Below are 144179 nucleotides of genomic sequence, written 5' to 3'. Positions count from 1 at the left end.
TTGGCAAACATCTTGCTGAATCACGTTTCTGTGAACAGGATGCTACAGGCTTTCACAAGGACTCTGCTAACCGGCCATGCAAAACATAGCTTCTGGCTCCACAATCATTAAAGCAGTGCGTCCTTCCCTCACATGTCACTATTTCTCATAGTCTAATATTTCAGGACAAACTGGGGGCAAAGACTCCGCAAGTGTGCCCACATCTCTGACGTTCCTTTAACAGTGTTTGTATAAAAGATATCTTAGTGTAATTGTAAGCTACACATCTGCTACAAGCCACATCTTCCTTTTACAGTCTGAGCTGAAAAGCTTATCTTTCACAGCTATATACTGACTTTGATTTGTAATCTGATTTGCAATCTGCTCTTCCTCTGTTTTGCAACTCATCTCCCCTGGACCAGCTGCAGTATTACCTGAAATGAAAAGGAGAAAGTTTCAAGGATAAACCAGGGGAGAATAAAATGGTACAGAACATCACTAATACTCTGAGAATCTCTTCCCTCCCCAAATACAACAGGGAACAAAAAGGACACTTAAAACTACTTATTCAAGTTTTGCTTCCCAGCAGACGCTTCCCTCTCTTTCACTTCCACAGAGTTCAGAAATAAAGCCTCTCCCAGATCACTAATGTTCCTCTATTTACAGGAAAAGGCAAGATGCTGGCTTTGCAAGAAGAGAAAGTTCAGTAGTGCATGCACTGAAGTTGGGACAGAAGAAGTTCAGCAGCAGAAGGGAAAAATTTCTCTTTGCACAAAGATACCTTGAAGACTTTGTTGCTCTGCTATCTGTGCTGCAAAACCTGCAACAGAATATTTCTGTAAGAACGAAAGAACTGTTTCCTCTTGCAGTCTACAAATCTAATGTCAGCTGGTTTTAAGAATCCACTGCTCATAGAAGTGGCTACTTTAGGCCCTCCCTTGCTAAACCTCAGGAATATCCCATTCGTTCCTGCCCCCTCCACCCCCCAAGCCTGCCAATCAACACTGAATCAGGACCATGCAGTGGTATTACCCAACCATTAAGGCTGTGCTTGGAAACTGTTTTTGTTCTTTAAAAAGAAGTTTTCCTCCTGGAGCATAGGATAGATGGGAAGAGTTAGCTCTGAGGCCAACCTGCCTGCAGCAAGAGGTTGCACGCAGGAGGCATCTACACCACTTTCTGCACTGCTAGTCAGTAGAGGGAAGAAGCAAGGAAAATAGTCTTCTGCTGAAGCCTGGATTCTCTCCCATCAGCTCAGCTGAGGCTCTGACCTTTCAATCTGCAGCAACTGCAGACAAGAGACTATGAAAAAAGGCTGGAGGCAAGGTTCTTGCAAGTAGGGATGAGCAGGAAAGTTTTCCTAACATATGCCCTCCCAAGTCAGCATTTGTTCTTCCAGAGTAAAATGTTTTCTCTCCTTAGATTTCTCTAAGATGAACATCCCCTGCCCCCAAACAGCAATACCCAGTTCTGCAACTTGTGTTGTCCCTAGCACAGCCAACAGTTGGAGTTTGGAACAGGTTTTGGAAAAAAAGATTGTGAGTTTTAACTCCCTGCTACAGGACCTTGTTCAGAAACATAAGCTTCAATCTGACTGACCAGCTGAACAGCATGGAAGTGGGAGGAAGGGAAGTCCCCATGGTTTTAAACAAAAATTATCCTCCAATTTTAGAATTCTTTCTTGTAAGAGGTTTTAATGAAACTACTCTTTTGCCCCAGCTGAAACACTATTCCTTGGGAAATTTCATCAAGTTATTTCCTTGTCTCTACTGAACAGGTGATATCTTCCCAGTATGTGGAAGGAAAAACTTACTTGAAGTACTTACCTTCCTCCTCCTCCTCCTGATACTGATTCAAGACAGATCGTGAGCATCTGGCATCCTGGTTAATTAATCTATGCTTGAATGCTTCCACCAAGAATTCATCCATGTACTACCGAAGCCTCACCATGTTTACCAAAGGCTACACATCCTGTGCTTTTGGGGATAGGATGCTCTATGATTCTCTCCCATTCAGTAATGGGAACTGATGAACACCCTAACCTAGAGGAAAATTGCAATAAGGTACTTTAAAACTAAAAACCAAACCAAAACAAACAGATTAGCAGTGATTTTCACCTGTGCTTTCAACCTAGCGCAAAGCCTGGAGCCCCAGCTGAGAACTCCACCTACCTCAATTCAAACCACATCAGAAACCCCATGCTGATAATGAAACTAGGGCCAAAATTCAGGTTAATCTAGTTAAGAACACAACTGTGAAGTTTGGGCACACCTGGTGCAGTAAATAATCTGTGGCCAAGTTAGTTTTCCCACCTGTTGATTGCTATTTTAAACAATTAAAGTCTGAGCCCTTTAGAGTCACTGAATATTATTTTAATTATAACAGATTGAGAAATTCAGCAAAGAAATTCAGGTTCGTTTTCTAATGAAACAAACATTTCCTCTTCATGGACCTAGAGAATTGCCCAGCTACATTCATTCAAAAATCATGTTTAAATAAAATCATGACTATTTTGATTTTCAAGCCAATCAAGTTCCACACCAGACTTTTTCTGAAGCTACAATGACTAGAAAAAATATTTTTTCAAAATGAAAAACAGAGTTCTCACATAATCCTACCATTGCAGGATGCTGGAGGCTTGCCACAGACCTAAGCTGGAGATACTAACACTGCAAAATGGTATCAATAGTTTAATATAGTGCAACAGTAAATTTAACAACAAATATTATGAAGAGTAAGTTCACCATTAGAATGGAACAGTATAATGTTATTACTAACTTTCTATATTTAACATTATATATGTGTTTTATATATACACAGTGATTTAGCTGTAGACAAGTAAAACATCTGCCCTGTTAAACCACATTGCCAAGATTTTGTTTTAAGGCATTACAGGTTACGCCACTGGTATCAGGCCAAGTCTCTGCATGAGATGAACTGACAACAGTTCCTCGTGGCACACAGCTGATCTTTTTGACAAAGGCTTGGTTTAACCACTGCTGCGTTTAACAAAGACTTGCACTTTGTAATGACTAACATTCACCAAATTTGCTCAACTAAGGAAGTCAGATTAAAAAAAAAAAAAAAAAGCAGCAGCAGCAGCTTTGTTATAATCCATGCTACACACCAAACCACAGCTCCAAAGTACTTCAGGTAGCATTTACACTAATGTTTGACTCTCAAAGTATGATTTTAAAAGAGAGCAATTATTTTACATAGCTTTCTTGTATTGTTTTTTCTTCACAGTGCTACATTACATGCAGTCACTGTACCTCACAGAAAAAGTATTACAGATAAAAATATCTCAATTGGCTTTAAAAAAATAAAAACACTTCTCACTAACTCAAAACTCTGCAAAAAGTTTTACCACTTTAAAACCAGATCAGAAGGACAACAGCTGATATAAACAAAAATCATTTCTAGTTTTAGAAATAATTATAGAACAGAATCTAGCTATAATTGCATTCACACTAAGTTTTAATGTCTCAATATTTGAAAAGAATCTGACATAGTGAGCACTGCAAGGGTAGCAGACAAGCTGAAATGAAGACAGACAAAGTTATTTATTTATAAAAATGGGTTTTATTTCTTCAGTACAAGGTAAACTACTATTGCAGTTTAAGACCAACAAAAAAGTTGGACAGCAAATTGCTTAACAGTCTCCTAAAGGCTGAAAAAAAGAAAATCATGAAAACTAAAAGTTAATGCAGTATTTCAAGTATAACATCAAGGAAAAAAAAATGGAACTAAGTACCTCCACTGAAAATCCATTAAAATGCACATTTGCTAGGATACCACCTTACCTTGTTGAGAAATATGGGTCTCCAGAGACTCAAGCATTCAACAGACTCTTTGGCCTGCTGGTATCAAAACTGCTTACTATATATAAAATCCTTTGGAGTCAGGCATTCTGACAAACATCCATTTCTTTATATTTTGCATCACAACTCTGTATTCCAGCTTAGACCAGCCTCAACACCAATTTCAAAACCATTTCTTGAACCGTTTACTCATATATCTTTGCACAAAATGGGAAGCAGGAAAGGGAATGGTACAGGAAGGTAACACAGCCTGTATGTTTAGAAAGTCAGCAGTGTTAGCAGTCTTCACAAAAATGTTGAAGTTTAACAAATAAGAACGTATTTCACTTTTAAAACACTTTTTTGTTTAGTTATTATTTCTTTGGATTTTTTTTTTTTAAAAAGGACATCTGTACTAGTAAGGACAGGGAAATTTGCAATCACTTGTATTTAAAGAATATAAAAGCACATTCCTCAGTTTCCTATTTTTGAAGATCTCACGAATGTTTGTTTCGTAATGCAGTAATAATATGCACAGTTTAAAATATTTTCTATTACAAAATACAGTATACAAGAGGGTCAGGCCACTAAGGCATATTAATTGAATATATTAAAAAAATGTTAGTGCTGAATCATGTAAAATCACATTTATTACATGGTATGACTGGATGGGAATTCTTACAACTGAAATGCTCCATTTCATTGGGATCAAATGTACACAGCTTACTAATTTTTAAGACACATCAATAGAACTAGTGTACTTCAAAAGAAGCTTTAAAACATTTAAGCAGAGATATGGGTTACACCAGAACCTAATATCCACTGGAATAACTAGGGCATTAGAAAGGATTAAAGTACTAACAAGTGCATAATACCCAAATAGGAGATGCTTTATCACATTTCGGCCAACATAGAAAAAAAATCCCACAAGAATATCAAATTAATGAACTTCTATGCTGCAAGTTACTCTTTAATAATTTATTCCCTAAAACTAAAATTAATCTGAAAGTACATAGCATGTCAGATTATCTTAGTTAAAAAAAAAAAAAATAAGGCAAACCAAAGAAAACTATACACTCCCAAACCCAAGCCTATCTGCAATATTAATCGCAAGGCAATACAGTGTAAAGTTGTGAGAGACAAAATTTCTGCAGAAATATCATGACTAATTAGCATGCTGCAACCATTTTGCTTAAGCTCTCCATAATCAATTACCAAAGTAATTTAAATCCTTTTAAAAAATTCATGTTGCTTCTTCTCAAAGTCAAAACACTTGTTTTGGAAAGAATTCAATATGCACACTGATCTGCACTTTCCTTCTATGAGATACAGTGGGGTTAATACTTCAATGCAGAAGAATTTAGTGTCTTGGATTTCTGAAGTGTATCAGTCTTAAACATGCATGTCTTACATTTGACTCTACATGACAAAGTATCTTAAGCATTAAACTAGGAAATTTAAGGCTGTATCTCAGTCTACACAGGAATCAATGGTAAATTTAAGAAGCTATATTAAAAAAATCTATAAACAAAATTAGGAAAAAGTCTGTTAAATCTGTAGAGAAAGTAAATGGATAAGAAAAGAAAATCAGGAATTCCTATAACGAATGTCATGTATTTTTTCTAGAAATACATATGATAAGTATATACAATATTTAAATTTGCAGTTATCCACATACAACTAGGGAAAACATTTACAAGGAACTGGGTATGCAACTAAACAATCAGATAAAAAACCAATAGAAAAACTAAGCCTTGCTAGTCTAAAAGAAATAAAAATAGAGAACATCCACTCCAAAAAAAAAAAAAAAAAGTTAACGCCTTACTTTAATAAGGTATCTTGTTAACACAGAAAATGCAACAGCTATCCAAACTCATAAGCCACACTGTAAATACATTTGAAGAAGTTCTGACAAACATTTTTCATAATGCAGGCAGAACCTAAATTATTGGCACAGAAAGCAGAAAGGAATGGGGAGGAGGGGAATGCGCATCTTCCAAAATATTTTTTTGTTCTTTTTAAGTTTTTGACTTGTCAAAATATTTATTCCAGAAGAAACTTTACTTTTTTGAAAACAATACTTTTATTTTTTTAAAGTAACCCTACTTTCTCTTTAAAAAGAAAAAAAAAGAAAGAAAAGAAAGAAAAAGAAAATAAAAAACCCCCACCTACCGTAAAACAACTTTTGTTGCTCAAGCATCTCCCCTGTCCCCAAAAATCACTACTTCTTGGTTTTGTCTTTCAAGAAAAGATAACGGACATAGCTTTATAATACTGCTCCCAACATTAATTTTAAAGATAAAAAAAAATAAAATCAATATTTAAAAGAAAAATCAAGCTTTTCTTCATAGACTGTTTTGCACTTTCACCATCACCAGCAGATGAAATACAATTGGATATAAAAGAACAAAGCAGGAGCCATCAAGGCATTATCACCAGTCAGTAAATTATCAAACTGCTGTTTCCTGACAGAGTACAGGAAATTGTCAGTAACATTTAATAAACCAAAACCTGGTAAAAAATGCTATTACAGATCCAGTTACACATCACGTGTATTAGACATATTCCTTTTTGGTGTCTATTAGGGTCTTTGGATTTTTTCTGTACATTTCTTTTGTTTCTTTTTTTTTTTTTTTTTTTTTAAAAAATTCTAACAAATGACACTTACAATAGAGAGACAATTATTTAAATCACCAGACAATACATCTATCAATCCAAACTAAATCTTCAGAGAACAGGCAGAAATAAGGGGCTTCATACTGGGATCTCACCTCTCAAGCCACAATGATCTCTCAGTTTAACTTATGTTGTGTTCTCCCTGCTATTTCCATTGCCAGCAATGGAAATCTGTACAGGAATGAGAAATTATACCCTATGTAGAAGAGCAACAGTCTCCTTAAATCTATTTCAATGTTTAGTAAATATCAGTTCCTGCATAAAATGCTTTTAAAATTATTTTTTTATTTTAAGTTTTGTCTATGCAGTGGAGTAATACTTACCTGCTGCCCCTTCAGTACTAGCTATTCCCCACGTAACAGCTATAGGCAGGTTTTTTTCTTCCCTTAAACTTATTATACGCAGCAGTGAACAATGTTTTTAAGTAAAAAAAAAATTACAATAGTACTGTTTGTAACCAACACCTATTCACAAAAAGCAGGAAATTAGTCATGACTTCTTTGATACAACTTTCAGTTTACAAAATTTTAAAAGGCAGTTTTCATTTTTTTAAACAGGATTAAACAAACATTTCAAATATTTTCTCAGTAGCAAATAGTTCAATAAACACCAGTGATCCCATGCATGAGAACTTGAGGTACACAATTTAAGAAAAAAAAAAGTGTAAGTGTGCGTGAGTGTGAGTATGTGGGGGGAAGGGGAGGGTGGTCTGAAGTGTGTAGCCAAGTCTAACAGTATCAGCCTGTCTGCAGCAAATCTGGCTGAAGGACATGTGATATATTAACACTAGAGCATTTTGGACTTGGGCAAAACTTTTGCAGTTGCACAGGCTACTGGTCCCAACTCAGTAAAGCATAAAATCATTTACTTATGCAAGTAAAATATTTAAACCATATGTTTACTTTCCTTAAACTCTACAGCATTTAAGCGTATGCTCTAAATGTTCTGGAAAACCAAATGGATTTAAGTGCTTTTCTGAATGGGGTAGCACATTTAAGTCAACTGTAAAATCTTTGAAGTCAGTAAGAAAAGAAATCAAGAGCTGCCCTAGAGTTGCCTCTTAAAGCCATCTGAGGTCTTGAAACTTAACTCAAAACATTACGCACAGCTATGCGAATCAGTGAAAACTCTTGAGACTAGATCTATGACAATAATTTACAATACAAGGCGTGCAAGGCTGCCAGAAACAAAGTTTTCACAAATTCTGCAAATATTGTATTCATCTGTATTTCACTTAATGGAATTTAAAATAAATTCTTGTAATTTGAACTTAACTTCCACTCTCAGCTCCAACAACTCGTTTTTAGGTAAATTTACAAAACCTCATTTGACAGATTTAATTAGTGCCACTTTTTGCTAAAACATTTAAATATTGCCCATCACTGAACGAGGACATAAAACTGTACCTTCTCTCTTAAATGTATGTGTGAATAAACCCCAAAGTGTTAAGAAAAATACCAAACCCATTTCCATCTGAAAAAAATGGAAACAACCGGTTTCTTCTGTCACATTTCTAATATACAACTATGTACAGACTGTCTAGGGCCTTGGGGGAGCAGGGGGAGAGGTAGGGAAAGAAAAAAACCACACAAGCACTATTACTATAAAACTGTAAATAACTGCAGGCTTTTTTTTTAAGCTAACCTTCCCACCCCTCAATATAAACAGTTTATATTCAACTGTAGTGTTAGTCAAGATCAAAGCTGTACAATAGATACAACTTTGTTAAAATCATCAACCTTGGACTACCTCTCCTCTAAACAGACAATTTACACCAAAGAACTGCAGTTTTTTACAGTTTTATAGGTCAATTTAGCAAATTCACAAGCCACCTACGTAAAAACTGCTAGAAAGCAAAATAGCATTAAAGACTTGACGTAACCACCTATTTTCGTATCAAAATTGAATGTCTGAGAGCAACATTAGTATGTTTAACTCACTGAATGCAAGATTATATTGAGGCATATGCAAGAACTATTGCGATGTTTTTAAAGACAGCATCAATGTTTTCATTGTAACATTATCGTTAAATATTGCTGAACACAAGACTTTCCCTGAGGTGTAAACATCAAATAACTTGAACAGCTTTACACATCAGCCCCATTAAACAGTTTATTACAACACTACATCTACTGTAATCAAAGTGGTGCTGTGTACAGACATTATCATATGAACATTTTAACAAGAACAAACTACTATAAAAACAAGCATTTACTTGACTTTTTCCAATTGCTTGCACATTATAATTGCCAAATGTATATAACCAGTAATAAAGTTGCAAAAGCTATAAGGTTTAAATCACACAGGTTTCCCTCAAATAAAACAAGTTAAGCAACATAAAAAAGTAAAAGAGCTACTGGTTACCATGTATGCAGATTTGCTTTATTCAGATCTATTCCTGTTCATTTTATCCATGAATCCTTACAGGCTCAGTTCAATCACATGAAGCAAACTGCTGGACAAGCATCTTTCCTTGAAGAATGTTTCTTGTCTTGCAGGTCGTTCCTCTTCCTTCAGCTGTAATGTGTCAAAATTTGTGATGTAGATTTTGCTAGTCCCCATAATACACAGAAAAATGTTGGCTTATCTATACATACACAAGTCGTGCATCTACTTCACCATAATGTAATCTAATACAAAATACCTGGAAGCAGTAGCTACTCATTTGCGCAAGATACTTTTATAATACAATAGTCAAAAATAAAATTAATGTTGTTGTACAACAAGGTTGAAAGAATATAAAATTAACAATTGAAATAGTAAACTATAAAGGGAGAAATAGCTACTGTTTCTGTGATTGATGGAAACATTACATAGGACGTTTCCTAAAGTAAGTATTCTGCAAGAGTAAATGAGAAAGCATGTAAGATAATCTTGCCACAACTAGATTTCTCCTTTACATGTTTGCCTGCCCACTTACAGCAGCTTTAAACTTATTTACTTGACATTTAATTAATGCACTGAATATAAAATGAAGTGGATGACTTACAGCTCAGTAACATTTGAAAGCACACAGAATCTGATACCAATACTCAAAAGATTTTCAGACTAGTGGCAAGCAGTATGGGCTTTACATCTAAAAGTACACTCAAATTTTAATCACAAGAACCCAGTTTTCAAGTAATACAATATAGACTTGCAGGTTTTCTCACCTACTTTCCCTAGAAAAATCCTCAAACTCTACTTCCTACTCTCATCTATTTTTGCAAATTATGAACCACATCATCCAAAGATAATTATTGTAAGAGTTCACAAAATACCTGGGATGGTATAATTCCATACACTGGATTTCAGTTGAATTCGATTACAAAACATAATTAGTTAGCTTCATTTCATTAATAATTCACAATTTCAACATTCAATAATTTCAAAATAATTTAAATCAAATTGTATAAAAAGCCAACACATTAAACTGTTCATTTGAAAAACAGACATTTAGAGGAGCAATTTCATGAACACACACCAGTACACAGCTGTCAAAGATCCTTTTACTATTATGGTAATTCAAAACACTTCAAAAACAAAGTAATTGATTTCTGTATGAACAATTGACACATTCTTCTTCCTTTCCTCAAAATGACCATTAACATAACATTCAAATAGGTATAGCCAAGAAGTTTAGTGTACAAATTAATCCAAATCTGAAGCAGAATGGAATTTCTTTTTTCATTCACAAACTTTCCTCTCAAGCGATGAATGTATTGACCAGCAACTGCTCTTGGGGAAATTCTTTCCCCAGGGACCAAAACCTCCAAAGGTGCTTTTAAAACTTTTCAGTAGCAAAGTGATGAAGTCTTGCCATCATAAAAGGGCATATTTAGAGTTGGAAGCTAAGTTGGCACTAACAGGGGAGATTCTCAAGTTTTTCAGTGGACCAATAAGTATATGACAGCTGTGAGACTGTATGTCAGAATTTGCTGCTCTCAAAATACAATTGCTGTGGCAAGAATTATGGATCTTTATCATTTTTATGGTGACAGTTAACAGATCCAGAGCACCATATATATGATTTATAATACTAGCATAAGAAAGCTTCAGTTCCTGGGAATAATTTGCTTGATTTGTAACGGTAATTATGGAACTACAGGAACTTAAAAGAATGCATGCTAAACTGTACTGAGGATCAATGCTTGTCAATATAGGGATTTTAAGATGGTCAGCATCACACTGAACCTTCACTTTATAAAAATGTTACCCATTAAAATCCCCCGAAGTGGTATAAATTTTGGTTCCAAGTATTCTGCCACTGTAGTTTGGCAAAATTAGAGAACTAATGTAGTTCCAAAAGGAAGAAATAAAACTGTATGGATTATACCTTCATATTCAGCACTTTTCAGTATTCTACAAGGAAGTAGAATATTGAATTAAGAAACAACTTAAAAAAAAACAGAAAGAAAAATAATATTAAAGCTTTAGTTAATGCTTCTGGGCAATGCTCTTTTCTGTCTGCCTAAAGTTAATCTGAGCTATCTGTCCCAAGCATAGGTTAGATTTGTACAATTTAACAACATACAGCAAGCAGTTTCCCAGCATTTCTAATAAAATTTAAACTTCAAACTTATTTGTAAAATAGTTCTTTTGTGGCTTAAAATTTAGTATTTTATGTCAGAATATTTCATAAATGAAATCCCAGAACTTTAGGTGAGCAAACATTTTTGTATTTAAGCAAGATGCAACTTGAGCACTGGTTTTCACAACTGAAAGAAAATCTTACAACAAAAATTTCAGAGATAGATAGCTATATATGTATATCTGTATTTAAAGCATCTTGCAGTAGCAAATCTTAACTTCTTTCCTTTAATTCTGATCATCCAAATATGCATATGAAAGCTTTAAACAGCTTTTAAAGTCTGAAAATTCTACAATAATTTAAAGCTGTATGTGCATATGCCCTTCAAGTTTAGGTAAAGATAATGTAATAATTTATCTGATACTTTCAGAAACTGGATTTCAGTCTCCCAACATATTCACATTTGAGCAAGATAAATGACACGCATTTGTCATTATATCCTAATTGCTCCTACAAATGACTTTGTAAATCTTTTTATTCTCTAAATAAAAAAGTTTACACAAAGCAAAAATGCTCCCCCCACACTCCTCCCCCCCGAATAAAAAAGAAACCCACAACCCTCTACACCCCACGCCTTCATGGCCAGAGATTGGTTTAACCCAACCAGTTGAATGTCACAGACCTCTAAATAACATGATAGTTTACCTACAACATAGTGAGAAGGAAGCAATTTCAAGCTTGACTCTGTATGTGTCTTTCTACATGCAAGTTAGGGCATATTATCAGTTTCTGTCCATTTACAAACCACTATTCTTTCACTCCTAGCACTTTCCATTTGTTCCCCTTCTTCAATTACTACTGTACTTACCTGATATCTTTGCTCAATCTCATAATGTATAATTTAGAACAGAACAATTTCCCACACCACAAAAATTTATACGGGGAGGGGGAAAAATGTATATATGTATATATTCCCAAACTACAGTTTCATTCAGAGTATGTCTTCTCCTATTATCCTAGCTCATACATTCACAAAAAGTAACTGATGAACACATAAGTGTGTTCAGAAAAAAAAAAATAGATTTTAGTTCACAATTTAAAAAGCTGTGAGGTAGGTAAGTATCTTTAACATTAATATATGAGGAAGACACAAAAAGGTAGATCAGGCTGCCACAGCAAAACATAAAATGAAGAGTTCTCATTTCTTTTTTTTTTTTTTAATAAGAAATCTTAGTTCTCAAACCACAATGAGCAAAAGGAAAAAAAACAACTGAATCTGTTCATTCTTTGAAGAACACTATCAATCCAACATTTACACATGCTAGTAACTTCTCTTTGTTTCAAATGTTATATAGCCTTGAAGACAAATTTCTTGAGGAACTTTTATAGAGCTCAAATTTGTCAGAACTACAACTTCACAAACAAAAGGAAAAAAGGCATAGGATGTGGGGAATATAAAAATACAAATGTGTGTTAAAAGACCTCAGAAGACAACAAAATTGCAATACCTTGTTCATAGAAAAAAAAGTAGTAATTTACATAGTTATACATTTGAAAATAAACAATATTATAAGATCTTTTGGTTCATTTATTTTTGAAATCATCCTGTCACTCCTCGAGAAAACGAGAGATGTCACTAAACTGTTATAAGAAGAAAATAACATGCTTTTATGAAGCACCAAAATAGTCATAAAATAGACCTTAAGACATACAGGAAACAGTGACACTGCTTGTCTTTCCACTCCTATGCAGTGGGTTTTAAATAGTGAATCATATGCACTAAGCATCTCTCATCTCATGAGTGCCAGATACAGCAAAAAAAGTGCCAAACATTCTGGTAAGAGTTTGGGGAAAAATAAATATAATATGTTGCTTTGGTAGAAGTGGTCAGGTTTGGGGGTTTTGTTTGTTTGTTTGTTTGTTTTAAAAAATAGCCCCACAGAAATGCTTCCTCAAAAACACACATTTCAAAAAAAGAGAGATTAGGTAAATAATGTTCATAATAGCTTAATGAGATCTGAAATAGTTCCAGGCAGCTATATACTCCTCATTCTTGAATAAGGCTACCATGATTCACCTAAAAATCAGCTATTAACTAGAAGCTTATTCTTAAGACAATTACAAAATAGGCATTTTCCTACTAGTTTACAAGGTTTCTTAAAAGGTTAATTTATTCTCATACTTTGCTTACCACTTAATACACTGCTAATACACTGTTACAGGTCAGTTCCTATTTATACAGACAAAAATATAATGAATGTTACTAATACTATCAAGTACTATTTCCTCTCCTGATACCAAAAAATGCCACTGTGTTAGTTCTTAAACCACTCCAAAGCTCAAAACTCTTTCAGGAAGAGATGAAAGCACATTTTGAAGAGTATGAGCTTCAAAAGTACATTTGACTTCATATGATTTTGCTTACAGTGGTTTGAGAGCAGAAAAAAATCAGAAAAGCCATGAAATACGGAATACAAAGTCTACATACATATCAGCTGTTACAATGTTAGTGTAGTTCTCCTTTGCAATTCAGTCCAAATCCATTTTAAATATAAAATAATCAATTGACCCAATTACAAAAACATAAAAATTAAGAGCTTAACATTCAGCAGTTATAGAAATTCAGACAAATTAAGATTGGGACAGTGTATCAGCTAAAACACATCATAGAAGTATCAGTGAAACTAAAAAAAAAAAAAATGTCTAAAAAAAGTCAGGGCTCATTCTGATAAAGTTATATTACTATTCTGTTTGTACACATTCACTTTACTACTAATGCTTCTAAATATGATTCTATCAGATTTTTGGGGGACTTCTACAGGCTGGACATTTGTCTTTTTTTAAAAAAAACATTGATAAGTCTTTCTACTTGCGAAGGTAAGATGTTTCAAGGAAACATTCAGTTTATAGTAATTCTGAAGAGTGTATTATCAATGCACATGAATGCTTTACTCAAGTAAAGGCACACAACAATCTTGTGACAATGTAATTTTAAACAATAAAGTGTACAAACAGAAGTGTAAATATCTGCTATGGTACATCTGATTTTTTTTTGAGAGAGTTTTTATAGAACACATTTAATATTTTATTCCAATTTAATCCATCTCTATAAATGTAAGTAAATACAATACAAACTGAATTTCACTGCATACAAATGTTCACAAAGAACTTTTAAAAGCCTTCTAAACTAGATGTGTAACATTTTTTTTTAATGCCAATACAGTTTCACAGTTACGACTACAGGTACACACAGAAATCAGAAGTATAGGTGCCATTCAAGGGATGCAGGCACACATCCATGTTATCTGATAAAACACAGTGATACGGGGAGCAGCTCCTTTCAGTACTGCTGTTATTTACTGAGATTGTTAAATCAGTTTATGAATATTAAGCAATGTAAAGAACAAAACAAAAAAAATGTATGGTGACATACATCTTGGTGGAAATGAAACATACAAACCAGAAGGTCACAGGTCACTGTATTTTTATATATATATATATATATACACATATATATGTATGTATGCATATATATATATATATAAACAAAACTACAAAAAGTCTTCCTTCATTAAGACAGTAACACAACAAAATGTTTACAACTTCTCTTTTCAAAAATACCAAATGCCTTAATTTACACATAGAATACTAAATTTGCCCTTAATCAAGTTCTTACGAAATTTCTTCTATTGTGCAAGGGAATCTTATCTATACAACTCCCCTGAAAAAAGTGAAGTCCCAGCACATAACAAAGTTGAAGCAAGTTGCATATGTAAATTCCACCTGAGACTGAAATCACAGTCTCACGATAGGATTAAAATTCATTTTAAAATTGTGTTTTGGTAATTACAAAATGCAACCTAATGACACTGGACATGTTCTCCTGGGCAGGGTGGAGGTGGAGGGGGGTGGCAGGGAGGAATCTGTACTTGGCACAGAAACTCCACATCTACATACATAACAATCTACATACACAAAAATTAAAGCTTTAATAACAAAGCATATCAAGGGTAAAAAAAACCTTAAATTCCAAACTATGAACAACTTTTAGTATAGCTTACTCCTTTCCAACAGAAGTAAAAAGCTCTGGAAATGCATCCATAGTTCAGCTCAATGATCACCTCCTATTAATACCAACTACTGGCAGATATCACAAAATCCAATTCAAAAGAAGAAACTACATTTACTTTTGTTAAATCTGTATTTTTATGTTCTGACATCTTACAATTAAGAACCACAGTTGCTTTTTTTTAAAAAAAAAAAAAAAAAAAAAGAAATTCCAGAAATATTTTTACCAAGCCATTTTTTATAACAAAAAGTGGCATTAAGAGATATATATTATTGCCAGCTTTATTTGAGTTACCATGTTTCACCTTCCTATTTAAGCCTTTGACTCTCCTTTTCTTGGTCCATTACTGCTTTACATGTCTCCTGTTTGCGTATGAACCCAAACCAGCATCCCACGTAACACTGAACAGGCTAGAGTGTTTGGTATCACATTTTGTTCTCTCCAGGACTCAGTGTCACAAAAGTCTACTATAAAAAACTGACATTCAGTTGATACAAAATTGTAAGTCTATTTTTGCTTAGGAATATAATTTATAGATTTCTAGAAAGTTTTGTTTTATTTAACTTCTGCAAATGAGTTTCCATGAATAAGTGCCACATGCAATCTGGAAACCAAATGTGAAGGTAAACATAAGAAATGAAGTCAGGCAGACAAGCAAGTCTGCTAAATTTCAATTTTAATGTAGATTTAACAGAGAATTCTCCTAAAAAGGGAAAAGACTAGCTCAATGAAAGCACGAGGCAGGTTTTATTCCAACAGTCAAATACAAGGAATCATGAACAGTTCAAATTACTGATTCTCAAAATGGGACATTACGTAATGAGATGAATGTTCCTATGTATTTTAAAGCCCTCAGTAGCACACTGAAAAAAGCATTATTCAGAGTGCTACTCCATAGCTATCTAGATATTTGATACAGGCAAGACTGCAGATATATGAAACAGAACACTTTAGCATGTAAACAACCAGAAAAGAACCAATGCTTGTGTCATACATTTATTTATTAGTCTTCAGACAATGGCTTTACTATCAAATGGGTGGAGGGAATGAAAAAGCAGGGCAGTGCAAGGGACAACAACCAACCGTCAATCTAATTGAATATAATACCTGAAATTTGGTTAAAAGATAAGAAAAAGGATGAAAATACTGAGAGGCCACATTTCATAAATTAAAGAGCAAAGTCTGGCTACATTCCTTGAATATGAATAAAACTCACTGAAATAAAATTTGAAAAGATCTATTTGTGCAAGGACTGCAACAATACACGTGTTCCCCACACTGAAATAATGCAAACATTACTATAAAGTGCTACATGCTACAGTCATTGCACAAGTTGATTTTTTAATTTTAAAATACAAATGAAAATACAACCACAAATTTTCAAAGACTAGAGAAAGAGCAGACTTATGAGTCTGGCTTACTGCTTTTTCAAGAATTGGTTTAATCCTCCTAAGAATTGCCAACAGTTAATACCACATCACAAAAAATTAGAAAGAAGGCATGCAAACTGCAGAAGAAAGGAATCACACAAAAATTCCCTCCCTCCCACAACCAGAGTTACCTGTCATTACTTACCCAAGTTTATTTCAGATGCTACAAGAAGAAAGTGATTCACTACATACTGCTGGACCATTTAAACGCAGACATTAACTGTGTAAATAACTCAAATCTAGAGTAGTTACTTTTACTAAAACAGTGACAGTTAATTTCAAGAACATGAAACAAATGCTCACCTTCTCTAGCGATGACGATATTCCCTCTCTCTGTCACGTTCTCTGTCGCGGTCTCTGTCACGGTCACGATGCCTCTCTCTTTCACGGCTTCTTTCCCGGTAATAGTCATCGTGACGATCTCTGCTACGTGATTTGTGGCGTCTACTTTTTTCTCTTGACCTGCTGTGGTCCCTCTCCCTGGATCGCTCACGTCTTCTAAAAGAAATTACTTCATTAATTTTTTCTTCAAACTACAAGCCATCCACATGTTGATTTTGTGATCAGAAAGGATATGAGAGAAATACCTGTTCACTGTGGTGTGGAAATGTTTTGGTATATAACATGAAAGATAGCTGGTATAGAAGGTGGTGGCTAAGAGCTCACTTAAAGATAGTAAGGAGAAGTCATCCGCTTCCTAATCTTCAAGGAAAAGTCAGAAAGCAGGTGGACAGAATGGAGGACAAGAGGACTGAAATCAGCTGAAGGAATACACCATACCTCAAATGGTTACTACAATGCAGCTGCTAATTTGACTACTGAAAATGTGTCAGAAACAGCTGTCTTTGTGCTTTTAATATTCAAGGTCATCTATACTACTGCTACAGTATGCAAATACACTATAAGCACAACGTTTGGACTAACTCTGAAATTATTTCAAGGACATTATTTAAGTTTTTAAAGAAATACTAATCTCTGATTTGTACTAGGAAGATGTCCATGGATTTCAGATCTACTTTCAATTTTTATATTATATGGTAAAGGAGAACAAGCAAAAACATTTTATCCAACTTATCCATCTCAAGTGTGTTACTACTATGGTAAACAAGGGAAAATTATTTTTAAGTAAAATGAAATTTAGTGACATATACGTCAATTTTCATTTTCAACAGCAAATTGTAATCAAAATTATGTACTGAACTGCTTAATTGATAAAGGAAAATAACTGCTTAATTGATAAAGGAAAATTCTATTTTGATATTTATGTACTTCAATAGTACCATGTAGAGAGCAGATACTAATTAAAAGTTAATGTTAGGCTAGTCAGATTAGTTTTGGAAGTATGCTAATTAAAAGACAGATCACTGAGATTTGGGAAACCAGCATTTGTTTCTTTCACAGATTTCTTGTGCGACTAAGCAGTCACTAAGCTTCTTATAGGATGCAGTTCCTCCTCTGTGAATCAGTCCTGCCCTACACCTTCACTTTTAATGAACAGTTGCAGATGGAAGAGGAAAGTTTTACCTGGATCCAGAACCATAAGACTTAGACTCAATTCCATGAAGGCAATCCTGAAGAGAGCTAATAAGTACTTTACAACGATCATCAGCAGATACTTTGGACTGTTTAATTAAGGAAATCGCAGTTACCAAGGTCTCTATAGCACTTCCATAATCCCCTGAAAATGATAAAGTTGTTATTAGAAAATTATGCAAATTAAAACAAAGATTTATCATCCATAATAATATTACCATTTGGAGTGTCTTCTCTTCAACAGCCATCCAGATCATTTAGTGTAGTACCAAATATTAAATGCTATCCAGTTCAGTAATCAGAAAGTAATTTCAAAAACTAATTTGAATACAATACAAAATCAATCATAGGTTGTGCCTAAATTCAGCGTCACATCATAATAATTATAAAAATGGGGCTTCAGGCTGCAAGTTTCTTAATAGGAAAACTATAAAGTCTCTCCAGTGATGTAGAATGGGAAACATTAATTGAGTTTTACTGACCAGCACTGGCATCTGATACAGCTCTTGAAATGGCACTGCTTGAGATCGCCCTATTTCTATTCATGATTTCTTCAAATTCTGCTTCACTTAGAGGTGTCCTGGCAGCATCCATTTCTCTGCAAGTAATAAAACTACTATTTAAAATAGTCAGAAAAACTTAGGAAGATAGCATTGCAGTTTTAACATTCTGAGTTTGCAACTTCAAGCAAAGTGACAAACAGAAAAGAAAGCAGGATCTGTATTTGGGTTTTGCTTTGTTAAGGACCATGTTACAGTATACAATCCTGAAGGCTAGAAGAAAAAGGTAAAAACAAACAAAAAAACAGTTATCTGCTACATAAATACGCTTATTCTTGTTTATCCCATTTACTCTGAAGATTCAGCAGCGCTTAATACTGCGAATTTTATGAAATTATTTTCATAAAATCCTTGAAGATATATAAGTAAATATTATCCCAACTGAATGGATGTGGGAATGCACATACATGGGTAATGCATTTTGAGCAAAATTAGAAATCATTTTTATAACAATACTGGAATTAGAGAACTATATGCTCCTGGTTCCCAGATTCCTGAGATCAGAATGCTATAACTTAGGAAAAGCAAATTTACTCTATCATCTTTAAAACACTCTATTTTCTGGAAGACACTTCAACATTTTACAGTTAATTTTATTTTTTAATGTTCCTGGTCAAGTTCAAGGTGCTCTGAATTTACCCCCAAACCAGTCATAGTAAGGAGGAAGCAATAAAGGAGAATCCTTGTACTCTCATTACACTTTTTTCTTTAATTATTCACGCCTATATATGTTTTCCAAAGTAACATAAGTTAACTTATACAAAAATTTCCCAAAAGTTTTGCAGAGTCCTATTAACCAGCCACTGTACCATAGAGAAAATCTGGAGGAATGTGTTAGAGACAAAAGTTGAGACTGTTAAACTGGCCCACTGCCTGATGATATTCCTAAAACAGTGTTAGTTCTTCTGGTAGAAAGAAAATGCAGAATCATAAGTAATGCTATCCTCTTAAGTGCAAGAAGTGGAACAACATCCTATAGCCAGTTTAGCATAAGAGGAAATGTCTAAAAATTCATACCTCCCTGAGTTTTGAGTATTATTTTTCGTGTGCCTCCCATAGAATGGAATATGTATTTTTTCTCTTATGGACATGTTATTTCCAGTGAAACGCCTATGATATATAATTAATGACAATTTAAATAGTTACGGATGATAGTTTTAACATTATTAATGAAAATACTGGACAGCAAGTAAACTGATACTGTCCTACTCCCACTCCTTCCCTCCCCAGCCATTCTATAAACTGCGGACAACCTAGATTTTGTCTATCAGAGAGACTTATTTATTCTATTTTAGGCCAATAAGCCAAATGTTTGAGTTTCTACAGTTTCTGTATGAAACTAATACGTACAAATGGTTGGGTTTTCTTTTTCTTTCCTTTTTTTTTTCCTCTCTCTCTCTCTTTTTTTTTTTTTTTTTTTTTTTTTTAAGAAAAAAGCCTTTGTGATTATATGTAAAAGGAAGCATCAAAGCAAAGTGTCTTTGCAGAAAAACAGCTTTATGCAAGAAGTATCTCATACTAGGAGTAAAATCACAACTCAAAAATACACGTGCAACCATAAGTATATTTCTTACAATTTATCCCAAAATGTTTTAAAGAATACAAAGACAGTGAAATATAAGAAACAGCAGCAAGACAGAGGCATTTGAAACCACAGATAAAGAAATTTTAAACAAAATCTGAAAAGTTTGATGAGTCAAGTCAGCGAGACTCGAAAACTGTCCGAGATAGGATTAAGCATAGAAAAGGCTGCTGCTACAAACACCAGAAGACAACCAAATGAGCAGAAGCAATTTGACAGAACAGGAAGATAAAAGTCTTGGAGTATATCCACATCTGTTTTTTGAGGCAAAAAGATTAACTTTTGAGTTGAAGCCATGAAGAGAAGGGTTTCAGCACAGCTGCTAAAAGATGAAAATGATACAGCCACAGATCTTGGTACTGCACTGTACTCAACACAAGTACACATTCAAAAAGGAAAACTCTAGAGCATTCCAACAAGACAGCTTGCAAAGCAAGACGACAAAGGTACAAATGAGCATTTCAAGATGAGGCAGAAGCATAGCCACAAGCCACTGCATTAGAAGGGATAAGTTTGCAGATAGAACACATGGAATGACACCAAACATTAACAGTGAAGACAAGCAGTTCAGAGACAAAAAGGGAAAACGAGAACAATAGTGTTACATTTCAAGACTTTCTTAATTCTATAAACATATTTCTGAGGTATGTTTCATTGAAAGTGAAAAGTGGAAAGTTAGAAGCCTCATGGGATCCCTTCCAGCCTTATTTTCCCTTATTTCTAAAAAGTTTGCTTTAAAAAGAAAAACAAATGCTTCCTCCAAGGAATAAAACCCGCTGCTATCAAACAAATTACACCAAAAGCACTCACCTTCCAGGTGGCCCATAGTCACCTCTGTCATATGGTGGAGGTCGGCCATACGGATCTGTTGGAGGTGGGCCACGGCTGTCTGAAGTAGGTATGCCACTATTGGCGGGTGGGGGGAAGAAGGCTGGATTCACATGTGGTGCTGGCGGTGGAGCACCTGGAGGTGGTCCAGGGAGATGTGGTGGAGGAGCAAGAGTCAGGGGCGGCCCAAGAGGGCCAGGTGGACGAGGGGGAAATGGACCTGGAGGTGGAGGTGGACCCTGCTGAGGTGGTGGTGGACCTGGTGGTGGTCCATAGCCTGGAACTGGTGGTGGAGGGCCTGGAGGAAGTGGCCCAAGTGGAGGCTGACCAAAAGGTTGTCCTGGAAACAGAACTGGTGGTGGTGGACGGTCACCACGATTAGGAGGTCCAGCTAATGGAGGAGGAAGGACCTGACCAGGAGGTGGAGGGCCTGGTGGGCCTGGTGGACCTGGAGGACCTAAGGGTGGACGTGGGGGAGTTTGTCCAGCTGAAGAAAAAAAAGAAAAGAAAAGAAAAAGAGGGAAATAAAAGTCTTATTGAAACGATTAATTCTTTCTGCTTTTTAGTCTCACTGAACAATGTGCAACTTGCACAAGGCATACATGGTCCCACTTTAGGGACAGATAATTTGGTAAATTTTTAACAGTTACTTCACTATCAATATTCCAGAGAGAACACCATTAACTCGAAAACAAGTAAAAAAACAAAAAGATTTTTCAGTTACTTTCTATTGTTACCAAAAACCCCCAAAGCTTACAAAACTAGAAAAGATTGCAGCCTACTAATACTTGCAGCTCATCATTCAGATGGAGTATAAAATAAAATATATATTAAAAATATGGAAAAAATGTATGGTAGAAGGTCAGGCAAATGAAATATCCAAACCTACCTTCATATTACCTCAATGAGTGGTTTTCCAATTTGACCATTTGCCTTTGAGTGTTAGCAGAGAGTCTACTACAGAATGACCAGGTACTCATTAGTAGTTTTTCAATCTGACCATTTCCCTTTCAGTGTTAATAGATAATCTACTGCAGACTGACATTTATTTAGAAAACTTAATCTGAAATGAGAGCTTAACTGGAGCACAAACCCACTGCATGATGGAGATTTGTCCCATAACAGGTCCCTGACTACACAAACACCTCCTCCTCAAGTTAGTGGTATTCGAAGTGCAAGCTAACTGACCTGCCAGTGGGCATGAATCAAAGCTGAATTTCTGATGATGTGCAAACTAGCAATGCAGTAAGGAATGCAATTACTTTATGCTGCTGGACAACTGGTCTGCAACACAGACATTCTCACCCCACACAGCAAGTTAGAAAATCTGAACTACACCTTAGTGAAGACAAATCTGTTTCTAACATGATTTTCCTTAATTTCTTCATGCTTAAAAAAAAAAAAGAAATACACTGGTATACAGAATGTCTCTAAAATGCATTTATATTGCTATCAAATCTATTTATTCTTCTATTCCAACTCTTTTAGTACTTCAAACAACCTTTGATGTTGGAACACCCTATTTTGAACAGCAACAAAGAGATAGTGAAGAATCCTACACCCCAGCTGTGAGCATTCATTACAACATACTAACCTTTATTGCTAACATACTACCTTGAATTTTTAATTCTCCAAGTAGGCCTGTTATATTAATACAAGAAAACTAAAGTCTTATGTATTAAATAGTTTACCTGGGAAAGGTGGTGGTGGCCCTCCTGGCCCTGCTGGTCCAGGGAATCTGTCTCCACCTGGAATAGCACCTGGAAAACGGCCTCGCCCTCTGTTACTAGGTGGAAAAGCTGCACGTGAGCTTCCGCCTGGTGGACCAGCTTTACCTTCTCCAGACATCTGACCAGACTGTGTTGCTGCAATGGAAAGCAAAAGCTTAATTATGTAATTCAAAATAGCATAAAGTTTTTCAATTCTTGATCTAAAGTCTTATGACTGCATAAGACTAAGAATAATCTAAAACACCACTTCAATAGTGGTACATAATGATTCTCTAAGCTTACATAAGATTCATCTTTGTAAAATTTTAAGTACTCTGCATAAAACATTTTTGTCCTTATTTAACAGATAGGCAAAAAAAAAAAAAAAATCACAGATTGTTATGGGACTAATTCAAGTGCAATAGCAGAACTTCGCAATTCCAGAACAGTAAACTGACATAACCTGGTGCTGCCATTGACCCTTCCTTCCTCCCACCCTTCCACCAAAATTAATGTCTATCTGAGCCAGAAAGATGACAGAAAGCTAAAGAAGAAGAAGGAAAAAAATGTCAGTAATTTCCTCTTAGCTTAGCATGCTAAACCTGCTCACTGATGCTATTCTGAGGTCAGAATAGCATCAACATTGCAGCAAGGAAAGAAGCAGAGTCACAAGAACACCAGATTTGATTGGCTTAAAACATCACGCAATTTCACTCTTCTAAATCAAGCTCAGTTCACTAAAGATTCCTAGAAGTTTCTCTGAAGAAAGGTTTAATAAATAGGTAACCAATGTTTCACATATCTCTGATTGCCTCTGTAGAAAGCATTTAGGTCTTTCACACCTAAGGAGGTTTTTTTTGGTAAGCACAAGAGCAGAACTGATTTTGAACAGAAATATGTCTAACAGTTTTCTGACTTTGCTATCCAAGATGGTTTGAGTGGCAAATCAAGCTGTCTCATCATTTAAGACATATTTAAGGCCTGCCTTTGATGAAGAATCTCTTGTGGCACAAAGGATGTTGAGACAGTTTCACAAACACAAAGATTAATTAGTGGGGTCCACAGCTGATGCTACACATTGACTGTAAAGGTGAAAGTTATTTCTGGGGAAAAATAAAAACAGAGGGAGGGAGGGAGAAAGATAAAAGACGAAGAAGCAAACAGGAAAACTTTTTCCCAGGGGCCAACTGGAAGAAGTAATAACAGGATCCACAGACAAGTATCCTCCCTGAGCGTCCTCTCCAGGGCAGCAGGTGGTCCCCTCCATTCCCAAAAATACTTTCTCTGTAACAACTACATATTTTTTGTCAAAACCTGCTCAAACTCCCTACTTGTTCTTCCTGCTTATGATGCTCTTAATGCTGACTGGAACACTCAGTTGATCAGGGCAGGTACCGCATGGCTGACTGGTCGTGAAATTTTGCGCAAGCACAAAATTGTGTCCCCTAACATAAATCCAAAGCTTCAACCAAGCAGTAGGGGTGACGGGATAATTCCTGCCCTGGCAGCAATCACTCCCCATGAGAACCTGCCGTAACAGTAGTATGGGAGTTTGCCGCACGTGGGGGGCCAGGCTGTGAGAACAGAAGGGAACACATTGCCATCGCGGCAGAGAAGACACTGCCGGGGTACAGGGCTGCCCAGTGAAAGGCAGGATCCAGCACTGCAAACAGACAGCCACTAGCAATAGAAAAGTTAATGGTGCTTAAGGCACTGCACAACACTGGTGTCTAACAATCTGTCAGCCCATGTTACAACTTCTAGAGCCCTGTGAGACTTCTTCAGTGGTCTCACATGCTCATGAAGCTTACAGAAGCTCATCTGTCATGAGAGCTCTGCCATTTGGTCAAATTTGATTGGAATTAGCCAATGCTTTCAAGAGCTCATTATAGCAACAGCCAGCAGAGAGAAATTCGGTGAAATTCTCACCTCATGAGCATAGCAAGCTAAGCAAGTCCAAAACTATGTAGAAGAGGCGGTAACATAGAAGAGTCAGCCTAACCTATTATCTGGTAGTCTCTTAAGAAATAAAAATAAGTTTCAGGGTATTTTAGGCAAATTTACTGGGCCAAACTCCAACCTCTGCTGTGTATGCACTACATTAATGAGAAAGTAGAAGCAACAGCTTGCTATCTGAGGATTCTTAACACAGCTAGGCCAATAACCCCAATAAACATTATTCTCCTTTTTCCACAGGACCCAAATCCTCTGCACTGAGGGAAAAGCGTTTGTTAACACGTTAACATTTCAGCATCCTCATACTACCAAAAATTGCATCAGGTGAGACTTGTCAGTCCTTGCTTTCACACAACCCAAGCTATTAGGATGGGGAACACAATACAAAGTGCTGTAGGAGAGCACAATATGGAATCTCCTCCCTGTCCTGTCCTAAGGACAATTTAGGCATCAGAATTTAATACAATTTGTCTACAAATGTTTAATTTCTAAAAGCTTCTATGGTATTTTTAAAATCACATCCATAAAAAGAAATTGAGAAAGCTTATCCATCTTTAAGGTAAGAGCTTATGAAACTGCAATCTTCTTCCAGTGCATGCTATCTCCTGTTGAAACATGACCCTCAGTACTTCTTTTTAAGGAGGATCATCTTTAAAAAAAAACTACAACTTCATTCACCTTTTATAGCTATTTTAAGTCACGTACAAATTATCAAATACTGAGAACAAAACTACAGTAATACTTTTGGAATAAACTTGTATTTTCCCAAAACAGAACATGAGAAAGGCTTACTTTTCCTTGACTGCATTTCAAATTGACTCAGAAACTGTTTATTACATGGAGTTACAACAGGATTCTGCCCATGCAATTCTCTTTTAGGCAACAAATCCATCAATTTTTTGGAGGATGCTTCAGATCCCACACCCACAAGGGCAAATCTGAAAAGAAAAAAAAAGAAAAAAGTTGCATCACAGTTTCTCCATTCTCTGAATATGCTGATGCCTCAAGAAAAACATTATATACAGTAAGTAAAAGAATATTTGAAAGCTAAATATAGGAACCGCCTCATATATCTTAGCCCAGTTTCAAAGACAGATAAGGTAATGCATTCTAAGACATTAAAATAAAAAAAGTGTAGCTACAAGATACACCAAAATACATAAACATTTCACACAAAGGCAGCTTTGTGATACAGTACAAATATACTATATATAAATACATATGACTGAGTTACTATTAGACATTCACTGTGTTAAATCTCATTACTACTAAGGAGAGACACAGGCACAGTCATGCAAGGAAGATTAGGTTGCCAGTGGAAAAAAAAGTTCATGGAAAAAATCAAACGTTTAAGAAAGATTTATTTAATGGGGGGTGAGACGGGAGAGAGAACAGTATTTACAATAGAAGGCACTACACATGTCACCACCACGCTAACTAAAATTTACGAATGCAGCCTTAAGAAGGATTGCCAGTAAAATTTTACTCATAAAATAAAACATGCCATACTATCATAAAAATTGATACCTGAAATCTAAATCATTACTATGAAATATTATGCCTAATCATTGTTAGGGATATTAGCAAAGGTAATCAGTTCACATACTGTCAGTTGCAAAAAATGACAACTTTCCCACCATTTCCACCCTCTCAATTTTCACTCCATTCTTCAGAGGAAACAAATTACAAGTTCTTACCCTTTTGACTGGCCATTAGCACGATTTTCAAAAAATTTAATCTCTAAAATATCATTTACTCCCAATGAATGAACCGCTTCTGTTAAGTCTTCATCTGTTGTCCACTGAAAAATATATTTTAACATACAACTATGAAAAGTTATCTAAAACACCAAAAGTCCATGAAAATGACACCCAAATCTTCCATGCTAAAATCACTAATTTTTATTTTGTTGTGAAAGTGATCAACAGGAACACTTTTCTGAGATCACCAATATTTTTTGACTTTTGGAGATTAGTCATTTATATTTTCACTTATCAGAAAATTCAGTTTTAAAAAATACATGCTTACCACACACTATATTGCATGAGCTCTTCTGTATAGCATACTAGCTATAGTATGCCAAATATCATTTGTATTTGAACAACTTGTATGTTCTGAAGGTACACGTTTTCAAGAGTGCTAGACTTAAACTAGCACTTAAGGGAAACTGCAGTTCAGTGAGTTATCCCAAACCTGTTACTCCCAGGACTGCAGAAGTAAGCCTCAAGGCAAATACCTGAAAATAGTTTTGTTGCAAGAGTCACTGCCCTGGAAAAAGGGAATTTGAAAAGGCCCTAGAGAAAGGATGAAAAGTAATTCCAATAAAATCTTAGAGAAATTTATAGTTCCTTTTTAAAATAAAAGCTTCAGCAAGAGATTACTCAAAAAAAAAAAAGATTAACTTGGTAGCCATGAAGTATCTGATAGTTTTGTTTTCCTCTTTCACTCAATTCTCTGAAAATCTTAAGATGACGATAGTATAAATATCCCTTCACAATAAAACAGGAGAAAAAAATTTAAGGTTCATATTTGCTGAAGGTTTCCTCATTTTTTAGACATCAAGACAGCTCTAAACAGGTTAACTAACTCACAGGGAAAAAATCTGCTTTGCTGTACTGTTAGTATTTCAGATAATACTTATTTTTTAAAACAAAGATATTTACAAAGAATTATTCTCATGATTTTAGAATCCTCAACTACAACTAAATAGTAGTAAGATACTTACCCAAGTAAGATTTCCAATGTACAAGGCAATTCTCTTTCCAGTGTACGTATAGACAACATTTGGCGCAGCTCCTTTACCTACATCATCTCCAACTGTTGGTGGGAGAGAATCCATGTAGTCACGATCTTCTGGGGCATCTCCATTATTTGCAGATGGAGAAATTACATCATCATACAAATCAATCTGATCATGCCCACCATATTCAGCTTCCTAAAATACAAAAGACAGACCTAGATTATATTTAACATTAAGCACTCCTAAAATTTATTCTAAATAAAATACTCTGATAATTGCCACATTCCACAGATCTGGTAAGTCTGATGCGACACCTACACAATATTCCTACTGAAAGGCTAAGCCCCAAATTCTTATGACTTTTATTATATTATAAGCAGGCAGAAAAATGAGCAAAAAATACTTCCCACCCATTTTGCAATGTGATACTTTTGCCCTTGTAATACAAACAGAAATCCAAAAGAAAACAAGCCTTACTCCCCAAATTCTAGACGTTAGCAAGCATGAACAATGTGCAAAACAACAACCTAACATCAGCTCTTAAAGAGTAAACATTTTTTCCATCAAAACATTTGGCAGAGAGAACAGATTGAGCTTCCAGGAGAGCCCTAATGATAAACACAACATGCTACACTTCACATTTCTATTGCATTCCTAACCTGAGCTTTTTTACCTCTTCATTCACAGAAGGGCCAAAAATGGATAGAATTCTATACACTTCCTTTACACTTAATAACCTAAAGGTTTGTGTGTATTAAACATACTTACTTATTGACAGGCTACAGTATCACAGGCTATATCAAGGCTGCCTCTGAACATTTTGGTTCAGAAGTATTGTGGAGGTTTGGAATCAATCATTCCCTTTTCCCTTGGGTTGTTTCAGTTTACAGCACAGTTCTGGCCAAGTGAACTAGATTTCTTTCAGAGGAAATGGAAATGACAGCTTCTTTTCAGAAGCTCTGCTCCGTGAGCTCAACAACCGCATTTGCGAAATGGGAACAGAAGGGTCAAGACCAATCATCAGTCCTTCACGCAGGTTAGAACCTTAAGTGTGGTGGGAATATTTGGTCCAAAAGACCACACTAAATTTAGTCTGACGCAGAATATCCAAACATTGTGTTAGACAGACGTAGGGGCCCGAGCACCAACTGCCTCAATCTGCTTATCTGCTGCTACCTAACTACCCTGTAATTTTTATTAGTGATGGCTGCACTGTCATCAAAAACAGAAATAAAATTAAGAGTAAAACACATTGACTGTAAATGACAATGTTTTTTAAAAAATGTTCTCCATGGTTTTGTTAAACAGCATAACCTTAATGAGTGGGATTACTTAATTCCAAATACGAATGTGTTGTATCTTCATATCAAGGAACTATTTTGAAAACAAGGACTTCTCTTGATGCTTGCCATTTTTCATCTTATATTGTTATTCACTCTAGTCAATAGTGAGCACTTCCGCATTGGAATGTCATCGCTATTTTTCGCCATCTAATTTGTGAGAAGGAGAGGCACCATATGAATTTCTACCAACAGGAAACTAATAACTTCTTCTCTATGAGCAACAGTGGTCTGACAAAGCTCGAGAAAGGATTTCAGGGTATCCTTCAAGGCTGTTATATTCACTTTCATGTACTGTTTTACCACATGCAAAAGCTGGACTTCAGAAGCCTGCAGAGGGATCCTGGTGTCTTTTACCCTGACTCAGGACAGAAACAGCCTTAGCAAGTATTTGAGAAACCTCAGTGTCTGCTATGTTGTGAATTTGTATCTAGAAACCCACAGAGGCATCCTGGATGGAATAACTCAAGATACTGCATATGGTGACTAGAGAGAATCACCTTGGATTCCACAGCAAACAGGCTGCAAAGCTAGCATGCTTGGCTGAACAGCCAATTCATGCACAATCATCACCAGAGGATCAGCTTGTTTAAAACATGAAAACATTCCTCATTAGCAACTGCTACTCATAGCAAGAGGGTATCAATACAGTAAGCAAAACCAGAGAAGCAAAGTTTTGGCATTGGCGATCAAGCAGATTCGAGCCTCAGTACCCAATCCCAATCAACTCTGAACTTCAACAGAAAAATATATCTCTTTCTTAAGAAAGTTTATCATCACTACATTAAGTAAGGATTGCATATTTTCATGTAGCCTGTCCAGTTTTCTGTTCCCGGTTTGATTCCTTTTATCATCGTGGTTAATGAAAGTAGGTTCAAAGAACTGCCTGGGACAGGCAGAAACATGAAACGTTACAGCAAGATTATGGGTGATATCACAAGGCAATTAATTGTGTTATTACGTGAGTTGTGCAGTAATTCCACAGTTATTTGCATGTGCGGAGGATGACTTCAGGGAATTAGAATTTAGTCTTGGGAGACAGATCCAGACAGGCAGCCATCAGTCTTACCTCTCTCTCTGTTTGGCAAGGCTGAAGTTAACATTAGCAAACTACCGACCAGAGTAGATAGCTGTACACAGCTCTCCTCCTGGACTCCCTCACTCACAAGAAGCACCTCTAAAATAGATCAGTTTCCTAGTATAGACTATCAGATCACCACTGAAGGAGAGAGCTACCAGGGCGGTCCAGTTTTCATATGACTTTTCAGAGACCAAAGTGCCTGACACCATCAATGCCTTCATTTAAATCAATAAAGACACCACAGAAAACCTAACATCGCTCACTATAATCTTTTCTTACATCGCGCTGCTTTTGCAGCCAGCACTGAATTCATTCAGTCACCACTTTGTCAACAAGGTGTGTGGTTATCCGAGCCAGCAGCTGCAAGCATGGATGGAAGAGAGATGTCTCAATGGTTGTTGCACAAGATGCCACAACGCTTCCTCCTTCAAAGGCATATAATGGAAACCTTCCTAACTATACTCTTCTCTCCCAGATTTAGATAAATAAGATCAAGAATTTAGGAAGCATAATTTCTCGAGTCTTAACTATTTCAACAGATGCTTTATTCACATCAGAAATGGTTTTTTTTCAAACCTCTGTTGACTTCCTTAGTTAAGAGGAGACCATCAAGCATGAAGAGAAATTATTTCTGTTCAATTGCACTTGCTTATAAATATACAAGCCAGAAAACAAAGTTAACGACATTATTCTGTCTTCATCTACTTGCAAATCAGAGTAGCAATATACCTCCATAGACCATGCTTCCACGAGACTACTGCTCAAAATACTTAGATCATTTGCTCAGAAAAATCAGAACTGAAATGCCATGCTCAATGCTACTTGGTGGGACTGAGTGAATAACCGAAGTACTGAAATGCTCTGTTCTCAAAGACTTATGCCAGGCTAGACATTATGCTTCTGGTTAGCCCTTTCTCCATATTTTGCATTTTGATTACTACTTGCAGTGTGTTACAACATTCCAGCTTGAACACCACAAACACATGGCAGTGTTTACAAAATGTCTACTCACTGCATGCTGGACAAATCAAGTTCCACCCTTCTGTTCACTACGGAGATTATACCTCATGAGAGATCATCAGCTTGCCCACAGAAGACCCAGCATGCACTAGCTTCATGATTACGTATAGCAGGGCCACAGTGCCTCTGGCTCCTAAATCAGGGTCATAGCTCCTTTAATCCCTTGCGTGCTCCCCTTTAACAGGCATCTGTTATGTGAGTAAATGTCTTCTCACCTGTGATCTGGGCATTCATGTCACCTCAGTGCAGAGATCCTTTTTTTTTTTGGGGGGGGGGGGAGCGGGGAGGAGGCAGGGAAACGGACATGACAAGGGGACAGGACACTTCAGGCTACTGTTCAGTTGAACATTGGGGCACCCATGATTTAAATCTACATGGCCTATTATGGCTGTGTCCAGGAGGAACAAACTACAAGTGTATATTTCTGTTTGAAACTCAGCACCCTTGCTCATTGAAGCTGCAATGAAGAATTGGTCCGTTTGTTTACAAGAGCTGTTTTGGAAACTGCCTTGTAAAACTTCTGTAAACTTTACATATCTGAGACTTGCTCTTTTTCCTCTCAAGTCTGTTCTATTTGAGAGTCAAACACTAAATAACATTCCCAAAAGGCATTACAAAAAAACAGTTGTATAAATTAAACTTCACAAGGAACAAAACTTAAAACTACTGGTTTTAAAAAAACATTAATAAAACCCAATTTTTCTGTTTTCTCCATTACTTTCTCCCCTTCAAGTTATATTAGATGTGGTCAAAAACTCTAAATACATACTAGTATCTTCACTTTAAATAAATTTTGTAGGCCCTGAAAAATCACAAGAGGTATTTAAAAAAAACAAAGACAACAACTACCTTTCTGGTTTTGATTAGCTGTCTGAACACAAACTTTAACAAAATAGAAGGCTCTTGATGTTTCTAAAATACTACATTTCCTTTAGCAGTAACATCTAAGACGGTGGACAAGTTTGCCAGCCCAGAAGATTCACATTTACTCCACTGGTTCAAATGTTCTCAGCTCTACAACTGGCACACTGCTAAGCAATCTGACTGCTTGTCAAGTGCAGCAGCTAAAATTTCCAGGTAGTAAAAAGCTTGTGTTAAATAAGGGTAGTATCGCTGTCTGCATTAGAACAAAAACTAAGAGGCTCCAGCTGAGATAGCATACTACAAAGACAACTTGAGTCTATTTGCAAACACACAAAGGTAATCTCCACCCCAAGCCCCTTTAAGGGGACCAACACAACTGACCCAAACTAGCTATACATATGCAGTAAGGTATCGGGTATACTTTTTAAAATAAATGCAAATCTGCCAGCACAAGCTTTTTACAACTGAGACAGTACTGATCTTGAGTAGAAATTAATCAAGATGTATATGTCTCCTCCAATAACGAGGCAACTGACTTCTCGATTTAAAGGCTGTTTTTAATAATCTATTTTACATCACCATTAAATGCTGGGTTTTATTATTACACAAAGAAAAAAATAGATTTTCTCTTTGTTCTAGACATGAAGTCAAGAGAGTAACAGATGTTCCTAAGAATCTGTAGCCACAGAGGTTGCCAGACAATTAGCCTTTTAGCTGCTTATTCCCTCTAAATCACTTTTATTATTCAGCTACAAAATACAAAGTCAAAACTCTTTAATTTCTAATTTGTTAGTATTTAAATATCAAACTAGAACTCTACAGGCATGTTTAGACATATCCGCAATGCAATTATGCAAGTATATTCACCAGAGTATTAACAATACAAGTGTTTTTTCCACACCATTAAAATAACAAGAGAACCACCTGATCAACGAGATGACACAAAACAGTAACTATATATGTTCGTTATATATGTGCGTGTGTGTATTTGTATAAATACGTATATAAATAAAAAACATGGGAAGAGACAATGTGTGGTCCCATCTTCATAACTGCAGGGAAGTAATCTAGTCTGCCAGCCAAAGGTGCAGGTAAGTTTGAGCCAGCCTCATGCTGCCTTCAAGCACGTCCTCCTCATTATCGTTTACTGCGTACTAAAATACAGTGTGATATTTGCTAAAGCACCACTAATCTTATTGCAATTTTCTGCTATCTATGGCTGGCTAGTCCCAGCCGTTTACATGAAGAAAGAATAGAAATGGCTAAAGTAAAATAGGCCATGCAATATATACTTCTTACAGGTCACATGCACTGTATGCAAGAAGACTTGCATGTATGAAACTCCTTTTTCAAAATGAAACTTGAAGTAATACGAAATGCCAGTGGATGGGAAGACAGCTTAGAGGAAGAAAATGAAAAATGACAGGACTCAATAGAGTTCTCCATAAAAGAACACAAGAAAAAACAGAAAGCACAATAAATAAGTAAATAAAATTAGTGGGAGTTAAAATGATTAAAGCTGTAAACACAAGGACAAAGAATATGCATATGATGAGTGGTAAATTAATGAAAAGGTGAGAGGCAACATATAGACATATAGTTTTGATGAGCACCAGATGGAATGAAAAGGATGTGCCTTCACTAAAGAAAAAGGATTTGATTTCAAGTCATGTTAGCCAGCTCATGGTAACCAGCATCAACATAACCCAAAACATTTCTCACTTTAATCCATCTTAGCCAGCTGGTAAACCTGTGGCTCTGTGGTCTTTGTTTCACCCTTGTAACCCGTGGCTCGTTTAGCAATAATCAAATGGAATACCCCTTCTCCTCAAAAATGTATATGAAAATCCCAGAAGAGACCCAAGAAGGAGTACCTTCATATCCACAACAAGACAAAGCAATGGAGACACTAATCCAATCACAACTCCTTATAAACTTATTTGAAACACCACAGATGTAAGGAAAAGTTTTTCCTACCTTAGGTATAAATACAGTTATTCTGTACTTAGAAGAATTACAATGCCACAATATATATTTTCAGTCCCTGCTACTGACAAGACTAGCGGAAATAGTTCCTGTAGACCAGCTCAAATGAATATTCATAAGTCAAATTAACCTAGGACTACCTAATCCAAGAACAACCACTCACTGCTTTACACATATAGCAATCTTTCCTTACAAACACAGCTCTGAGTAAAATGTCTGCTATGTGCACAAATTAGTAACACTAATCACTTTCTCTCTTTGCCATTTGTCAACCCTCTGTCTTATCAGTTTAAGCTGTAAGGTTCAAATCAGAGACCACCAGCAGAAGTTTCTAAAAGATCCACTACAATGATGTCAGAATTAGGGGCAGTAAGCAATACAGCAGACAGAAACAACCAGTCTTCCTTCATACTTGACAGAACAAAATGGCAAAGTGCAGAGGTGTCAATGTCTCCCACTATCACTTTCTATTTTAAAGCAATACTGTTCAACTGAGCAGGTCCTGAGACAACATGACACTCATGAAAACCAAACTTCAGAAAGAGTTACCAGCAAAAATTTGCAAATAATAGAGACAAGCTAAAGGAAAAGGGATACCAGTTTCTTCCCATTTTTCTCCTCTGTGTTCTGCCAGAGTCACAAACTGGGGAAGTAACAAAGAGTGCAGAAGGCAGCCACAGCAGGACAGCAACTGGAGTGAGTGCAGTGAAAAGATCAAAAGGTGTTTCTGACTGCTGGAATCAGCAAACTAAACAATCACTAGATTCTCTTCATCTTTGCAATCCTCCCTAATTACATAGCTATGGAGAATGTCAAAATCAGCCAGTACTTGAACATTTTGTTATATTGTGTGAAATAGAATATCCTCACTAGTTTTGCTCTGGCAGTATCTATATGCACTCTACTTGCAGCCATAAATTATTCAGCTTTAAAGGCTTCTGCACCCGTGAATTTATACCAGCACTACTGGATTCAGTTAGTTGCTCCGGAAGACTTAATTTGTTATCAGTGTTTTACTTCAGATTGATTTTTTTTTTTGAAAAAAGTTAATAAAGAAATTGAACAGATATACTCTTACAATAAATGGTATTTGTGCTGGGGTTACTTTAAATTAATTTCATATAACGAACTTTCAAATGTAAGAATAAAACTTTCACCTCTAAAACTACAAGCAAACTAAGAGGGTAATTCAGTTCTCTCCCCTGATGCTCAGCTGATCCGATAGTCTTAAATAGTATACCTTTGTGAGACTGCTAATCTTCAATTACTTTATCAACAAATACCTACAAAATCAGTTTCCTGATACAATTACGAGTAACTATCCAAATTAACAGTGGATTCCACAACCTATTGTCTCCCAGTTCTCAGCAGGACAGGCAGGCAGAGCACGGGGCCTCACTGGTAAATCTCTGGAAGCATAGCTGTTCTTGGTTATTTATGTTCTAGGGCAAGAACAATGCAGTCTGGGGCAACACAACCCAGAGAAGTGGAATAGCTGCAAACATGACAGATGGCACACAAATGTGATGCAAACTTCAGCTTTCAGTGGGAAAGTAGGCACATTACTTTTTGGGAGAAATGAAGGGGGAGGGAGGGGGAAATTGGAACCAGAAGAATCGACTGCTTGTAATCCAAGGAAGTTCTGTTTATTTCAACACCACTTCCTCGCCAGAAGGGAGCTCCTCCTCTAGAGGAAAGAGGTACGTCTTTTCTAAAGACTAGAAGAGGGGAAAAAAAAAAGAAAAAAAAAAAGAGGAGAGAGAAAAAAATGAAGGCAGTTGCTCCTCTCCTGCATAACAAAAGCCGCACTCGTTCAACCTCCCCCGCAAAGAGCGGCCGAGAAGCGGCTCCCGCACGGCGGCTTTTCCGCTCCTCCGCGAACAATGGCAGCATTTCCCCGCCGCCGCCGCCGGGAAGGGGCCGCGCTGCCCGCCGCATCCGGCAGGGCCTCGCCGCCGGCGGCCTCCTCGGGGCGGGGAGGGGGGAAGGGGGGGAACGAGCGGGGTTTCCCGCCCTTTCCCCCCTCCCGCCGCCGCGGCCCGGCGCTCCGCTCCCCTCCGCTCCCTCCCCTCGGCGCCGAGCGCGGCCGCCCCCGCGGCCTGGCCCCGGCCCCGCGGCGCGGCGCGGGGGGCAGCGTGGGGCCCGGCCGCGGCGCGGGAGCCGCCGCGCGGCGCCGGCCGAACAATGGCGCCGCCGCCGCCAGGCCCGGCCCGGCCCGGCCGCGCCGCGGGCCCTGCAGGCGGCGCGGAGCGCGGCGCCGCGGAGGGGGGGTGGGGAGAGGAGGGGCCCGGCGCGGCCGCGCGTACCTGGTTGAACTCCTCGCCCACATCGGCGTAGATGTCGATGTGGTCCACGCCGTCCGCCATGATCCCGCCCGCCGCGCCGCGCCTCGGGCCGCCGCCAGCCGCGCCCGGCTCCCGAGCCGCCGCCGCCGCCGCCACCGCCGCCAGGGGGGAGCGCACGGCCGCAGGCGTCACTTCCGCCAGGGGACCGCGCGGCGGAGGAGGCGCTTCCGGCCGCCGCGGAAGCGGCGGCAGCCGTTAGGGCCGGCGGCGGCGGCGGCGGCTTCTCGTCGTGGCCCCCCGCCGGCCCCGAGGGGAGAGGTGCCCCGCGGCGCGGCGCGGAGCCCCCCCGGCCGCCCCCGCGGGAAGCCGCGGCCCTCAGTGAGCGGGTATAAAGGGAAAGGGAAGCGCGGGGAGGCAGGCGCTGGTTTCGAGAGCGCGGGGTGGGAGCAGCGGGCCTGCGGTCGGCTGCCCCCGCCGCACTGCCCCGCCATCCGCCGCCACGGAGCTCGCCTGTAATGCCCCGCAGTGAAGAACGTTAATCTTTCAAATCTCCCTCCCTCCCCCCCCTTTTTTTCGTGTATCCAGAACTGTTAGTTTTGCAAGTATGCCTTCAGTTTTTGAGTTAACGTGTCTTATCCACGTTTAAGCTCCAGGTGATTTCAGGAGCAGCTCCTGGAATATAGCGCACTACGTATGTTATGTTCTACATCATACGTTATGTTGCACATCCAAAAATAAAGTATTCTTTATCGAGATCTTGCAGTAAAAAGCTGGTGTTCCCCAAGCTGAATTAAAAGAACATTAGACCATGAATGCAAGGAATAAAAACACTAAATACTGATTTCAGGTTGATTAAAAATGTCTTTCTCTGTGAGTGGGAGTGCTTCCCAGCTCCTTGGTCAGGGTCTGTGTTGCCACCCATCCTGCCTTCACCTTGGGTCCAGGACTTGGGTACCTACTGCCTCAGTCTGCCTTGCTGCCCCCATGCTGTGGTCTCCATTGGAGGGAAATAGGGATGGACCAGAAAAGAGCTGAAGTATCTGAGAACCACACCAAGGGGATATGCTGAGGAGCATGCCTGCCAACAGTGCAGGCATCCTTCCATGCCAGCACTTCCTTAGGCGTGGAAGTGCTTAGGCGTTAGTCCTAGTTTCTTACCCAGCTTGTGACACATTGAAATATATCAGATGTAGGCCCCTTGTATGATTCACAGTGTTCATAATTTTGGAAGCCAGAAGCCCTAAGCGGAGGAGACAGTTCACAAATACACTGGGGTTTCCGTGCTAGAGGAGCTAGCAGATACATTACCTTTGGAAGAGTTGAGATATCAGCTGAAGAAGGATGTTAGAGATGATAGTTAAAACAAGCACAACTCTTTAACTGAGCATTTATTATTGTTTACAATTATGACTGATAGCATTATATTTCATTGTAGATTAAAAAATACAAGTTCACATCTATGAACGCACAGGTTGTGTGGATGAAATGATTCATTGGTTTTGCAAGGCAGATTGACTTTTCTTCTCGATTTGCCACTACGCATACAGGTACTATCTAAATGGGTTCGCATATTTGTTTCATGATGAACTGATTTACTGGCTAGTATTTTATAGAATAAAATTAAGCATTATGACACTTAATAGTTTTGCCCATCTGGCTGTGCTGCACAAGGTACTGAGGTCAAGAAAACATACCCCTTGCTATCCTAGCGATCTGATAAGAATTCACAGGAGACACTAAGCTGTGTGCAGTTGAATGTTTTATATGTATTTGGGTATCTTAGGAAAGTTATGCATAGATTGTAATGATGTTTAGTAAAAGGGCAAAGAAATTAAATATGAATGGGAAAGTCATTACATTCACCTCAGAAAACACCTGAGAGACCAGTAGCATTGGAAGGACCCTATCAGGGGTCTTTGAAGAGGCAGGAAAAGACATTGCCTCTTCTTTGCTCTGCAAGGTAAGGACAGGTGGTCAGTGAGGCCCATAGGGGCTATGTTCCTGCTTTGAAGAGGCTTTACCACTTTGGAGCTTTTCTAAATGGTTCCACCAGCTAGCCGAATTGTATGCAGACTTTCACAGAATGTGATCATTAAGTATGTCTTCAACTTTCTTGTGGTCAGCAATAGCTTCTTTGTGAATTATTATGTCTCTGTGAAGCAACTTAACAGTTGATCAGCTCTGGTGAAAATGCTGATGCTTTGTATTTTGTATACATCAGAAATATTTAAACTATATGCTGCCTCCTCCCAGCAAAATCCAAAAGACTGAGGTAGAGAATGAGCTGAAAAAGAAATGTGATCATGAGAAAAAGAATGTTTGTGGTGCAACTTGGTCTGGGAGAAGAATCCTTGTAAGCTTTATTTGAGACAGCAAAAGCTATGGAATATGAAGTAATTATACACCTTCCAAATTCAGAGCACAACATGAGAACAAATGGTGGCAGATGAGCTAACATCTTCCTTAAATTCCTCTTTCACATCATGGAATTTCATTTCAATTTTATCTCGCAGCAAAAGCTGGAGCTTCCTTGCTATGAAAACCAGGAGGAAGCCAGGATGCTGGCAACTATACCAAGGAAAGTGGCCTATACTTCAAGTTCGTATTTCACATGGATCCACAAGAGCTAGTTCATTTGTATGTTGTTTCTCCAGTCTCTTGCTGTAGTGATGGAAATTCATGTATAATCCTGATTCTGAATATAAAAGCAACTCCTGGAGCATGTATTGCTAGCCCACAAGTCTCTCTCTGTTTGCCTCTGCAAGGCCTTTCGGTGCCTTTTCTACTAGTGTATTAACAGCCACATGACAGAGGGGAGAAGAATGCTTTTCCCACTCATCTTTATTTCTATGTCACTACTTCAGTATACCTTTAAATGTTGAGCTTCAGGTAAAAGTGGCAGAATCAGCTTCAATATAGTAACAATTCTAAAAACAATCTATTTTTGCTACTATGAACACAGCAAAAATGTATTTTTATATTAAAAAATAACTATATGTTAGAAATTTCCTTGAGGAGTAAGACTGAGAATAATATAGGAACTTTCCAACACACTTTTCATCTTACTATCAGACAAAGCTGTTCATGCAGTAATGCTACGGACAACAAAGGGAAAAGATAAGCAGTAATTCAAGAAAATGCTGTGTTAATCAGGACAGTGCTCAAAATCAGCCTACCTGAGGTATATCTGTATGTTTTGTTCTATAAACTTGCATCCTAGCTATGTTAGTCCAATTGCATTGAATATATGTTTTGCTTGTTTAGTTGTAGCCCTGAAGCTTTTGATCTTTCCAAAACTACCTGGAGTCACTGGATATGCTCTTTTTTTTATTTTTCTCCCAGTAAATGTATCCCAATGCTAAAAGTCTGTGCATTCCAAACTCTGAAGAAATTGCCTTTTCCACTGAAGTGCCTTAGCATGTAAAACTGCACAGACAACAGACTGAAGTAAAAGTATGTCCCAAATGAGGTGGCAAATGGGCACAAATCCTTGCTTGTATCCTTGTTTTCAAATGCTGAAATTTCACGTGATCTTAATGCTAATGTAATTGCAGGCTGACAAGGAAAGGGAGCAGCATATTCTCCTTCCAAAACATCTAGTGACGCAGCCTGTGCAGGCAAAGGGGCAGCAGTACCTCCTCTTCTGGTTGCAGCCCGCAGCTAGATTGAGTTAAGTGTAGCATGAAACTGCATCCTAAGAGCATCTGCAAGACCTCCTACTGATTTCATTGTTACAGGAAAATATTTATATAATTAATTCCTTGCTTAGATTTCTCTTTTTGTAGGTATTCAACTGTTCTGGGCTCATGCACAAAAGTATAGAGTTCCATCTCTCTCTTTTCTTTTTTTTTTCTCCCCCTACAGTTGTCCATCAGTCTACTCGTTCTGTTGGTTCAACTCTTTACTCAGTGATTCAGAGGCAGGTTGAAAATTGCTGGGAATCAGCAGCTGATTCACTGATAGTGTGAATTTCCCAACCCTCAAGGCAGGAAGGTAAGTATTTGAATCTACTGCCTTATAAGCCATTAATCAGAAGGCTCTGTTGGCTCCATAAAACCATGAAATCAAATTTTCAGCTTTAGATCACTCACTGATTTTTGGATAGCATCACTTTCTGTTTGTTTAAAAACTTCTTTCCTTTATTTTTACCCTTATGTTCAACACTGATCTGTTCTTTGCAGTACCTTTCTGCAATTATCTTCTCCTCTAAATTGGCTGGATCCTGTTAAATGTGTTAAAGGCATTAAAAATCTTTCTTTGAATGGGCTATATGCATATACAAAGGAAAAGCACTATCTAAACCACTTTTCAAATGTTTTTGATTTTTCGAAGTATTTGAGCTCTGGGGTAACTTAACTGCAAAGGATTTTGTGCATTTTCTTTTTTTAATTTCTGTTTACTTCTGATATCAGGAATTATTCTGAATTTGGAAAAAAAAGCCTTTATGATCCACTCGTAATTGCATTGCAATTGCCTTAACATTTTGGAGCACAGGCTGATACAATTCTGTTCCTCAGGCTTCCTCTCTTTAAAGCTCAACTACTTAGAAGTACAGATCCACACAAGACAAGCCTCTTCTGTAACAGTCAGACTTCTTTTTGAAACTTACACACTTCCACATTTCAGGAATGGCAGTTTCAATAGTTACTGTGTCATAAATGAGCAGAATTAAGCCTGGAACTAGAAAGCAACATGTTATTCAAACAACATGCCAACCTATCTTACATTGGTCCTCAGCTCTGCTAGATTGCTCGTGAGAATGATCCCAGAAAGGATCTTGAATGGGATGCACTTTTTCTGCATGCACATGATAAGACCTTAAGCCATTTCTTCGTGTCCTTTTTGCCCCAACAGCCGTCACAAAATCTGTTGCCACATCTTTGGAAAGACTTCCAGTATTCTCACACCCTTGGTTTGTCAGCACATGTACAGTGCAGGATCAAACACACAGCCCTGTACGCTGGCCCTGGGTGTCTTGGGCCATTACCCACCACTGAGCTATAGAAAAAAGGGATTGAGGGGAGAAGGGAGGAGAGCGCAGGCTGGAGAGGTAAAAAAACAAGATTTGGGTGAGGGTGTCCATAGCTGGGAAGAAGGAGGTTTGGGAAGGTGAGTAGAGCTTGGCTGAAAGTGTGAAGGAGAGGAAGGGGGCTCTCAGGATGCAGTTTTACCCAGTCCTAAAGAAGTATCATGCCCCACTGAAAGCACGGACTGTTCTGCACTATTTCTGCTGTGAGTACATGGATCAGGCTGCCCTAGACGTCCACCTGGCTCAGAGCGGGGTGTGCAGAGCAATACCCCAGCTTCTCCCAGCTGCACGCCGGCACCATCAGAGTTGGGAGAGAAGGAGGGAAGGACAGAGAAGGGCTAAAGCAGACTGCACGTGAGAGGGAAGGAGATGCCAGTTTTGTGTGCGACTCATGACTGGTGGAGGGGACTTGCCCCAGAGGAGGAGCTGGCAAGCCCTGCTCGTGCCAAAAATCCCAGTTATGTGTGCACTGATTGCATTTGTTCCCTTACACAGGTTCATCTTTAGAAACAGCAAGAGGAAGCATCCCAGCAGAATCCAGAGTACAAATGCATGGCAGCTGTATGCGCTGTGGACCAATTTTCATGTGTAGTGTTTAACTTCTGATCTGGAAGGTATCATTCTGAATTGGTTTCATTTTGTGTCTCAGAAAATGCACAAAGTATTCATAATTATTTTGCATTTCCTAATACTTTAAACCTGAGTTTATTATATACTTTACAAATGTTAAAGTATGTTCACTAACTTTCTTTCTGTAAATTAGGTAAGTATACCGTGATACTTACTTTAATCAAAAGAAGATACTTGAGCTCAAATTTGCAGAAGCCCATTGTAAGAACCTAATACCTGGAGTGCTAATCATTATAGTATTAGCTGAAGCCGATCAGAGCTGATGGAATTTAGCACTTTTACATATTTTGGCTACTCAAAATGAGTGGACACTTTTAAAAACAGCGATTTTCTCTGCCTACAAGTCTGAGGTAATAAGGTATCGTGATTAAAGCAGAAAAGAAGTAGAAAATTTCAGAAATATTGGGAGGACTCTTCAGTGAGTGAAAACAATCACAACAATCCTGTAATTTCACTATTCAGTCAAACTCTGTAATTTAACTAATTTAAACTGCAAGTATGTAAATACAGACTCCCATTTTGCATTTATAATCCAGCTGGGACAATTTAAGATGAGCAAACTAGGGTAGATAGATGGGAATCTGTATTAGATTCATTAAAAGGGTGATATAATTGCAATATTAATTTGATACTCAACTTTTAGCAATGTAAAGCAAAGGAAAAACATCCATAACCAAAGTTTTATTTTGTGTGGGCATTTTTATTCTTTTCATTTGTTTTTTAACTAGAGATAGGTAATTTTATTATGCACCAAGGACATACGTATTAAGAATAATGGATAGTTTCAGGGATGAAAACGATATATTTGTATTTGTGGTTTAAGTAGAAGAGATTTTGAGTCTGACAGTCACTCTGCATTGGAGAAAACAATCAGACATGAACGGAAAAGGACAGAAATGTGAGAGAAATCAGAAAAGCAGGGTCAGAACATCTGAGGTTTGTCAGCCAGCTACAAAATGGCTCTAATGGATGTTTCTATGGCAACTAAAAATGAACAAGTATGATGAGAAACTCTTCTAGGGCTTTTTCATCAGGGACATCAACCTCGCTGTCTGTTGGGCATACACTCCCAATGATATCCTCCGCCCCAAATTTGGACGTATAAGGATTAAGTATTACCGTTTTATAATTTCATAGGCTTGACCTGCAACACGTCTTCAGGGTGAGGACTGGCCCCTGAGTTTTAGCCACTCTGACCTGAGCAGTAAACCAGCGTCTCAACCCGTTTCTTTTCTGAACCAAAACCCAAACGTGTGGCTCCATCTCTTAAACATGCCAGGGCCAATTGGGCAGTTTTTAACTCCTTGGAACTGCATTCACTTTTGCTAAGGTCGGAGTGGTGGTCCGGCTTGAAACTACTGTGATAAAAAGAAGAGAGTAAAGATGAGGCCATGTGAGCCTTTGCGTGAGCAGGGGGCTGTGCAGACAGCGGCACGGGCTGCTGGTCGGGGACGGGCAGGGTGACCGCTTTCGGTGGCAATTCTTGTTTATGCCAGCTCAAAACAACCGCAAAACTATGACCTTGGGTAGCACCTTAGTCTGCCTTTTCATTCTTTTCTTTTTTCTTTTCTTTTTTTTTCTTTTTTGAGAAGTTCTGGTGTTATACCTTATGGAAAATAACCAGCTTTATTCATCTGTGTGTGCTATAAATTATTGTATTATTATATTTATTATTGAACGAAGGACTGTAAGAGAAGTGTGGCTCCAAACGGTGAAGTGTTTTCATGTAGTCTTATTAAAATGCCCAGTGTCAAACTGAACTGACTTATGTGGTATGAAATTCTTATGAAGTCCCAATCTGGGACACAATTAACTTGCACCAGACTTTATATGAGATGACCTTTCAGTGAGCTGTCATACGTGTTTCTTTAAGATTTGTTTTCCATTGCTCAGTAGAAATTCCAGCAGGAATCATTCCCAATGCAAGTAAAAAGGAGAAGGGCATACAACACAGTACACTGAAAAGAGATGATTAACGAGCCATAAATGTCCTCTGTCTTTGCAGTGCAAGTGTCAGCTGCAAAATGATCCCAGAAATCAGCAGACAGAACAGAGCGTTTTAAAGAAGTAGGTGGTGAAATGAAGAAAGCAGTCGAGCACTGTCAGCCTGCGACACAAAGCAGGATCGTCTCACGTATTGAGTTCAGTGATGCAGCCAGGTGCATCTTAGTTGTGAATCCTCCTGACTTTACTTGTAAGCATGGGCAAAGGTTTTCAGGAAGATATGAAATGCCATCTGACTGTAGGTTAAGTGAATTAGTGGGTGTTGTGTGGAGTATGAGTAGGAGTTGGAGCATACGAAGGTTTGCTCACTCTTCAGGATGAAGCTTCTTTCTTCCTACTTAGGGAACTAAAACCTGACACAGATGTGATGTTAGCACTTTTTTCTTCATGGTGGTATATGATGTAATTAGGCATCTGCATCAATGCAGAAGCTCACTGGAACGTACCAGCTTTTGGGCTAATGTAGGAAAATGAGATGATTGCATCTCACTAACTGCTCTGCAGGACTGTTCCGACTACAGCAACACGATGAGCACATGGGCTACAAACTACGTAGGGTGTTGATTGTCCCTGTCCTAGGAGCTGTTGATGTCCCAAACCAGACACCAACGTGCCAGGTCTGTGAAAGACTCTCTGGAGGCAGCATTGCAACTGTTTCCACATTGCTTGAATCAGAGGAATCCTCTCCAGCCAGCATCAGTCCCTCCGTCCTGTCGCCAATGTCTGCAGTGTGGCAAGGTTTCCACCCTCGAGTCTGTCTTTGAGATCTCAGGCAGTGTGTACTGCCAAGGTCCCCAGTGCGTCTGTAATACTTTACTTACGCTTGTTGCATTTGGGGAGAATGTATATAGAAAGGTACTAGTCTGCATCCCTGCTCTAGCAGATGTGCAAAAAATTCTACTTTGTAGCATCTTTTCGGGAGAGTGTAAGTTAGCAGACAGCACTTTTCATAGAGCGCAGAACACACAAATTCCTGTAGCAGTGGCTCAGAGGCGCAGTTCATCTAGTGGGGTATCATCCAAGCTGTGAAAACGCCAAATCTGACATACATGAGAAAAACAGAGAGCAGGAAAAATTCCCTCTTATTTCAGTATTTAAAGACTGGCTTTTTTTGGCCACCTTGATCTCCAAAGCAAGAGTCACATGCTTCATGGCCATTTGTAGGTTTACCTCATTTCCTAATAGTGCAAACTAACTGCGTTGTTATAACTGGATGTTCCTTTTATTTATATTCATGTTTGACATTATTTTGAATCCTCCTAAACTCATAGCTTGACTTGATTACAACTACTGTGGAAAATACTGGGCAAATAAGATCAGAAAAGAGAAATTGTATAATACATCTGCACTAATAATAGCATATTTATGGCTATTACTACAGTAGATGGCACTGTAACTTAAGTCAAATGGCCAAATGAACTGCTTTGGGATCTTACAAATCTCCAGATCTATAGGAGTCTTTGTGTGATTTTGAAGAACATTCCAACAAAGTAAGGATCAGGCCTTTGGCATGCATTTATGTTGTGGCCAAGTTCCAAATTTAGATTTTTCAGGTCAAATTATTTGTTTAGGAAAACTATGAATCACACATTTGCATAATACTTTTTTCATCTGCTTGCATTTCTCCACTTCAGAGACTTTTTGTCCCTCTTAATATTTCTTCTGAGAACACACACATCTTATTTTCTTTGTTAATTTTCTTACCTGACTCTTTTCCTCGTAATACCAGAGCACCCCAAAATAATTTGCTGTTTCTGCTCTCATAATATTCCAGGGGTTAACAGAGTAACATTGTTCCCATTTCAAAATGGAAGGTGAGGAACAGATGGACCAAATGACTTCCCTTCGTTTACACAGGAACTATGTCAGAGTGGAGACTTGCATTATGTATAAAATACATGTATATTTCAGATATATATAGAATATAGTCTTCTTATATACATCCTATTTAAATAAAATATGCCACACTCCTCTAAACAGATATTTACGTTGTTCTGGTGTTTTGAAAAATAAGGGCTTGTTCTGAAATGAGTCGTGCAGTTAAGTCCAATAAACTTTGGAAAGGGCCCTAAATACTGGAGGTCTGAAATAAAGAGATTTGTTTTAAACAAACCTAAGATCTGTCACAAAACCTCTTTCTGGTGTATTGAAAAAGATCACAGAGCTGTAAATAAATTAATCCTCTGACCTGATGTTGTATTTCAAAGACAAATTGAATCTCTCCAGGAAGTTTTGAATCTTGACTCTCTCTCAGGAAGTAATTCCACATGTGAGCATAAAAGATGCAAACCTTCCCTTGTGTGCTATTTTATTGTCCAGTGTATATTGAAATACAGCTGTGGCGGCTACTGCATTCCATGGGGGTCATAACGTTCTTTGAGATAATTTTGGACATGTATGGACTTCTGTTTCAGCAGTGATATGCTGCCAAATTAAAAGCAGAACTCAAGGTGTCAAGTGTTGAACTGTATTCAAGAAGAATACTAGTGTAATTCACAACGTCTGACATAGAAAATGTCACACGCAAAAGAAAATGAAGGAAAACACCCTAAGTCATTTCATCTTGCAAGACAAAAAATTGTTTTTCTTTCTGGATCTGCCTAGACTAGAAATATTTGCACCACTGGCTCTTCATAGGGAAGCAGTGCAGAAAGGACTCTGGTGTTTTTATTGTATTTCCCTGGCATGTATATGACTGTGTTCATCAGGCCATTTATACTGCTGGTAGCACTTGCTAGAATGCAAGGATGTATTTTGCTAGTATAAAAACAGGATTTAAAGAGAACAAGAGTTGAATCTGAAAGTCAGGGAGAACAAGGGTATTGCTGCCTTAGGAATATAATAGGTTTGGTAAAGAGCTCACAAAGGCTTTCCACAAAAGGGCTAAATCTTCTGAGTCGACTGTATGCCAGAGTACCAGGGTAACTAGACTGAAAATGAAAATAGAGAAAGCAGCTTTATGCAAACAGCAAAGACTATCAGAAGTGTTATTCATAATTTACATTTTTCATAGGACTGAATTTTTTATTACCTTGACACATAAGCAATCATACAGGAAACCTCAAATGAACAACTGTTCAAGACATAACTTGAAACAGTGAATAGCTAGACCTGGGTAAGAGAAATAATCGAAGCAATAAATCTCAAGACAAATGCAAACTGCAGGCAGGTTTTTCTATTACAAAAAGAGCAATTAATAATGACTATTTTAAAACAGAAATTTGCAGTGCCAAGTTTGCAGGAAATTATGTCCATTATAAAATGCAGTTCATTTGCAGCTTCACAGGTGCTTTCTTTCTATGGGACCTGCCCTAAAAACAAAGGTAATGAGGGTACGCAAGTACGTCATGTTTAGGGCTTTTATATGATCGCTGGAGAAAGGCTTCTGCATTAGGTCCCCAAGTTAGTCTGCAGGGGAGCCTCACTCTGCCTAGCTCTGATTGAAGGTTACAGCTGCATCGTTAGACTACATCGTTAGACTACAAGCGTGAAGTGAGGGTTGGAATCCTTCATTCCAGGGTACAGCTTTAAGGAAAGCGTCTCTGAAAAGTTTAGGATTTGATATAAGCCAGTTATACAAATCTAAGTGAAAGAATAGTCTTGAAAATATGTTTTCATAACAGCAATTACATTAATAATTTTATGAGAAGAAAGTTTACTTTCATCTGCCCGCAGGTTTGCCACAGAGCTATTAAGGCTATTGCTTGAATTCTACCTTGCTGGATTTATCCATTAAATCATCCATTTCTTTCACCGGTACTGTGAAGTTACGAAAATGCTCGAAAAAAAAATATTCAGTAACAATTCTGTATCAGTAGGCAGTGTAACCACTCTGACTCTGACCCACTGAACAATCTGGGATTACTCCCACTAATAACTCTTACTTTGTGGGAAGGTTCATTTTATTGTGCTTTTACAGATGTTCGAATACATTATTTGTGTGTATTTTTTTCTACCTCCCTGAAAATTTGCCCTGCAATTTTCTTCCTGAGAAAGAAACTGTTTTGTCCGACAGACAGAGTCTATCTGTGATCTTCACTAGCTTCTTTCCAAGTTCTTCAGCTTTTTCAGCATCCGTGACTAGAAATTTATTGCTTTATTCTTCTTCTGCAGGAATGTAATACCTACACAAAACTGGTATTAAATTGTGACCTCATGATTTGAAACGTTGACTGAAAAACTGAGGTTGCATTTTGAGGAAGTCTGTAGGTGGTCTGACTCAGTTTTAATCTGACAATAGGTGATTTTTTTCACCTATATGATCAGGGAAATGCAGACAATGAAAATGGTTCTGTTTTGTGTTATGGAAAGCAAATAAATTTTCTCATCCAGTCAAAGCTGTTTCTTTATCTAGAGTTATTCTTTTAAAGTAAAAGTAATTATAAATGTTTTATATTGTGGTTAGCACACTTACCAGGAACAGTGAGTTTATAGTAAGTCTTTGGTTTCACATATTCCCTGATATGTGACCATATTGACCACGACTGACATGCGACTTACTGCTGAGTTTTGTTTGTTTTTCTTTAATTTTTAAGGGGAATTCAACACCGACGTCCCCAGAAGATGACCGTTCTCTTGCAGGCATCTCCATACTGCAAATTAGGAAGCGTTTAAAGAAGCCACACGAAACACCTCATTGCACGCTGCACACGAGCAGCCTAAGAGCTCGAGGGGAGCGGAGGGAAGGCGTCGGGCTGACGCTTCCGACCGAAGACCGCAGCAGCAGGCAATCGCGTGGCTCCCGGCGTTCGTAGGTCCTGGTGCCACGCCAAAATGATCAGAGCCGTCTACTGATTATTTTTTTCCAGCTTCAGAGGGATCTCCCGAATCCTCGGCAACCTCTCAAGCCCTAACTGAAAACACCTTATGTCTGTTTCGTAAAAGGAAGCAAAATGTCAAAATATTTATCTTAGAAACAAATTATAGGACAAACGGCGCCTTGTGTATAATCTGTTGGGACAACATGATTGGAAAAAGAGGTGATTATGTAAAACATATCTTTGACTTGCACAGTTCTCTGCACTGAGGTAAAATCTTGTAGTAAATGAACTCTTTTTAAATTCTATTTCATGCCTCATCATTTTAATACCTATGGTGATGGAAATGGGAAGAAAATCTGGGAGAAATGTTCTGAAGAGGCAGCAGATGCCCCTTTCTGACATTTTAGTTAATTCTCTTCTATCTTACAAGAATAAGGGTGAGCTTTAAGTTACTGCTAGTAGCTCAAAATATGCTAAGCCCAGGATAAGCAGATAGGAAGGTAAAAGCCCTCTCGCTGGGAGTTATCTAGGGAAGAAAATTATTTTGGCAATTTAGCAGCAGCATTTCTAACTCATACAAGCACCAGGAAGCAATCGGGCTTCTTGCTGAGATGACAGACACAAACGGCTGGTTAAATCTAGCAGGGGGATAAAAGGTCTGCTTGTGCAGGAGGTAGCTGCTGCCTCTCCTGGTTACAGCAGAGTGCTGGAGTTTCTTAAATGAGCTCTTCTTATGTTCATTCTCCCAAGGGAAATGCTTAATATGGATAATCTCTCTGATCACTGCGCAATCTCTAAGGTTTTTTTCTTTTTTCTTTTTTTTTTTTTCCTGCAAAGGTCACTGCCAGGGCTCTTGAGAGAGAGCACGAGAAAGGGTGCGCACTCTGAGAAGCTGTAAACTGAGCGAGGGACAAAAATCCCAGCCTCGTAGGGCTGTGGAAAAGAACAAAAGACGGAAGAAAGCTGAACTGGATAATGGAGGGGAAGAGGATAGCAAAAATGTCTCAGGCAGTGTGAAACAACTTCTGCAAGGGAGTCAGCGGGCGCTGCATGCTCGCAGCATGCAAAGCTGGCAGCAGGCACTCTCAGGACAGCAATGAACCCTGTGCAGCTGAGGAAAGACATGCCCAGATGTTCTCTCTCACATTCGTAGTTCTTCTGTCTTCTCATTTATATTTGGTTGATATCCTCCACGTGTACCTTCCGTGGGTGAGCAGGTACACCTCCACACTAAAAGCATCCTTACGCATATGTAGTGTGGACTTTCAGTTATGGGAACTGGGAAGACTGAAATATTTCCCCATACATTTCCGGGCAAAAAAGATATATTTTTTTTAATATATTTTAAAAATATTTACATGCAGTGTATTGTTAGGTTAAAAACATCACAAACTGTAATTTCAAAGACAAATAGCCTATTGATTTCATTAGCTTACACAAAGAGGACTTAAAATACAGCAGTATGAAGATTAACTAATATCTGACGGCAAATGTCCCAAGAGCCCACTATTCAGTTATGCTTCATGGTCATGGTAAAGGCTGCCCCATCTCTGTAAATATATGTTGTCATGTCAGCTACTGCGTACAGAATCATTGAATCACAGGATGATATGATAATTCAGGCTGGAAGGGACCTCAGGGGGCTTTCAGCCCAACCTCCTGCTCAAAACAGCATCAGCTGCAAGGTCAGGCCAGGTTGCTCAGGGCTTTATGCAGACAGGTTTGGAAAGCCTCCAAGGATGGAGACTACACAACCTCTCTGGGCAACAACTCCATTGTGAAAAATGTGTGTATATATGTTGGTTTATGCCAGTGAGCCATATCGTTCTTCAGGAAGATACACAGGACGAAATACATGCATAGGGGGATTTTACAGATGCTTCAAAATACTCCAACTAGTAGTCCTGAATTACCTTTTTAACCAAGATATATGTGTATAAGAGTATATATTTGTGGAAGGCTGGAGAGAATGCAGAGGACTGCTGATGAAGCAGGCAGCCTTTGCTAACACCCAGGCAGGATTAGTACCATAGTCTGGAATTTATATATTCAGGTGACTATTTTGTGCTTCGTAATACAAGAAATAAACCTGTGTCTCCACCTAGCTTCTAACGGAAGGAAGTCCTGCCTACAAAGCTATCACAGCAATATATGCTGATCTATGTATGTAATGGACATTTCAAGAAGAGGAGAACACCAAACAGTTCTTACCCCCTACAGCTGGGAAGTGATGTGAATCTCAGCCCTTCAAAACACCAGAGACAGAAACAAATGAATCATTACACTGGTTTAAAAATAGATATTTTTAAAATAGCAAATGTTCTTTTTTGTTGGTGTACTGGGTGTACTGGTTTTAAATCTAAATATCTACATTTTCTGACTACGAGGGCCTGAAATCTATTGAAAAATACAATTATTTAAAAGGCGAACAAATGACAGCTGAGTCCATTATATAAACCCATAACTCTGCGAGTTATAAACCCGTAACTCTATCCCTCTCTCCTCAATAACGCAGAGAGCCTCGCACGAGAAGACAGATGGGTCTGATGCAGACCGTCTTCCCTGCGCTACCCGGCTCGCCTTGGCCAGGTTCCCTGACCTCAGTGCTGCGTGCAACAACTGTATTTTTAACATGCCGTCCTCTGCTCTGTCCTTGAAATGCCCTTTGCTCTCTGCCTTGCTGGGGTTACTGGAAGTGGGTTGTACAGCTGTTCTCCTCGGTGCTTGCCTGCACTCCAGAAGCCACCCCAGCTAGACAGTGGTTAGGACTCCTCTAAAAGGTTTCTCAGTTTTTCGGGGATTAAAGGTTTTAGGGTACAACGGAAGTCTTGTCGTGAGGGTGGTAAACCAAGTCCTAACGTCCTTACTCAGATATGATTTAAACTTGACTTAATCAAAACTCCCACTGACTTTTCACTAAGTCTTTTGAGGTTTGGCCCTATTGTATTTGCACGTGGCAATCAGCTATAAAAGCAGTAACAGAACTAAATCCCAAAGAGCAACAACAAAGTAGCATACATTATTTCCATCCAAGTAAAAAGATCTTCTGGAATATTATTTTCTGGCCAAATCTTAAAGCTAAACGCATTACTCATCTGTGCACAGGTCCATTCACTTTCCAAGCCAAAACTCATCAGAAAAACAGGAAATAATAGATGGTGATATATAAAACTAGGTTGCTCTGCTCTGTTAATTTGTAAAAGCCACAGAATGTGTTTTCCATTAGCTTTCAAGTAAGGGGTGAAATGTTTAGCACATCTATTTATCCACCCATCCACCCACCGATCCATCCATGTTGTTTTTTCTGAGCAGAGCAAAAGTTCAAAACAACATTTTAAGCCTTATTCTTCCACTCTTCTGGTATTTCTTAGGTCCTTTTGTTTAGAATAAGCGGCTGACGTCCAATTTAGATTGTATTTTGCTCTCACTGGCTTGTGAAAGGGAAGTAAAACAGCGCCAAGACCACGGTGCGTAAAAGCGTGATTCTGCGGGTGCCGGCCGGCGCGACCGGGACACTGCGGCCGTACCGTAGCGGCCCCGGAGCAAGCAAAGTCACTGGAAAAACCCCATCGGTTCACGGGCACCCCGCGCCCGGGAATTACAGCTAATGTATAAATAAGGTAACTGTTGCTGGCAGTCCTTATAAAGCCAGATGAAGGACCCCAGGGATGATGAATGCATCTTCAAACAGATTTTGTGAACATTCAGGAGAGAATACAAAGATGAGGACATTGAAATAATATATTAGTAACTTTTTCTCTACAAAAAGCAGGTTTTTTTTAAAAAAAAAAAAAAAAAAAAAAAAGCTCTAAAGAATTCAGAACTTCTGCTGAGGATGATAGTAACCACACAGCCACGACTGCAACTGGATGAAGTCAGGAAACGTCTTGCCAGGGGAGAGCGAATGGGCTATCTGCCAGGATTAACCCCATCCTTGTGCAGAAGAGCTACAAAGGTGAAACTTAATTTAGGCTTGGCCCTATGATATGGGGAACACAAGGAACACTTCAATATATTAAGAAGATATTTAAATCATAGTGCAAATTTTTCACTGGCTGTGGATGTCAATAAACATAGGCTACATACACCCTAGGTACATAATTGCTACTATTAATATTGCTAATTTTTAAATAATGGTTTAAAAAGCAAAACAAAAGATGCTTGCAGCCCATAGATGTTGCTGAACACCATATACTTCAAAGACTTGGGAAGTTGCACAGCTCACCACAGAAGCAAAGCTGGAAGATAGGACAGTGTTAAATAGACAAAGTACATTAGCATGGAGACAACACCAGAAGAAAGAAGATGACATATAAATAGGAGAGAAAAGATTACAAGATTGGGCACAACCATAGCAGGGGGTGCTGGTTAGCCATGGCTGCATCCTCTGACCTTTGGATAAGGTCTCCATAACAGGAGGAGGTCCTTAGGGGATGAGGGCTGGCCCTATGGCTCTTTATCCCTCCCACCCCCATCCCCGAAAGGCTGATCATGGGACACATGCAAGGTATCCCTGTGTCTCTCAGGTAACCTGACTCTCAGGTAATTTTTAAACAAGCACACTCAGCAGCAAAGTCAAAATATATTCAAAACTGTGACAGCTAGTTTCTACAGCAGGAACATAGTCTGTGAATGGCAACTAAGATGGGTTCAAATGCACTATTGTACATTGGGCTGGATTTTTCAAATCTGTAGCCTCACATACTGGTGATTATATCTGCTGAAAGACCAGCTGCTGTAATGACTTCAGGATCCAAAGTGAATCATAAACACTTGCATCCAAAATTGCTACCCTTCAAAGCAAAGCTCAGGTACGACCTAACCTGGGAGGCATCTAAAATCCTTGGCTTCTCAAAGGTCCTCAAACTTCAGTTTCTGCATCAACAGGAACAGTCCACAGGCTACTGATTTTGCTTAAATCATGATGTGGCTGGTGTGGTACTGTCACTACTTTCTCACAGGGCTGCCCCAGCATTGCAGTTCTGCCTCTCCTTTGCCTAGGAGCATTCGTAACTCCTATTGCACATTTCTTGTCTCTTTGGAGACCAGCTTAACCACTACTTTGTGAGTTACTTCACCTTCCAGTTGAAGCTGTGACACCATGAAGAAAAGAATTAACAATTTTGAGGCCAGAGGGAATACCCAGACAGAGCCTGGCTTTGTGGCTGCAGCTTGCACTCTGGTGGGTGGGATACTTCTGGTGTCTTGACAGTAAATGAGCAAGACAAAAGCCATCATAAGGCCAGTATGGGAAGGGAACCTGCCTTGGAGGTCATCCTTGTGATACTGGAGAGGGACCAGCTCTCAGCAGTTGCTGTTTCTCCAGCTGGTGTCTGAGACTTGCCACCAGCAGCAGCAGGACAGGTGAAGGAAGCTGGGAGAAGCAGGGCAAGGAGGACACCAGGGTGAGCACAACCACGTACAGCAGCAACTGAAAGTAACCTAGTGAGGAAAAGCATAGCTGAGGGGCAAGCGAGACCACCTTTGTGCCCATACCCTACCCCTCGCAGCCTCCCCACATGCAGTGCAGGCTGACGATCTGGCCAGGGGGAAGGACATCAGAGAGCTTGCCGTTCATGGGAGGAGGCATAGAATCATAGAATCAGTACTGTTGGAAGGGACCTCTGGAGATCATCTAGTCCAACCTCCCCACTCAGCAGGGTCACCTACGGCATGTTAGACAGGGTTGCATCCAGGCGGGCCTTGAATATCTCCAGAGAAGGAGACTCAGTGAGAGATACTTATTATGGCACTGAATAAAAGAGAAAGGTCTATTCTGGAAAGAGATGCTGGCACTAAGGTGGTTGCCCTGCCACTTGGACAGTGCTGACCCCATCCCCGACATTTTTGCTTCCCCCCTGTGCATCGCCGGCAGTAATACTGCGAACCAAGTGCTCGAAAGGTGAGCACACTCTGCAAGCAGATTCACGCTCTGCAGGCATGTGCTTTCACTGGGGACGTGTTATGCTGGCTGTGTGATTTATCATTTACCAGACTGAATACCCTCATCAGCAGCCTTGTGTTGCCAGTAAGATGTTATGTGCAGGGGTAGTTGGAGCGAAATCCTCCTTCCCCATTTTCCACGAGCAGGAAGCCCATTTCCTTTGCCCACACAAAGTAAACATTCAACTAGCAGGGGAAAAATCTAACAGCTGGGCCAAATTGTAAACTTCTGCAGCAAAAGGCACAAACAATTAAGTCCAGTGAGTGATTCTTTATTATAGGGTTTTCTCTCCAGGTTCACTCATGGAAGGTCTGGATTCATGCAGTGAGTACAGCTGAGCAAAGAGGCATCGAAAAAGAGGGATTAAATCAAAGGGATGGTGGAGTGAAAGAAGACGTGGGAGTGGAAAAACAAGTAGGCAGAAAGAAGGAGGGGAGATGGGAAGGGTACAGGCAGTTGAAGTGTTAATGGGAGATTATACAGACGACACAAATCATCTTGCGCTGATCTTCTCTTCCACTCTGTTGACTGCTGGAGCTATCACTTGGCATTTTTCCATGATGTCTTACTGAGAATAGAAGTAACTCTCATGTTTCTAGTGTGCAGAAGTTGAGCTATTAAAAGTTAGAACTAGAAACCAGTAGCTTTTTGGAGGGGGTGCCGCTCCTGGCTGCTATGGAAATAGAGCTGGACTGGAAACTTCCTAAAAGCATTTAAGTCCTTGCTACCTGGCAGGATTCCTACTTTTTTAAGGAGTGATTGTAGTCCAATAATATGCTTAGCTAAACTGTGGGAAGTGATTCCTTTTCTATGTGGTATCCCCCAAAGAATTCTTTTCCCTGAGTTGCATTTTCCTCTCTCATAATCAACTTGAGATGTGTAAATATATGATATTTGCAGCCAGAGTTGTGGAGTTCTTTTTAGACTAAGCACACTATCCTACCAGACATGTAAGCATTTATGTGAGGAACAGGAAGACAAATTTAAGGATTTGTCGTGCCTTGTGGGCTGCAGGATTTGGTTAGTCCAGTTGTACAGAAGATGTATCTTTCTTTAAACCTTTTGGGATATGGGCAGGGATCTTTTGTACTACATCTTCCACACAAATATCCCCCTTGAGGTTCATTCATCTGTCTCCATAGTGTTGCCAAGAGGAAGCAATTCAACTATCTTGTTTGAGGGGATGACTCTCTGCTCTTCTTGTCTTTCAGCACAGTCTGCTGTCATCAGATGCCTTCTCGAGGGTATTGCAAAAAGTTTTGAGGCATCCGCTGTTTTATTTTGAAAGGTTTGGACGGAAGTCCTGGAGAGACTGAAATATCCAGAGACTTCTGCCCCTGACAGAGTTTGTGCCCCTGGGCTATGTGTCCACCCCGGAGCTCCACCGGCTGCACTCCTCAGAGCAGTTGGCAAGTCGGACAGAAGGTGGCTTTATTTTGTTTTTTCTGCCAAATGTAGCAGTAGCCTAACTTTTACTATTAAAGTTTATAATTCCCATAAATTATCGGTTGGGGGGCTCTATTTGTCACAGTTTTGCTAATTAATTGCCAGTGTCAGGTATCTCCGAAGCAAAACTATTTGCTGGCAAATAGCAGCCCATCAACGCCATCATCCTGACTATATCCTCAGCGCTATCATACATTAGAAAAAGCCATGTGCGTACATTACAGGGAGATGATGGGTCTACAATAGAAATACAAAATCTTTAAATAAAAACAAAGAACATTAGCTGGCTTTTTTCTGAGCACACCCAGAACGTGCACGGCAAAGCTCCCGTGCAAACGAAAACAAGATAAGCCCACCCAGGCACTGCTGGTGAGATGCATCAGAAACAGCCTTGATAGTCTTTGGGTGTTGGATCTACCTCAGTGACTTCAGAATGAACTGCTTTGGAGCCAAAAAGATGTGTAATCATAAAAGCACAATTCATGATTAGTGATTCATGGCATATTTCCAAATGAGAGAAGAAAAATTATCATGTTAAAAGGGTTAAGATCATTTATGTTTTCTTTATCAAGCTGGCTTGTCTGACATTGCATTTTATCTGTATCTCATTAGGAAGAGTAAATAACCTATGGTCATTACTGGATAATGTTGCATGGGTAGATCTTCCCATAACTCCAACATCAACACCTGGAACTGCTAAAATCCAGACCACGTCACGTGCCCTGGAACTGCTCTCTAAACAAAAAAAAAAGCTCTTTTTTTTTTTTTAACATGATTACATATCTCGTATCCTTTCTTTGCTGAAATGCTGCTCAGCATTGCAGTAAGACTAGAAACCCTGCTAATTTATCAATCCTCCCTTACTGCCAAAGCAACGCAGGGAACGGTGCAGCCCATGCCTGCTGCCAGAACTTCCCAGACTCAGAACGCGCCAGCATAAATGATATCATATGTTCTTCAAAGCTGTGAATTGTGTGCTTTATGACAACAAGACAGAAAAGGAAGATTTATCAGAAGAAGATTGCTAGATGCTGTCCAGAGAACAGACATGGTCTCTAGCTCTGCACTAGGCTGAGTACTGGTTCCTCACCAAGCCAATAAAGTCCTGGCGCTGTAGCAAATACTGCGTGTGTGTTTAAAGGTTTGAGGGGGAGACAATGAATAACAAAATGCCCTAACTGAATTGGGATAGAGGTAGCTTTGAAAGCCACAACAGTTTCTTTGCAGATGTCCAAATTAAAGCACATCTCATTAAACAAAAAACAAATAAACAAACAAAGAAAAAAAACCACTCCACCTTGGGCTTTCAAATTATCTATTAAAAATGTTTTTTACAATATGTGGAGATAGTGAGTTTCACACGGCCATTTCCCCTGTTTTTCCTCTATGACAATGATGAAGAAATGAACTACAAACTCTTGACTTTCAAGGTAACAGCTAAGTTACAGCCAGTGAAGAAATCTCTCTGGTCTGCTTGCTAAGAGAGTTCACATGAAAGGAGGTGAGGTCTGTTCTGCGCTGACCAGGCTGATGTCTTCTAGCAAACGTTAAATCCCTTTTGAGAGGAGGAAGCAAATCTACTGCTCCTTCTTTGCAGAGTAAAAGGCGGAAGAGAGGAACCAAGGGAGAGTCTAGCACTAAAAATGAGAAAAGGCTGGAAAAAAGAAAAGACTGAGAAAAAGAAAACCTCCAGAGAAAGGAATGATTTAAAGTCTATACAAAAAGCCTTTGATAATGTGACTCTGCAGTACCCTTCTTTAGGAAAAATGGCACTAAAGGGAAGTGGCAAGGGAAAAGGGAATGGCAGAAAGCACAACCCTCCAGGCAGCTCTTGGGGGTACTGCAGCAAAAGCCCGGGGGGACCCTGCAGGAAGCAACATGCGGCTGCTGCTTCAGACTGCTGGGGGGGCATATGGGGCGCTGGGGCAACGCTCCAGCAGCGCTTCTCTGCGTCAGCTACAGGAGACCCCGGGGAAGTGCAAAGGCGGGGGAGTGGAGCCCAGGGCCTCCACCTGCCCAGCGCAGCAGGACTTAAGGGGTGAAAAGGAAACAAAGAGCCCCTGGAGACTGCTGGATGTTGCTGTATCCATCAGTATAATAAAGAAGCCTGGATACAAGATAGCCACTCAGATGGGAAAAATGGAGGAAGAAGAGAAAAAGAGAACTGTTCGCTTTTCTTTTCTTTTTTCGGTATTTCATTTTCGTTTATATTTTCATCTGTGCAATCTCTAGCATGGCTTCCAAAAAGCTTTGGAAGAAAAAAAGAGAGCCGTACACAAAAAATATCTGATTTTCAGCAAACTTAAAGCAACTGAAATGAAGGGTTCAAGCTGAGAAAATGTGAGAGATATCAACACAAAAATTAATAGTTGGAGCTTAATGACAGCTGCAGTATTAAAATAAGTAATATATTTTCAAGTAAATATGTGAATATGTGCACGAATGAGGTCTAGGAGAATTGTATACATCGGCTATGCAGTCAGTGGCAGGAAGAAAAGGGTAAGTTCAAAATGAGAAACTAATTGTTGTCAGTATTACAGTAGTTAAAGTTTGAGAGAATTATAGGCTAAGCATGTGTATTTCAGAGGGGGAGAAGGAATTACAAAATATTTTAGCTGGTTTTGAAAGCCAGAAGTCAAATCTATAATGTATGTTTTTAACTGATGTTTTAAAGCCAATTTTTTTGATCATGTAAAGGCTGTTATTTAAGCTAACCTATAAAGTTTGTCTTTTGCTACAGATAAGAGATGGAACCAATGAATAAAATATACAGACTGAAGACTGATAAACAGATCACCACAAACCCCTGTGTGGGAGAGGTGGTTTAGCTTTTACTTTAACTGGTTTTGTTCTGCTTTTACTTTTGTAACATGCAAATGAAAAGGAAATATATATTATTGTTATCAGATTTTTTATAGCTAAATTTAAAAACAAGAGAATAACATGAACAAATAGAATTAATAAGGAGAAATGGATCCAGTTTATCCATGTCTCTGTCTCCAAACATGTTAAACTGTTTCTCTCCATAAGGCTAGAGGTACCTCCTTTATTAATAGCAATTACGACTAACAGACCACTAACACATGAATGCAATGCCTGTGCATATAACAAAGTACATGTAGGTAGATGTGACTATGTCTGTAAAATATTGAGCACTGTAAGACGAAAAGTTGAATCAGTTAAGTACAGAAATGATTATTATAATAAAATGGACTTTAAAAGATTGCATAGCATCAAGTGTAGTTATGTAGTATTGAGATTAGAAAAAAATCACTTTGTGCAGGGTTCTGTCAGGAATGTTTGTAAAAACTTATGTATAAATCAGTGGGAGGATAATATATGATTGAAAACAGGTTTTTCAATTGTGGATATATACTGATAGTTAAAACACTCTAGACATGCAAACACGGCATTTTTTGTTATAGAAAAAGACCAGAAATGTAGAACAGTCTTTAAACAAAACAAAGATGTTGCCACTGGAATCAATAATCTCAAGTCCACTGTCTCATGATTCAGGATATGGTAACCCAGAATATTTTCTGTTTAAACCTCACCTAAATTAGGGCTATCTATCAGTGAAGATGTATCAGAGCAGAGAAAACTTTCTGGATAGTTTTACTAGCCAGATATTTTTAGCCAGAAGTGCAAAACAGCCTATGCAGAATATCTGTAAAGACCTTCATCTACAGCCATTAGATAACTGCTTATATTTAGGCTTAATCGCATGTGACTTGATTAGAAACAGGGCTCAGTTGTGCATATGGTAACTTTGCCTGTGTAATTTTCACACGTGCATATTTCACTGGAAAATATAGTTTGGTTTATAAGGTGACCCTCAGTATGTGTATTTGTAATGTAATTGCCATGAAGGGACGTGATAACAAGTTCTTGGCACTCATAGCAATGACTGTCACATTTCATCATGTAAAATAAATTGCTTGATAATGTTAAACTTGTGTCTCTAGGTACATGCTAAGTTACTGAAGTACATGCTCAAACTTGCTGCTTTTACTGGATTGGCTGGGGTAGCTTTCCAGAGATTACAGAAATTACAGTGCCTTGGAATAAGAAGATTGCTCATATTGCACTCACAGTAGGAATCACTTCTATGGTGGCCTCCCACAGCTACAGCCAACTGGGCTTTGCCTTTTACAGATGACATTTCAACTGTTCTAGTGATTTTGTTAACTGTACAAGTAGTTTTGGCTATAAAATATAAATATATATATAAAAATGCTTAGCAAAATGAATAATGGCAATATACCAAAACAATGAATTACAAACCATCCATAGATCTCCAAAGGTCAGTAGGAGGACCAGGTAGGGAAGAGCAGGTGACTCCTAGAAGAGCTTTTGCTCTGTCCTGATTAGGAGCCTTCAGCCACATGAATGTTTGCAACTTTGCTGGACTTGTGAGTCCTCTGCAGTTTGTAGGATATCAAAAGGGGGATATTTGGTTGCTCATAATAAAACTGCGTATGTAACATTAGAAATAACATCTGCTGTAGGGCTGCTGACAGTGAACCATATTTCACAAGCGGGCCCTGCAGCAGTTGCTTGTGAAATCACACTTCTCCAAGTATCCGTGCTTTTCTGGGTGGGAAGTCTGTGATGCAGCAGGACAGATTTTGTAGTAATTTGCCATCAACTGAAGAGAGAGATTCTGAGGCCAAATTCCTATGTACCAGAATGGAAAGGGCACGCTGGTAGGAGAGGACATTACAAAGCATATAGTCAGAGAAAGGGAAACAAAACTGCAGTGTCCTAGACCTCACGAGAGCCCAGTTACCGTCAGTGAAAGGACAAGATTGGCTCGGAGTGATGTGCATCCCAGAAAGGCAGCACAACAGCCCTACTGTAGCTTCCGTCTATGAATAGCGAGAACCAACACAGTAACAGTCAGTACCAGAAGGCAATAGTGCTGTGTTAGCAGCTTAAGGACAATATTGAATCCTTCAGAGCATACAAAAACACCACTGCAAAGCAGGCTGACTTAGAAAAGACTGGCAGAGAAGAGTAATGGAGCCTGACTTGTGGGTTTTCTCAGGGAACTGGTTCAGAAAACCACCTAGAGAGTCCTCAGCATCACAAAGCTATGCAATACCTAATGTCACACTTTGTGGCAGCCCCAGGAGCTCTCACAGATGGAGATGATCATATATTGATGCAGGAGCACTGTTGTGTGCCTCTTGGCTCACCAAATTCATTAGAGAGATCTCTTCACAGCACAGCTTGCAAGCGCCTGCTCTCCCCAAATTATCCACAGCAATCTTAGCATCACATAATGGGGGAACTAACAGTCCATTTCCCAGTAAGGGCCTGATCCTATACTCCTGTGCAAATAGTCTTCCCAGGAAACTGTAACAATTTAAATGGGTAAAATGCTTCTGAATAAACTATTGTTGATGCATTTTAAATTGCCTGCTTTTTTTTCCTTTCTTTCTTATCACTTTTATTCTTTCTTACAATAGTATCAGTGGAGCTGTAATATATACCATGAGATAAACTGCAAAGTGTCTTTAAGACAAGACCGAATTGACTATATGATGACTTAGGCAAAATAGTAGCATTTTCAGCACTATATAATATGCTTACCTTCTTCTGTGTTCACTTCCAGTCTGTAACTACAGATTCACATTATACTTTCTGCATTTTTTAATTTGTTGTCTAATTTTCCTATAACATTGGGCAGAACATTTTGGGATGCCCATAAAACACACATTTTTTAAACAAATGGTACGCAAATTAGATTTCAGTCTGTATGTACATGTACAAGTGAAAAGATCCAAAGGTGCAACAGGTTGCCACAAACTCCATCCTGCGCCCTGGAGCAATCTTCCCTTAGAAGGATGAGCCATCTCCTTCATGTTTCAAGGTAAAGTCTTTCCTGATTGGAATGAAATGCTAACATGCCTCTGTGCAGAAGCAGAGGTTTGCTATAGGCAATTTTAGTGAAAGGCTCTTTTGTTCCGGCTTTACTCTGCCTTCACTATTTTTAAAATCACTCTGCACTGAGTGCATTTGAGAGCCCTTCTCAATTTACTTTGTCCGCAGCCTGGGAGCTCTAACTAGGGATGAAACTAAGGTTTTGATTTCTGAGACTTACCCAAGTATGAAATGTTGAGTTTGTCCTTTTTACAGAGAACAGGATGAGTCAGGACAGTCAGGTCTGAGATTGGAGCCCTAAGGTCTGGATTCTGTGACTTTCCAAAAAATTCAGTGTTCTCACCTTGGATTTTAATTCTTTAATGTTTCAATTTCAAATATATTTTAATATTTTTATTCAATGCCCAGATAATAGCATTTCTTTGTGTATGTCTCCATTTATCATTCCTTATGTTGTAATTTTTAATATGAAGTCTTTCTTTCCAATCCTGATATCTTGCTCTTTATGAAACTCGTGTTTAATTTTTAACTATATTATTTTTAGACTTAATTCAACCATTATGTAAGCAGATACATCTCCCAGGAAGTTGAATACACTTGTGTCTATTTACACAAAACTGAATTTGGCACACTGTTTTCTTTATGAATAAAGAACAAAGACAAGCAAAGAGCTTAGGTAACTAAACCATGTCATTAGTCAAGCAGAAGTCAGCAGAATCTTTTCTTTACCTACATTACATTAATACATTGAAGCGTTCATGTCCAAGAATTGCTTAGCAATTCTTGTTTTTTTTTTGATAAGACTCCTGAGTACTCAGATTCTTTGCTGAAAAAAATGCTATTGAATCAGAACCAGAGATCCTTAGATTACCAAACTGATTATGATCTCCAGTTTTATATATCTCTCCCTAGTCAGAACTGTGTATTCAAACTCCAAGTATGGGAGGAAGCATAAAAAAGTGGAAATAACTGGATTTTGAAGGGCTAGGAAACATATGCACCCACCATGCTGAGAAAATACTCTATATATTATCAGTGAACACCTCCAGGTCAAATTTTCTTCCATCATTTTTGCAAATAATTATGCTTTTAATTGAACCTATCTGCTCGCTCCTTGATTTGTTTGGATATTTTTTGTAATTTTGTAAAACCTGTTATCACCCTCCTTTTACTAGCTCCTCCGGACTCTTTTCCTCCACTTTTCTCCCTGTCAAGGGAAGCTCTTGGCTTCCCTTGGCAAATCCCAACACGTTAAGGAATAATGGATTAAAATACAAATGTCTTCTTATGTTATCCTTCCCTAAAAATCTAGCCTATACAACTTCGGCATTTGAGTGATACTTTTTATATTAGTTAGAGTAACATGAAAGAACTTAAAAAAATACTGAAAGAAAGATTTCTACCCCATTTTTAAGATGCAAGGATTTTTCCTAATGAAATCTGCAAAAAAGATCCTTGAGTATTTTTGGCTAAGACAGAGCATGCTGATTTTAAATCCCCAAAGCATCACAACTAATAAACACTGGAAAAGCACATATTCTCTTTAAGGACCAGCCTCATGTAACAAAGATCATTTTTCTTTTAGCCATCCTGGTTGTGACTGGACGTTAACACACACAAGGAAATGCGGCGACTGTCACTGAACAAATGCTTTAAATAGGCTTTGTAAGCACTTTTGCAATTTTTTTAAAGAAATAAGCTTGTAATGCTCATTTATCCACTTAAAATTTAATTATCTGTATAGTTGTGTTATTGTTTTTACATTTTATGAACAAATATATTAACATATATGTTTACAGATGTTAACAAGAAAAATGTCCAACGAAAAGGAAAATTATGTAAACCATGAGAATGAAGACATCAGATTTGTAAGAACTCAGGTGCTGCAGTATACAACAGCAGGCAACTCCTCTCAAACTAGATGTTAAAGTTGAAATTAGCGGCTGGTATGACATCAAAAAATCAGTGTGATCTGTTAGGTCAGCAAGCTGTGGTTCTGAAAAATCCCATTATCATTTTCGATCCTCCTTGAAAACCTTACATTGGGTGGAAATTGTATTCTTGTATTTTTCTAATTTCCTAAGCATTTTCTGAAGCAATAAAAAACATAAAGCATATATTATGCCTTACTCTACTGTCAGGGTTCTACTAGTGGGGTAACAGCAAGTAAAATAGACGTGACTGAGCCTAAAGTCACTGACAGATTGAGAGACTGTGGCCTGGGATGACATGAAGACACACTGATATTAAAGTTGTAACCTAGACTACCTGCTAAATATTTCTGAGCAAGCTATCATTTTTTTCTCCAGTGTTAACACTGCAAAAGAAAAAATATATATATGTTTGCAGTGTTTGAGATCTTAAGAGTGCCTTTACGACCTGTTGGGTACCTTGTGGTACCTGGCAATCAGACTGACAGGTGAAGAAACGTCTGTTGAATACAGCAAATTACTTAGTTAATTTATTTTTGTCTTCACAGTGCTGTCTTTACAGGTTGTTTATTAGGCTTGAAGCAAATATCATAGATGTCAGCCAATGTTACTGAAGAGATTAGCAATAAGACTTGTGCAATAATTCACTTGAGTTAATATAAACAAGAGAGAAGGAAGTAGGAGGCAACAAGCAAATGAGCTAATTTTATGTACCCTGACCCTGGAAAAAAACAGCATTTATGCACAGAAGTGTTGTCCAGATTTAGCTAACATGGCAGGCAAGAGACTTATGTTCATTTCAGGAGTACAGAAGTTCAACTTACTTGAATTGCTCAAGCATGCAATTGAATAAAATACTGTGACTAGAAATGTAAGCACAGAACTTGGATAAGTCTGATGACCTGGAAAGCGAGAGGGTATTTCTAATGATCGTGTCCACACAGATCAGAAGTCATGGGGATACCTTTGAGGCAGATGAGCACTTTCAGCACTTATTTCAGACATTCAGGAAGTTTTCCTTTGTCAGCTTTGCTCAGAGGTAGGCAGTTTCTCCTCTATATCCAGAAAATAGCTAAAAATCAGTCAGTAATACAAAAATGTATAATAATATATTAGCTTATTTGTAACGTATTAGCTTTTTTAGGTAAGTGGAAGCAAATTGGAGCTGCACATGATCTTGGTAGGTTCTGTGAGTCTTGTTAAGTAAAGAAAATTAAACTGGAAGAAGCAACCAGGCCCTGGGATGAATCAGACTGGAAAAGCAGCAGCTTGGCGCGCAGACAGCCTGAGAAGTCAAGTTTGGTGGGGACACATTGTGTGACTGTCCATGAGCACCCTCCTAGAGACCCACAACAGGGCCCTGAGGTTCCCAGGTCTCTGCTGGCACCAAGTATCTTTGAAAGCCATTGGCAATATGTGTCCTGCCCCAGACTTACCTGTTGACACAGAGGATAATAGCCCATTACTGATCGCATTAACTCATTCGGCAGACAGCAAACATAGCCTTGTTCAGGCACCATATAGCTGATGACATATCACAGGACTGAATACCTGTTGTTTTGGTCTATTTTTGATTTTCCATGCAGGAGATTAGGTAAGAAGCCTCCTCACTGTAAGAATGTAATTAAACCTACCAAATTACGCATCGACACATGCTTCTCCTGGCCCCTTGGCATGCACTGCCCTCTGACAGGCTTACTTAAATGATGCTTGAATTGCTGTTTTAAATAAGGGTCACAGCTGAGTCTAGTATCTTAGTCTCATTTGCTGCTGAAGCTGGAAGGCATTGAGACCATGGTGTGCAGGAAGAAAATGAAGAATTGGATGTTTAAGACTGCAACTGCTATCGAGTTAACTGGATTATATCTCTGCCCCTACTGGGTGTTGCTACTCTGTAGGACCAGGCTTCTCAGATGTGGTGTGATCTCTATTTTTAGGGTATGTTGGTTTGATATGGAGGGGTCAAATCTGCAGAAGTGTCTAGTATCTATAACTGTGCTGAAGTCAGTGATAACTACGTTTTAAGCATTAAAACAGAAGTATGGTGCTAAATATCCTCAAATATTAGGTTGCTGGTATTTCAAATCGGCTCTAAGACTGACGAAAGTTTTTGGTCCTACTTTTTCTGTACTCCTGTGCCTCATCTGTAAAATGAGAGAGGCTTATGAATATGTATTATAAATAGGGTTTGAAATGCCATTTTGTGGCAAAATAAAATAGTGGTTTATTGAAATGTACCAATACAATGAAAATGAAATTTGTTTTAAACTTCTCCCTGAATACAGAACGGGAGAATTAGAGTCCTTTTTAGAGCAAGTCAGTTGCAAATACGGGTTATATGCAAAGTTGGTCAGAAGCTGAACTCTCTGTCTAGATGAACTTTAGTTGGACATAAATACAAATGCAAGGACTACATACTGTTTAATGGAGATGCCAGCAGAAGCAGGACAGAAGCTAACAGCTGAAGAATTTATGCTAGTGTTGATAGAAATGTAAGCAAAGAAACTGTTTCTTGTTTGACTCCTACTGAGTTCAGGAAAATACAACTTTACAACTGTCCGTTCTTTGTAAATGAAAGGGACTGGACTAACAAAATGCTTCATCCCAACACTAGTCTCCCCTTTCAAAAGGAGCACCCACAAGACCTCAAATGCTGACTGATCTCTCAGATGAAAAATGGTCACCCTCTGAATAATGAATATAAACCAAAATATTAAGTGTTCATCAAGTCTAACTATTCTTTTTGTACTCTGACTGAAACAGGGGTCCTAGGTACAGGGAAAAAAAAGAGTTCATATAGTAAATTTCATAATATAGACACACAAAGTGTCATAGTAAATGTTGCACCAAAAATCTTTACTCTGTCATTCCTTAACTTCTGAATGCTGGATTTTGTAACTCTACTAATATTTTTTCAATCCTATATTCAGTGTATATGCCAAAACATTAGGAAGAGGATGATGGCATAAATGGATCAACATCCTGTTTATTCCCCTGAGACACCTCAATCCCATATGTAGTAAGAGATTTTACATAAAACTCTGTGAACACAAATTGATGAAACTTTAAAAGGGAAAAAAAATAAAATACAGTATTCAAAACTATTCCTTTGTACTTCTAATCATATTAAAATTAGAATCATGGCTGAGATCTTCAAAACAGGGAGAAGGTAATCAAAACTCTTATGTTAAAATTAGTTAAATTTGGAGCTGATCAAAATAGTTTTCCCATGAAATCTATTCTGTTAAAGGAAAAAAAATGTTTAATGGAAATATATCTCTTTTCATGACACTTTTCTGTGGGCATTTTTTGAGGACATTCCTGGGCAGAGAGAGAGAGAGAGAGAGAGAGAGAGAGAGAGAAATAGAGACACTGCCAGTCTGAAAGATCTTCAAACAGGACTATGCAGCAATATCATATTTAAAATAGGTTTAGCACATCTATGGGGCAGGGGAAAGTTCACGAAATCATTATTGCCCTAGCAACTCACTAAAATTTTGCTTTAAGATAAGGTAGAAAGAATTCATGATGTTGAAAATAGAGTAAAAAATGCCAGCTCACATTCTTCTTCAAGTTTGGTCTATTATTTAAAATGATTAGAGGCAAAACAAAGACAAGTACTTTCTTCAGTTCACACGAGAACCCACTAACATTTAAGTTTTATTAAATGTGTATCTGCCACCAAGAGGCTAAGAACTGTTCTCTGAGTCTGTAAGCCAGCAATCACATTAGACTTGTATTGTAAAACACTTACAGATGTGATTGCCATTTTGAAACAATAAAAAATGCTGGAGCACAACCAGTCGGTGACTATTAGGACATGATGGAATAATCTATGTTCAAAGAAGGCAGTTACAGGAAGTGGCAACTTCTGAATGATCAAATATGCATATCCATGGTAATCTACTGACAATTTTTGTAACATACAGTGCAAATTTGAATATTAGCCCACAGCAAGAAAGCTTTAAGGGCCAAAAAATTCCATGAACAGTCCAATCTTTGATCAAAAACAGAGTCCTTCATGCAGCTGGGCTTGCACAGGAGCAGTTTGGGAAAGCCATAGAAGTTTCTTAGTGTGTAATGGTAAGGGCAGGTTGAGGATCAATAATCATTCATTAAAACTCTGTAAAAATACAGACAAATTGAAAAATGCAACAGCCTTACACCAGTGGAAAGCCAGACACTGGGAAGAATGGTTCCCTCACGGGGAGAGATTTGAGAGCCTCATGAGTGCAAGCAGGATTCAGCCATCACTGACTAATTTGAATTGTTAGTAAATCTTTAAGAGCAGGTCTTTGACTCTTCAGCCCTTACACATCCTCCCAAGCTAACTTTCCCAAGTCAGGCTTGCCTATAAATTACTCTTCTCACTATGTGCTAATGGCAGTGGAAGACTTTTCTTCCCTGTTCTCCTGAAAGTCTGCTGAGCTGCGCTGCACACAGCTAGATGACTCAGACTGTGTCCTGAGAAGTGAACTTGTGCACTAAAGGTTAAGCCAGTTTAATGGAGAAGTTCATATAAGAAACTGGTACATAGTAAAATGTTTTGGGCTTCCACATAGGCTCATAACCAAGGTGGTGAGGGAAATTTGAGTGTTAGCAAAGCATATCATGGACTGTCATCCAACAGAAATGTAACTTTTCATATTCAGTACTATAAGAAAGACTGTTGGTATTTCTTTGCTCTAAAATATCTTTTTATGAGCTATGAAAAATAATTAAAACTAAGTGCAAAACAATGGAGTACAGACATGCACTCTTTGAGAAGCTCTCTCAAAATGAAGGCATCCTTTACGTTATCTTAATTTTGTGATCTTCTTACCATAGATTTTCTTGGGAAGTAAAACTTTTTTTCTAGTGTATTTTCAGGCTTCCTGCGTGGGAGACTGCCAAAAAGCATTAGTAATGCAAAAAAGATGAAGATATTGGACCTTAAACATTTGAAAACCTCATTCCCACTGGAAAATTTTATATTATATTTACACAGTTATATACTAACAAGATAAAAATGAAGAAATTTGACCCACAAGATTTGTCTTGTTCAGAAGCTGAGACTAATATTGTCCCAGTCTTCTGCTTGCTCAGATATCAGTTTTATTCCTGATGAGCATGCCTAATGCTGCTGTAATGCACGCTGGTTTGAAATATCCATCCCAAGGACGCACCAGGAACACAGGAGACCCAGCCAGGCCCCAGGCCCTCTGCTCGAACCGTCTCCTCTAAGTATGGGTTTGACTGTGCAGGGAAGACGTTACCCTTAGAGAAGCACTACAGTAGCAAAATGATTCTTCTTACACAATGTATGTTAAGCACAAAGCACCCTAAGACAAGGAACTACTCAAAAGTCTTCTAAAATAAGTAACATTAGAAAACACTTAATCAAAGACAGGTTCAACAAACAAGACAAAATTAAAGTTAGTTTGATCTTTCTTGCTTCATATCAAAGATTGACTATTTCTGTAATTTTCTAATCTTCCTATAAAACACGAACTAGAAAAAAAAAAAAAACTCAGATGTTAACAACAATATTTTTCATCCTGATTTTTGACTTTCTAGTAGGATTATTCATGACCTCTATTAAACTGCCTTCAAAGATCGAAGACAAGAAGATTCTTTTTTTTTTGCAGGTTATATCTTGTTAAAGGCTGTTTTTTAGCCAGTCTCTATATCCACCATGGGAGTACCTTTTCTCTCTGGACTTGTACACATTTGTGAGTGTAAGTTATTATTTCCAGGGCTCATTTGTGCAGCCTACTGAGTTTGTAAGTGCTAATTGCATCAAGATAACCTTAATAATTTTGCTGTCATGACAGGTTGCTTTGGAAGGTTCATTTGGCTTGAGGAACTATTGAAATGTTATCACTTTCCATTATTATAAGCGATAGTAATGGCGAAGGACTAAGTCTGGCAGAAGTTTCTATTTTTGAAATAGCATTATCTTTCTCTAATTTGTATTTAATTGACATTTACAAAACTGCTTGACAAACACTAAACTGCAATTAAAGTCAGCATTACCATCACCATACCACTAGTGAGAAAGAAAAGTTACAGGATGTCACATCTGGCCTGTCTCTAAGGAATGAATCATCACCAAAACTGAGGCATAGCACAGAAATCTCTCTCTTCCGGGCACAGCTGATTCTTCTGCAGAAACTCTCTGGTGACCTGCAATATCACATATCTACCTACCTCTTGCCAGCATTCACTTTAAATGTTCTCTCTAAGTTTGCAGCTGAATGATGTGTGCTGGCTTATCTAAGGCACGCTCTTGCCAGAAAGCACTCTCTCACCCGAGGAGGCACTCCTCGGGCCATCTAGGCCTTCTGCTCCCTCGGACGGAGCCAGAGCTCGTATGGACTGTGTGGTCAGATCAATCAGGGAGCTGAGCCAGGTGAAAATGAAGAACTTTGTTTTGGGGGGGATTTGTGTGTGTATGTGTGCGCCTGTGTTTGCTCAGTTAGCTTCCAGATGTGCCAGTTCCCTGATCCAACTGACCAGATGTGTTGGGTGCTCATACTGGCAGAGAGGAGGCAGCAGGGTTGGGTGTAGGGCAGCCTCTCCAAGGCACAGCTCGGTTTTAGACTGGTTTAAGCTAGCCATGAAATTGTACCCTTACGTCTATAAAAATGGAGCCTCACAGAGCCATACGATTTCATAAATGACAGTCTAATCATTATATAGCAAGTACGGCTTCACCCAAGAAAATACTTGCCAACTGCTTTCAGTGAGGTCAAGGAAGCTACATATTTGCTTACTGCATCGCTAAACATTCATTTTTAAACAGCTGGTTGGAAAATTCAGAGATACTTTATATCTGAAAAGCCCTTTCTTTATTTCTCTTCCAAAAGAAAAAGGTTAGTTCATAACATCACTCTAGAGCAATATGCACTTTTCACCAATAGATTTCAGTACATACTGTTTACTTGGTTGTCTGTGTAGAGGCCCATTGTTCATGAATCAGTGCAGAGAAATTAGGATTTTTTTTATTACACAACTAAGTTTTCCAAAAATGCCTTAATTTCCTGTTCAGGAAACAACACCATTGTTTACTTGAAACAGATACGTTGATTAATTGGCCTGGAGGAACTCTGTTTAAAGAGAGAGACTAACCATCTTTGTCAGTAAGTGTCGCATTGTTCTTGACAATGGCAATTATTTTTAAGAAGATATTTTCATCAGAAGACAATTAGTAAAAAGAACAAAAAAAAAAAACCTGCTCCAAAAATTGATAACTTTTCCAAATGCTGGGAGCTCAAATTTGTCTAGTTTTGGGGACAAATTTCAGATTACTCAGAAGTATTGCTTAATATTAACAAGAAATCAGCTATGAAGAAGCTCTGTAATTTCCACAGTATTAACTGAAATGCATTTCACAAATATATTAGGAGAGCTGACGGGATGCTATGTCAACATCGCAAATTTCTCAAATTCAGTTACCCTGAGATGAGACTGGCAGGGTGTTAGTGAGAAGAACGACCACTCTCAGTCCCTTTCACCATGACATCCCTCATTGATCCTCTCAGTTGCTATTCTCCAACAGCCTCCACAACCCTTCCATCTTCTAGCCCCTTCTCTCCAGCCTCCAGTCCTCCCTCTGCAGTCTTTGGCACTCCCATAGTCATCTCCTACTCTTCCTTTTTTCCCCATATACTTCCCTGAAATCCATCAGTCCCTGAGCGCACTGAAATTCCCACCAAACCTGCCTGGATTTCCCCATCTTTAGTGCTCTGCCCTACAAACCAGGAGTGCATTGTGCCACTGATGCAAAATTAAGTTCTGCCATTCCAGGAGAAAAGGCAAAGTAATTTATCTCCAATTAAATTTAAATTTGTGTGTATTACTGAAAGGGTACTTATATGCAAAAATAAGAGAGAAAAATAAAGATAAAACTAAAACATTTTCCAGTTATATTACAATATCCAGCACACAGCACTCAAGACTCTTGAACTAGTTCATGTTCCTATGCTTTCTGTATCTAAATACAAACAAATGCTTCAATTCACTGCAGAGTAGAACTGACCTGTCTCACTATAACACGTGGCAATGTGTTGTCATGCAGTAGCTCAAAATCTCTATTGTATGCTGGTTTTGCTGTTTGCAAGACTGGATAAGCAAGAGGTTTGTCAGGCAGCTAGTTGCAGTTCCAAATTCTCCAGCTAATTCAGTGCTTGTCCGGACAACTCTAAACTATACCAGCTGCTAACCGTCCCCCTTAGGATCATCTTCTAATCATAGACTACCAGACTCAGCAGCACATCCCTTTTTTTTCTCCTGGGGTAATCCCTGTTTTGGGATGGAGTGGAGGAGAGTTAAAGATCAAATATGTAAGCCTCAGCTGAAAATTTCCTGCATGGTACAGACAACTAACAAGCTGGTAAATGCTGAACCATTTCTGCCACTTCTGTGCCCTTTCAAGCAGAGACTCTTTCACTGTACTAAGAAATAGCCTGTTAGCTTATCACTGTGAATAGTACACAGCAGAATGTCTTTACTGCAATTTATTCAGGTGATTGGTATCTGGGTTTATGTAGATGTGAAGTCTTATCAGATTCACGTGTCTGTGTTATCACTAGTGCCACACTCGCTTATCTGGTCCTTCTTACTTGAGAAAGCCTTTATCTCAAATCTTTCCCACACTAGAAATCTGATAGCCCAGTTCTTAGTGTTCATATAGATGCAGAGTTTGAAGCTGTGATCTGTCAGCCTAGAATATTATTTCACATGAGAAAGCTTTAATAGTAGAGATGATCCTTCAAAAATTAAACTCCTATTAGTGATATCTTTGTATTCCTGACCAGAAGTAATATGGAGCTTCAACTATCATGCAGAAAGTTCATTTTTGTTACAACCTTTAGAGAGTGCAGAAGTCCAATAGGAAAGACGACAAAAATACAGAGTAAGAATTCAAATCCCAAGATAGACTTGGTGAATGGCTCGCTGAAATCACAAAACCTTCCAGAAAAATCTTTTTATTGCTAAGACCTAGTTTAAGTGTATATCCATAAAGTGTCAGTGTCATGGTACTACCTAGCTGCTGGGTGAAGATTTTTCCTACCTGTTGGTTGTAATCAGAGTTTCTTAATCTGTCACTAGAGGGCAGTACACCTACTTACTTCATTACATTACTTTGATACACTCCCACGCAACTCTCCACTGAAGTCCACAGGTGAAGATTTCACATCACATTTGTATTTTCTTCCTATGAAACCCATGCTCAAGTATCAGCTTTTATAGCTGAGGACATGTTAGACAGTTTTAAATGGAGCATCCTGAATGTTACTGGAAGGAGAACAAGTAGCATTTCCAGCAATGGGATTTCAGTTTATCCTGCTTCATTATATTGGTCATTGTCCATTGTAGCATGGAGAATGATACAGAGAACAGTTTCAGTCTTAATATCTTAAATTTAGTCCCTGATTTTGAATGACTGATGTCAATGGGAGATTTACCATTGACTTAATTTTATGCAAGATTTGGTCTTAAGTACTGGCTTTAACCCTCAGCTGCATATATCAGAATGTTATTTACTGACCTTCTGAAAAGTGATTCAGGAATAACAGGTATCTCTGAGTTTTGTATTGTCATGTTACAATGCAAACTGAAAGAAGTTTGTTAGATTCTGTTTCTTGTAACTCAGATAATGCCAAACAGGTTGACTTGTCTCAACTTGCAAGTACCTGGCATGGAAACAATCTATCATTTTGAAATATTTTTGTCATTCCTAAATACAGTCATGGTTTCATTTGACCTTGACTATGACAGATGCATGAAAGCGTGGTGCAATTTCAGAAGGACATAAGGCTGTATGACTGCCTCTTTTCAAGGGTGATCTGAGGTATTTCACTGAGAGTAAGTTTGTAGAGCCTCCCATCATTTTACCATGCTGCCAACATTACCCTCCTCTGGCTTAGAGTCATAGCTCTCTAATTTTTATGATTATCATGCAACATTTTCCAAGTATGTGTATGTTGCATTACCAGCTGAATGTATTTTCCTCTCTTCTTACTCAAATGGTGTCTCCAGGTCATCTTTCAAGGAACCTACAGAAAAAATACATACAAAATACAGTTTCACGTATCCAGACGTGTAGCTCACATACTTGACTCCTGCCTCCTGTTTCTCTGCCTGGCTTATCTTCATGTGCAAATGCCAGTAATTGTAGTCAACTAATAACTCTTTTTTATAAAGAAGGTATTAAACATCCATATTTAGATATTACAAGAATTTTCTTTGGTGATAGGTGGGAATCAATTCCTCAATTCATGAGAGAGAGATTATGGTAGAGTCAGAGTAGGAGAGAGAGAGGCTGTGGGGCTGTCCTGTCCCCAAGAGTGCCATGATAGAAGGAACATTATTCAGCAGCATGCTAGTATTATCGATGTCTGTTCAACTGAGTAGCCTTATACCTTGGATATATATCCATATATGTATTATTTTCATAACTAATATGTCACATATGATATGGAAGTCCCTCCCATGAAGTAGGAATACTTGGGAGGTCTGAATGTAGATACCTTATCTACAATTTTAGATGCATGTGTTTTGATACATGGGATACTATAGCTATTTGCATTAAAACAAATCTGGATTTTTTTTCTTAAAGCTTTGACAGAAAAAATGTGAAAACTTTTTGCTTTGTGATAACTTTTTATTTAATACTGAGCCTTCTCTTAAGAATGTATAACTTGTTATTTTAGGTTGGTTCATACATTCATTTGCTTCAATATCCTTTCTCTGATGTGGAGAAACTTCACAAGATGATACAGGAAATCCTGCTGCAGCTAATTCTGAAAAGTGCTCACTTTATTTTCTCAGAAGATTTCTGCAGAACATACAAGCTGTTCTACTCAAACACTCAATTATATCTTCACCATAACTTAAAAGAAATGTTGGTGGTATTCTATTTTTTGTTATTCAAGCCCAGCTTCACTGACTTTCTTCTCTCAGCCTTCTTCAATCTTAAACTTGCAAAAGCCAGTAAAGGGTGATGGAAAAAGGTCTTAGCAATGATTTCCAAGAACAGGATCTCCCCAAGGCAATGTGGTTGGTGAAAAAAAAAATCAGGAATAGCATTTAATTCTGTAAATATAATCCAGCCCTTTCAAGAAATGAACTCAAGCCCTTTGAAAAACACGTTTAAAAATGCTCGGCGGAGATTTTGTTAGACTTAGGCAGCTAAATCCTTGCCAGGGTCTCTCCACGTGGAGCAGGTTTTGTCCCCGAGCGCCTGGCACTGGCCCCCGATGGCACCTGGGCACACGCTGAGGCTGGGTGAGAGCAGCGTTGCGAAGGGTGACAGGCAGCAGGAGCCAGCAAGCTGCCAAGCATACTATTAAAAATAATATATTAAAAAAAAAAAAAAAAAAAAAAAAAACTTCTAAAAAGACTGGGTTGTTTTTCGAACAACCTTCCCTGTGAACCGAAACGATCACTGAAAGCCCAGACGGCAACTTTTGTTTTTTTATTTCCAGATACCCCTTCCTTCTCCTCCGCTCACGCCGTCACCTTACACGGGGGAAGAGTGAAGCGAAACCACGACGCCGGCGAACGCGGCCAGGCTGCCGCGTCCCCCCGGCCCCGGGAGCAGGGCCGCGCCGGCGCGGACCGCCAGAGCCCCTCAGCCGCCGCACGCTGCGGCTCTCCCTCAGCGCCCCGCGCGCAGGGCCGCGCAGCGCGGGGCGGGGCGGCCGGGCGGGTGTGTGTGTGTGGGGCGGGGTCACGCCGAGGGCTGCCCGCGGGGCTCGCGCAGGTGGGAGCCGTTGGCGGCGGCGGGAGGGGGGCGGGGAGGCCCCTGTCCCTCCGCCTGCCCCAGCGGAGCAGCCGGCGTCACTCACCGAGCGGCGGGGCGAGGCCGGCCAGGAGGGCGGCGGCGGCGGCGGCCCCTGCCCTGCCCTGCCCTGCCCGGCGCCGCGCCTCCAGTAGCGGAGAGCGGCGGCACCATGCGGGCGGCTCTCGGGGTAGGAGCGGCCGTTGGCGGCGGCGGCGAGGGATGGGGGGCGGCACCTGCTCCCGCTCCCGGCGCCGCCGCCGCGCGCGCTGGGAGGCCCCGGGGGAAGGAAGGAGGGAGGTGGTCGCTGACCTGCTGCTCCTCGTTGGCAGGACGTGGTGGGCGCCTTCTGCCTCGTGTCCCTGGCGGCCGCGCTGGACTTCAGGTACCACCACACCGAGGAACTGGAGGCGTTTCTGAAGGAGGTCCGCGCCGCCTACCCGTCCCTCACCCACCTGCACAGCATCGGGCGCTCTGTGGAAGGTAGGGGCCGGCTTGAAACGGGGGTAAACTGGGATAAGCGCTGCTCCGGGAGCCGGAGGAGAGTACCGCGGTTCCCCCGGCCCGGGCTTGGGTGCTGCATCTTCAGCTAGGACCTAACTGCTCCCAGCGCCTGCTTTGGGAATTGGGAAAACGCCGGAGTGGCGGCTGCAGAAACAGGGCTGTCTTTAAATAACTTTAAAATGTTGGATGGTACTCGGTTTGCTGAGCGCCTGTGCTAGGTGGGGCTCTAACACTAATGCGTGTTTTCTAACTTGTGGGTATGTTAAAAATATACTTTATTTATTGGCCCTTGTTATTCCAGCAAATCTGGACTGAGCAGAAAAAGGTTTCCAAGTTCCATAACAAAATCAGGTCTTGTGTTTTTTGAGTGAAGAATGGGACTTCTGTCTCAAATGCCACAGGAAAATGTAACTCAGTCAGTAATCATCTTTCTGGCACTATGCAGTTATTTTAATTAATCTCTCTCTCTTTGGTACATCCTTAAAATTTTTCAAAATGAGCTGTTTCATTTTCTTTAAAGAGATTAGCAAGTTTAATATTTATTAGCACTTAAAACTTTAATAGACACTTGTCTAGTTTTTAACAGGGGGAAAAAAGTAGATTTCAATTCAGAAAAGAATTAGATTGCTTCTATATGAGGTGTAAAACTAGACTGAGAAGTTCACTTCATTTACTAGAAACATCATCTGTTCCTCAAATTCCATTTCATCTAAGCTCACAAAAGTGAGGACAGCTGCACCATCTGTAATAAAATCTATCTCCTTCTAGGTGGAGAGTATCATGAAGAACAGTAGTGGTCTCTTCATTACTTCCTTCTTGTATTATTAAGTGTGCGCTTTTTGATTATTATTTATTTAATACAGTTGTACATGTCTGGGACATAATCTTTAGATGAAAACAGTCCTGTTCTGTTTAAGTTAGGTATCAGACAGCTTTCATCTTGCTATATGTATGTCCTCTTGTCTCTGTACATGTCTGCACTCACTTTAAGGAAAGTCTCAGTATGGAAAGATTCAAACTAGACAAGGACTCTTAAAATTTCTTTAAGTTGCATTCCTCTTGGTTTTATCAAAGGCAGAATCATATTGGATTACGTTATTCATCCACACAAGAGGCTACTCCCTTTAAGTATGATTCCCTTAAGCACAGACTATCAGTTTTCCCCATTTTCATATTTTTGCCTCGAGGAGACTTAGCTACTTTTTTAATGATAGGGCTAAATTCTCTGACGTAAACTTTGCAGGCTTTTCTTGACTTGTGCCTGTCTGAGCATCTGAAAGTGGTTAATATAATGTTGAACCTGTCAGAGTTCCATTAACTTAAAAACAAAAACAGAAAATGCATCATCTCTTGCTTCTGAGAGTGATCAGTGCCTTGAAACTTTATTCAGATTTTGATGTACTGCCTCCTACTGTGCTTAACTGTATGAGGAAATGTACTTACTTACGATGAGAAACAGAAATCAGTTTAAATACTTAAAAACTGAGATCAGTATAAGGTAGTACGTTGTCTTTTGAGCTATCGACATTTCTGATGTGGTAATCATTGATAATAAAACTTCATGAATTTGAGTAATGCTTTCCACAGATTAATTACTGAGGACTTACTTCTATAAAGCCAGTACACGTATTTTTACTATCAACATTTTTTTTTATTATTCTTAAATCTGTGTTTTATTTTTATCTAAAAATCTGGAATGATATGCTGCCATCTAGATTTGTATTATGAATAATATGAAATGTAGACTTCATTTCCCTGCCCACCCTTCCCTGATTGTCTTGTGTATACGTGGAATTCTGCAAGGGTATAGGGCCCACTCTTTATCAGCCTAACTGTGGAGGGCAGTAGGGATCAGGAAGTGATTGCATGTGTGTTGTTGTGGGTGTTTTTCTTTTCTCTTTTTTTTTGTCTGGTGATGGTGGTTTGGGGGTCTTTTTTGTTTTGTTTTAGATGGCCACACTTTAAAAAAAAAAAAAAAAAAAAAAAAAAAAGCTGCCGCTCTCCAGATCAGAAGCTTCACATGCTCCAGGCAGATCATACAACAGTTTAGATCTGGAGGCCATCAAGTTGAAGCTCCTGTTCAAAGAAGTGCTTCAAAGTTAGATTTTGCTGCCTAGGGCCTTTTCCACTCAAGTCTCGAATATTTGCAAGGATGGAGATTCCACAGCATCTCTGTTTACCTGATCCAGTTCTCAGCTGTACCTTCACTGGGGAATTTTTTTTCCTTGCTGAAAACTGTGACTTGTCTCTTTGCTGTGCACATCTAAGAAGAGTCTAGATCCATCCTCTCTATAATCTCCCTTTTGATAATAGAAGGTTGCAGTTGAATCATCCTCTGGGATAAAGAAACCCACCTCCCTCAGCCTTTCCTTGAATATCATATGCTTCAGCCTCCTCCTCATCTCAGTGGCCCTCTGCTGGACTTTCTCCAGTGTATTGATGTTTCTCTTGTACTGAGAAGCCCAAAACTGGACACAGTTCTACAGATAGAGCTTCACTAGTGAGGAGCAGAGGGGAATAATCACTTCTTTTAACCTGCTGGCTTATGGTCTTGCTGATGCAGCTCAGCATAGAGGTTGTCTTCTCTGCTGCAAGAGTATGCTGCTGACTCACATTCAGCTTGTTGTCTATCTGAACCCTCAGCAGAGCTGCAAACTAGCCAGTTCTCAGCATGTAGGAAATTGGGGTTGTTTTCTTGGGCAGATGATCTCAATATGAGGTTATTCTGTCCCAGGTACTGGACTTTCCACTTGTCTCTGTCAAACTTCATGAGGTTTCTGTTAGGCAATTCCTCCAGCTTGTCATGGTTCCTCTGAGTGGCAGCTCTGTCCCTGATGCTGATGTTGAACAGAATCAGCCCCACTCTTGACCTTTGAGGAATGTTGCTAATAATCTGCTGTCACATTTTGGGTCCCTAACTGCCAATTGCTCAGTCCAGCAGTCTAGCCGGTTTCTTACTTTGCTGTAGTCTGCCAGTCTGATTCATATGTTACCAGTTTGTTAACAAAGATACTGAAAGATACAGTGGGAGATAGTGCTGAAAGCCTTGCTAAGGTCAAGGTTGAAGTCATCTAGTACTCTCCTTTCTCCCACTGAGGCAGTCATTTCTGCATAAAAGATAATCTGTCTAGTGTGATTGGCCATTCATAAGTCTGAAGTGAGCTTTACAAAATCTGTTTGTTTGACATATGCATCCTATAGCAGTAGTGTACACCATGGAACCAATACCAAGAGTCTCCTTGGAAAACAAACTAAAAGATCCACAATTCCTCTGTTAGATTACTGGGAAGAGTGAGTTTTAGACTGGCAACTGTCTATTTGGGCTCCAGTTCTGTATATCTATAAGCTGTGTTATTTGTGCACCTCAGTTGCCGAGCTATTGTCATGAAACAAAGGGAAAGAGGATTCTATAAGAGATGCAGCCTGCTGAATGACAAAGCTGAGTATTATCTGTTTGGTCTAATCTAGCAAGTAAGTACAAACCCCTCAACAGTGAGTGATGCATATATATTTGTGACAGACCACACTACCTGATGTGGTCTATAAACAAGTGGGTAGGCCAGCAATTTTCCTAATGCTAGGAGAATAGTGGTGTTTCAACTGCTTCTGACAAGGAATGCAAATAGGATGACAGAACTTCTTGAGCAGTGGCATCAAAGGTAGTAAATAAATCCTCAGCAGGCACAGATGACACAGGCAGCTAATCAGAGACCATATTGTGGGCTGTCTCCATGCATGACTAATACTGGATTTCTCTCCATGAGTTGGAAGAATATCCCCTGAAACTTGGTGTTGGCAGAACTGACTCTGTCCACAGTTTAGTTGATAACCTTGGGGGGGGGGGGGAAAGCAAGGCTACTGGCAGGTGATTCTCATCAATGTTTTCTGTGTGAAAAATCCATATATTATGTGATTATTTTTTTTAATAAAAAAAGAAAAAACAGATTCCTCCCTTCCAGAGAGACCCAGCCATACAGCTGTGAAAGGCATAGCCAAAAGAAACCTTCCTTAGCTCATAAGGTTCTTTAAGGCCCAAATGCTGAGACATATGTGATAGCCCAGAAAATACCTCGGTACTTTTATATTGTGTTGTATGTGTTGTTGCACAAGCTAATAAAAGAGCTTTGGCTGGAGCTATTCTCTAATCTGCACGGTACCCAAAATCTGCACAGTACCCAATGCTATAGCTGTGTTGCAACATACAAAGTGAAGAAGAAAACACAAGTAGTGTTTTGCTGTGTTCACCCTATCACCCGTTCTGTTATGGCATGAACTCTTACAACGAGAATTCATTTGTATCCTGTTGCTGTGCAAAAGCATAGCCTGGTAAAGTAAGGACCTAATCTTTGACTAGGGCTTTCGAGTGTTACTCTGTTATAAATGCACATCAAAGTGTTTTATAGTAATGTCTATTATAACAGTATATGTAATAATAGCCATGATCACTTTCATAAATACATTATAAAACACAATTTCTGCATTCAAACCAAATCTGTAGCTGAATCTGACTTTCTTCTTGGCCCAGAAGAACATCCTCTGTCTATATACTGGTAATGCTAGTTGCCTTACTAAATAGAGAGCCTGTGGAGAGATTAAACACTAGCTGTAAGTCTCCTATATCTTGCTGTGCATTGTAAGTGTATAACTATGCTGAGAAAAGGCAGGCTAAACCACTCTTGCAACTGAATACCATTTTCACTTCAGAATAGTTGCCTTGAAATACTATTGGTGTTGAAGTATTAGCACTCACTAGTTAAAATAACAGTTGGAAATCAGTATGATGTAGCTGAGGCTTGATGGTTCTCCCATGCAGAAATAATCAGAAGATGGCTGGACAAGAGCAGGGTACACTGTGTAATAAAACAGATATAAAGAGTTAGATTAAATCAGAGAGTGGTTTTAGAGAACCTTGCCTGCCTAATGCCACCCCAGTGGAAAAACACAAATTGGCTCCTTAGTGTACACGGCAACAATCACCATCAGAAAGAAAATACCTCAGTAGGTGTGTGATGTGAGGTTTTCACTGTCAAAGATGCCATGCTGTTAAACTTTAAAATAAAAAAAAAATAGATAGACCTCATGACTTTATTGTGAGGGCAAAGCAAGCAACACTGGAACAGCTGGGTGACATCTATAATTGATCCACACTGTTGAAAAACTCCATGAAAAATTAAATACAAGCCACATAAAGATACACTATAGATACAGGATAAAGTGACAATATGCTAATTATAAATCGTTTTTAGATCTGTCTTTTCCAGAGGCTAGTCTGCATTTTTAGAATTCTTGTCCAATTGAAACAATTGTAAACATCTTAACCCTGTTCCCACTCACTGAGCAAAGAAAGTTACATATGGTTAAAGTTCCTCTGTTTTTTTACCTGATGGAGAGCATAGGTTAACGTTTCTTTGGTAGATTTGATCACTGGGGAAATAAAAGACAAAACAGAAAAAAACCAAACTGATTAAATTCTGTTGTGAATTCATCAGAAATTTTCAGAAACAGTTTCCTGCAGCAGAGCTGTCCTGAAAACTTTTTCAGGTGAGATCTGTGTGGCTTTATCATCCTATTCTGCTATTCCCTATTCAGTTGCTTTTTTGGTTGCCCACTAACTGGCACATTAATCCATTAGTCTTAAGCACTTTACTAACTTTGACTCATCCTCCAAATATCTTAGTTAGCAGTATTTTGCTTCCCCCTGTTCTATAAAGAGAAGAGTTGAAACATGCAGTTATTTTATTATTTTTATTTTTAAGTTCATGTGGGATCTCCATGTGTCTGTGTGCGTAGATGATACTATGTACTTCAGGGAAGGTGTATGCTGTAGGGCTCCCAGAAGACTGGGTTTCTCGGTGGCCCAGACTGGAGGTGCCTGTTGGAGCACATTGTATCTCCTTCCCTGCCCATGTTCATGGATTTCCTCCTCAGAAAGCTGAAGGGAATGGTACGCAGCCAGGTCTTCATCTGATAAGCAGCTGTGACTCTGCCAAAGGGTGCACCTGGGATCAGGACTCTGCAATGTACTCAGAAGTACACCTGCCTCACAGTGTAGTTAATAGAGAACCCAGGTGTTTCACCTGGCCCTGACATCATTCTGCACATATGTCAGTGGGAGCTGTGCCCAAGATACATCAGGAATTATAAATCTCCTGACTATTCTGATACAGCCTGATTGCTACATGGGCTACTTTTAGGCATTTAGGGGAGACTATTGAACAGAGGAGTGCTGATTTCAGGTTCTTTTCACTCCAGTGAAAGTCTTTTATCTAACAGTAAAAGACCAGGGTACAGTGTTTGTCTAGTCTATATATTAATAGTCTGACTGACCACATGTACCTAGGAAAAATAGAAACTTGTTTTTAGCCATTTCTAGTGATGAGTAAATGAGAAGGCTGAGTTACTACCATGGACAGTAAAATGCATTTTGAATTTCATTGAATTTATACCAGAAACATTTTAGATTCTGGACGACTTTACTACATCTTTATTGCTGAAGAAAACCAAATTGAAAGGTGTATCCTTAAATGTTTGTACAATACTGAAATAATTCTTGTCAAGTTAGTTTCTGGTTCCTCGTACTGTACAAAAATAGAATGAGAAGGTTGTATCTAGTCCAATATACTCTACGAAGTAAAGTTTCTCACTGTTACCCATTACTAAATGTTTCTGCAAACTAAATGTAAGTACAAATGTGTCTAAAGAGAAGAAAAAGGTAAAGGTGATAAAGATGACTTTATTTTCAAGACAGAGAAGTCATAGAGGGAAATCTGTGGGGAGTGTGATGTCTGTAAAGAAAGCGTCGTAATTCCTTCTTTTTTTCTTTAGAGTTGTAACGTAAAGGTATGCTTGTGCACAAGAGAGAATTACGTTCAGTTTGTTTCATCTGAATGCTGCAGATTGCTTTCCTCCTCTGTCTCCAATCTTTGATACTGTCCTTGCTTCGTGTATCTCTTCTTTGATTCCCAGCCCATGTTTCTTTAGTACTGTGAAACACAAGCTCATCAGGCAAGCGTGGCATGCGTAGATAATAGGAGAATTGAGATTTGCAATGTTCATTTTTAGAAATCAGCATGAATGAGACGTTTCCCACTCTAAGGGGCCCATTAAGCACGCTAAGTCAATTGGTTCAGGCACGGAGTTTCATTAAAACCGAGGGATCTTCTAAAATCTATCATGCTACTTAAATTTTTATCTGTGCTTGCCTGCTGCTTTCCCATTTTTTTTTCACTTTCCCTGTCACTTTTTCCTTTCTGTATCTTCCTTCATAACCATGCTTGTTCTGGTCTTTGTCAGCACTTGTGGCATATAAATTTGGGTTAACAAGATTCTACTTAGACTTATCTTTCACTTTATTATTGAAAGAGTGCTTAGATTCATAGCTGGGCTTGACATTAACAGCCTTGTAAACTCTATTTGCAGTATATTTTGTGAGTCACTGTGGTGGGAAGGGAAAAGAGAACAGAGGAGGCGGGCAGGCTCCTTCAGGGCTTAACTTTAGGCCAAACCATGATTTTAAAAACAAGAAAGTATTAGCCCATAGTTTTAAAACTCTTCAACTGAGCTTTTCTCTAAACCATGTGCTTAAGTAGAACTTACTGCATCAGTTTTAACTTTTAAATACATTTTTCTTCACTGAAGCTAGACAAGTCCTTAATTGTTGAAATATATTTGCAGATTTCTTCTGACTGTATCATGTAGCAATTTAGTTACCAGAATTAGTTTAACTATGAATATTGTGTATATCTATTGGAAAAAAGCAGAGTACTTCTGCCTTTTGTATTAGTAGTTTGATATTGTAATGTGCAAAGGTAATTTGTACGCAGTTGGTCTTTGATAGTCAAGTACTAAGATTTTGTCTGCTGATAACATGATTTCACATTGCTTTCTCGTTAGTAGTGGTCTGTCAGAATGCCTACCCTTTCTCACTGTGCAAATAGTTTAAAAAGAGTATGTAGCAGATGTTTGTCTGACAGAAGGATGAGCCATTTATGAAGTTACTTTCAGAGATGCAATCTCTTGCAGTGCAAGTAAAATAATTTGCTTAAATCTTCTCTTCTTCCTATTTGTTGTGAATTGGTCAGTCATCTTTGTCTCTCCTTCTGGGCTACCTCTTACACCTAAAAATTAAGTATGTGGGTGTGTGCATGTGCTTGTGGTTTTCCTTTATATATGTGCATGTGCACACACAAAACTTAAGGACAATTCTTGCAGAAAATCTTGTAGAAAGGTTTTTCTCTGAAATCTGCCACGTCTGAGATTTACTTTCAAGCCAACAAAACAAAACACAATCTTTTTAATGAACTTCATGGTTACACTGACATGTTAACTTTAAAATTGCAAATTCTGTGCTGTCAGCTGAAAAATGGAATGCAGCTTTCTTTCCTTAAATTGGTTATGCCTTGTGTCATGCAAGCCCTTTACATTTGAATAAGCTATACATTCTGACTAAGATGGCTATTGGAAAAGAAGCAGTGCTTCTGCAGCTAGGATTTGGTGTTATTGGACTGTTATTGGAGATGTAAACAAATAATGCATGGAGTACAATGCAGTTCTCTTCCCCTCCCGCTTGAGAGGCTCCCCTCACCCCCCATAAACTATTCCACTTCTGGAACTGTAAATCTTACAATCTATGCAGTGGCTCAGATGTGACAGAAAGGTTAGAAGATGTTTCCAAGCAAATGATGCTGTGGTTTGGTGTCTAGGGCCTACTTTCTTGGTAGTTTTATTGTTAAGGAAAAGGTCAGTGGCAGTAGGAGTTATTTAATGAAGTGATTGTAGCTGCTGTGTATCATGCCAAGCTCACAGTGAGTTTAAGACAGTTGAGTTGTACTTTCTCTTTGCTCCTAGCCAGTGTCTTTTGGGAGCCTGAAGCCTGCTGAATCCCAGGGAACTCACAAAATGCCATATGGTCTTCGCAGTTACCTGGCAAGTGTTAAGCAGGGAGAGCTTGAGCAGATCTCAAAGTGCCATGTATCCTAAAACTAAAATAAAAGCAAACTCTGCTCTCAAAAACTAGTCCTACTGTATCAGTTCAAAAGTCCAGTCTAGTCTCTTTCCAAGAACAGCCAGAGAAAAGTCTAGGAACAAGGTGAGTGCGGAGTGATACTTCTGCAGTATGTACTTCTAGCAATCAGCAACACGGATGTTTCTGACAAAGGGTATTTCCTAATAGTGGTGGATCTAAAATAGATTAAAGTACAAAGTTTGCTTTGATGCATACTTGCATTAGGCTGATCTCAAAACCCAAGAGGAGACAAAGGGCACCTTTGTTTCTTGATGAGACAAAAGTCTAAATTATTCCATTTGTTGCAGTTGGTCACACTGCCTGGATTTTGGTTCCTGTGGTACTTGTTAGACAAGTTGCCTTTCCTAAAAATCTATCACTAGTATTTCTAAGGAGACATTTTGTTACCCACTTAGAGAGAGAATCTAGAAGCAGCTGGTCAAACTAAGACAGCTTATTAACTAAACAAGAAACAGATGATGATATGTATTGGATTTTTTAAAAAAAGTTAATTCCTCTTCCCTTTTTCCCTCCAGTCAGCTAAATAAGGCTGTTCACTCTCTAAATTTGTAGGACTCCACTTGCCAGTTTTGAGATGTGTTTTATTATGGGCTTCCCATTCTTACTGCAGACATAATGTTTTGGGTCTGCCATGAAGTGTGAAATCCTACTGTAGAGATTATGCTCTGCATTGGCAGCTTTTCATGCTTTTGTGTATGAGTATGCTTAGTTTGATGATGAGAACTGGAAATGGTATTAGTGATGAGTCACATGTGCATAGGAACAGATTGCCATTCTCATAAAATACAAATCCTGTGGAAGTATTTGAAGCAATTATGGACTTCCCAAGCAACCAAAGACTTGTAAACCTCTAGAAAGGACAAGCAAGGATATGAAGTGTGAACTCTTTTGTCTCTCTTTCCTCCTCAAATGCTTTGGTTACATATAAACAGTGCCTAGTTTTTAAGAGTCATTGGTCATTCCCACGGTTCTGCTCTTTGGGTACTGACTCTAGATTGGATTTGCTGATGTAATTTCTGAAAGTAGATAGGTGCTTATTAAATAATGGGAAATTGTTTTCCTTTTTTTTCCTCTTTTTTTTTTTGGGGGGGGGGGAGGGGAGGGAAGAGAGACTTAAACCATTCCCTGTAAGCAGGAATACATACAAAGAGACCAGAAATGTTAAGATAAGCAGTGGGCCCAGTGTAGTGACTGTCTCAGTAATAGTGAATCTGTTGCTGAAACATCTGGGTCTTTTTTATCTCAAGAAATAGCACAAATTGACAGAGAGAGGGCTGTATTAGCATTCAGGACAAGCAAATACAGACCATAGGATAGTCCTAACACTTTAAAATAAAATTTAAAAATGCTGCCTAGGTACTATACCATTTAGTCTCTTTTATTATTATCCTTAACCAAACTTTTGTTTTTGTATCAGTGACTTTAACTTCTTCCAGTAACTTACAAGAACAGCATGGTTAGAGTAGTTTTTGCTAAGGTTTTGTGCAGTATGATCTTTTGCAATTTCTCCATTAAGGAAGATACTTGGGGAAAATAAATAGTAACATCTTTACCACTGCCCCAAATAAGAAACCTATTTTTTAGTTTTTGTTATTGTAGACCTGTAATCTAGTGTTACATCGTGCTCCTCTGGTTTTGTTCTGCTTACCTATGTGCCATGCTGAATATTGTTAGATATGTCTGGGTAACGTATGTGACTGATCTCTCTTTTTTAATCCTTCAGAATAGCTTGGTGACTTTCTTACATTAAAAAAATAGCAACTGCGTTGCTTATTACTTATGCTAATCCAGTCTTTAGATAATCCTTTCTTTCTCAGTAGACCATGAGAATATGGTGTACTGACAGCAAGGCATAAACTTGCACAAAAGAATCTGATGTACTACAGTTGTTCATACAGATATTTATCTGATCCCACTTTCAGATACTTATGTTACTCGAGTAAACTATACTTTTAGAGTGTCTGTTTCCTGAGCAGAGACAGCTGCCTTTTTTGCTGATAATTTATAAGGTTAGAAAGGATACATTTATATTGCTTACTGTAACTGGAAAGTGCTTTATTCAACAGTCTGGTTAGATTAAACTCACGTATTTAGTCATGTCTGGAAGGCTACTTCTTCAAAGCTACTTTGATCAGTTGTTCTGATTAAACCTTTCTGGGTACATAAATAACAGGTTAGTAACTCTAAAATTCTGTTAGAATTGGAGTCAAGCTGAGTGATGCTGTTGGGCAATCCTCTTGCAGAAGCCAAGTTCCAAAACAGCTTTAGATTTGTCAGCTTGGATTGGTGATGGTAAAGCATAGTTCTAGGGCTCACTTTAGAAAAAGGGAAGTGCTCTTTAAGTCTTTCATTAGCTAGAGCAGTGTTTTGTTGGAAGACGATGTGTTGGCCTGCTGTTGGGGAGAAACTAACGCCTTGTTATCTGATTGAAATTTGCACCTATAGTGCTAAACTAGATAGGTATTTAATGTCTTGGTATTTCCATCACCGTTTTCAGAAATATCTCAAGAGTGTATGCATGCAGGAGGCAATTGTAATTCTTTGTTTTGGCTAGAATTATGCACATTGGTGGTACTGAGCTCTGCAGTAATTTCAGCTACAGATTACAAAGCTTAGAAGCAAAAGAACAGTTTATATTAGCACAGAAGCTTATTTACCATGAATGTGATATAAAAGTTAGAAGTGGTAAAACAGGATTGATTTCTTGATCTTCCTTACTGCAAGATATAGAACTTTGTATAATAACAAGCATACTTTGACTTACAGCTTCAGAAAGTAAGTGTGAGAGGTGCTTTTGGGAGAGTGTCCTGAAATAGTTCTTCAATAAAAATAAAACTCTCCAATAAAAATAAAACTGTAAAGATCCCTTAGTGCCTTGCATGGTAACAACTAACCTGGATTTAAACTAGTTTTACAGGAAGCTGATAAGGATGTAGTATCCCAAGATATAGCAGAGCAGATTGCTAAATAGAGTTATGGAAAGATTTCCAATGTTGTTAATGCCTAGTTTAAGTAGCTGAAAGACTTCCTGAGAGATTGCGTGGGAACTGTGGCATATCTACAGAGGAATTTATCAGAATGACTCTCATGTTGTCCTGTCTCTCCACAATATTTTGTATGAGTAATGCAGATGCTAGTTAATTGCATTGTTTCTCCTTCTTCTATCAAGTCATAATTATGTAGTGGTTGGTTTTGCTGTGGAAACTGCTACAAAAATTAGCTGGCGTATTTTTTGTTACTGTTACTTGGTGTTCTCACCATGCAATCTAGGCTGATGCTCTTCTGCTTGTACTGGAACTGAGCTTGATGGATGCAAACTGTGCCTAAGGACGTATCAGCTATGTTCTCATTAACCAAAACCTTGTTTGTCTTGTTCACCTGCTTATTTTGCGCTGCTTTGGTTGTAAGCCTTGGGGGACATTTGAAAAGCTCATGAAGTGCATGATGGGATGAAGCCCTGATAGGGGGAGGTTGTCAGGGCTGCTGAAATATCAGTAATCGTTAACAATCTGATGAATGGTTATAAAGCTTTTAAGTTTAATACGTGTACTTCGTGTTTAATTTTCTGTCATCTTTCATTACTACTAAGATGACCTTCCCTGAAGGTTGGGGCCATGTCTTTCTGAGTAATTTCAAACCACCCTGATAATTTGCTACTGTAGAGCCTGTAGAGTTTGTTACCAAACATGGGATAAAACTTACTAATTCTCACTCTCATTTGAGAAAGGGATTATATAATCAAAGAGGAGTAAGTTGTTGTGGCTTACATCAAAACTCAAAAATGTTATTTGAGGTCCTTATCTTACTGGTATAATGACTTGTATCATGTTTTTTCCTAATCTAGTTTTGTACTTTTTGTAGGTAACACAAATGGATCCAAGTAGATTCATACCTGAGGCCTGGATTTAGGGATCTGAAAATTCAGCTTTCTAACCACAATCAGAACAGGTTCTGTATGAGCTATGACCAATGGTAGACTACTGAAATGGCTATTCAGTCAGAGCTGGAGCAACAGTAAATGATGCTTGAATCTTGCATTCTAATAGAAAAGCCAGTCTGTCTTTCTCTGCTCTGTGTTTTTCTGGGTCAGGACATCCCCAACGTGAGGGGCATTACTGCAATTCCTAGCTGTGAAGTCAGCGTGCTGTGTATGGCCAGCACAAGAGAGCTGTAATGAGTGTATTGCTTCTCCTATATTGTTTCTCCTGAGCAGAGGTGGACCTCCATGCAAGCTTAAATGGGCAGCTGTAGTCTGAGGATTACTGACAGCAGCTCTGGCACATTGCACAATAGTTTTGCTTCATTTCTTAGCCATAAAACTCATCTAAAATAAGACAATTTTTGTCCTAAATGAAATTGTAAAGCACAAAGTTAGAAAAAGTAAATTTCATAACAAAAGAAACCAGGGAAGGTAGTCTAGGCTGCAGGAGCTATGGATGACTGGATTTCTTTCCTGTTGGATCTGGATGTAAGTTTCACTTCTTCAGCTTAATTTCTGGTTTTAGTAGATCTGTTCAGAATATAGGTAATCTGCTATGAACTGTGGTAATGCTAGACTTAAAAGTCTGGTCACTCTACTACAAGCTGTATGATCTGGATCTGTTCCAATACTAACTTTAAAGTCCCGTTACTTGTCCTGAGACACGCAGCTGCAAACACAGGTCTGTCTTGATTACTTGAAATATAATTCACTGATTAACTGGAGTCAGTGCTGGTTTTGCAGTGAGAAATGGCTTCTTAAGATACACTCAGCTAATTCAAAGCTTGGGAGGAGGCTTAGATGTTCACTTCACGTACAGAAACAAGAATTATCTAGGCTTTACTGATTAAAGGAAACTTTATCTATCTGCTGAATCTCTTTACATGCAGTAAATTACTGCTCTATTGAAAGAAACTTTACATCATCCCTTATAGGTACACTACCCAGTAGGACAGGCTGAGCACACCCAGGAATTTATTTTAATTGTTAATGGTAGGTTTAATACTTCTGAAAAGCTGGAAATACCAGAAAATAATTGATGTCTTGGTTCATGGGAGTGTTTATCATTTTTTGGCCCTCATAAAAACTATAAACAATCTAAACACTAATACTGGAAAAACTAATTTAGATCTGTTCTTAGTACTAGTCTATACTTAGCTCTTCCTTTTGTTTCCCATGAGTGCAATTTTACAGTGATAGCAGCAGGAATGAGCGCTGCTGATGGCAAGGCACAAGCAGTCTATTTATTTTCAAATCAGAATACAAGATTATTTGCAGAAAGTCTTAAATGACTGAGGCATAGCTTATGGTATTTTTAGGGGTACCTGGACTGTTGTTGTTTTAGGATATATGGTACTGAATCAGTGCTAGTGTCGCTGTGGGGAAGTGGTTAAAGAAAATGACACTGCTCTGCATCAGATTGTAGGATGCTCCAAATAGTTTGTATGCAGTGAATGTTGTCCTGTTGCTAGTAACTGGATTTGAGATAGCCCTTGTGATCTGCTTCCATTCAAATGAAGACAGAGGCTAATCTTAATGTCTGATTATTGGTGAGATAAGACGCTTTATGTTTCAGCTACTACAATATTGTTGGACTGCTGTGATTGGTTGGGGATTTTTATATACTACATAGTAATTATATACAGGATGTGATATCATGTATCATCATATATTAGTACTGTGCATCATATATCCATTACTGTAAGCTATCTCATCTTTTAGATCACTGATTTGTGTTTTTATGTGAAATGACCAAGGATTTGAGGAAACTGATGCTGTTAATCAGCACTCATCTCCCTTATTCTGAGAGGACTTTTGACATGTAATTCATTTAACCTGTTGGCTTCAAGGTATTCCGAAGACAAGCCCCGTGCAATTGGTACTCACACTGACAACAAGCAGTCCCTGGCTGAATGAATTTATAGCCTATTCTCATAGAAAGCAAGTATCTTCTCTTTAGATAACCATGTGTTTTACAGCTGTATCCAGTTCCATGCAGAGGAGAGAGCTGAGATGCCATCAGATCTACAATATATGTCCTTTGCTACCTTAATCTTACCAGCCTCATCACTATATTTTAGGTGCAGGATATGGTCTTGGCTTTACAGCTCAGTCTAATGTATTAGGGGAAGCTTAAGGGAGCAGCATGTAGTAGGCAGGCACTAGTGAGCTGTCGTGTGGGCTATGGTGGAAATGCAAAGCAGGGGCAGGCTACAGTTAAAAGCAGCTATGTTGCTAGCACTTTGGCAGTCTGTATGGCAAATGAGGAGTAAAGCACCAAGGAGAGAGCTGTGAAGTTCTCATGCAGTAGAGGGAAGGAGAGCTGTGCAGAAGGGCTAGAGGACACAGATTCAAAGACTCATAGGAGTACTGTTGAAGGACTTGCTTGATAGCTATTGTAGGTTGTTTCTAGATGCAACCAGAGAGAGCCAGAGATGGAAATTAAGCTGAGGCTGTGGTCCATGCTGGGTTCTGAATAGAAGTGGTATGTTTTTTTTTTTTCTTGAATGGAGTTTGTTTGCTTTTCTTCTCCCCCCCGCCACTTCCAAGTACTTATTACTGCAGCAAGACATGCCCTCTGTTTTGGTGGGGAGAAAGGCTGCCATGGAGAGGCAGGATGGTGGTGTTTTTCCTTTAATTTTGAAGAAGAATGTGCTTTAAAAGCTAGTATTTGTGGTTTCTTCACCCTGTAACTTGTCTAGGCTTACATAAGTCAAAATTTTTTTAATGGAACGGTGTCTTTTCATAAAACAAGGTTGAATAGTAGCATCCTCACCAAAGCACTTACTATCAATTTATCTTATAAAGTGTATCTTACTTGCTCACATTTTCCTTTGTAATGAAAGAGTTGGTGGCTATATCTCTTAGCTTTGTGCATAACATGTGGCCAAAAGGATTAAACATGAATGTCTTCCAGAGTGACTGGGTACAACTAGGGGAGCCAGTCTGATTCAGTCTGTTGTGTAGTGGCTTAGTCTAGCAACTACTGACTTCAGTTTTACCTATCTGGCATTTGTTTCAGTGCATCTTGTACTGCTTCTTCTGTTCTCTTCGACTATTGTCTCCTCTCACATACTGCAGTTGTTGCAGCATTTTTGTTTTCCGTTTTAGCTGTGTGACTGGCTCACTGCAGCTGTGTCATGAGGCTTCCAGCCCTGGGAGATGACTATGATCCAGAGTTTATTTGCTGTGGATCTGATAATTCACAAAGGTATAAGAAATAATGCTTTTCTATTACTGCATATAGCAGCACCTATAGTTTTGGGCCTCTTTTTTTTTTTTTTTTTTTTTTGGGGGGGGGGGTTGTAAATAATGATGACATCTGGACTTCTGAGACAGCTCCTGAGTCCTAACCATGAACTGTGAGAATTTGAAATGGGCAACATGCCAGCAAGGTCTGGGCATTAGAGATCTATAGATTGTGCCTGCTATTATCAGGGAATCAGTTCAGTTTCATTGCTGTCACCTGCTGAAGCCAGAGCTGTGCTCCTCACTGTGCAGCCTAGTGGAAAACATAGTTTGACACGTGACACCTGAAATGCCACATCACTAAAAATAATACACATCCCTTTCCCCTTTTTTTAAATTAAGACTTCCATAATGTTCTCTCTACCTTCTTTTTTACTTAAATTCAGCCTCCTATGCAGCTTTAGTAGTCCTGATTAATGTTCTTCATAGTTATTAATTCTTTCACTGTTGATCTTTGGAAAATGTCTCTGATACAGCTATGCCTGTATTTTTTGTTTTCTGATCAGTAATTCGTGAATGTGTTTAGCTTTTCTTCTTTGTCATCATTATATAAGATGATGCTCTTAATTTGTGATAATGAAATATTTTGCATGTTCTTTCGAAAAGTTTTATCCTGATTTGATGTTTTGGGGAGAAGTGTGTATTTTGTTTTAAATACTCTTCAGTTGCTTGATGACTGTTTCAAAAAGATCTCACTTGATAAGCTTGGATTTGAAAAAATGTTAATAAAAATAAAAAATGCCCGAAACTATTTTCTAGGACCGGTTAAATGCTTTTGAAATTGCAGGGTTCACTGTGACTTTTGGTCAGAAGGCAAACATTTATTCTTATAACTAATTTAGTAAGTAGTTCTAGAAAAGAAAACGTAGTCTGCTCTGATATGCTGAATGTAGGACTGTAATGAATGTGTAGACAGCAATGAAATGTGAGAATTTATATGGTCGTCTTGATGACCAAATCTTTTTACATTTTTTTTTCTTGAAGGTTTGTTTCATTTTACGCTTTGTTAAAAAAATGTCTTTTCCCCTTCCCCTCTTAAAGGTAGAGACCTGTGGGTTCTTGTTCTGGGAAGGTTTCCAACCCATCATAAGATTGGCATTCCAGAGTTCAAGTATGTTGCTAATATGCATGGGGATGAGGTACGTTTCAATTTTTGCAATGTCATTTATACCAAATATACTTACCACAGATGTAGAGAGAACTTCTCTCAAGTATGTGCTGCTTATTATTGAGGTATATTTTACCTCAAAGATTAGCTGATATGTTTGTATTTCTTGAGGAATTTCAAGAATAAGGTTCACTTGTTTTTGTAGAAATACTTTAGGAGACCTTACATCACAGAGAAGAATTATGCACCTAAGACGTCCCTTAAGTAGGGAGAGCTTTGTCTTTTCCATACGAATAAAACCAGAAGCTCTAACTTTACTGGGAATGAGATGCAATAGTTTGCTTGTATATTATTGTTGAGTAGGCATGAAGTATGACTGATAGAACTCTTCACATTCATCCTAGAAGTGAATAATAATTTCTGTGACTTATGCACCAAATGACTTACTTTGGGAAGACAAATTCACTTAGGAACACTAATCTAGGAATACCTAGATTCACTTGAGTACAAAATGAAAAGGCATTTCAAACTTAAACTACTGATGGAAGAATGCCTTCTATTAATGAAAAATGAGACAGTGCACAGCAAGATAATGGTGATTGTTGCCTTCCTGGGACAGTACATGAATCTGCTATAGAAAGACTCAAGGCTTCCCTCTTCACTCTATTCTTTTCTGGCTTTGTCTCTATTTCCCTTTTTGCCTGCTTTTGTTAGACAGGCTTAGGATAACTTTGAACTGCACCATTTCCGATATGAAAGATAAGTCTTGACACTAGTTCATTACAGACTTGGCAGGATTACAATATACTACACTGCAAATTTGGAAAACCAAGAAAAATCTATGGATTAGGAAATGTATCCTGCATAACAAGCACAAGCTATTGGTATTACCAGTACTGTGTTTGAGCATTTGCACGCCTGCAGACACTTGTCACATTATGTGCCAAAAATTTTCGCAAGCTAAGCTAGTTTCACCTTGTTTGACAGTGGCTGTGCTCAAAGCACTGCTGAGAGTTTGATGGCTTTGCAATTTAACTCTGAGTGGGAGGGAGATGACTCATGGTGTTAAGTGGGTGTACCTGTTACTAGATGCCCAAGACAGGGTTAAAAAACAAACAAACAAAAAAACCTTGTGTGTGTCAGCAAGGTAGTCCAGGGTTCCTTAGGTGCTGAGGCTCCACATTATAATCCCTGCAGACTCCTGAAGAGAATTACAAAGCCTGTATGTCCTGCAGGGTGACCCAGCTTCAGTGGGAAAGAGGTAGGGGACAGGACATGACCTCATCCAGAATAGCCTAGTTTTCAGGCTACAAATCCAAATACTATTGGACTGCAGAAGGCCAGATTTCTGTTGCCGCGCTTCCTATTGTAATTTCCAAAATGAAGTGCCATCACTACCTAACTTCATGTGCCCGAAGAACTTTAACCTTGGAGATGGATGCTATTTACCTATCCAAAGGGTCAGGTATTGCTGGAGAGCAGGCAGGCTGGATCACTGCCTAGGAACTAAACTCCTATATTGTCTATATGACAGATGAGGCAAAATTTTTCAGTAGCTGGCCCTGTGTCACAAGTTTGAGAGAAAGAGGTTGATCCTTGAGCTGCCATGCTAGCTACCATGAGTTGCCCTGTTACATGTTTCTCTAACAAATTATATTCTAGCTTTTACATCAAGCCAAGCATACGCCTAAGAGAAATCCTGGAAATAGAGCTATTCCTCCTTTTCAGGCTGTCACAATGACATTACCCTGATTTTTTTTTTTTTTTTTTTTTTTTAAGGTGTAACACACAGTAGGCGTTAGTTTTTTCCTATCTGACTATAAATGTATTTCAGATGGCAGGAAAACCTAGGATGTTTGGAGAGCCAACTAACAGGGAACTCAAAATAAAACAATGGGAGTACATAACATTAGGAAAATATTTTTTTTTTTCCAAGATCAGAAAGATTATTTTTAGAGTAGGTTAAAAATTTTAGTAGAGTAAGACATGACCTGCCAAAGTTTAATGATTTTATGATAGCCATTGCCAAATAGAGTGAACTCTTGCCTCAGGTCTCCAGGGACGCAAGAAAACACTTCCCCTATTCTTTCTGTGCCTGAGTGAAGTCGGACACCATTTTTAGCAGTACTTGTTGTTTAACTCGAGCCAAATTAAAACTGATGATTAGAGGTAGCTCAGCCACTTTCAGCTCCATGGGACTTCAGTCAAAATGGCATTGATAGACTGCACAATGTGCATGGCCGTGTGAAATGTTGATAAAGTTTGCACCAGGGAAATTGAAGGAGAGGCTGCCTGCTGTGCTAGTGGCCAGGGACGCTTGAGAAACAGAATCTGTGGTTTGATCTGGGCAGCTCAAAGCAAATCCGACGTTGGTTGTTTGATGTGGGGAGTGGTGATGCGGTTTTACAGTCTTTTCTAGTCCCAGTTTGTTCTGAACTAGGCAGCAGCATTCTCGTATCCCAGGCTTGTGTTCTCCCTGAAAGAGCTTCTCTTTCCTGATAGATAGGCTCACATGTTTGTTCTTAGAAAGACTCATTGCATTTCACACCAACCAAGAACAAATCCCCAAATGCTCCAAAGTCATAAATGGAGCAGAACTGTCAGCTTCTGACCAGCTGTGTCAGTGACTTGAGGCTTCTCTACATGACTGAAATGGAGGATTTTGTTCTAAATCTGTTTCTGAACCATGTATCACAAGAAAGCTCTGTAAGGGGAAGCATGTCTAAATGACATGCAAACTACCCTTGTATTGCTCCCATTATTAAATGTATGGGTTCCTTAACTTTCCACAGCTGTAGTGTAACTGGGCCATCACAAGAAAAAAAAAAAACTTTTCCAGGATGATAATACCATCCCCTTTTTTCCTAAATCATCCCCTTCCCAAACACTTTGAGAGCAGCAATATTTTGCTTCTCATTACATTCAGCTTGTACTGATAGGCCTGCCCTAGCCTTACCTGAAAGGATATATTTATCTTGCTGGTTTATCTTAGATTTTAAGTTAAATTAACTAAACTCTATCTTCTATGTCATCATAGGAGTATTCATATCTAAAAAAGGGGTTTCTAGAGATATGATGATTTATTAAGGTTTCGGTGACTGAGGATAGGGGTAGGTTTGTCATCAATATAACTAGGGCTTAAAAAATAAAACAAAAAAAACAAAAGATTAATGAGTCTTGTGTAAAATTTCTCGCTCTCATTTCCAAAGGTGAATGGCAGTTGCACTTGTACCATTCCTAGCCAATAGGATATTTTATTTTATTTTATTTTATTTTACCACCAGAGCTGCTTCCACATACCTGCTGTAAGGAGTCTCAGGAAGTATTTTGATGTCCTTTCTCCATACATGAAGCATGGGAGAGGTGTGCCAGGGGAACAAAAATACGCTCTAGAAAAGAGAATAGAAAAAAATACATTTCTTGTATAGTGAACTATTTTCCACTTGGTTGCAATATCAGTTGATATGATGTAAAGGAAGTCAGAGACACTAGCAGGGCTGCTGCCTGGCCCAGTTACCTTCCTTACCTTACTGCTGCTCTTCTGAGTCTAAATCTAGTCGAGTCACCCCTGGCCAGGCAGACTGCGTGGACTGGAAATAGTCCAAGTGGTTGGTGACAAGCAGCCCTGCCATGCAGGTGGTAGTTCCCATGTTTCTGTAGCGATGGCTGCTGTAGAAAGGAATGGCTATGTGCCAAACTGTACTTGCACAAACAGTGGTTTTAAGACTGGTGCCTGTTAGTAAGGGAGGATAAACGCTATGGGATGTACTGCAGCCATGCATAATGATTAGTGCTGTACAAGTCTTAAAAAATGTCTCATAGGAGTGGCATTTAAATGATAAACCAGAATGGATTATCAGTTTCTCCTCTGCTATAGCCATGCTTCATTAGGTGGGGTTGTGCCTCTGTATGCCACACTAGGTCTGTCCCAGTCAGAGCTGGAGCAAGGAGGCTGACGGGACCGTGCTGTTCAGAAACAGGTCCTACCTGATGGTTCTGGTCTTTCTTTCAACATAGCCCAACTGAAATCCAGGCCATGTTTAGGAAAAAATTTTGATCGTAAAAATGGGCAGAGCACATCCACCCACTAGGCCTCTGTCACATGTTAATAAAAATGTTTTAAAAATAGAAGTACTACAGTGAGGTATTACAGGGTAGGTGCAGTTGCTGCTGGCTTTAATCTTTCAGCTAGCTGTAGCTAGGGCTTCCTGATCAAGCCCTGGAGCAGCTGAGCAGTGCACTGACCCAGCTGCACCACTAGCAGTACAGTCAGCAGGTTTAAGGGGTAGGTCCACAGAAACTGCAGTCACACCCTTTTCTACAGTGTAAATCAGTGCCCTGACGTATTGTTCTTCCTTCAGGACTTTGCCTGAGGATCACCGAGAACTCTTCCTTCTGACTCTGCCTTTCTAGGGCACATAGTGAAACTCTGACATCTGAAAGGGCACACGGAAGCTGAAAACTTAAGTGGGGCCCCCAGAGGGGATTTATATGAAGCTCTAAAGTAAAAACAAACGTCTGATCACTTTGCTTTGCAGGCACAATTGATCTCTTCAGTATCAGGGTAAAGCTTGTCTGAGCAGGAGATGCCTTCTGTGGACTTAATTAAAACTTGAGTCACATTTTCTTGTAGCCAGAACCTAAAACTTTCCTTTTTCCTCTCCTCAAACACCTCCACTGTACTTTTCAAAAAAATGCAGAGCAATCTGGATCAAAACAACCCCCACACCCCATAGCCTTACCAAAACAGACTCATAATAAACACACCTTTTTTCCCTCCCCTTGGGATTGGATCAGACTACCAGCCCTCTGTGACAGATATATACCGAGTTGTTTAATGTGCTGAAGTACTTAGATACAACAGCCAATAGTTATACAAGGAATTCTGTGAAACAGAATTTGTTTTTTATATACTGTATGTGTAAGTAAGTTTGAGTTGAGTGCAAAGAATATCACTTAGGAAACGCTAATCTGCTTCAGTTGTCTATAAACATTGTCCTTTTCCTCCATGTTTTCTTGCTGTTTTCTTCCTGAATATTTCCTCTTTCTGTTCCTGCTTCTGTAATTTTATTATTATTAAGATAAGTACAGTGAGGGTAAGGACTGTTTCCTGAAGCTGTAGAGAGCAGTCCAGTCTTGTCTGTAGTTTAGCTGTCTCTGTAGTAGGGCTGCTCTTGTTGCCTCTGAGTCTCCTAGCTTTCTCTGAGTCTCCTAGCTTTCTCTCTCATGCCCAGGACCATGATTTGGCTGACTTCTCTCCCTTCCTTCCTTCCCACCTGCTCCATGTGTTTCCCAAGATGTCTGTCACCCAGATCTGGAATTGAGCTGCCTGCACAAGACAGGTTCTGTGGCATCTCTCTTTCGTAAATCTCCCAGATTTATCTAAACTGCAGAGCAGTCTGCTCATATTTGCTCAGGTACCATTGAAAGTTACTAGCAATGGAAGATGTTAGGTACCTTTTGCTCTCTCAAAGCCCATTTGCTGTAGAGTCTAGACAAAGAACCACTTAGTTATTGGGATAGTAAATGCATTTATATAATGCAGCTTCCCATAGCGTGTTACTTGATGGTAGCTTGCAGGAGACTATTAGGAACTGACAGGCAAAGGTTAGGGAACTTGGGTACAAATCTGCTGGGGGCAGAGGGAGACATCCTTCTTTTCCCCCGTGCAAACAATGTGGCAGAATTGCTCAAGCCCTAATTCAGGAACCACAAACCTTCTTTACATATAACACTTACAGTGGTATGATCTGCAACTTAATGGAGTCGTATATGGCACTACTTCCCCCTGCCTGCCGACTGTAAACAGCAATTGCTGCTAACAGGCAGGACGTGGTTTGTTCCCCACGTGAACGGCAAGTGCACCCAGCTCTCTTGACCCCTCTTGTACCAACCCCGCTGCTGCAGGCAGAGTTCCTGCTGGACAGGGCGTTCGTGTTTCCTATTTGCCTCAACAGCCAGAGCAGGATTTGCCACTTACAGTGCACCAATGAGAAAATGTAACAAGAAGGTACTTGTGCAGCAAACAGCTGTGAAGAAATACTCCTGTTTTCTTGCCCAGTTTCACTCACCTTTTACCCTAGCTGTTATGTGTTTGCAAACAGGAAAATGTTTGTGACACCAGTTTCATGCAGTAAAGCTGCTCTATGTCTTCAGTTTAGAAGGAAAAAACTATCTGCAGTATTCCTATCTCAGTGGTACAAGACTCATTCTAAAAGGTTCTGAGACTCTGTAACTCTGAATTAGAGCCTGCAGTGATTTACCAAGGTTTGTTCTTGGAGAAGATGTAGAGATAAGTTATCTCCAGTTTGCAAATCTTAATGTGTTCTCATCCCAGCCAAGGTGTAGGAATCCCACAGCATCCTTGAGAAATGGGTCACAGTGCTCCTAGAAGGATGGTCCGGTGAACACCCTGTGCAAGTGGGTTCTGGGGCACAGTGGGATTGTTCTTAACTTACTGCAAATGGAAGTTGCCAGTAAATTGGCTAAAATTTGACAGAGTAGATCAAAGGGAGATGTTAATCATGACCTACCAACTTTTGCAACTTAACAAATTTACATGCAGAAAGAATACCGTTTTTTCTATGACTGCTTTTCCTGGATCCAAAGGCTGCATCCAAGTGGTCCTTCTCTCTCTTTCTCTAAGGATTTGTATGTACCTGTTTGATTTCCTCAGTGCCTGTTTTCATGGCATTAAAATAAAGCAACATGAGAGAACATACATATAACAGAAGTATATAGAGGTTATTTCTCCTCAAACAGGGAGTCAGTCTCTCTTGACTGTTCATTAAAGGAGAGATCACAGAAAAGGGGATCAACAAGGAAATCCTGCTGTGTAGCACCCTGGAAAACATGGGAAGGGCTCATCTTCATTTCTTCTGAACCATCACTGCCAAGCGGTGGTGCACAGAACAGGCACTGTAGGCACAGGGCCCTCAGGCATCAGCGCAGAGATGACTGCAGTGAAACTAATGCAGTGTTGCATATCCAAGCCCACGTAATGTTTAACATGCTTTTTGTACAGCAGTCTACACAGTTTTAGTTTCTGGTGATACTTGCATTCAGACTTTTTGCATACAGTATTTAAATGGTTTAGCTGATGCAGTTAGTTTCCCATTACAGAAAAATGCCCAGATGATCTGAGTTTAAAACTTGTGAAAATCTGCTGATGGTGACTTCCATCTATTATGTTACTTTAAGTATTTTTAGAGAAAAGGCATGAAACAAAACAGGGTTGGCTAGAATGCTCATGTGCAGTACATATGTCTATGTAACCCAGTTAAAAAAAAAAAAAACATAAGTGCAAGGTTGTGGGTCTTTTCTTCATAGCAGACTTAAAATAAAATCCATCCCTCTTTATGCAGACTGTTGGGAGAGAAATTCTGCTCCATTTGATAGACTTCCTGGTGACAAACTATAGACGGGACCCAGTTGTTACTCGCTTACTTAATAACACCCGGATTCATATCATGCCAACAATGAATCCTGATGGATTTGAAGCTACAAAAGTGCCTGATTGTTATTACTCACATGGAAGGTAAGGATGGCTTAGGAGGGTGGGAGGCGGTAAAGAAAACGGATGGAGAGTAATAAGTGAGGATAGCCAAACATCTGAGTCATACTTGATGGAGAGAGTAGCTTGGAGGATGTGTTAGGGCTAATTTTGTCTTGTGCTCTTCTGAAGATGCACTGTTACAGCACAGAGATTTTAGAAAACCTGAGTCAGACTGGTGTTTATATGTGCTGGAGCTAGAGGAAAATTGGTCAGAATGATATAATGACCTAAGCTTTTGGGCAGGAGATGCACACTGTGAGTAGAAGCACAACAGCCTATTTAGACCTTTAGGGTGCTAGAAAAAAGAAGAGAAAGTTCAGTTACAGATGTCTATTTCAGTAGAACTGCGTAATCCCGTAATTGATGAGAAAAAAGTGTATCTAAGCTTGTCGAATGGACTTCTAAAAATGTTTCTAAGTTCATCATGTTGAATGTAGCCTAGTAAGAGGATTTAACAATCTAAGACCTAGTAAGAAGTTATGTAAGATTTAGAGGAACAGAGCTAGCTAGTAGGTACTGTGCTAGCAGCAGTGCTACAAAAAAACTGATGCAGAAGAAAATGCTACTTTTGCATTCTTCAATGTAACTATTGGAGAGACCAAAAAGGGGAGAAAAGATTAAGAAAGTACAAGAGGAGACAATGAGAGAACAGGAAAGGCTTTTATAGAGGGTACAATTTTTTTTAATCCCCCTCACTGGCACATAAATTGAATTTAAATGAGTTTAAAAATTAACACGGCAAAAGCTAAGTATCCCCAGTACTCTGAGAAACTAAGTATTGTCTGTACTGACCTTTCTGAGTGAAGAAGGAAGAAAACTGTTGTGAAAAATGACTGGAATTCAAGTACAGGTAGAAGGAAATAAATCCTGTGTTTGAGTAAAATTTGTGTTCTCTGCCCAGAGTGACAGTAGTAGAAGGGATACAACTCTGCACTAGTCGCATTCCTATACAAATGGGAAAACACACTCAGAAGGACCACGTCCTCCTGACCTGGGTTAACTTTTTTTAATTCACATGTGTGTAGACGTGTGTGCAAAATAAAGTTTGTTTCTTAATGCTTGAAAAAATGAACTTGTGATGGTGTTCGTGCCTGTTCCCTGAAGACGCTGGCACGGCACGGATCATAACAAGTTAGAGGAGGCTGACCACGTGGAAGTGTCTACAGGCAAAACTGTTACAAGAATGTCCTTCCTCTCTTTAAGGTACAATAAGAATGGAGAAGATCTGAACCGGAATTTTCCTGATGCCTTTGAAAATAACAACGTCACCATTCAGCCAGAGACTCGAGCAGTGATGAACTGGATAAAAAATGAAACATTTGTCCTTTCAGCAAACTTGCATGGGGGTGCCCTCGTTGCCAGTTACACATTTGATAATGGTAACTCAGGTAAGCTAGTACCAAACTTTTCTGCATGTCTGATTTGTTTTAGGGGCTTTAGCTGTATCAAAGCAAAATTTGCTTGTTTCCTGCAAGGTTTGAGCTGGGACAGACAGACTTTGATAAACCCCATGGAAAAGCCCAGTGTGACTCTTTGAAAGATTGTGTCCTTTATTCATCCTGTATCTGAAGCAGCACTATATGCTTTACCAGTAGTGGGAGTTACATGATGGCTATCTTTATTCTACAGTTACTGGCTCTTTAAAAGGCTATAGCAGATCTCCAGATGATGATGTTTTTATTCACCTGGCAAAAACCTATTCTTTCAACCATGCCAGCATGTACAGAGGGACAGGGTGTGACAACAGGCAAACCTTTCCAGAAGGCATTACCAATGGGTATTCGTGGTACCAGCTGGAAGGTAAGAATGTCAGTGGTTTTTTTTCAGGTGCTTCAAATACGATGTTCTCACTCACTCATGCCATCCTGATGAGGAAACTGCTGTGGTTTTGCCACAGTGAAGGTTTGGTTCAAGTAGCTGGTGAGCTGATTAAGCCACCACATTCCTGTAGAGACTCTGAGCAGGACACAAGTATTTGTAGACTCTCCTGGTCAGCAGATACACAAGTGAATGAGGCAGCTTCTGCTGTCAGGCTTCTATCCTGCCCTTTTTCATGGCCAGAGCAGTTCTCTCATAACTGCACAGAACACCCCCCCCCAAACCCATCACAGACCTTTTGTTAATACTTTGTTGATATGTTTCATAGCTACACTGAGCCTGGAGGCCAAAATCTTTTCTTGGAGCAAATCAGGAATGAGTCTACTGTTAACAGTGCATACAGTTCATCTGCTGTAACTGAGATCAAAACTATTTCCTCTCCTTTCAGGAGAGGAATACCTGTTCATATATCATCTTTTCTCTTTTTGTTTTTTTTTAATCTTTGATTAGAGAAGTGTTTTAATAGAATCTTGGGCCTGTATACTGGGGCACTACATGTTGCTTTCGATCTGAATTCAAAGCCTTAAAAGGCTCTTAGGGCAGCTGTGAGGAATGACAAACTCTAATGCCAAACCATTAATGTATCTGCCCCCATTTATTTGGGAGTGTTGTAGTGTTGTATGTATGTAGTATTACTCTACATGCATCTATAGAGCAATTATGCCATTTTTCCACAGCAGATTTTAAATATAAGTAAGTGACTCTGGCACTGAGGAATAATTTGTCTGGTGTATCTTTTTTATGCATCTTCTTAGAGATGTAATGCAAGTACCAGCTTTAAACTCTGCTCCTGTTCTTCTAACTTGAAATTGGTGCTTCTTTCGAACTAAACACTATTTGTTTTTTTTCCAAATTTAAGGTGGAATGCAGGATTACAACTATGTCTGGGGACAATGTTTTGAAATTACGTTGGAGTTGTCATGCTGTAAATATCCCCCTGCAGACCAGCTGGAGAAGTTCTGGAGGGACAACAAAGTTGCTTTGATTGAGTATATAAAACAAGTGCATTTAGGTAGGTGTGCGAGCAGGGAGGGGAGCTAGAGCTGCAGATGGGCTGGTGGGCAAAGTGGGGACTCTTCAAGAAATACCATCAGCTGCACCACGCCCTTGTTCCAAATTTCCATCTAGATGCAGATGTTGCTCTCGTTCCCAAATGGCCGTTACCTGATTTGACTCGGGTGGACGGGCCCCCTACCAAATTCAACCCGGAAAAGGTTCCCTGTGTCATACAGGGTTTGGAAATAGCCAAGTTCGGTGTCAGACCTCACAGACGAGAAGCTCTGGCTCAGCCACTTCAGATATCAAAGTTTTTTCCATTCCTCAGTCACTTTCCAGATAGATCTGAGCTAAGTGCCGCTTGGCAGTAGTTGTATTGTCGAACTTGTGAGTCAGTCACTTGCTTTCCCCTTCCCTTCCTCATCAAAAGATCAGATTCAGAATTCAGTGTTTTTGGGGAGTCACTTTGGTTTTGTTTGTTTTTAAAGCAACAAACAAATCCCTCACAAGACACTTTTCTGATAACGAGGCCACATTTTCAAGCTTTTCTACTGCATACCCTAGGGTGGCAAGCTATCTATCCATCTGTCTTTTAAGCAAACAGTCAGATTTTTTTCACATTTATAGCACGAACTTGGGAGCTGTGGCTTACAAAAAAAGACTTGAATTGCATCTGCTAAAAGGCCAGGCAAGGGCTGGAGAGGAGAGCTTGTACGTGCGAGTGTCAGGTGAGAGGCAAATGGCACCACAGTGGTGGCACAAGGGGCTTAAGATGTGCTGGGGCAGGAGCAAGGGACAGTCCCCCGGGGCCGTCGGATCACATGCCCCTCTCAGTGAGTCGACTTTCCTCGACTTTCCTCTCCAGCCTCGCGGTCATTTTTAATCTCAGACTTGAGTGTTTGGACATGTGCATGCACATGTGCAAAATGTTTTCTGGGTCTTTGCTGGCTTTTTGTTAGTTTTAACGCCTTCCTAGATACGCTTTTGACTCCACAGTTGGAGTCAACTTCTACTTAGTGAAGCTGTGGTATTTTATAATGAACAGAGTTGAAGGGTTTGCATAAATCTATCGCTTATCTTCCTTTTTGTTGCCCTGAATGCCTGACTGCTGTTTTATCTTCTCTTAATGCCACTGCTGTCTTTAAGACTGTGTGTGAGAAATTTGGGGAAACTGCTCCATAAGCAGATACTGTTGTTCTGCCACTTGGAATTACTAGATAAGAGGTTGAGTTATTTAAAAAAAAAAAAAAAAAAAAAAAAAGACATGGAGGATTTTGAAGTATTAAGCTGTTTAGTAAAAATGCATGCAATAATGTAAGTATATACTATGATTTCAGCAAATGAGATGTAAAAGTAGAGATTAGAGTGCTATTTTCTAGATTAACTTGGTGGTAAACTATTACAAATAAAAAGAAAAGATTTTCTATTTTAATTCCTTTTAGTATGATATAATGTGCTAGAAATGAGGGGAAGAGGCTTTGTGTGCATCCAGCAACATTTAGCCTGGCTCTTCCAGACTAGGAGGCTGACTGTAGCTACACTTTGCATTCCGATCTTTCCTCTCCCTTTTGCACAGGCATCAAAGGTCAAGTTACTGATAAGAATGGGAATCCTATTCCAAACGCAATTGTGGAAGCCAAAGGAAGGCCTCATATCTGCCCTTACAGAACAAATGAACATGGAGAGTACTTTCTTCTCCTTTTGCCTGGGATATATGTGATCAATGTAAGTGTGCTGATCTACTAAATTATTGTTTCTAATTGCATTGAGTTCTTGAACACAGTGAGACTGAATCCCTACAGATGAACGAACTGAACATGCTCTGGTCAAATGCAGGGTCTGAAAGGCTTTTTAAAAGCAAATAAAAAAAACAGCTAAACAACAAAAAGACTCCTGCAGAGTTAAAACCTTAAGCAGTGCTGAGGACATTTTTTGATACAGCAGGATCTCTGGTCCCCAAAATACCCTGAAACAAGCACTTGTCTGAGCTAGCTGGTGGAGCCAGCTGCATGTCTGGACCACAGTGACGCTCACTGGAGGTGTCTGGAGCAAACCACAGAGCCCTCGAAAGTGACAAGGTGGAGGCTGGGATCCATGCCCAGGCGGCGACCGACAAAGCCATCAGCGACGGCTGCTCCCTTGGGTGGAAGTGGCTGCTCTGTGCACGCTGCCAAGAGCCTGCGCTGGAGAAATGTGCCCAGCTATTTCTGTGGTCTCTGCCTGGTGCCAGCCAAGGGCTTATGCTTACCCTTAACTGCAGGATTCCCTCTCCTGTACAGCACGCAGTGCTCCATGGTCCCCTGTGCCAAAAATCGCTGCTGCACTGAAAGAAAACTTCTGTGTTGCCTCCCAGAGCGGGGACTTTGCTGTAAAACGCCAGTCATCTGGTAAAGTCCTTGCTGAACTTGAGTACCAAGTGACCCCCCGCCCCTGTGGACGTAGCAAAAGGAGTAAGCCAGCACTGCCTTTAGTTTTGTCCGTGAAGGCAAGCAATTCCCCTTAACATGTTTAAAAAAAGGCAAGAAAAGGTCATGACGAGAAATTGTTTTACTCAGTAGAGAACCCTGCACGGTATCTAGTACTTGTTTTTGATGCTAGCTTCTTGCTTGTTACGACTGCACATTCTTGTTTCTGCTCACATGAAGCGGACCTCATTATTGCTTTGCTGCTGCCTAAAAAGTTAGTTACCCAACAGGTTGCATCCTTCAGGTTTTCTTTCTTCTTGCTAAGCAATTTAATCAGTTCATTCATTTTAAATCAGCAACTGAAATGCAGCCAAGTTAGTTCAAAATCCTTGTCTAATGTCAAAAAGCACCAAAAGATACATTATCATCATTTCCATCTCTGTTTACTTTGGTTTAGTCTAGTTGCTGTATGTAAGAAACTTTATTTCTTATTCTGTAGCTTAATCTAGGTTCAGGACACTTTTTTAATAGGTCAAACATGTTTAAAGCAACACATTAGACAATGATTTTTACACACCTGAAATTAACATTTAAAACCAAGTAAGAAATCTTTCCTTTTTGTTCCTAGGCTACGGTACCAGGATTTAAATCAATGCTGAAGACAGTGGAAATAACCAACAACACTGATAACTTCAGTGCTTTAAAATATGACTTCTCTTTCTCAGAAGTCTCTGTCAGAACAAGAGCTTCTTCATGTCCTAAAACTCCTCTCTACCAAGAGCTTGAACATGCTTCAGCAGCAGGAAAACCAACTTTACATATCTTCGTTTTAATGACCATTATGCTTGTGATTTTTAAATAAAGGCAAGCATGACAAGGCAAGGCAAAAAAATCCATGTCTTCCTGCAAAACTGTGGCTTTAAAGAATTGTATATGCAAAAGAATGTATGTTTTATAAATGAAATTCTCAGATTTTAAATCGTGTTTATTGTATTTGATAAAATACTGGCTAGACAATCAAATGTTTTACTTTAATTATAACAGACTCATATTTTTCTACATAAATATTTTAATCTGAAGACTTATTGTATAGCTTATTGAGATAGATATTGTAGAATGTCAATGTGGAAAGTATAGATTAATTTTGAAGAATTTGAATTCAAAAAAGTACAGGGTTGTACTGCAAATGTTTCATACAAGCTCAGTCTCATCATTGAGCCAACAGGTAATGATATGCCTACACCGCTGTAAGCAATTAGCTTAATCCCAATTTCTCATAATAAAGCCACCGATCTAAATGGGGAATGACATTTGTAAGTAAGCACATTCTTTCTTATCTATGCAGATGAGACTAACGGGGCTGAAACGAAGTCCAAAGATCAGTAACAGTTGTAAAACCAGACCAAAGTAAAGCGCAAGCAGTGTTCCAAAGGGCGCTGCTACGGGCAGGGTAACGCCAGTCCGGCTCGCTGAAAGCTTTGTTCCTCTGAGCCAGAACTGTTGAAAACACTATGGAAACAGCCATCTACAGCTTCACAAAGTTGATTTAAGCCATTCTTTGCTTAATCTAGCGTGGAGCAGGCCTGTAATTGAAAATTTCCGAGTAATGATTTTAGTGATTTCTGTGGCTTCTTTGCTTTTCTGTATACGGCACAGCCCTGTTCTTGTGCTGTTTGGCCTATGTGTAACAGATGAGGAAAGAACACGGCACGCTTCAGCATGGAGCACATTCAAAGGCTGCGTTCAGTAACGGCTGCGTGAACGAGCGGCATTCCAGGCGCTGCAGTGTACTGCATGGAGCATTAGCAGAAGGTTCCTTTTGTCTCATCTGCAACTTCGTTTTTAGGGCACTTTGAAACTGGCCAATAACCTCAAAAAAAAAAAAAAAAAAAGACAGGTGGGGAGTAGCTCCTGTGTGTTCATTTTAAAACTAGCTGTTGGTAAGTTTCTTAGGAAAACTAACTAACTTACTTAAAAAGGAAAAAAAAAATCTAGGAAAGCAGTAAGCAGTTAAGATGTAAAGAGAGCCCTTCTGACAGTACCATCTTTACTGAAAGGGTACCCCTGTCTCACACAAAACCATACCGACTGCGCCCGTGCACTGGTGTTAACCACAGGTCTGCCAGTTTGCTAGATCCTGTGCAGCACATGAAATTGTTAAAAAAAAAAAAAAAAAAAAAAAAAAGAGAGAGAGAGAGAGAGAAAGAAAAAAAAGAAAGAAAGAAACAGAAATTAAGTTCAGAATGAGGCCTGCAGTGTAACAAAACACCCTTTTTTGTTCTCTTTAGAGAACTAAACAGTTAGGCACTACTGTCTTCCCTACACTTGGTTCTCATTCTACCACTTAAAGCAAAACGGAGCTACAGCTCCCTTCAGTTCAAAATCCCCCCAAAGCACAAATTCTGTGAGACGACAGGGGACTCACTGCTGAGCAAAGTTAGGAAGAGCCTGCGTGTTATTTCACACGATTAAAAAAAATCTGTGTGAAAGTACAGCAGCAAAAACACAAAAAATGAAATAATCTACTTACTTAAAAGAAATAAAACCAAGTATATATAAAGAATCTTTATTTAAAGCTTTTAAACATAACAATGTTTACTTTCCTCAGAAAAGGAAAACCTTAAAACCAAAAGACATAAATGAAATGCACATGAAAATTCTTCTCTTAAAGGGAATGTAGTCTGTGCAGTTTAAGCGGATATTTTAACTTTAATGGTTACTCAGTGTACACCAGCTGTAAGGGCTCTCTAGAAGGTATGCAAAATGATAAGCCATAAACATGTATGTGTACATCTGTATAGTAGCAAAATTGCATAGTTACTTAAATTCATTATTAAACAGTGTTTAATAATCAGTCTACTATGTGTACTCAGAAAACAATGCAGGACTGCTTTTGGAAAAACTATTTTGGTATTTCAGGATTTATGTAATCATCATGCAGACTTCCAGTAACTGTGTAAAAATATGAGCTGTCCTTCAAAACCATGGTGTTTAATTTAAACAAGGTTTACAAAAAACGGGTGATAACACAATTTAACCAATAAATTTTACAGGTACAATAAATACTTCAAAGATGCATTTGCTTGAAATTTGTGTTGTGCTTGTAGTAATTAAAAATAAAAAGCATACAGCAGCTAAAAGCAACAACTTTACATTTTTAGTAAGTTCTGACCCTTGTTAAGATAGTTTTTTTGTTTTTTATTTACATTTTTGCAACACCTATAAACTACAACGTAACTTAAAAAAAAAAAAAGGGGAAAGAAAGAAAAAAAGTGAGACTCAGACCTTACGCAGGAGCCAGGAATCCAAAGTCTGAATCTACCTGCCTGTATTGTGAATAATCCAAGGAGAACAGCAAATAAACGTCGACCAGGTACGAATCGTGCCTTTCTGGGCATCACTTGCACATACTGCGTAGGGAAGTACCACAGCAGCAAATACCCCTTTTTAAGCTGACTGAAGATGCAAAAACCCATCTGTCTTCCTAGGATAACTGCTGCCCAATCACACATTAACTGTTTTAAAATGCTAAGTGAAGTTAAAAATTCAACTTCTGAAGTTACGCCCTTTGGCAACTTTAGATTAAGAGAGGGAAGAGTTTTTCACCCTGCACAACTGCTGTTTATTCACTTCACCGTGCTTCTAGTAATTTTCTGATCTCTTTCCTGTAATAACAGGGTTTTCTTAAAACAATTATTCTTGTTGATGCTTTCTGTAAGTATGAGAATTGATTTCCTTCGTATTAGACTTAAAGGGGAAAAATCTGAGTCTTTTGCATTTAGCCTCAACCAAACAGAAGTTTAAGAGCCAGTGACATTTAAACAAGTTTACAAAAAAATGGAACTCAGTGATAAAATGGAACAAAAAATGGTCAAAAATAAATGCAAAACCTTTCATCAACAGAGCTATGTAAACTTTTATCCTTTCTAAATCAACCTGCTCACTCAAGTGGCAGCCACAGCCTCCTGTGGAGTGCCGCAGGGCACATACTTGTCCCAGCCTGCTAATTAATGATACTAATAGGCAACACTCCACAGGTGCAGGGCAACAACAATGTAATCCCTGCAGTCAGTATTAAATAGAATCAGCGACCCAGCTACCTACATTTCAGCTGTGCAACATTTTTAAAGGATAAAAGCAGCAGAGTTCAGAAAATTTGAAGTGAAGACTCAGTATTAAAGACTCAAGCATTTCGATATTCAGTATTTCTAGACTTTTTGAGAAATGTTAGACACACTGGAACGAAATAATTTTGGCTTCTGTCAGGTACTCCACACGTAGCTTTCTTGGTTCAGGAGTTGAATTTCAATGATAAAATCTAAATATGACTTTTTCATAATGTAATCAGCAAGTGGTTTTACTGTACTTTATAAAAGAGAGTGACTCATTTTTGGTAGTATTTGTATATGAATATTGTCTGCCTGAAGTGCAGAACGAATAGGTTAAGATAATAACTGAAAATAATTGTATACTTTCAAATTTTGTTAGTATCTGGCCATTCCCTTAACCTTCTTAGTCACACAGTCAAGGGCAAAAGAAATTATCACCAGAAACAAATCAAACTTGAATCCTCTCCTCTTGCCACCACATCTTCCAGATAAGGACTTCCCATGTTACTAGAGCAGCGAAGTAGTCAGCAAGCTTCTTGGTTGTACTCAGAGATGCAAAAGCATTCCAAAGGAAAACAGCACCAAAATATTTGCACTACATTAATGTTGTACCACCATCCGTCTCTACTGCCATTTAATAAATCTTACATAGTTGTACCTCATTAGTTGTATTAAGAGAAGGAAAAAAGGAAAACCAAGACATAAATATTCTTATACCCCTCTTAGTTTGCAATATATCTGCCTTTTTATTTTTAATGCAACAATTACTTAAATATTCTTCTTGTAACTGTGATTTACAACATACACACATTTATGTACATACAGGTACCAATAGGCTAATTCAATAAATTAAAGCTCCGAACACTAATCATGTGCACAGGAGTATGTACAAACTGCAATAAATTAAAGGTTAAAATGTCTGTGGTATTAAATAACAATCTAAGCTCTCTAGTACAAGTGTGAACTTCTGTGCTCATTTTGACTACTACTCAAGGAAAGATAATTGTTTAATCTGAAGAAAAAAAAAAAAAAGATAAATACAAGGCTCATTGCCATTAATCCTTCTGGCATTTCTTCCGCCTATATTTCCAGAGGTCCAAGCGCAGGTCAAAGTGATTTAACAGAGCCAGATTCAAAAATTTCCATCTGTTACAACTAAGCGCCTGAACACCTGCTCTGAATCAGGGTCCTGGTCCTCAGCACTTCTGTCACACAGATGCACACACTGCTCCCACAGGCGCCTAGAGGAGCTCTCACCTGCCTGCCAGCTTCTTCACAGAACTGGGCAAGATGCTGCTACTCATCACTTCTTCATTTGTAAAGCAAGTTTTGAATAAAGCCATCTGACACTTACCAGAAAGTGTTAAAAATTATTATGCCAAAACCCACAATTCAGAACAAAGAGCCAGTCTGCCACAATGGTTTATCCAAGCATGCAGAAACCTGAATTTCCCATTTCCTCATTATTGTATGGAGTAGAGGTTATTTCCATGGCTATTCCCCACAGAAGAAATGCTAAGGAAGTAAACTTTTAGATCATAACAGGGAAAAATTATTATGTTGTATGCTCCCATTTTACCTTCTGTCAAGGCAGGTGGCTTTAGGGGAGATGAAATGTTATTGAAAGGAAATTCAAAAGCAAAGTAATTGTGAATAACAGGGATTACTACACTGATATGTTGACCATACATGCTTTTTTGTGAGTGTTCCCCTCCCCCCCAGTGATGAAGATAACTCAAGGGGTTGTAAGAGGACATCTGGAGTGGGATGCTACAATTTGTTCCAATAGGAATTAAATAACAACAGCTGCTCTGCCATGACAGTAGTTACACAGCAATTCCAGTGACTGTAGAGAAGGTATCAAACCAGAAAAGCTGAAGACACAAGAGTGTGTGTAACGGATAAAGTTTCCTTAGCACACTCCCCATTTTATCAACGCTCTTCCTGAGCATACAGCTTTTCAACTCTCTCTCTCAGCTGCAGGTTCCAGGCAAGATATGACCGCTGTTTGGTTCTGATCTGTGGGTGCGGAGGAAGAGCCTTTGCAAGCTTCGCTATACTTTATCACGTAACATAAGAAAAACAAACAGAAAGCAGCCAGGAATTAAGGCAGGTAACCGTTTGTTAGAAGCATCACTGCCTGAAAATGCAAAGATCTGTCCTGTTGCAATAGAACAGTTTCACGGAAGTGCTGTAACCTACTGAAGCTTTAGTACATCTTTCATCACAATTTCATTTCAATGAGGCTATCTACAACATTTTTTGACCAATAAATACAAAGCATGCATACCAGTGACAGCCCAAAGGATTTTTCCTATATCAGACTAAAGGATTATCAAAGCCCAGCATGAAAGGTTATTCTTGACCAAAGCCTTTAAGTTATAACTTTAAGAACTTCCAACTACCTGCTGTCACATTACAAATTGTAAAAAGCAGAAATTTGCATGTAAGAATTTGAAGAGACAATTACAATTGGGTTTTATATTTTGTTTAGTTAAAATAAATTATAGTTAAACTTTGGAGGCAACAATCTTCTTTTAGTTGCATTTTGCAAAAATAATTTTAACTATAAAAAAACAACAAAAAAATACCCAGGTAACTCAGTCTTTATGCATCACAGAATTTCTTTGCAGGAAAATAATAACCAAGTTTTTAACAAGTTTGTATTGTATAGCTTTTAGTTGCTTTCTTTGTCATTTGCCTTGGTTCTTCCTTGTATTCAGGTTAGTTTTGCTCCTGACTTACAGCTACTTTATACTAGTATAACTATTTCAGTTCTGACACTAAAGCAGTTACACAGTAAGTCTTTGTACTAGTACACGGGCATTAACTGTTCTATACTAGTATTTTAAGTTAAGGATGCTATTTAACTTAGGCTTGCAGGATGGGAAAAATCATACAACTTCTGCATTTGGGGTTACATCTCCATACACGGAACTCCCTTGACTCAAAAACTACTCATCTGCCATTCTCTCTATTTGACAGACTACCAGTGACCACCTCTAAAATTAAAAAGCTACTCAAACGTGCTACTCTTTTCTTAAATATCGTTTTCCAAAGGCAAAAAAAAACCAAACTCACTCATGGGTACAGAAACTACCCATCTAAGAACAATTCAAACCTAATCTAACCACATCCTGAAGATATTTTAGCAAATACACACTCACGTTACCTTCTATGAAGGCAGCACAGAAAGTAAACTTCTTAATAAACAAACAGATACATTTCACAAAAATCTGACAACTACAGTGAGGAGGAAAAAGTTAAAAGCTGTAAGTGTCAGATCAAATTGTGACAAATTTTCATATTAAGGTCTCTGAAGATTTAAATTAGTCAAAAACTTGGCAAAAGATTTTAAAAATCCTTGTGATACAGATAAAAATAAGGTAAGTAAGACTACTTAACCTAAAAATATCTACCTGAAATAGAACTAGACAATTTGTTTCTACTAGAGGTGGATTTTTTTTTTTATTTTTATTCAAGTAAATGTAGTGCTCAAGCTGTATGACACACTGCTGAAGGCAAAAACCACTGCAGAAAAAATACGAGTCTCCCTCAATATTACATAATTTGGGCAACTTATTATATAGACAATTCTTCATTTTACTTGCCTGTTTCAAGTCTTATACACTCTGCTAAAATAAATCAACAGTACAGCACAGACCACAAATTTCACAAAATATTTTGAGAGCCTATTTCTCAGGATGTTTAAGAGGTAAACGTATGACTGAATTTAAAGCTTGGGACACATACACACAACACTGAAGTTTACAACGCAAGTTATAAAAATAAAAGACACTTTCCTAGTCTATTTCCAAATCCTTAAATGATTTTCTATCTCATCTTCCCTTATTTCTTAACTCTCTAAAAGATTTTCCCCATAATTTGACTACTGGGAGGAATGTAAGTCTTGGGAGTGAAGGAGATAAGATCTTATTTATTTTACTGACTTATTTGGAGTTCTAATTTTTGCTCAGTGTCTTCACCAGACAACAGACACTGGAATCTAGAGAGTCTTGTATTTTCTTAAGAAGAGGAATTGCCATCAACAAACTCTTCAAAATTGTATCACCTCTCATAACCACTAAATTCATTTTTAATGTGTGTATTTAATTCAGTAATTCAAATGTTACTAACTTGTTTGCAACATAGAACACATAGAAAGACAGATGTTTTACAGGAAATGGGTACTTCTATTTAGAAGGATTTAAAATCTTCAAATTGACTAATGAATATTAGGCTAAACTCTATCAATTCCAGTGCAATATTTATTTCAGCAATCACCTTCCACATCAAATGTAAAGGCATCCAAAATATTAATATTTCGGTAAGTATATAAAAATAGTTTCTTACTCTCTTAATTGCTGTACCAGTCTGTGAAGTTCTTTTTGCTCCTTTGCACTCAGCATCCTTCTAACTAAAGTAAGTTAGCACAATCATCTGTATGGGCTGTCTGCACACCGGACAGGGTTTGTTCCTCTTCTTAAGTTTTCTCGCGCATGTAAAACATGACATAAGATGTCCTGTTTTGCCATGTACTATGCAGCCATTTTTAGGTCTGCTTTGACATATGACACAGGGCTCTATGCTGGTGATAGGCAGACTCGATTCCATACTTTCCTCTTTGTCCTGCACTTCTCTCTTCTCAGGTTCCTTAAAGTCCTCCTGACTGCTACAAAACATGCTGCTAGATGTAGATGGCTGAGAATACTCTTCACTTTCCTGGGACTCACAAATTTGTACTGCTTTATCATCATTTTCCTCCAAAGCTGGTTCTTTATCTTCAGTCATTTTCACTTTCTTGCAGTCAGGAACATCAAAACCTTCTTCAGACTCCAGGTGCAAAGAACTTTCTAATTTGCTTTTTTCGGATTTATTACTCTTTTCATCTGGAAGCCAGTCCTCACGAAGGGCCCAACATCTGTGGCAATGTCGTGGAAGCGGAGGATTCATTTCACTACATTCAGCACACTTCCAATAATCCTTTAATGAAGTAAAGATTGAAAGAGTTAAAACTACTTGGAACTATTTAGAGATTACAAAGAATTTATTACTGCCAAAATAGTAAGTCATCTTGAACTATCAACTTGTTTATAGCTTTAAAATTCCACTCGGTGTTTGATCCCAGCTTGAGAGTCTAGAATAGAATAGTCTATCTAGTCTTTAAAAGACTCTGATTTTCTTCCTTCTTCAAAGTAAACATATGAAATAAAAATAGAGGTAGAGAAAATTTTTATTAATATTTCTAACTGGTTTTCAAATGACTAGCAACACTCCAATCAGAAGGATTGCCTCTAACCTGAAGGACGCTAAGTCGTTGCTGGTTGGTGCATGTTTATTTCAAGGGGTAACAGCCAGAAGGATGTTGGTCTGTCGAATGGCCAGGTGAGGGCACTCTGAGACAGCAGTAGAAAACAGCAGAGTAGAAAACATCAGCCATTTTAAAGAGTTCAATCACTGTCTCAGAGTTTACCCCACAGGCTGCATGGAAAAGAGACCTTCCATCCCATTCAAAATGCCTTTTTTAAAAAAGACCCTCTTTAGAATTAATGCACTCTGTAGAGGAAAAAAGAACAAAATCCCTGATTTAGAAGGCTTTGGGTTTTTTTGGTTTGAGTCCTGAATAACATCAGCAGCATCAAAAGCTTAAGACATCAACTTTAAATCCTAATAATAATGAATGGATATATTTTTCCATACATAAGGAGCACTATGTTTTCAAATGGTGTCTGGCCCTCCATTTTACACACATAGTTGAGTCCTACAGAGCATCAAGGGACTGGAAGATTTCAAATAGTTTTGCTCTACAGCTTTATTCAAGCTTTGACAGTGAAAAGCAACTATAAATTGAAGTATACGTATTTTTTTTTTTTAATTCTAGACAGACCTTTAAAATATTCAACATTACATTATTACATTTAAAAAGAACTCCAGCTACCCTTCAAGACACAAAATACCTTATTTTAAAAACTGGGGTTTTAATATCTCTGATATATTTTATTTATAGCTGTCTATATATTTTGCTCCAAATACTATAGGCCTGCATTTCTTCCCACAATCAAGAACCATCTTACAGAATTTTAAAAGCCTCAAAACCTACTGATTTTACAGTACTGTTCTGAAAACACAACTTCAGAAATATTTGCCTTCACATCTCTATATTACTGATTCCTTCTTTTAGGATGGACAATAAAACAAGATACACTGATTTATAATAAAAGCTTTCTAAATATACATAATATTTGAAAGAATATTTCCTTTGCATTTTGCACAATTCAACCTTAGGCTCTACGTAATTTTTTTCCACTACACTAGTGAAACTGTAGGTTTGTTTTTCCAAAACAGATCAAGAAACTTATTTTTAAACTTATTTTTTTAAAACTATTCATGCTCCTTAATACTCACATGTTGATAATTAAAGCTTGGAATCTTCAAGTATGCCAGAAAAAAAAAGCTAATTTAGCATTTAAAAATCATGAGTACCACAGGTCTTCCCTATAAGCTGTGACCTGCTCTGTCCATTCACCCAATTTACAATGCTTTGCAAATCACGGATTTACTCACAGCTAGAGAAATCTCTGGATCTTCATCAAATGAATCAGCATCACTTTCTTCATCTTGATAAATAGTCAACTGATATACCTGAAAAGAAAAAAGAAAAAGGAAAAGAAAAAAGAAAAAGGAAAAGAAAAAAGAAAAAGGAAAAGAAAAAAGAAAAAGGAAAAGAAAAAAGAAAAAGGAAAAGAAAAAAGAAAAAGGAAAAGAAAAAAGAAAAAGGAAAAGAAAAAAGAAAAAGGAAAAGAAAAAAGAAAAAGGAAAAGAAAAAAGAAAAAGGAAAAGAAAAAAGAAAAAGGAAAAGAAAAAAGAAAAAGGAAAAGAAAAAAGAAAAAGGAAAAGAAAAAAGAAAAAGGAAAAGAAAAAAGAAAAAGGAAAAGAAAAAAGAAAAAGGAAAAGAAAAAAGAAAAAGGAAAAGAAAAAAGAAAAAGGAAAAGAAAAAAGAAAAAGGAAAAGAAAAAAGAAAAAGGAAAAGAAAAAAGAAAAAGGAAAAGAAAAAAGAAAAAGGAAAAGAAAAAAGAAAAAGGAAAAAGAAAAAAGAAAAAGGAAAAGAAAAAAGAAAAAGGAAAAAGAAAAAAGAAAAAAGAAAAAGGAAAAAGAAAAAGGAAAAAGAAAAAGGAAAAAGAAAAAGGAAAAAGAAAAAGGAAAAAGAAAAAGGAAAAAGAAAAAGGAAAAAGAAAAAGGAAAAAGAAAAAGGAAAAAGAAAAAGGAAAAAGAAAAAGGAAAAAGAAAAAGGAAAAAGAAAAAGGAAAAAGAAAAAGGAAAAAGAAAAGAAAAGAAAAGAAAAGGCATTGAAAGTGCTGAAGCACTCTTTTGGAATTCATTTTAAAAATCTGATTTTCTGTTAACTACTTTTAATACCAAATCTATTACATTTAATCAATAAAGGCTAGAAAGTAACTCTTGATAAAAATCTGATAGTTAGATTTGGAAAAAAATTCTGTTCACACTTGCGACACACAGTTTGATACACATCAACTAGGCAGATAAAATGGACAGCTTTCTCATATAGTTCATGTTAACTGTGAGTGAAAAATTTAGCAACAAGGAACACTCTCTTTTAACACTACTGTTAAGGCAACAAAACCAAAATCTTGATCCTTTCCCCCTCCAAATCACTGTCTTATCCCAGGGTAAAGCTCTGCAGCACTCTAAGCCCCTGTAAACAAGTACAAACAGTTCCATTCTTCCACTCCCAGGTACCATCATCATGTATGTCCCTGACCGATTCTGCCTTTGGTGCTTACCTCATCTTGCCATAAGCTAATACAGCTCACTGAAACAGCGGAAAATGATCCAGAAAAAATAATTTCCCACTTCAATCCTGACACTACAGACACCTCAATCTCTTGAAGAGATGGGAACTAGAGTTTTAATATGTTACTGTCTCCTAATGGAAATTTCTAAAATTGTATTCAGCATATCTCTTTAAAACATTTAGATTCATGGAGGCAAGTAATTTACAAGTATCTCTCTGCAAAAAGTTACTAGGGAAGTTCTCATTCAGTGTCCAGAGTTAAGCTCAACATATTTTCCAAATTAATACTCTTGTAATTAAAAATGTGAGATTAGACTCAAGCATACATTACGCTCCTGACTCCAGCTGTTAGGGAGTGATGTTTAAGATGGACAGACTCCTCTGGACTACCAGGGTCTGTCTCAAAACCTGCAGAATGCTTCAGCACAGTTCTGGACACCGCGCTGATGGCCATGTAATTGTGGTCCACCTGCACAGGCACATAACTTGATACAATAAATGACTGGATGCAGTTGTCATATAGCATATGTACTCCTGAATTAAGTCTGAAGAATTACTGCTTAACATGAAGTATTCATGTAATTTTCCTTCCCCCTCTCACCCACAAATCAAAAAATGCAAATAAATACCTCATCATCTTCATCTGTGAGCTCCTGTCCTTCCTCATTGTGGCTATAATCTTCTGAATAAATAGACTCAACTTCAAACTCTACACTGAACTGGTCTGAAACGGAACTGTGGTCAAACCAATCAGAGTTTTCACTTAGTGAACTGGCATCAAGATCCTGAATAAAGAGAAAGAAAATATACATTCAGCCTCACTATCTGTATCTCATTTCTGTTAAGACGGCTCTTAAAAAAATTGAACTATACAGTTCAGTTAGCCATGGAAGAAATGAAAAGAGCTGCTGTTAGACAGACATCTTTTATGAGACATACTGGTTGTATCTCAGTAAAATAATAAGATCTGAAAGCTTTTTGTCAGCTTTGTGATAGAAGCAGCAGTCAGCTTATATTTAAGCTTAAAGACTGACTCTTCTATTTCCCAAAAGTTCTCCTAAAAAGCATGAGAACATATGCAAGATGATGTTTTTAGCTCTGTATCATTAAATTCTCTATTCTCATCTACTTGTCTTTTTAACTTTCATGATGTTCTTTAATTTGAGACAGCAATTAAACAATTATCAAGTAGCAAAAAGTGAAGTTACAATATTAGCTCTGTCAATTCAAAATACTATTATTTGACGAGGAATACAATTAATTTAGCTTTCCATTACTTATCTTAGCCACAGATATTTTGTCTCAGTGTCTGCTGAAAATAATAAAAGAAGCCAAAAAGGGCTAGGCAATACCATACCAATGCAGCATATCATCAGGGCACTTTTTAAAACTTAAACTTTGGTTAACATACAGTTCTCAAAGTTGTACTATAATTACAACTTGCTCAGAGCTAGATACTGTTCTAAGTCATAGTACACCTATGACTACTTTTCTTCGTCAATTTAAGAAAGTACTGATTTTAAAATACAGAACAGATTTTGCACTTTGATAATACTACAGCAACGAATAATAATCTATTTGGGGGCAGGTTTAGCTCAGTTGGTTAGAGCATGGTGCTGCTAATGCCAAGCTCATGGGTTCAATCACCATATGGGCTATGCTGAGTGTTGGACTAGATCTCCGGAGGTCCTGTCGGGGCCCCTTCCAACCTTACCATTCCATGAGTCTATGATTTGCTTGTCTTTCTTTATGAACATTCAGAGTTCATATTTCATATCAAAAAATATGAAAGACCTTATTCCGCACACATAGACCAACTTCTCTTTCAATTCCTTTTCTTTTCCCGGCCCCAATTCTCAGACGCCACTAAAGACGCTGCTGGTTTCAGTTACCAATATGAGATTCTAAGATAAACATCTACAGCTGTGCTATCTGCAAAATCTGTACCACAAAAAGCATTTTTTTACTTACAGGAATGGAAGGAGAATCTGTTGAATCACTGCTATTGCTTCTTTCACGGCACAGTCCACTGACTACACACCATGAGAGACTTTCATCAAATGTCAACGAAATGCTGTCTGACTTGTGTCGTTTTCTTCTGTCACTATGTGGATCATCTGAAGAATTTTCTTCTGGGCATATTAAAGAATTTTTATTAATTCAAAAACATCTGAGTGTGCAGTTTTGGTTGTTCTTTAAAGCAGCTTAAAATGTAATTTACTTATTTACGAGTTGAAGAAAGCTCTTCTTCAGTACTATTTTATGGAAAAAAGTAAAAAGGCACCAAAATCTAGTTTTAAGAAGGCACAGTAACACTGAAAAGCATGAGGAATGTGGAACACATTCAAGAAACCAGTATTTCAGGGGCTGGTTTTCCCTGCTTGTCCCATCAGTACAGCTTGTAAATTGCAGCTTCTATATTTAGCAAATACAGTAACTGAGAAGTTGGAAGGTTTCTTTTCTTTTTTTTTTAACCCCATTTCACACAAAGCACTTAAGTTAAACCCCTCCTAACTTTAAGAAAATCAGTTAAGATCCTAATTGTCCTAGCTCCCCCTGCAGTCAACATAGAGAATGGTACTTCCAGAGGGCTTATTAGCCCCTTCCAGAATTTGGAGGGAGACAAGACAACTAGCTCTCAGGTCAAAACATACAAAGGATTGCATGCTAGGAAGATAAATTCAGGTGTAAGTTCCAGATACTTCAAAAAATCTACCAGTTAATAGTTGCACTACATGTTATAGTATTTACTCAAAAGGATTTTGTAACAAATCCTTAAATGATTGAGTTTGACCACACACTAAGAAGAAAATCTTCAGGACTAACATACTATGTAAAAATTGAACTATGCAAGTGTTGCTTTGAGCTGTGCATATTAAATAACTTTAATTTGAAGGCAAAAAAGCAATGTTTTCTAAGTACATTACATTGTAAAACACTTTATAGCATGAGGAGGAGTAGGGGGACAGAATTTTAGGGGTAAATAAGTCAAAATTCAGCTCCACTGGTATTTACAGAGTTTGATAAGAAACAAGTTTGCTTAAGAAGCATTGCAAAGTCAGTATGTAGCAAGGGCAGTGGAGTGAAACTTTCGAGGACTGACAAACTGGTTCAACAGACTTTGGTAAGAGCCTGCTGCCCCCTACAGGTGCCTTCTGCACACACCCTCTATTGCCCAACTTCTCCCTTGCCTTGTAAAAATACATCCTGACAATCCATGAGTCTCCAAGTCTTGAATTTTTCATTTTAAAAGAAAAGAGAACAAAACACTTGTACATACTTTGAGACTTCTCTTACTTTCCCTTGGTGCTTCTTGGCTCAGCCCCTCTCTTTTCTTTTTCCGCCCTGAGAGCCCCACCAAATTTGGTGCCCCCAGGCCCAACGGTTGCTCCTGTCCATCGTTGTCCTCATTAAGATGTCATGGCTCCATGCTGTACTGATACTGTATCACCACAAGGTTTCTATACACTATGTAAGCGGCTCCAAAGGAGCCGCTACCATCCCAATTTAACAAGAATAGTGGTTTAAAAGGAAGATTTCCTATAAATTAGAAAAAAAGTGTATATAAAAACACTACATTAAAAGAACTTTTAAGGCTGTAACAAACTAATAAACGGATGCAAAGACAGAGTTAACAATCAAACCTACAATAAGTAAGCACAACACAGGACCTTATGTACTCTGGGTCGTGCCTAAATATTACAGGTTATGATTTTTAACTACGAATTTCCATCCTTTCATCAGTTTTAGTTACAACATTGAAATGTTCTTTTAATCTAGTGCAAACCGCTTAGCAATGCAGTACAGTTTTTTGGGCTGTCTAATACTACAACCGCCCACGAGGAATACAAAAAAAAAATACTACACAAAAATTGAGGAACTGAAAAACATTTCTGAGCAACTTCAGAAAAAGAAGATCTAACCATTGCCCAGGTGATCACAAGTATCAAGTCATGAGCTAATAAAGCAAGCAATGAAACAAACTGATGTGAGAAACTGAAAAGTAATAGGTAAGCTGGAATGTAGAGAACACTTGCATTGAGAAATTTAAAGTTATACAGGTTTATGTAGACCAGCTTCTTTGTTAATTATCAGAATGGACACTCCAGATTTGAAAAATACATTTGTCAATAATTATTAATTAACCACAAAGGTGGAGAGAAGTAAGAAGTGGCCAGACTTGTTTGTTTGTTTGTTTGTTTTTTGTTTTAAGTGCTTTACAAATGTCAGGAACCCATATATATCCAATATCATCCAGTGAAATTAAAACATAACAGCTTTCACTTCTGTGTAACCAACTAAAATCCAGCGCTAACTTCTTTTGGAGTGCAACAAAAACTTTAAATCTTGTGATCTACAGAGGGAAGTGAAATGAATTTGATTATATCAGCCTATTCATAAACAAACGTGTTCTCATCATGAAGTGAGAGAACTGATAACCTTCTTCACATCACTTGAACAGATCTGTGGAACAGGTTCTTCTGTCATCTTACTAATAGTTCTAAGAGCTGAACTGTAAGACAATACTGGAGCAATGCTAAGAATCCTGTAATCTATCAGACTGAATATTTTCTTTAAGATAAGCAGAGAAAAAACAATAGTATTTGTCACCATCTTTCAAAACCAGCAAGGCAACATTTTCTTCCCCCTAAGCGAACATGCTGTTGAAAACTCTGTGTCACATATCTGCTCATACCAGATTCACTGTGTGTTCTCCTCCTAGATGATGTTGCTGGTCGAGAAGTTAAGTTTGGTGAAGTCTGCTTCTCTTCTAACTCTTGCATGGATTCCTGATTAAAAGAAATACAGAATAAGCATAAGCATGAATACAAAAGATTAGATTATTCTAACCGTGTCTAAACCATTGACACTAGAGTGTGAAACTTAACTAATTTCACATCTGAGAATATACCAAATTGAAAGATCACCTTTAAAACATTTTCTGTTTCAAGCTGAAATCTGGCATCATCCTCAGGTGTGTTAACAAGCGTTGCATCTGAAAAAAAATCCAAAACCGTAGTACGATACAGCAGAAAAAGGTAATCTCAGGTTTTAAAAAAATAAATAAAAGATTATAGTAAGAGCAAGAGAGAGAAGTTAACCGCACATTATTGACAAAGTAAGTTTCTAATCAGAACTTACAATCCATACATTTTTTTAAACAATGGAACAAACAGCTCCACTCCTTTCTTTTCAAGTATCTCCAGTACTTCACCTGTAACATTATGAAAATGGAAAAGGAGGGAGGAAGAAGAAATCCCAACTGCAAAGTAAGTCCAAATTATATTATAAATGCCTACAGATGAAGGAGATGCATTAGATAAGGTTCTGTAGAGACAGAAGAACGTAGGTAGGTAATGTTTTTACACTTTCTCCTCTCCAAAGTACATTTTACTAGCTATCACCTTATAGGAAACATCAATTTTAAAGTATATTAAATAGTGGAAGAAAAACTGGCTTTTGTTGACTTACTGCCAGCACAGACCCAGAAATAATCAAGTATCTTCCCCTCCCAAAAATAGGCAGAGCTAGCTTAAGTATTTCAAACATAACAGTAAGGTCCAATAAAGACCATCTTCCCCAGTGAGTACTGGAGCACTTACCTTTAAGAAGATTCAGAAGCAAAGAGAATCTTAATATGGATTTATAAGGAATTCAAAAAATGGCCTCTGTTCTTCGTTTACTTGCTTCTTATATTACTCCAAAATTACAGGTATACTGAGCATTTTTATAATCCAGAAAAGAATGTGTGTAACAATTCTCCATTTATGGAGTTACCAATTATTTATTTATTTAAGTATACAGACTTTTTAAAGATGACTCAATTTAGCTAATGTACCTGAGCTTATGTCTAAATATATTCCACATTCAGTTTTGAACATGAAAACAGAATACTAAAAAGTAGAGGAAAAAAAAATCAAAGATGTTTACCCTGACTTCACTGTTGGCACAAGCTCAAGCAGCTCATTTTTGGTCCTAAACCCTTCAAGATCATTTTAAAAATTGATTTGTAAGAAATACAAGCAGTCAAACAATTAAATTTTTGAATTCAGTCCCATTTGCATTCAGCACTGACTATGCCTGCTCTGGTTTATGTCCCACAAAATTACCAAAATGTAATTCAGACTGAATTTTATTTCCAGAAAAAAAGTGTTTGGTTTGATTTGTTTTTACTTGCAGTCACTCTGGGCAGTGCTGTGTAAACTCAAATAGCTCATCATAGAAAGGCAGATGTTACCTGACCACTACATGCATGATGCATTATCATAGGCATCTGTATCTTCCCTATTTCTTTACCACCCCCCCCCAAAAAAAAAAAAAAAAAAAAAAAAGGGCTCTCCAAAACTAGCTTACCTTGTTGATTGATTGCTACCAGATTTCTGGATATCATTGAATATACTCTCCTTAGATGGGGATAAAAAGAGATGTTTTAAGTTAGTTACTGTAGAGTTCATACATACTCTGCACATTTACCTAAAGAGATTCATGTTAGAATTAATTATTTTTAGTGTGATAATCAGAAATGGCCTCAAAAAGTATGCCAATTTCTGTGAGGGATGTGGTAAACAGCTGTTCCAAGTTTTCAGCTTTATTTCGCTTGTGAAAACAAAGCCCAAACAAGAGAGTCCTCTTTCTCTGTTTCTGAAGAAAGAGAAGAGAGTTTATTCACCTCAATAAATTTCAAAATGCTTTATCTTTCAAATTCACTTCAAAAGCCAGGAAATAGAAGATCGTAACTCTCGTTAAAATGATTTGACAAGAAGTTCCTTAAAAAAAAAAAAAAAAAAAAAACCCAGCGATTTTGAGCTCTAGCACTGATTGAAAATTGTTCTTGCTAGAACTTGGAACGAACAATTTTTACAGGTCTTGTAAGACAAGTAAACTTGCATTAAACTGCCATTTATCTTAAGACTCAGAAGAGCAGGTATGTAAGCACTGCACCAAGGTAACCTGTTTAAAAGAAAGGCTAAAAATACTGTAGCTTTGTGCTGGAGTAAGGCATGATTATTGGGTAAGATAACATACTGGAATTAAATACAACCATTATCTGCTGTTAATTTAAAACCTAGATGGCCTCCTTCATACACAGGTTGTGAAGTCAGGAGTCCAATTTTGCATGTTTCTGGAATCCCTTTGGAGCTGTTACATTACAAATGAAATGGGAAAACTCTCAAAATTCAGTGTCTGAGGCAACCGTACGCCTTTCAAACTTAAAGACTATCTGAAGTTTGTGTTCACAACCAACAAATATCAGTTCAGTAAATTTCCAATTAAAAATAAAAAAAAGGGGGGAAAGAAATAGGAGAAAAAGATCAGACCAGGTGATTAACTATAAAAGACAGCTAAAAATCTTTCAAGGTATACAGAACTAAATATGCCATACATATTAATTACGCCCTACATTAGTTCCCAACTAGACTCTCAGAAAAGCATGCCATTTTACCTGTGTTCTTTTACTGAAAAGCTTGGTACTCCAAATAAATCTCCAAGGAGATCATTTGCACAGTGCACAATATGCTGCTGTTTCTCATCATATAATTGCTTAGACATAATATATTGGCCAAGATAGAATATTACCTGTAAAATAAATAAAATATACAGACATTAAATACACTCAAACTTGTAACAGCAAATGTATGTAAGAAAAGATATTACATTCATTGGCATGTTTGCTCTTCTCATATTGACTGCCTGAAACTCCCTTTGAATTGCAATGTTCATCTATGGCTCACCAAACACCCTGCTCTTCTAAAGACAGTCAGAAACTACAGTCTAGAGTTTGAGAAACTTGCTCAAGGCAGTCTAACAAGTCAGCAGGAGAGTTAAAAACAATGTCCTGACTCAGTACTTCCTACCCAAGCCATAAACTACTCCCTCCCATTCACCCAGAACAAAAGAAGACTCTATCTTCATTTACTGTAATCCATCTTTGATGGTTAAAAGTTCTCACCTCCTTCATAGTAAAAGTGTCTTTTTCTGCTCCTGCTAACTTCAACAACTTCAACAATAATGGCTTTGGCTTAACCTGCAGTGGAAAGAAAAAAGAAGAGTCTGCAGCAGGTTATTCAATAAATATTATTTATACGGATGAGTGCTTCCTTCTGTATTTATCTGATATACAAACACACAACTCCATGAAAACCTATCCCTATCCAAGTTTTTGCCTTTGCAAAGCTAGAAATTAAAAAGAAAACACCACAAACCCAAGCTTCTCATACACGGTACATCTTAGCCTGAACCCTGATCTTTCAGTGGGCTCCTTGACTTGAGCTACAAGATTGTTTTGCCGATTGCACTGGAACAGGGCTGGGCCCTGGGGAATTCAACTTCACACCTTTGGTCACTACAGTGACTTCAGAGAGGAGGCAGGAAGGCAGATGGACCTTTGGGACAAACTGTGAGGTCTCACGAACTGTGAGGTCCAGAGTGCAATGGACAAAGCAGAACTCCAGTCGATCTGGAGTCGAACTCCTATTCTCCTCCCATGACAGTTGGAGGCTACGGTTTACATTTGGCATCATGGCTGCTTAGGCTTTTCTTAGTGAGGAAAAGTAGCCCTTGCCCTTTCCATCAGCCTTCAATCATTCTTACTTTTACAATACGCTGCCTTGCAGAGCAAGTGCCAGCAGCGTTATTTTTGTGGCCATTCCATGAACAATTTCCAAGATAGAGAGCTAGAGTCAGAATTACTTTCCCCCTCTTTTTTCTCCTGGCCAGAGCAGTGTCCTGATCCCAGTCACTGCACTGCTCCACAAACAGCTGTGCTAGTATAGTGCAGGAGATAAGGACAAGCTGCAGGGGCTGGCACAACTACCAAGAAAATGCCTGCGGAGCCAGGTCTGAAAGTTCCCAGCACAGTATGTTCTAGTCCTGACACTTTAACAACATCAAGAACATTCCAAGAACAGCTGATAATTAATTAAACACATTCTCTAAAATAAGAAAAAGAGCCTATTACAAAAACATTGTGCAAGAAAGCCTGAATAAAATACCATGAAGCAAAGAGTAAATGCCTAACAGGGGTGGGGGGCTTCCCTATATTCAAGTATCTGCTAAAAACCAGTATGAAGTCTTAGTGCATTAACAAGCAGTTAGTTGCAAGAATCACACATAAGGAAAAAAACAAGCATGTGAACAATGCTACATGTCTATTCACCCTTTGTAAATGCTAGAACTATTTAGAGAATGCAGGATATACTGCAGTTTCATAAAGGAAACAAACACTAGCTTAATAAAGTAGTAAAGACAACATAGTAAAGTAAGTCACAGTTTCAGATCTCTGATTCCACACTAGATGCATGGGCTGAGATTCTTTTACCCCAAGTCCTCTCCCAACTGCTGCAAGCAAGAAGTTCTTCCGCACAGACCTGACTGCATATCATAGCTTCACATACACATTAGGGTGATTTTTAAAATACATTAAAAAAAAGAACCACAGTCTACTATCTTGCAATTTGGCTTTTTGAAAGCTCTGCTATCAATTTACACTTTTAAGTTTTATCCTTCTACAAAAAACAATTTAGTTAAATCCTCATTGTACATCATGCCATTTTTTATAAACTCTCACACATCTCAGGTATAACACGCAGGCCAATTCCATTCTAAGGAAAATTTATGTACAAAGCCAGCGCAGCATAACTGTCACTTTATCATGGAAGGCCTGGATGTGTAAAACCTTAAATAAAGATTCTTACTACAATTTGCTTACAAATTCCAAGACAGTAGAAAGTGAAATGCCAAAATCAAAAATCCACAGTTATAATAGTAAGATGAATTCACTTTTTTTTTTTTTTTTTTTTTTTTTTACACAAGCAATACATGCTTTGCACAAAGATCTTCCACAACTCTTCAGTTACGACACCTGTAACATTTTCTACCACGAAGCATTTAGCAGGATCAAATCTTATGGCCCTTTTAATTTGAAGAAATAAGCTGAACATCAAAGTTCTCCAGGACCTAAACCGCCACCCTCAACTCTCACCTACGAATAAGAAAGATTTACTTCACAAGTACAGGACCAAAGACAGTGCATCTTCACTGGGCTTCCTGGCTTTTCTCTAAGCATCGCTCCTGAGCGAAGCAGCCCCGCTTAATTAGCGGATAAAATTTTTGCAAAAAGCAGGAAAACCTCGCGCGTCTTACAGAGCTACTGACCAGGGCCTCTTGCTCCGAAACGGTGACAGAAGAGGCGTCCGTAAGGGAGGACATCTTGGTATTGCACATTTGCCTGCAGTTAAGAGAACGACCCCGAACATGTATCGCGGCGGCACAGCGCGGGCTCCCCCTCGCGCAGAGGCCCCGAAGGGCGCAGAGGCCCCGAAGGGCGCCGCGGCGCCCCGCAACGGCCACGGCAAGGCGCCGCGCTCCGCCGCCACCCCGACGGGGCCCACTCACCTGGGCCGCCTCGTCCTACCCACCCGCCGGGCTCCGGCGGCGGGTAGCTGGGCCGAGCTGGGCCGCCGCTTATATAGCGCTGCCAAGGGAAGGCAAGTCGGGGCTTAGCTCCTCCGCCGGCCACGGCGCGACATGCCTGAGCATGACCCGGAGCGGCGGCGGTGCCGAGTCACCGCGGGGGGCGGGCAGGGCGCCGCTGACTCACCGCGGCCGCGGCAACGGGGGGGCGGTGTGGAGAAGCAGCCCGGTCTCCGCGCACCCCGCCTTCCCCCCCCCCCCCCCCCCCCCCGCACACTCGGCCGCTCTTCCCCCCCGCGAGCAGGAAGCCGCAGGGCTCGCCTCCGCGCCGCGCCCGAGCTGCGCCGCCGCGCTTCAGCCTCCCCTCCCCCAGCGCCCGGGCCGCCGCGCCGCCAGCGAGCTCCGGGCGGCCCCTCAGCCCCTGCCCCCGAGCGAGCGGGGCCCTGAACACGCACCACCAGCCGCGCCCGCTCCGCTGCCCGGCCGGCGGCGGCTGGACGGCCGAGGGCTCTACCGCGCTGCAGCGCGGCTCCCACCCAGCGCCGCCATTTTCCCCGCCGCGCCGCGCGGCCCGCAGCCGCCGCTAGCGCCCCCTCGCGGCCACGGGGCTCTGCCCGGCCGCGCCGCCAACGGCCGCCGCGCGCCGCCAACGGCCGAGCGCACGCGCTTGAGGAAAAGCCCGCTCGCACGGGGAGGCCGCGGCGGCGGCGGGGAGCCGGGGCCCGGGCCGCGGCCTGCCTGCCTGCCTGTCGCCGGGGGGGAGGTACGGAGACAGTGTTTCGGGTGACGGCCTCTCCCCCAGACCCCAGGGTTTTAGTAAACAAATAAAACATGTAAGCACTGGGGAGACAAGAGCTGGAAGAGCAGAGCTGCTTGGTGGTAACAAGCCTGAATGAGCCTGATCTTCCCTCGCAGCGCCTCTCTTCTACTATAAATAAATAAATAAAGCCTCGCTTGCAGGCAGAAGTGCAACATCCCTCTGAGTTCCCCTTGGACTGAGTTCCCCATCAGCACTTTCGGGGCTCAGCCCGGCTCCTGCAGCGCGAGGTACAAGGCCGCGCACCCCCCCCCCCCCGATGGGAGGCCTCTTCCCCCGGACTTCACCAATTCCAGCTTTGAAACATCACACTGAGAGCACTTATTAACCCTAAGCACTCTGATAGCAACCCTGACTTTTTGTAGTCCAGCTTCAGCATGTGTTGACAACAGAAAGCTTGGCTGGGTCAACTTTTTTCGAGGTTAATTTTGGCAGAGGCTCTTACAATCCACGTAAATTAAGTAACAGAATATGTGTTTCCTGCCTGAATAGACAATGATATCTTTGGGTAGGAGTTTGATCTTCAAGCTTCATTTATGCTCTTTGGATAAACTTGTTTTTTTCACTGATGCTTGGGAGAGGAAGCAGTAGAAAATTCTGCCCCATCCAAAGAGAACTGGACAATCTGTGAACTATGTTCCTCTCATCTGCCATTCAGTAATCTTTTAAGTGCAGTGTATTTAGAAGTATGTTATTTTGACTGTTAATTAATTTCTGGCATCTACACTTCCTGGAACTAACTAGTTTGTTTTCAGTCTTAGTCTGTTTTCCGATTCTCAGATTTAAACTTTGGCCATGGCGGCATTTTAAATTTATATTTGAGCAATGAAAACAGTTGTTAAGGAACATGAGTGCTGCAGATAATGTTTAAAGATATTCTGTAGCGGAGTGAGCACTATGTTCTACAACTCAGTAACGCTAATTTTCCATGACAACTAACTTGTCCAAACAAGCAATGGATAACTGCCTGGACTTGTCCATTGGCCAAATATAGATTTTTCAGCAATGGTGTGACCTTATGAAAATTCCAGAAATAGTTTAAATCTAGACATTTGTGTGATGACAGATTTTCAGGACAGCTTGTTATCCCTCTAAAGCATAAAGCTCAAGGTCTAGTGAGTGACATCTGAGAAGCTGTCAGAATTCTGAAAACGTGTTTACTTTCTGTTATCACCAGCGTTTCAAGGCACAGAAATGTCTTTTCCTGAGTGCGATCTCCTGCCATTGACAAAGTAAGATGCAGCTTAAGATTTCCAGCTGGCAACCAAATCTACTGAGATCCTTAGCTAGCTAGCTTGATCACTACAAAATAATATTTTTTTTTCAGAAAAATGCAATAATGTAGAACTGGATGACTACACAAGGATTTAATGTTGAACAGCAATATTACCAAAGTTCAGTCTTGTCTTGATGTGGCAGGTGAAGTATTCAATTCCTATACAAAATGCATTTTACCTTACTGAGGCAAAATTCAGAGTATCTGTATAGCTCTTCCAAAAATGTGTCACATTATTGAACCTTGTCTTAAGAGTAGTATCATTTTGTTCAGGCTGCGTAGAAATTAATTAAAATGATTTTTAAATTAGCAGTAAGTTTTCTACATTGGCATAGTCCAAGACCTAACAAGCTGGTAGCTATGACTTTCTTTTTCCTCTTCTCAGACAACAGCATCTTGTGACTAATCAATTTGTAGTTAAATTGTGATTCTTTCACAATTTTCCCTTACCAACTCATTAACTGCTAGAGAAAAACAGTTTTTTGTTCAGAATTTTTATTAGCCTTTGAGGACAATCTTATCTCTTTTCTCAGACACACTAATCCCAAGTTAAGGGGAGCTGAGAGTAAGTAAAATATGTTGCCTGTGCTTGGTTAAAGAGATAGGAGGATATTTTGTGACATGTGACACTGCACCACTTTTGTCCTATTTGTCACTAATATAGCATATGCTATTTCATCAATGTGTACAGTTGTTTTCCTATGCTTGATAATGCTGGATAAGCATAGTTAAAATATTTTATTGGGAAAAAATGGTACTCAAGATGACCACCTGACCACACTGAATAGAGATCAGATTCTAAAAACAAGTGCAAATTGACTGAAGTCAGTATTTATTTAGATTATGCATCTCTTATAATATACCTTCCAAAATGATTGCATTTTAGCTCTGCATATTTATTTTTACTTCTAGGTTGACTTTTCATAAAATACATATGAAGACAGGTCAGTATTCCTTTCCAGGGATAAAATTCAGTGTTCTCAAATAATCTTTCAGTGAATGCTGAAACATTCTGTCTGAAACAGTGGTTTGTCTTAAATTAAGGGCAGATGCAACTCTATGAACTTCCCTGAAGAATGTACACTTTGGCAAAATTTCTCAGACGAAAGCAAGTATTATATGCTGGTTTTGCTACAAATAGAATAGAGAGAGTGCCTTTCTAGAATGCTAATTCTGTAAAAAAGTTCTGTATTGTAGATAAAATAATAGATCCTTAAAGGGTAAACAATAAGCTTGTATAGTTTTGAGAGATGAATTTGCCACTACTACAAGGTCCTAAAAAGAAAGGAGACATCATTACACTGCAGCCCCATTTGCAGCGGGTTTTCAATGTGCATAATTTGTTTCTAACAATACAGAAAATATCTGGATCAGATGTAGCCCAACTGCCTTAACTGGAGATACCCACTGTATATCATGGTTAACTAATATAATATGAGACCCTTTTTAATATAAATTCAGACTCTAACTGTGGACATTTAATTGTTCAGAGTTTGTAAGCTAAATTCTTTTCTGAAATAGGTGTGGTCTAGGCATATATCCCAGAAGAAAGGTGGATTGCTGTGCTGCAGGGATGCCCAGCCCAAGAGGATGGATGGGCCATTAAAGACTTCACTACCAGATTTCTGTTCTTCACCATATATAAATACATACATACATATATATATATATATATATATATATATGCGTGTGTGTGTGTGTGTATTTTTTTCCATTGCAACATATCTATTCTTTTCTGGCACTGGCTAGTCAACACAGAGCACGTACAAGAAATGGCTGGTCCAAAGTTCCCACATGCTGATGAGTGGCATAGATGGATGGCCAGAGTTTGTCAGTTCTGATCTACAAGCTGTTTGCTGCTTCAGGGCTGTCAGATGAGTTAACCTCATACACTGCCTATCAGCTCTTCGCAGACCGAAAAAAAAGAAAAAAGAAGTATTCTGGGGCCATACGTTGTGCTGATGTATTATTTCCGAAGCCTTAGACTACATCTCTATTAGTGTGACACAAAGCTGTGATCAATCATGTGCTGCAGATTTTTGGGCACAGCAAGATATAAGGGCAAAATGAAAGGGATGCTGAATACAACTGGGCATGTACAGCCTGAGAAGGCTTTCTACTGTCTGGTTCAGCACTGGGTTTCAGTTTGCCATGACCCTACATGCCAATCAGTGGATTGGTGCACTTTTTATAAATATGAGAGAAAGACTTTTGTTGTTTTGTTGACATTCCTGTTTCATTTAATTGTCATTAATGAGCTCTTACCTTCCTCATACAGACGAGTTCCAGTAAGCGTTAAGCACAAGCTGTTTCAAAAACACCTTGAGCTGGAATAATCCCACATCAGAAGACAGAAGCTTTTTTGCTTATGTTTAGTTGACATAATAATAGATGTTCATGGCGTCTAGGAAACACTGGGAGTCTGTCAGACCAAATCGGATTCATATTCAGTAGCAGCTCAATCAGCCAAAAGCAAAATTAACCAAAACGATAGTGTATGCCTTCTAAAGGGAGGCCAACTGGCAAAAATATGAAACAACTATCTTTAACTTCTGCTTGGAAGTGCTCAATATCTAACATGGAATTAAGATATGTTTTCTTTCCTGTAGTGTTCTGTTTAGTCCTTGCTTTTGAAAGCAGCTCATGGAGTGATACTAAAGAATTCAAAGAGAAAATTCTCAAGAAAAAGCTCTTCTGACTCTGAGTAGTTTTGTTTGGGAACATTATTGAGTAAGAAAACATGCTTTTCCCCTACTCTTAAATGGCGGTGAAGTATGTGGCTAGGTTGTGACAGCTGCCTGCTATACTAATCTGTAGCTGTGAAAACGAACTAATCCAGTGATCTCGCCTTCTGTAGGAGTACTTGATTGTATTTAATTAGATCAGAGAAAGCCTCAGTTTAAGGATGGTCATGTGCCTTGTTTAAGCAAAGTAGGATGACACTATTTCAGTTGCAAACTGTTTTTTTGTTTTTTAATTCAGTGTTCAATTATCATTCAAATGCAGTATTTAGTCTAGCACAAAGCACATTTCTGTCCAAGGGAGTGTCCACACCAAGGCAGGTGTGGGTGCAGTATATACAGGCTGATTGGATTCATGTGAAACACTGAGGTGTCTTTCAAAAGCTCTTGAGGAAACACTGAAATGTATTCAAGGACAACACAGGTCTAGGAGAGGTGTAAGCAAATATAGCATGCAGTCCAAATCCTGTCTGAGATGCCCTATATGGATAGAACTACAGTTGCTGATGAAGTCAGGCCTTAGAGTACTACTAAAGCCAGGCTGTCAGGCTGTAGTTTGGATTGGAGGAGGGGAAGATAAAAATTGGATTTTAACTGTCTGGCTATTATTTGAGCTGTTTGTTACTAACAACAGAACCCAGCAGGGTGTTACTTTACACAAGCTGCTTTTTACCTCAGATCCATTCTATGCATCTGACCACACTGACGTGATCATATGCATCTGACCTAGAATTGTCCCAGCCTTGCTAATTCATTTGTCCTTCTCTCTCCTGCATGCTCCCATGCTTCTTTTCTTGCTGCCTTTTATACAAGGAATACTAATGCTTATTTTGGACCATTAAGTCACTATAATGTCCTCCCTTGCAGACCTTATTGTGGTCTACTTCACAATTTAATATTTTATTGCTGCTCTGTTGAGTGGAGTATAGTTTTCCTTCAACCAGGAAGAGCTATCCACTCCTGAAAAAAGTTTTAGCATAGGCTGTATTTTCTTACATTCTTTTCACTAGTAAGATTGATTTTCCTTGTGAATTACAAAGTCACTTTTTTTGCTGGTATTAATTTGGTTTCTACTTTTGAGAGCATAGCTTTGCCTTAGCTTGCAGTATACACAATTAAACAACAATGCTAGTAGCTAGACAAATAGTTTGGAGTGATTACTCAAGTCATTATCTAGTGTCTAGGCTAGCCTGGACTTGAAATCTTGAAGGTTAGTTTGAGTAGTTTCACTCAAAGAATCTCTTGTGATCATAAACAAGATTATGTTATGAAGCTTTGTTACCAGCTTGGATGTGTATTTGGAAGTAGATTTGCTGAGAAGGTGAGTTTTTCTCCTGCAAATCAGGCATGGATGCAGCTACCACCTGAAATAAACTATTGTACCTTGCTCTGTCATGCTTCTAAACAGCAATGCTGCTTTCCTGGCCATCTAACCTGCTTTTTTACTTATTTATATGGCCTCTCTTGGTGGGCCCCGATCAAATATTACCTCACCATTTAATTGCTGGCATATATATAGTTACTGCCAAACAAGGAGAGTAGTTTTAACGGTGTCCATTCCTCTGTCAGTAAATTCATACCTGCTTAAACATAGACATGAAAAAAATAGGTAAGTACACATTCATGGTACAACAAGTTAAAAGTTCCCTCAGTGGACTGAGGTAATAGTAACATCAGTACTATGTGTGAGAAAAAACTGCTGACCCAGTTTTACTAGGAGGACACATTTGTGCAGGTTCTGTTCCCTTCCAGTGACCGCAGTGGTATGGACCTTCTGACTGATACGCAAAACAGATTTTGTCAGTCCAGTGAAACTGGTACAGTCTGAATTCATGGAGATGCTGGAGCATCCTGAACGACAATCATCCTGAACCCCAGCTGAGAACCAAACCAAGAAAAAGACCAGATCCAGAGACTCTCGAGTCTATATGTACTGCATTACTTTGTACACAAGCAAACACTGCATAACTCTGTGTCCAGACAGTGGTTATTCAATCTTCCCACCTTGTCCACTTCAAAATGATGGCTAAACTTGAACTGACCAAAATACAGTCTTATGAGAAAAACATAGGAGAAAAAGGCAGATTTTCTAGATCAAAAGCCAGTAGATAAACATACAAGAATGACAACTGGGGGAGTACAAAATAAATTCATTAATGAATCCCAGACAGCTACAGCCAAATTTGTACTAAGTTTTCCTTTCTCTTAGCTGGCAAAGTAGCCTGCCATACAGTGCTTTAAAGTTCAAGCATATTGAGCATTGCACAATTAGAGTATTCTGAAAAGGCAGACAGTCTTCTTAGAGTACGTGGTTTGCACAGTACAATAAACCTGCAGTAAGTTTTTTTAACGTTTCTAGTGGTATATTACAGTGTTCTGATTAAAAAGAAAGATCTGAAGGGAAGGGGATTTTTACACTGCTTACATGGGTTCTTTAACTATCCTAACATCCACACAGCATAGTCATAATATAGTTGTAGTGGTCCACAGATTATGTTCTCATTTTGAGTGATTGGAAGATTTAGACTTCTCAAATCTCTCAGATCTTGCACCCTCCATTTTTATTCGTGGCTGATTATGTGTTTTTCTTCAGTCCCATGTGTATAGCTCTCTGTACTTGGATCTCCACAGAGAACATAACCCTCATCTTTATAATCATCTTGCTGTCCATTGGCAATAATCTGCCAGGATTGTCAAAGTCAGTATCAATGTGACATAAACCTATTAACCTATTACCTGTTAAGGACATAACAGCTTTGATGATATTCACTGTTATATTCACTAACGTTCTTAAAACCCTGTTTAATCTCATGCAAATATTCCTAAAGATCTTGGGAGTTGTAGGTCTTTCCAGATCTCCCCAAAGCTTGGTGATCCTTCAGTGGCAATCTGCCATAGAGAAAAATGTTTTTCAGTGGAAGACTTATAAGGCCATGTGCAAGGGGCTAAGCCTAGGCACCCAGGTCCCTCCAGAGGCCCATATATCTTTGAGGAAATGAGCTGGCGAACAAGATAGCTTGTTCTTGGGATGAGAGCTGTGAGAGATGCAAGGGGCAGTTTCTGTACACCAGCTGTGATGATTCATCTGCCCATGCCAAGTAGGGTGGTGAGGCCCTGAATGCGACAGTCACATGCTTCTCCTGAATCAAGGGGAGAGCACTTGTCTACATTTTCCACTCTCATGGCTGCAGTGAGAAAGTCTAGAAAGTGATTTTGACATTCTGAAATTTAGATGCCAAATACTAGGTTGGGATGACCAACACTGTCCTGATCTTTTTCACATTCATCTCTGAATTTCTGCCCTTTCCTCCCTACTGTGCCTTTCTCCAAACACTTGCATATTCTCTGTCTCCTTCTACCCTCCACATCATTGTTGCTTTTCAAGTTTTGTTAGTGTTTCCATAGTATATATAAAACATATACTCTCTAGACGTACAAAAATAGTTTCACAGAAAGAATTTGCAAAATCTTCTGCAAATACTGTTACATATCTTAATTTTTCTGTAATTACATGTGAAAATGTTTGTAGAATTGTATCAATAATAAAAAAAGATAACAGTGTTTTAATATCTATTTATTTCACACTGTTTTGAGCTACTGCTTTTCCTATTGTACTGTGTTATTTTGGTTCTTCCCAGCTTCCTCTTGAAAGTCACCTGATACTGGTTGGCAATACACAGCCTGAGGAGGACTTTGATAGGCCCAGCTGCACTAGAAAATTTGAACAAGATGGTTAGGTCTTGTAGGTAACTTATTTTTGTCCCCAGAATGTTTTGACTATATTGAAACAGGAAGATGCAGGGGGATTCCCCACCCTGCTGCCCTAAAAATTGAAACCTCTAACTGTGGGCACTGCAGTTCAGGGTAACATCCACAGTCTATCAGCAAGAAGATGAGAGAGAGAGAGGGAATATCAATCCAGCTGCTGTATACATTTTTAGAGGATGTACATGCCAGTAAGCTTGCTTTTTGCCACCTCCCCTGGCTCCATTAACTGGGATAACTACCAACTCCCTGTTGTAAACTATGTCTGTTTACAAACTTTGCCTCTCTCACCATGCCTTAGACCATCTTGGCTTTGTAAGGAGCTTTGTCAGTGACAGTTTGACGGTGCTTGTGCTGTCTAGTGGTGAAAGGTTATTTTTCATCCTAAACACGCAAAGAAAGGCTCCTAGAAATAAATGGAGAAAACTTTTACAAAATCATTCCACTGACGCCTCCGCAAAAGCAGAACACAAACTAAACAGTTTCCACTCTGACTGCAGGTTAAAAATTCATGCAAAAATATTTGCTCTGTGTTGTGCTTGTTTCCACTGAAGATTAGTATCTCACTTGCCTCTTGCCTCCAGACAATGCAAGTGCATGGATTTTTGGCATTGTTGAACTCAGTAGGTATCACAGCAGCCCAATATACACCACTTTTACATTTAGAAATATTCTTCCTAGTCGCAGTAGCTTTTATTCTGTCTATTTTCTTGGCAGTTTCTTCCACTTTTCTTGTGTATCTGGATAGATATACAGGCACTGAGCTTTGAGTTCTGACCTATCTTAATTATCTTAAAACTGTGTTGCTCAAGTATGAGCTAAGGCCAGAGAGAACATAGCATGGTAGGAGACTTTCAGAGAAATACACTACGACAGTGTTTCTCTCTAGGGAATATTCAAAAATCCACTTCTGTGGCTCTGTAAGATATTGCCACATCATGATTTATTTGGCTCAGCAGACAGGCTAGTTTCCTCACATAAGTAAAACAAGCCTCACACAAACATATTCAGAAATGGAGTGCAGTGAGATATTTGAGAGCACTGGTCTTCCAGCTTTCAGCACTGAAGGTTTGAATAAGATTCATGAGAACATTTGCTTCCCCAGTTTCTACTGAAGAAGGGTTGGTAAAATATAGACCATCCCTTTTGGCAGATACTTGTCTAACCTGATCTTTAATGCTTTCAGTTCAGGAGATGCCATAATATCTCATCTTTCTTTCGAGTCAGGATGTAGGTAAAGGTGCAGAGCATCACTGACTTGGGTCTATCTCACTTTTCCTGAACCCTAGTCAGGCAGATCATCTACTGTATCTGCTCTGCTCTAGGAAACCTGTCAGTGATGGGACTCACTCAGCTACACTAATCCAGCCACACTAAAACTGTTTTGTTTAATGGTCAGATAGCAAGGTTTCAACATGTATTTCTTCAGTGTACATGTAATTTTGCCATTTCAGAGATCTGTTCCCACTTAGCTGTACCCATCCTCTTACTGCCCCTTCTGTTGCACTGACACAGCTACTTACGCAGCCATAGCATAAACTGGATAAAGGAATCTGATACACCCAAAAAATAATGCATTTTTTCCTGCAGGTTATTCTTCAGCAAGATTAGTTCCCCAAGCTAGTCCTGAATAGCTATGCAGTAACTGGGCCAGGACACCCCTGAGATGGTGACATACAAGAGGAAAGGGAAAAAGACAGGATCTGCTTCTGCTAGCTTAGATAGAGGTGCTACTAAAGGTGAATTTTACAGAAAGCTTGGCTGATTTCACAGCTCATGATTGCCAAGAGAGATGTCACATTCCCGTCCATCCTCCTCCTATCCCTACTGCTGATTGCAAGCTCTAGTGGCCTTACAAGATGAGAGCTTTTTTGGAAGCAGCTAGGTGCTGGACTGACCCAGCCATCTTGCATGATTAGGTGATGCAGCCAAGCCCACCAAATTCTCACTGAAAGAATGACCTGAGCCCATCCAGTGTCCTAATGAAACAATGGCCTTGTCATGAGTCACGCATTCCCAGCCAAGTACCCCGACCTTCCTTTGAGCTGGCTTTGGCTCATTTGACCACAGAGTTAGCCAGCTCAGTAACAGGAGTTTTCCTTTATTTGCTGCTAGTAAGTCAGCTTGGTTTATCATACAGTCAGATGAGCACAGGAGACATTGCAAGGAAAGCAGCAGGAACACACAGCTGGGAACAGAGAGTTAGAGATGGACATGGGGCTCAGAAATAACCCCTTTTGAAGGGAGGCTGCTGTTTGGAGATCTCTGCCTCATCACCTAACCACACGCTGAATGTCCTACCCTGAATGTCTTTGGTACTCGTCACCTGATAAACCTAATAAGGGCTGATAAACCCCGTGGTACCTCCCGTGATAGCATCTCACTAGAAAATTATGTCCTACTGATAACTAGGTCCACATTCTCAGAAATTAGAATTGAAGTGTACACATTACCACTGATACTTACTTTAGTTAGCCCTATCCAACTTTCCTTATGATGCAAGGCAGCTGAAGACTTTCTTTGCAAGGTGAGTTGGGTTGCTTTTACCAAAGACAACACTTCTCATGGTAATTTGAAGAGCCATTTTGTTTTATAGCTCATTTACTCTGTCAAGCTGAACCTGTTCTCTTTTGTGAAAACTTCTTTGGAAATGCACATCCTGACATCTGCAGAGGACATGCCTCAGCTGTGTTTCTTCTGTGCAGCTGCTTAAGGGAATTTTCTTTGTGATAACAACTACACACATTTTACTGCAGCAACTCTTTTTCTCCTTGTACAAGACCAACAAGGACGATCCTCTTTCATCCCACAGCTAATCTTTGCATCGCTTTTAAAGCTTTCTCCCACACAGTTCCAGAACTATGATCTTTATATTCCTTTCCCTATTAGCATCCATGATTTGCTATTGCTATTAGAACTTTAATCAAATAAATAACATTGCTCCACTTCAAGACATCACCTCTCTCAGCTGCTGGCTCTAACTTCTGGCAGCCAAAAGTGTCTGCCTCTGTACTACAGTAGGCAGGAGATATCACCTGCCCACATCTCAGTAGGTTCAGTTCACAGCCTGCCCTGTTAAACTGCTGCTCACGTGGTTCCATCCAAGGGAGGGTATGGCATGGCCACACATTCCTCTTTGCCTACACAGACAGGAAAGGACAATAGGCTCTAGAAGAGGAGAAGCCACAAGTAGCTCCACAGCAGTACAGTTTCACATCACTGTCAGTATGAGCACGCTGAATGTGAGTCAGTGTCCTTTAATTCCCTGCAGCCATAAAAATACTTTATGAAAGTCCATAAAGATTACTACAATAAACCTAAGGAAACTTTATATTTTAATTTACATTTTAGACCTATCAGTTCTCCATTTTTACCAGGTTTTCTCCATTTCCTGTTTCCAATGGAAGCAATGCCTCTTTGGAGCCCATTGTCTCCAACATCTTCCTCTGCTGCAACAGTCTTGGCAAGCTACTTTTGCAGAGAAGTCTTAACAGAAATTTGTTCCACTTCCTGCATTCCTAGCCCCCAAATCCTAATCTTGCCAGTTAATAAGGATGCCACATTCTAGTGTAATTTCTTCAGCTGTTTTGTGCATATTGACTTATGTAAATTTTTAAAAGGAAATTTCTGACAGCAGGGGACTGCTTATCTCACATTTACACAGATATGAAAACACTGAGAATATTTAATTATAAGATATTTAAATCCTGGCTTGTTCAGGGACAAGCAACAGTGATTAGAAAATTAGCCAGCCTTAAAAAAAATCCCAAATATTTCCCATTTTTATGACACACTGTGAATTACTATAAGCTTTCAGATGAGTAAAGCTCTCTTCTGGGGAGCAGAAACAGCTCTCTAGCACAGACTACTGGTTCAGCAAAATGGAGCAGGTTGAAAAACGGGACCAACATACAGACTTTCCAAAGAAAGTCCTTTGTATACAGAATATGGGGAACAGATTTGCTAGATGCAGGCAACAACCACTAAGGTGAGAGCCAGCCATTCCTCCAGATTTCAAGACCACTAACAGGCACGTATGTATGTTCTGGAGTGCTTTAGAAACTCTTTGAGGACTTCCATTTGAGAGGTTTGTAGCTGTAAATAAAAATACGGATTTCTCACCGTTTCATTCACGTTTTTGTGAAACTTTCCCCTTCAAAAACTGCTTTTTGAGGCTAAGCATATAGAAGGCAGGCAGATAATTGTATCTGAATTGGTCTATCAGCTTGCTGACACTGAAAGAGGTACCCGCTCTGCTTCCCATTCCTGTTTCCAAGTCACATGGTGTCACTCTTCCCCCTTGTGCCAGCTCTGAAACTTGCCTGCCTGCACAGTAAGGCAATCAACTTGCTAACGGAAGCAAAAAGTGCTCTACTATTGAGCTCAGCAGAGGGACAGATGGCTGTCTGAGCTCACACAAATCAAGGGGCAGGAGCATGTGCCAAAAGTGTGCATGAAGACCAGCAGGAGCAGCTGGTTGCCATTTCATACAACAGCACCCTATGCATGACTTCCACCTAAATCAATGTTAATTTCCCAAAATGTCTGTGTTTCATACTACTTATATTTAAATTTCTATCTTCATCATTCAAGATGATGTTCGAATAATATGCAAGTACAGGTGGTTCTGCAATACTGCATCTAGTTCTATAAAAACAACTTACTGTGGGTACCAAATGCCTCCAGCTCATTGTCATCCTCCAAAGTGTCTATCCACTGTGCTGTTGCTTGCGCATCATAGGGCTGCAGGTTGAACCACCATCCTGCCTTCAGTATAGAGTTATGAGAATTAAGGTGTAGTGTACACCTCCACCCCAGATAAAGGCAAAGGCAAACCTATCCATAAATTGAAATACCCTCTTTGAGGAGATTTGCTTGGGTTTTGTTTGGGAAAGTCTACTGCCTCTCTCTCTTTTTTTTATTTTTTAACCTGCAGACCAAAAGTTAAGTTTTCCTTCAGGTGCAGTTTGCGTAAGAAGTGGGTCTCTGGGGAATGGGAAATGATACCTGCTAAAAAAGCACTGGTACACCATTAATTGTGATTAGAACAGTTTTCTCATATTTAGGAAAATGAAATTATGTGGTTTTGGAAATAAATCAGAACTGCCTAAAGGACGTATGACCATTGTTGATTTCTCCTTCTAACTGGATTAACACACAGAAAAACAAGTTCTGACTATCTCAAGAAATGCATTTATCAAGTAAACCAGTCTTGATCCCAGAAGACCTTAGTATCATCTTTGTACTCCCTGAAGGGCAGCTTGTTGCTAAAAAATTATTTCTGATAGACTGTTTAATTAATGACAAATTTTGTGCTTTTTATTTTTGCAATAGTTGACATTCTGTAATACGAGGGGCTTTCTCCATTCAGCTCAAGGACAAAAACCTGAATGGAATCAACAGGTACACATGCAGGTAAGTTACAAGATCTTAATGAAAGCTTTTAATACACAACTCAGTGTACTGCAAGACAGAAACCAAGTTGGTCACTGTAGTTAGATACACAATAACAACAAAATCAGATTGTGGAAATGCTATCCTTTTTCCCCCAGAGGCAAAGGATAAAAACAGTAAGGAAGCAGCATAAAGGCTCTCTGTTTCTTTTTTAAACAGCATATCTAATTTATTTGGAGACCAAAAAAATTTAAAACTTGTCAGCCCAAATTAAAGTATCTTACTCCAAAGCTATCTAAACTATGCAGCTTTATTTCTGGAAATGCTGAGCACATGCCATTCTCCATTAGCTATAACAGAAAGGGAGTAAGTTCACCACTGACAAATCTGGCCCTGTTCTTCAGATGCTTAATTGAGTGGTTAAATATGTAAACTTAGATCCTCTATTTAAAATTCTACCTAGATGTATATGTGCTATATATTACTCTATTTCCTCCAATTCACAGTTTCACTTTTTATTTATTTATTTATTTTTAACATACACAGCCACCTCTGTTCTGGGAGTCCCAGTAGTCATGATGATTGCATGGGCTTTGCCCAGTGAGAACACATCTCTAACTTCCTTACGAAGCAGAGGCTGAGAAGCAAATTTGTTTAAAATACAACTGTTTTCTGTGCGAAGGTCATTAAAAATTACATACTTATATTAGGCTTCAGCCAGAAACCTCCTCCTTGGACTCCTTAGATGTGACAAAGCTACTGCAGTCCTAAGAATAATCCTGGTCATTTATGACACATTGCTAGTTACCCAGACTGGTAGGTCTTTTAGGGAGCTTGTTAAATATAATCACATGGCTTCAAATGAAAGACTTACATTCACATTCCAATGAAGTCACTAACAACTGAGAATGTATCTTTGTAATGCTAAATCTCAAGCACCCTTTCATCTATCCCACTACTCACTTCTAAATACAGAGTTTACTTTCATTGCACTGTTTCATCTGCCCATGTCCATTCCTGCCTTTCTCTTATAAAAACGTATTGTGCCTATTAGGCACTGAGCTACTACCTGACTCCTCCTGTATTTTAAACAACTTTTTTTTTTCCTTCCCCCTCCATGGATAGGAGGGCAGTTAAGAGAACCCAGGTAGAAAAAAACAAAGCAGCACTAGGGTTAATATATTCACATGATCCGTGGATACAATTTCTGTCTCAATTCCAGAATTCCCTAAAATATGACATAATTATACTTAATATAGAAAGGGCAGACTGAAACAGGAAAGGAGCCTTCTTATGCACCTACTGAAGGGAGGTGCCAAAGATTCTTTGCCTCAATCTTCACTGCTAAGGGCAGCCCTCATGAATCCTGTAGCCTGGATGTGAGGGAGAAAGTCTGGAGAAGGGAAGACTTTCCTTTGGTTGAGGAGGATAAGATTAGAGACCTTCTGGGCAGGCTAGACATCCACAAATCCATGGGCCCAGATGGGATGCAGCCACGGGTACTGAGAAAGCTGGTAGGTGTTGTTGCCAGGCCGCTCTCCATCATCTTTGAGAGGTCCTGAAGAACTGGAGAGGTGCTTGAGGACTGGAAGAAAGCCAATGTCACTCCAGTCTTCAAGAAGGGCAAGAAGGAGGACCCAGGCAATTATAGGCCCGTCAGCCTCACCTCCATCCCTGGAAAGGTGATGGAACAGCTCATTCTGGATGTCATCTCCAGGCATATGGAGGAAAAGAAGTTATCAGAACTGGCCAGCATGGATTCACAGAGGGGAAATCCTGCTTAACCAATCTGATAGCCTTCTAGGAT

At 39.0% G+C, this 144179-nt stretch overlaps 3 protein-coding genes and 1 long non-coding RNA gene across 11 annotated transcripts; 2 read left to right on the top strand and 2 right to left on the bottom strand.

The window, feature by feature from the left end:
* Positions 1 to 3549: 3549 nt before the first annotated feature.
* CPSF6 (cleavage and polyadenylation specific factor 6) lies at positions 3550 to 36085 on the bottom strand. Of its 3 annotated transcripts, none has more exons than XM_062584362.1 (10): positions 35970 to 36085; positions 27358 to 27567; positions 26330 to 26433; positions 25425 to 25570; positions 22659 to 22832; positions 20950 to 21454; positions 18480 to 18595; positions 17989 to 18142; positions 16768 to 16962; positions 3550 to 4050 (listed from the first exon to the last, which is right to left on the bottom strand). In XM_062584362.1, exons 1-9 carry the CDS (start codon positions 36027 to 36029, stop codon positions 16773 to 16775), a joined length of 1659 nt encoding a protein of 552 aa, XP_062440346.1. In that variant the 5' UTR covers positions 36030 to 36085; the 3' UTR covers positions 3550 to 4050; positions 16768 to 16772. The 3 variants fall into 3 exon arrangements, with proteins under 3 accessions (XP_062440346.1, XP_062440337.1, XP_062440356.1); XM_062584353.1 differs by lacking the exon at positions 3550 to 4050 and adding an exon at positions 8816 to 8972; XM_062584372.1 differs by lacking the exon at positions 3550 to 4050 and adding an exon at positions 8816 to 8972 and having other exon boundaries at positions 16768 to 16959.
* A 1327-nt stretch (positions 36086 to 37412) lies between these two features.
* Positions 37413 to 48676, top strand: LOC134145145 (uncharacterized). 2 transcript variants are annotated; one of them, XR_009959546.1, is made up of 4 exons: positions 37413 to 37495; positions 39813 to 39941; positions 41473 to 41591; positions 48147 to 48676. It is a non-coding gene; the product is annotated as an uncharacterized LOC134145145 (long non-coding RNA). The 2 variants fall into 2 exon arrangements; XR_009959548.1 differs by lacking the exon at positions 37413 to 37495 and adding an exon at positions 39520 to 39617.
* A 26661-nt stretch (positions 48677 to 75337) lies between these two features.
* On the top strand, positions 75338 to 109133 carry CPM (carboxypeptidase M). Of its 3 annotated transcripts, XM_062584320.1 has the most exons (9): positions 75338 to 75535; positions 75678 to 75828; positions 93144 to 93241; positions 100575 to 100747; positions 101969 to 102153; positions 102395 to 102565; positions 103503 to 103655; positions 105216 to 105364; positions 106673 to 109133. In XM_062584320.1, the coding sequence occupies exons 1-9, from the start codon at positions 75518 to 75520 to the stop codon at positions 106904 to 106906; spliced, it is 1332 nt and encodes a 443-aa protein (XP_062440304.1). In that variant the 5' UTR covers positions 75338 to 75517; the 3' UTR covers positions 106907 to 109133. The 3 variants fall into 3 exon arrangements, with proteins under 3 accessions (XP_062440304.1, XP_062440324.1, XP_062440315.1); XM_062584331.1 differs by lacking the exons at positions 75338 to 75535; positions 75678 to 75828 and adding an exon at positions 92048 to 92064; XM_062584340.1 differs by lacking the exons at positions 75338 to 75535; positions 93144 to 93241 and having other exon boundaries at positions 75739 to 75828.
* On the bottom strand, positions 108595 to 128929 carry MDM2 (MDM2 proto-oncogene). 3 transcript variants are annotated; one of them, XM_062584299.1, is made up of 12 exons: positions 128835 to 128929; positions 128362 to 128440; positions 128122 to 128194; positions 125918 to 125992; positions 125411 to 125544; positions 124321 to 124370; positions 122895 to 122962; positions 122663 to 122756; positions 119938 to 120098; positions 118596 to 118751; positions 116718 to 116795; positions 108595 to 115136 (listed from the first exon to the last, which is right to left on the bottom strand). In XM_062584299.1, the coding sequence occupies exons 3-12, from the start codon at positions 128188 to 128190 to the stop codon at positions 114567 to 114569; spliced, it is 1455 nt and encodes a 484-aa protein (XP_062440283.1). In that variant the 5' UTR covers positions 128191 to 128194; positions 128362 to 128440; positions 128835 to 128929; the 3' UTR covers positions 108595 to 114566. The 3 variants fall into 3 exon arrangements, with proteins under 3 accessions (XP_062440283.1, XP_062440291.1, XP_062440284.1); XM_062584307.1 differs by having other exon boundaries at positions 119938 to 120095; XM_062584300.1 differs by lacking the exon at positions 128362 to 128440.
* Between the last annotated feature and the right edge of the window lie 15250 nt (positions 128930 to 144179).

This window comes from Rhea pennata, chromosome 1 (genome assembly GCF_028389875.1).
Source record: "Rhea pennata isolate bPtePen1 chromosome 1, bPtePen1.pri, whole genome shotgun sequence".
Classification (NCBI taxonomy): Eukaryota; Metazoa; Chordata; class Aves; order Rheiformes; family Rheidae; genus Rhea; species Rhea pennata.
This window is presented reverse-complemented; position numbering and strand designations above follow the sequence as displayed.

Bases quoted from the DNA above. Each gene is read 5' to 3' on its own strand.
- MDM2 (XM_062584299.1), bottom strand. From the start codon at position 128,190: ATGTGCAATACCAAGATGTCCTCCCTTACGGACGCCTCTTCTGTCACC. The intron at 125,993-128,121 runs GTCAGTAGCTCT...TTTCCACTGCAG, and splicing joins TTTCGGAGCAAGAGGCCCTG to GTTAAGCCAAAGCCATTATT. The intron at 115,137-116,717 runs GTGAGTAAATCC...ACTTCATTAAAG, and splicing joins ATCCAGAGATTTCTCTAGCT to GATTATTGGAAGTGTGCTGA.
- CPM (XM_062584320.1), top strand. The intron at 75,829-93,143 runs GTAGGGGCCGGC...CCCCTCTTAAAG, and splicing joins CATCGGGCGCTCTGTGGAAG to GTAGAGACCTGTGGGTTCTT. The intron at 102,566-103,502 runs GTAAGAATGTCA...TCCAAATTTAAG, and splicing joins TTCGTGGTACCAGCTGGAAG to GTGGAATGCAGGATTACAAC.
- CPSF6 (XM_062584362.1), bottom strand. From the start codon at position 36,029: ATGGCGGACGGCGTGGACCACATCGACATCTACGCCGATGTGGGCGAG. The intron at 25,571-26,329 runs GTAAGAACTTGT...TTTTCTTTTCAG, and splicing joins GCTAATGGCCAGTCAAAAGG to ATTTGCCCTTGTGGGTGTGG. The intron at 22,833-25,424 runs GTAAGCCTTTCT...TTTCCATTGCAG, and splicing joins TGAAATGCAGTCAAGGAAAA to CAACACAGTCTGGTCAGATG.